This window comes from Dromaius novaehollandiae, chromosome 1, assembly GCF_036370855.1.
Source record: "Dromaius novaehollandiae isolate bDroNov1 chromosome 1, bDroNov1.hap1, whole genome shotgun sequence".
NCBI classification, from domain to species: domain Eukaryota; kingdom Metazoa; phylum Chordata; class Aves; order Casuariiformes; family Dromaiidae; genus Dromaius; species Dromaius novaehollandiae.
The window spans coordinates 62,590,267-62,712,975 of record NC_088098.1 but is presented as its reverse complement, the minus strand read 5'-3'; the positions used below and the strand labels follow the sequence as shown (position 1 = coordinate 62,712,975).

The 122,709-nt window shown below is 39.5% G+C and overlaps 3 protein-coding genes and 1 long non-coding RNA gene across 8 annotated transcripts; 3 read left to right on the top strand and 1 right to left on the bottom strand.

Annotated features, from left to right (window-relative positions):
- Positions 1-9,842: 9,842 nt before the first annotated feature.
- DNM1L (dynamin 1 like) lies at positions 9,843-50,776 on the top strand. 4 transcript variants are annotated; one of them, XM_026119718.2, is made up of 20 exons: positions 9,843-10,108; positions 21,103-21,250; positions 27,114-27,152; positions 28,365-28,411; positions 29,028-29,099; positions 29,671-29,757; positions 30,637-30,799; positions 32,733-32,853; positions 33,503-33,634; positions 33,933-34,139; positions 34,357-34,477; positions 35,803-35,958; positions 36,151-36,240; positions 37,266-37,358; positions 38,982-39,038; positions 40,099-40,176; positions 42,083-42,250; positions 42,927-43,036; positions 45,530-45,689; positions 46,695-50,776. In XM_026119718.2, exons 1-20 carry the CDS (start codon positions 10,007-10,009, stop codon positions 46,749-46,751), a joined length of 2,208 nt encoding a protein of 735 aa, XP_025975503.1. In that variant the 5' UTR covers positions 9,843-10,006; the 3' UTR covers positions 46,752-50,776. The 4 variants fall into 4 exon arrangements, with proteins under 4 accessions (XP_025975503.1, XP_025975505.1, XP_025975504.1 ...); XM_026119720.2 differs by lacking the exon at positions 40,099-40,176; XM_026119719.2 differs by lacking the exon at positions 27,114-27,152 and having other exon boundaries at positions 9,844-10,108.
- A 672-nt stretch (positions 50,777-51,448) lies between these two features.
- Positions 51,449-60,107, bottom strand: YARS2 (tyrosyl-tRNA synthetase 2). Of its 2 annotated transcripts, XM_026119803.2 has the most exons (6): positions 59,297-60,107; positions 57,857-58,024; positions 55,167-55,322; positions 54,652-54,822; positions 54,012-54,196; positions 51,449-53,478 (listed from the first exon to the last, which is right to left on the bottom strand). In XM_026119803.2, exons 1-5 carry the CDS (start codon positions 60,064-60,066, stop codon positions 54,037-54,039), a joined length of 1,425 nt encoding a protein of 474 aa, XP_025975588.1. In that variant the 5' UTR covers positions 60,067-60,107; the 3' UTR covers positions 51,449-53,478; positions 54,012-54,036. The 2 variants fall into 2 exon arrangements, with proteins under 2 accessions (XP_025975588.1, XP_025975585.1); XM_026119800.2 differs by having other exon boundaries at positions 51,449-54,196.
- An 8,462-nt stretch (positions 60,108-68,569) lies between these two features.
- On the top strand, positions 68,570-73,949 carry LOC112995045 (cytidine and dCMP deaminase domain-containing protein 1-like). Its single transcript, XM_064508553.1, has 7 exons — positions 68,570-68,585; positions 68,730-68,782; positions 69,439-69,575; positions 71,346-71,481; positions 72,103-72,144; positions 72,889-72,910; positions 73,870-73,949. The coding sequence occupies exons 1-7, from the start codon at positions 68,570-68,572 to the stop codon at positions 73,947-73,949; spliced, it is 486 nt and encodes a 161-aa protein (XP_064364623.1).
- Positions 73,950-80,405: 6,456 nt separating this feature from the next.
- LOC135328656 (uncharacterized) lies at positions 80,406-84,865 on the top strand. The gene is made up of 4 exons (XR_010389629.1): positions 80,406-80,617; positions 81,623-81,744; positions 82,635-82,755; positions 84,830-84,865. It is a non-coding gene; the product is annotated as an uncharacterized LOC135328656 (long non-coding RNA).
- The last annotated feature ends 37,844 nt before the right edge of the window (positions 84,866-122,709 follow it).

Below are 122,709 nucleotides of genomic sequence, written 5' to 3'. Positions count from 1 at the left end.
TATACTGAATTAAAGCCGTGCTGTAAGGCAAAAATGATCAGGTATTTAGCTGGATCATAACCATAGGGACAGGCAACTTTGATTCTTTTAATCTGTTCAATGGCAAAACACAGATCCTGTCTTTGGAAGTACCATTTAAACTGCAGCTACTCTTTTCCTAAGTATCATTTAACAGACAGAACCATATGTAGTGGCTTTCAATTACCATCATCTATGTACACAGTAAACCTGTTTTGTATCTGAATTATTATTTGTATTCTTCTGCAGGAAGAGACAATGTTACAAAAAAGACTTCCCTAAAAATGGAAAAATTAATGTATTATTTATTAATACCTGTCCAGAAGGAGATGAGTACAAGAAGTCTGTTTGTTTGGTTTCTATTTTTTCATCCCTTTGCAAATACAGTAAATGAATTAGTTTTTGAAAATCTTAAAAACCACAGAAAGTAATGCTTCCCCCTCCGTTTACACAAATTTTCCACTAATTTTTCATATTTTTTCCCCCTCCTGTGATTAACTCTGTTCCAAAGCCATTATTTTCCTGTGGTTAAACACATGAAATGCCTTCTACATGGAGATGAAAATAACAGATTATTCCCTAAAATGTGCTTTTTTAAGAAAACACAGTTATAAAACTCAGACTCTCCTGGAAGTCAATAATCACAGAACCTACTTAATTCCGTTACATCAGCAGGTTTAATAAGCACAGACATTTCTACTTCGTAGTGAATTGCTCAGCAACTATCAGATAGAAGTCAGTAAGTGGTAGACGTAGTATCCTCTAGTCTGGATCTCCCTAAGAGCCAGATTCACACTGCCTCGTTACCACAGAATTGTCCTTGGTGTTGTGTGAGGTTCCTGACATGAAAGGAATTTTGTGCCTGCCTTTGGTAAATAAAATACTATGAGCTTTATAAAACAATTGCAGGGAGCCGTGATGTCTCTAATGAACAAGAGGAAGGCTCCTTATGATTGTGACTGTTTTGTCCTGCCTCTGCCTCTTTGCCTCTATGCACCAAATAACTAAGATGACGTTAAGCCCCATCAGGCCTGGCTGATGTGATAAACCAGGATACAGTGAGCAGACTTTATTTGCTCAGTATCTACCCTGTGCCTGTGTTGCTATTTGCCATTTCTATCTTAAAAATGTAACACTCCGGTAACACAAGCAGGATATGCATGAATATTCTTATCTACCTCAAACTGTTACATTTCTTTGTGTTACAGCATATTTTTCAAGTGACTTTCCGTCCTGATTTAAAGTCTTAAAGTTATGAAGAATCCATCATGTGCCCTAGTAAGTTTTCTAGTTGTTAGTTACCCTGTTTGGGCTGGTTTTTTTTAATGATTGTCTTATCACTATCAAGATCTTGTCAAGAGAATTCATCAAGAATTTCCATCAAGATCTCAATGTATCTGTGTTTGCTCAATGTAGTAAATCTCCACTATCAAAAGCATCTTGTTATGTACGGAATAGAGCCTTAGCGAAGGAGCTACTGGTTTGTAGATGGTATCTGGATACTATACTACTAAACTTAAAGATTCTGTAGGTGTCTAGGCTTTGGTTTATGCACTTGTAATATTAAAGCAGCCAGAAACAGAAATCGTCCTGGGAGCAGAATCCAGGATTCTCCTCTCTCCTTTCTCTAGCCTCTTCTGGCCTTACGTTCCCTTCTGCCCCCTCCTAATCTTGTCTTAAAACTGGGTAGTCTCAGCACGCTCTTCTGTGGGGGATGTATGGATATGAACTCTGTCTTGGCTCTGCTGAGTGTCAAATTTGTCTCTCCGACTTTATCAGTTAGTGTTCTGAAGTAAGGCTGTATGTTTGTGGTTTCTTCTGAGCATGTTTCAAAATAGTATGCCCACCTTATTCTTCCCAACTCAAGATATGGGTCCCTGCTTCAGGAAAATGGTTTTGGACTCTGATTCCTACTGGATGGAGGAGCCATCCCACAGTATGAAGTTAAATGGCCCAGTGATGGAGGAAGATGAGATTTCAGTCATAATTCCATTTAGAGCTATTGCCTATATATGTGCCTACATACTTAGCCTGTTCTGAAGTACTGCAGTGTCATAAAAGGGAAACAATCTTTTACCTCAAGGTTTTAGGAAACAAGCATTTACAGAAGGCCTACCTTACCTATGTTGTATCTTGGAATTTTATTTCAGACTAGTACTAGTCTGGTCCCATTAACTGAATTCTCCTTAGTGGCTGACATGCATCTTACAGTTCAGTTTCATATGAAAAGGCTATAGTCCATGCATTTCACGATAGCTTCATGAGGCTAACCAAAGCATGGTAGGTAAGACAATCAAATCTTTACTTCTAACTGACCTTAATTAAAATGCTAATGTAGACATACTTGAAGCATCCATTAGTTTTATACAGTCTGTGATGTTGTAAACCACACCTACTTTATTGTTATTTCCAATTTGAACTTAAAATAGTGCCAATCATAATGCAAAAAGCAACTTGCACAAGAAAACATGTATTACAAAAAGAAGTACTAGTCTTGGCATAGTATTTATCTTAAAACATGGTCAAAAGAGACCACAAGTAGATAACCTTAATTAGAGCACTAGATCTAGAAGCAGAAGATAAAACTTTGATTGCTAGTGAAATGCTAGTGAGTTCACTGCTTCTTCCTTCCCAGGTGGAGAAAATGCATTTTTTTCTTTCTAGTTATATTGCCTTAGTTGAATGCTAACTGCGTGTTTTGTTTTCTAGAAAAAAAAAAGGGGGGGGGGGATTTCCTTGATAGCAAACAGGCACGTTGTTGCCTTTATTCCCCAAACCCTGGTCCTTTAAAGTAAAAGCTCTTCACCTTAAAATTGAGCTGCAGACCTTTCCTTATGCAAGCAGCAATGATTTGATATTTTCTTTGAAACTTACTGATTGGCATTGCTTTAAGAATACATCTGACTGACTGTCCCGATCCAATATCGGGGGGGGGGGGGGGGGCTTCGTTACGATCCCAAGGACGAGATTAAGACGCTAAAACCGGTCAAATATCGTACAAGCTTTTAAATTTATTTTCCACGGAGTGGGGAGAAAAGGTGGGGAAAGGCAAAGGGGAGGAGAGAGAGAAAGAGAGAGAGAGAAAAGGGGGAAAGAGAAAGAGATATCACCACCCGTGGATCCAGCGGCGTCCCGTTGGTCCTCTTCACCCTGGGTGTAAATTTTAGCGATGCGCGTGCAGTAATTACAACTCGAGCAGGGTCTGACCCTAGGTTCCCACTGAAAAGTTCGGAGCCAAATCAAGGCAAATTAAATAAATAAATTGTAATGACACGCGTGCAGTAGTTACAGCTCGAGTTGGGTGCCTCCAAAGAGGGACCCCAAACAAAGAAATCCCTGGGCAATTATAGCTTTTTCAAATTAAGTTTCCCACCCCTCACGCGGTAGTTCAGACCAATAGTAATTTTTGGGTCTGGGGTCTCCTGCTCCCTATTGGGTCTCATCGTTGTTCCCAGGCAGACTGCTTTTCTCCCTTATCTTTACTGTTGCGGTTTCTGCTGACAGATGTGTTTTGATTCCTCGGGCTCTGCCCTTCTTTCTCAGGGCCCTGACCAACAGGCGTTGTTCCAGCAATTAGTACTGCCCCAGCAGTGACAGTGGGTGTTATCTTCCAAGGTCCTGACGAGGAGGATATAATCCAGCCCCCCCCCCCCCCCCCCCAAATTAACACTGTTTCAGCAGTGAGGGGAGGCTTTGTTTCCCAGGGTCCTGGCGCCCAAGCAGGCCTTATTTCAAAGCCTTGACATCCTCCCTCCCGGAGTGTGAAGCATAGGAATGCAGACTGCTGGTAACTCCCTTATCTTTCCAGTCTGCACCAGCTCTGGGGCCCTTTCTCTCTGAACTAGGGAGTGCGGGCTAAGGCTTCAGCAAATTTAGCTACTTATGCTAAGCAAGTTTTATAAAAGTTGTGCTAAGCGGCAGTAATTTGCAGTCCAGGTCCCAAAGTCTCTGTCCGATCGTGGTCCGGTTCAGCGCAGGCTTGGTGTGTCCCGAATGGTCGCAGGGAGACCATTTCAGGGGTCGCAGCAGCTCAGTCCTGTTCCCGACGGGAACAGATGGCTTGTTCGGGTTTATGGTGTGCTTGCACCTTATGTACCAAGAAATGTTTAAGGCAAAAGTTCACTCATCTGTCCGCCACACTGACTCCATGAGAAATTTCCCCAGTGCATGTTTCCATACTTAATTACTTTTTAAGGTCTATTAGACAATACGTCATCCATGAGGCTGCTTGAGCTAAGTGAGTAAATCTTCCAGGGAAGAAATCCTTATGTTTAACACTACCCTCTGTTAAGTCCTCTGGTTGTTCAGTGGTACATGGTACATACAAGGAACAAAAGATACAACTGAAGCATCTACAAAGATCTGGAGAAATATCAAGGGAAATTTTCTAAATTTAAATTTTCTGCACTTGACTGTCTAATCAGACTGAGAAAGGGCTTATTTATAATATCTTTTCTTCAACTAATGAAGCCCTGTAACATGTCCAGGCCTATTGTTGGCGAGTTCACCAAAATACATTAGAAAAACAGAAATCTGTTGTCTAGAAATTAAGAGGTGATGGAGTAACTGCTACGCTTCACACCCTGTGTCACCAATTAAAAACCAGGCTGATTCAGATAATCTCAGTAATGCACCTTGCCTGGAGAGGAAGTGAACTATTCAGCTGAGATGCATCTAGCTGTTCTGTTACCACTGGAGGTGCAGAAATCAGACACTGAAGCAACTGTTACTATTCTCTGCTATTCTAAGAAGTCTGGCCACCACAAATGAGGGGATGGGGGGGGAGACATTGTTTTACAACAGTACAGACTGATGCAGAGATTATTTTCATCTCCAGGGAAAACTTTTACCTCTATTGGCCTTATCAGAATTGCTGATGTCTTACAAACGCCTTCCAGAAGGCTTTGGCCATGTTACTGATTGATAAACTTGGGAGGCTCCGTTTGCCCTGCAGCTGTTACCTCCTATGCCCTATCGCCCTCACTAACCTGAAATCTGCCTTCAGTTCTGTGTACATGCTTTATGAGAGGCTGCCTGACAGCCCAAATATGCAATCAATTTAATTGGCTAACTTCCCAGTGGATACCATGAGAGAATATAGGAATTCCTAGTAGTTTAGTACTACAATTAGTCTAGCAAAGTTGAATCCCTGCCCCAGCATGAGTTTGTTTTGCCAGAGACTGGGTCTCAGTACAGGTAATGCATAACCCAGGAGTACTATTAGCACTGTGACCTTCTTACAGCCAGTCGATACATGTAGGAGAGCTCACTCACTTCATCAAGTCAGCAGGACTCCCAGAGTATTGATTTGAAACCTCTGATTTCTGGCTCTTCTGGAATAAGACCAAGGTTTAGAATTTGGCAGCCTGGATAATCCATGTAGAACATCCAAACTAATGGTCATTCCGTTGAGGGATTTGAAGAATTTATTTACCTCAACTTCTAATGATGTTTGCTGTGCAGATGTCTGATAGATGTGCTATGAGAGAGTGTTGTAGTTGCATCTGTGATGATGTTGCTCTAGGGGATACAAAAACCACCATTCAATTTGGCTTCACATAAAAATCAGGCTCTGCCAGACCCATATAATATCTGTATTATGTGGTTCCAAAAGGTGACATTACCAAGGAATAATTTACAGAAATATTTTGCCAGTATTATTTGTGCAGTGTACAGAAGTATGACTTGTATACAATGCAAATGTTAAATTTGTTACATATTTGATAAATTGAAGTGTGCTGGTCAAGTATTTCTTTGGATAAATATGATGGCACAAAAATATCCTTTACTGAGGTGATGGCTTGTGGTCTCATTGTCTAGCATGAATTCATTATATGGCAAGTGACTTACCTACTATGATCAGTGCATCAGTATAAGAGACTCCAGCTGTCTAAGTAAATGAAAGATGAGGATGATGCAAAACTATATAAGTTCATACCATGGAGAAGAAAGACTGGAAATTTTGTTCTTCTGACTTCAAACTTGTTTTCCTACAAAGGAGGGTTATAATGAAATTTAAAGATGACAAATTCAAAACTGACACTAAATTATTTTTTTGCACTATGCATAATTAGATCATGAAACTTGTTAGCACGGGAAGTCATTATGGCCAAGAATTTAGCTTGGTGGATGAAAAACTATTATAAAGCAATCTAGTTTCAAGTAATGTTGATAAAATGGAAGGAATATTGAACTGTCTACTTCAGAGCTTTTGGCAATATCAAAATTAATTACTTAATACATAGTACTGGGATCAGAAGATCTTATTACTGCATTTTTTAATTTTCCCTGGAGCATTGCTGCTAGACATCCTTAGAGATGACATTCTGAGATACACTGATATCAGGTCAGATTTAGTGTGCCAGTTGCTGTTTTCTTATTATGTCAATTGCTTTTAGTAGACAATCAGCCTGACTACTACTTTTATCACATTATTGAGTTTCTTGCTCAGTACAATATGAGTCTGAAATAGAAAGCAGACAGTTAAAGTGACAGATGATCCCTGCTCATTAAAATGATTATTACTTTGGCACAGTACTCTAACTGGGATAAGGTGAGTGCTGCATTTCATAAGTTGATAAAGGACATGATGCTTCATAGCAAAGGTATTTCCAGCTCCCACTTTTTAGCCAGAAATGTACAATGTTAAACTTTGCATCCTGATGTTTCCTAGTCTTATATTTTCTTTAGTCCTTTCCTCACACTTTACTTCTCTTCATTAATTCACTTCTTCCATTTGAATTCTGCTTCTCTGTTCCGGTATCCTTCCCTCCTTCCCTTGATAGTCTTTTTGACATCTCTGCTGGGCAGGCCAGGGTAGCTTAGCTCAATTCAGCAACTGATGTTTTTTACGTGTGCTTCTTGAAATAGTATACTGATAAAATTCCAAGAATGGCCATACTGGGACAGACTAAAGGGCAAGCATACATAATATTTCTGCTTGATACTCTCTCAGCCTCCAAACATTGTCAGCTCAGAAACTTCCAGAGCTAGATGCAATTTCTACCTAGGTATTTATTTATATGCAATACATTTCTCTTCCTTAAACTTGTTCAGTCTCCATCTCAACCCAGGTAAACTTTTACTGTCCACAGCATCCTTTGGCAAGGACTTCAACAGGTCAGCAACCCACCCATAATGGTCTACTATCACTGATCTGTTCTGACCTGGCATCTTCTTGTTTCATTAGATGCTCCCATAATTCTTGTATTGGAAGGGAGAGTAAACAAACTGATCCTTTCCCACGCACTCCAGGCCATTAATGATTATATAGACCTTAAATCCTTCCTCCCTCATTATTTCTTTTGTAGAGTGACAACGACTCCCAGCTTACTTAGTAGTTCCTCATATCGAAGCAGTTTCACACCTTTCATCATTCTTGTTGTTCTCCTCTGAACCTTTCACAATTCTATATCCTTTTCTGAGATGTCCCACTTTTAGTCTAAATTAATATATGAAACAGACTGTACTTGCTCCATTTCACAGTGGCATCCATTAGGTCATGTGGCCAAATGAAAGCAGTAGGAGAAAAGACAGCGGCATAGAGAAATGTTTGTCATCTACCCACTTTAGATGCCAGCAGCTTCCATTCCCATGCAATGGGATGGGCTCTTTTCTTTCTTTCTTTCTTTCTTTCTTTTTTCTTTCTCCCTCCAGGAGCTTGAGGAAGGAGATGAGATAAGGTTCCATGATAGACCTCAAATCAGGGAACTGCAAACTCTTCAGAAGGTGTATCACTGTGTCAAGGTATACAACACAGGAAACATTCACTATTGTCCTGGAAGCAGGAAAGGCAGATCCTGAAAGGCATCCTAATAATAATGATCTTACTGTCTCTTAGACCAGTCTCTTTCAGCACACTAAAAGCTAATGGGTGAAACAGCTGGAAAATCATGACAGATCACTGTATCACTATGATAAGAACTCTTCTGGCCTTCTTCCTCATCAGCAAGTAATTTAGGCTCTTCTTCACTTATTTTTCCAAGTGTTAATTAGTTGTTTCTCTCTATGCTGCATACAATCATTTCTGACTGTTTCAATTTGCTTAACCATCTTTATGCTTTTGTCAATGACGTATCAGTTCTCTAAGAAGCAGTGTGAAATTTACTGGGTAAGAACAATAAGCTGTGTTGAAAAGATATATAGCCAAGAACACATTCCTCTTGTATATTCTCCCCCTCATCGTTTGATAATTTCAAGAAATGAAGAGCGGAAAAGACTTGACTAATTTGGACTGTATAAGAATACAAAGTCTTATGTCATCCAGAACTTAAAATTTTCAGAAGCATTTGTATTCAGTTGGCTAACAGGAAGGGACACAGCCAAAATTCAGTTCAGCACCTCTACATATTCAGAATTTATCTTTGAGAAAATGCATTCAAGGGAACGATATTTAAAGATCAGACATATCATTTAAAGATCTTGCACCACAAGTCATTCTCAGGTTTTAGTCTATCTTTTTCTAAGATACAGATGAACACTAGATTTCTGCTTCCCAAGCCTCACCACACATCTCATCCAACACTACTATTTTGCATCTGAGCTGGAAAATTTCAGATGACGAGATCAGGTGAATGACTGGCACCTAAAATAAAACCATGATCAGGTGAATGACTGGCACCTAAAATAAAACCATAAACAAAAAAGCAAATAGAACAAATATAACGGAATGATGATTACTCAGTAAGAAAGATCTTGAAGGAGATAAGAATGAGATACTGAAACAGAAGTAAAGCATCCTATCTGGAGACCTTTTGAACATCCTCCCAAGCCAGAATATTGAGTAAGATGGGTTCAGCGCATTTAGTACTCAGACAGAGTAGACAATTGCAAATGGACCCTTTTCTGTACCTAGCTGAGTATGTATGTAGCTATGTCATCTACACTGACAGGTTTTCAGAATGCTGCTGGCAGGGTGAAGGCTTCTTGGGCTGCATATAAATGACTGAGGTGAAACATGAAAGCACGTGAAGAGGTGCCACAACTGCTAAACTGCTTAGAAAATATAGAAGGCAAAGGCTGTGCCTTGACAAAGCTCTTCTCTACTTCTCTTTCCTCCAGTTTTACTCAACAGTTTTAAATCTAGGCTCCTGCTGCCCTGTCAAATGTAATTCTCTGTAGGTGTACAAAGGCAGGAGGATATTCTTTTTGGAGAATATTCTTTTCGTTGCACGTTTTGTACGACCGGATCTTCTCTGGTTCCTTTCTCTCCCTTAATGAATGTCCATGCTGCCTTCCTCTCCTTTTCCCCAAGCAGTTTTATCTTCCTGCTCTGTTGGCTTGGTGGGACCAGTGTGTCGACAAGGGGTAGCCATTTGCCATCTAGCACCCTTCCTCGGCCGAGCAGCAGCGAGAGTCACCGGGCAGTGGGTACGCATGTTGGCGCACCTCTGTGTTGTTTCCTCTGGCAGTGGGTCAGCGCTGCTTTCTGAGGGGTTTCAAGCTGCTGCTACCTGCACCTCGAATGAAAGCGGCCACTCGATCCTGTCTGCTGGAGATGGCCCCCAGCAGCGGTCGAGGCCTGCCTCCCCCGGGGATGGGGGCCTGCGTAGCCTCTGAGGATCCCTTAGCAGCTAGAAAGCTGTAACTCTGCGTTCCCGGCTGGGAGGGGGCCACGCAAACTGCCGTTTAATGACCACACGTCTCCCTTCGGGCCTCGCTCCACGCCGGCGGCTCGCGACGAGCCGGAACCAGCCCGCAACGGCCGCGCCCGCGCGGGCGGCCCCGCCCCGCCGCGCCGCGCCGCGCCCCCCGAGCCGGCCGGCGCCCGCCGCCCCGGCACTACAGCTCCCGTGGTGCCGTGCGGCGGCGGCGCCGCGCCCGCGGGCGCGCAGAGCTTGCTGGGGGCCGGACCGTGCGCGGGGGCCGGCGCCAATGGCGGCAGGCGGAGGGGGCGGTTGAGAGGAGCCGTTGCCCGTCGCGCCCATTCATTGCCTGCGCCTGCTGCCCCCGGCCCCGCTCGCCCGGCCCGGCGCGGCTCCCCGCCGCTATGGAGGCGCTGATCCCCGTGATTAACAAGCTGCAGGACGTGTTCAACACGGTGGGGGCCGACATCATCCAGCTGCCACAGATCGTCGTGGTGGGCACGCAGGTGAGGCGGTGGGCGGCGCGGGCGGGGCGGCGGCACCGGCACCAGCCGTCGGTGCCCCGCGGCGGGAAGCGCCGGCCAAGCCGCTGGGGGCAAAGTCGAGGCGTTCCCCGGCGCCTGCGCTCGGTCGGCTGCGGTGCCGCCGGCCCGCGGCTGCCTCCATCAAGGGCACGGGGGGACGTGGAGGGCGGCGGGCCGGGCCGGGCCCCACGGGCGGCGGCGGGAGCGCCTCTTCCCCTTCCGCCGCCCGCCTCCCGGTAGCGGGCGAGTGGAGCGGCCGAGGGGCTGCCGGGAGGCGCGGCGCCCTCCGCCCTGGCCCCGCGGCGCCCCCCTGCCTCGCTTAGAGGCCGCCGCTGGTCGCGGGCGGCGATTTCCCCTCGCGGACCGCGGCTGAGGGGCGCAGCGGCATCTGGGCGGCGGGCGCCGTTGCTCCCTCCCGCGGGTCACGTAGTAGCTCCCCCGCTGTGCTGAGCCGTTTGTTTCCAGCAGCGGTTTGGAGGGAAAGCAGAAAGCGGGACGAAGCAAACCTTTCCGCCTTGAACGGTTGCCCCGTGTGCGTCCCCGCCTAACAGCGCTGGTGGGTTACAAACTATTTCAGACTCTTTCAAAAATAGGCGAATGGGGCATAGTTCTTGGGCAGACCTCCCTGCGACAATACCTGCACAGCCAAAGCTGTCACAGTCGTATACTGAAAACGAAGCATTAAGCAGAACTGAAACAGCCTGGGAGGGAGTGCTTTTCCATTTTTAACTTGGAGTTAATGGCACTCGTGTTTGCTTCTGTGAAATTAACAGTGCTTATGAATATTTGATGTTACTTGACAATAGCGTGGCTGCGTAACAGAGAGCAGCATCAGCCGTTCTGCAGTGAGTTTGAGGTGTCATTGTATGGCTTAAAACAGGTACCGTGTGTTTAAGGCTTATACAGTACTGAAGCATGGACTAGGCTTGCTTAAAGCTAATTACAGTGCAGAAGTGGTTGTAATGCAACCAGCTGTCATTCTATTTTACCAATATAAATCAGACAAAGTAGATCTGGAATACTTGCATTGTATGGGAGAGACTTTGCGTTGGCAAGTTATATTAGGCTCTTGCTGTTTTCATAGCTGAAAGGAGTCCATCACCCTATGAAGACATTTAATCTCTTACATTAAAAATCGTACAAGCAAGTTGTATTTCTTTTAAATTCTGTAACAGAAGTAGGTGCAAGGCAGAGATATGGCATTTTTCTGTGAAATGTTAACAAGTATTCTTTTCTGTTTCACTTTACAAAACACATTGAAGTGACACTTTATTTTTTGGATTATCATATTTTGCAACAACTTTATCCCAGTTAACTGTTAATAAGTACATAGAGTAGGTGATGTGCGTTAAAATTATACTGACATGTTTTTGACTTGAACAGTCTACCCTTGAGTATCAACATTCATTCAATTCCATATTTGGTATGCTCATGAAAAAATGCAGAATAAGGTAAATTCGTATACCTTTTAGCCAAGACCAAGGGCTATATAGACTCGAGGAAAAATACATCAAAACGTCTGTGAATTTATATTTGGTTTTGTTAGTCAGGATTGTTGGAAGAAATAACTGTTCTCACTGAAACAGTAATTCTTTAGATAGTTATGTTACCCAATTAATTTATTTTCAAAACAATTTTATTGTTTTATTCATTTGAAGTTAGTTTATTGGCTACAAGATTTCTGGATATGCCTTATAGCCAATTGTATTACTGCTGGTGCTTTGTTTCTGTGGTGTATGTTTTTTTGTTTTTGTTTTGGTTTTTTTTTTTTTTTTAATGTGCCTTCTTAACAATATCCTTTGGTCAATTTCTTGAGGTATTTTTGGATAAGTGTTATGTGGCCCCTGAGTTTGTTCAGATGGTTAATTTCTTTGTAGCCTGCTGGCATTTGCAGTCTTTTGTTTTTTCTTTCTTGTGTAATATTCACAACTGTTTCTGAATTTAGCACCTTCATTTTACTTTGTGGAAAGCAAATATTAACATTTCTGTAACTCCATTTTTTTTTCTAGTTTGCTGGTTGCTTTTCTTTAATGGCCTTTTTTATATTCAGTGTGGAGAAGAAAAAAGCTTTTTTTTAAAAATGTCTTTGCTGGTTTTTTTTAACCTACATTCTGTATCTCTTCTGTACCCTTTTACTATATGTTTTGTACTTATTTCTCTCTTCAGTTCTCATTTATTTCTGCTTCTATGTGCCAAATAGATTTTTTTTTTTTTTTTAGGTAGAATTAGAAACTGCTTAAAATTGTTAAGTTACCTTTAGATGTTTTCTGTTTCCCCATGTGCCTCTTTCCTCATCTGTGTTGTTTTGAGATTCGTTTCCTACCTTGAAGGCATGTTCTGAGCAACTGAGGTGTCCTAATTTTTCACTTCTGTAGATGGATTTTGGTACTCATTACAAAATACTTCTTGGTAGATTTTAAACATTTAGATGACCTCTTGCTCTTTTTTTAGTCACACTCTTGTGACTCAGTCATATAAGAATTCTTTCTCATTTTCTACTTAAATACCGTGCAAGTTATTTCTGTATCCTACTAGAGTCTATTAAGAAAATTGAAGACTCCGTTTCCTACTGAGGGATCTCGGAGAATGCCCTTGGAATGCTAACTCTGCATCATTATTTTAGTTTTTTTCTGCCATTCTACAGTAGGTTTTCTTTTCTTTTTTCTTCCTTCCAAATTCTATATTTCAGTTCCCATTTAAACAATTATTTTACTAAAGCATAAAAGAATGTACAAGCTAGGAATGCTATATAAACAATACATGTATGACAAAGCTGTAACACCCAACTTTCTGAAGCATTTTATATAAAGTTTTGGTTTGTGATCAGTACTTGTAAGGGATAACAAGATGGTATTGAATTGCCTCAAACAAACCACATAAAACACGGTAGTAAAAGGAAGGGAGAGGAAGAGAGTAAGTGTGATTAGTTATGACCTTCTTAACATTTTCAGGGTGCGTAGGTATTATCACAAAAATGAAATACTGCACTACAAAAGTGTGCATAAGTTTGAGAATAAGCTAAAAAGCTGCAACAAAATTTTTGTGCCTAGAGAAGTTATATAGAAATGAATTAGCTGTATTTTTGCAGGTTGTTAATACTTGGATTCTGTTTTGGGATTTTAGAAATGGTTGATCTAGGAAAGCACAAACTCTAGGATTTGGTTTGTAGCGAAGGAGTTCTTCCAGTCCTGTCATTCTAAACAAGTTGTGGGCTTTATTTGCTCTTTGTATTGTCGATTCTTGCACAGACTTTATGGTGAAGTTGATTTAGCAACAAATGAAATTCATGAAGAGATTTTTAAATTACCTTTCAGATGCACATGTGTGTACTACTCTGTTTAGTCTTCAGTTGCTGCTATTTTAGGACTTAAAATGGGGCAGTATGTAAGTGTAGTTTTCAGTATTTAACATAGAGTGTACTGTTGGATGTTTCCATCCAGGAAAGCTGTTTTATAAGGATCTGTCATTGGCTCACAGGTTTGCATTAAGTTGATTTCTTTTTCTGCTGTTTGGAGTAAGTGCCATGTTGAATAGCTCAACGCTAAACCTACTTTTGTCATCAAGGAGGAAGGTTTCTAGATCTGAGGTAACAGGTAGGCTGTGCACTTGAAACAGTTGTGATGGTAATTTTCACATTAAGAAGCGGAAACAATAGAAGCTAATGTACGGTCCTGGCTAGTGGAGAAAAAGTTAGTGGATACTGTAACAAGGCATCTGGTTAGAGAGACTGGCATCGGTGTCTTAAACTTGAGATGCTCCACAGAGCTCCTGTGACCTTCGTTGTGGAAATGGAAATTTAAGCCACTTCAGCTCTTTCTTAGTCACCAGTGTGCCCACACTGTGGTCAAAAGCCAGTTTTGGATGAGAGGAAACTTTAGTTTTTACCAGGCAACTAGGAAAACTGAATGCTAAGGTCACCTCAGGAATGCCCTTCCTCCTTACTTGCTCATTTTTTTGGTTCAGTGGTGTCTCGTGGGATTTCAAGCAGATGTAGAATATATTTGTGATAACTCCTGCTGTCATACTTGTGTTAGGAGTTTGCCCATGCCCACCTAAAGGAATGGATGGCAAAAATGAGATGAAACTGGAGCATACCTTCAGTGCAGATTATGCTTGCTGGGGAGAGTGTGTTTTTCTACCTACCTGTTTAACAAACTTCCTGTTTTTTATTTTGACATCTGACGTTCACTGCATCTGTTTCTTGGCATAATTGTTTTCCTTTTTGCAATCCCTTCCTCCTTTCAAATCATACTCTGACTGTTCTGGTGTCTGTTTTGAACAAGAGCAGCAAAATGAGGCTGACATTAATTAGCTGTTTACATTTACCAGGCATAATATAAGCTTTGCTGCTAAAGTCAAAATGTGCAAAGAGCATTTTGTGTTGTGCTGTTTCATTGTAGCTCTGATGGGCCCTGTCAGTATCTGAACAGTTATACTTTTTAGGTCTTGAAGGCTCCCATGATTGGAAAGACAGCCTTTTTGCTGTGTCCATCTACAGACTTAGTATGGATTAAAATAAAATCATGGGTCTAATAACAGTGTGGTCTCTGCATTCTACTTTTAATCCCTACAAGTTTTTAATATGAAAGCAACCATTTAAATGAAGATATCTTATTGTTTGCAGTTTAAGCAAATGCCTAGCTACTTTGGAAGTGAATACACAATTGTAGAATGATGTGAATGAAATAGTACTTCCTTCCCCCTGCCCTCTAGTTTTGTATGCTTGCTGCCAGGGTTGTTCTTGTCTTGTGATTGGAAACTACAGTGTTATTAGGGAAAATTTGTTCATATGATAGCCAGAAGATTCGTTGGCTTTCCGTTGCCAAAGTATTTCTGTTGTTTAGGACCTTCTGAAGTTAAAGTTGCACGTTGGTTTAATTTTGCTTCACTTCACTGGACAAGTTATGAATATAGTAGCTTAAGCAATACTATGTAAGGTCACTCTGTACTGCTTTGAAACACGGATCTTCGAATATCACAGTTCTATGAAATAACTTGGAGAAACTTAGTACTGGTTGTTCCTAGTTACACGAGGTAATTGTTTTTCTCTCAATATATCAATTCCTAGTGTCCTCTAGTACTTCACCTGAGACACATCTGCAAATCTTCTGTGCATTTACTGTTGTTTGGCATGTGTTTAAATTCAGATTTGGTGTAAATAAAGGATTTCTGAAGTATTTTGACTGAGCTGTGTAAATTTTGCCTTTCATTACTACTTGGACATAAGCTGTCTTTTGTGGAGGGAGATCTGTGAATTCAAGTTCCTTCCTAATGATTCAGGGAAAGCTCTGTATTTTGAGGAGCAGCCTGCAGGAGCAACAGATCTATAATTGAGACAAGATCTTTCACAGAGGAAATGTATTTTGGAACAGCCAGTAATGTAATTTGTTCATTGTGCTGCTCTCTCAAATTGGGAGCCTGTTAGCTTCTGAATCTTTCTTAAGCATAAATTCATTTCAAAGAATGTCTTACAATAACTCATCAGGCCCACTACCAACTTTAAAATTATCTTCTGATTAGTAAATACATTTTTAAATTTGTTGGCTGTTTTGAGCCAGCCTACCTTGGGGCAAATTCACATAGGGAGGTTCTCCCATAAGAGCTGTTCCAGCCAAAGCTGTTCTGTTGCCATTGCTCTGGAGCTACCTCTGTGTTGACCTGAACTATCTTGCTCCTGAATAGTTACTACATGGTGAGCGCTCCCAGGACAGCTACTGCAGAATGCTTCTTTTCAAAGTACCTGTCTGGGTAGTGTTCTTATGGGTGAGGCCTCAGCAAAGATGCATTAGCTTTTATTTTCCAATGATAGATTTGCAATTTAGTAAGTCATGTACATATGTCTTGCTAAGAGCATAATTTAACCAGCAGGACCTTCATTATTGATTTCTTGTATGACGGAATTTGCAGACTGGCTGCCATTCCATCTCAGATCTCAAAGTAGACGCTTTGCTTTTCTTAAGAGAATTCTTCAGGAACTATTGCATCTTATTGTGAACTCTCTCCTACCTCACAGTTGCTTACTATCATTCTCAAATGTTTGTGATCGTTGTGCCACTGAGAAAGTTAACAGGAACCTTGACATTGCTGCCTTCATCTTGTCTTGTGCTGTCCTGCAGCAAATCTGCACTATGTTCCAGCTCTTTGATGTTTTTTCCGCTTTGAGCAGATAATGAAAAATTTATCAGTTGGTCCTATCAAAAGCAACGAACGAAGACTGCACCCATTTCAACTAACTTTTTTTTGTGTTGGAAGTTCCCCAGTTGTTTGTTTGACATGTTTCTTTATAACGGATTTTTTTTCCAGATCCTTTTTTTAATGTTGGCTCCACAGAATGATATAAAAGCTAAAGGTAGACTTGAGAAATGACAGCAGATTCTTATAAAATGACTTGAAATTTGTTGCAGCCAGTACAAGTCTCTTACCATTTTAATAACACATGAAATGCAAGAATTGCAATAATCTGAACAAATGACTGTAAAAATCTCACAGCTCTTCTGCATCAGTGAGTCTTTAACTGAGTCTTTGTATATATGCCATTCTTGCTGTATGGACTTCATGAGAGCAGACTTTGGTTCATTCATTGAACTGGTTGGTGGGATCCTTTGAGAGGCAGGGCAGAGACCTGGCATGTCTGTAATGACAACCTCCTCCAAGCACAAAAGAGTCCATACAAATATGCAGGAAACTGAGTAGACGTATAAGGAGAGGGGTGTGGCTGAGCAGGGTGATCTTGTGACTGAGCATCAATGCAGAAAACATACAGGACGTAGGGATGAGGACACGCTTCAAAGGCAGAATATAAAAATACTGCCTGCATGTGCAGGGATGTCAAGGAAAGGAAAGCCGAGGTTCAACGAGAGTTGAAATTGGCAGTGGGCATCAAAAGGCAGTAAGAAGAGCTTCTACTACTGTGTTAGCAGTAAAAGAAGAAACACAAGAAACAAGGGAAATGAGAGCCTGCTGCTGAATGGGCATGTGATTAGTGACAGTGGATATGGACAAGGCTGAGTCAGTCAACATTTTCTTTGCCTTGATCTTCACCAAAAGGGTCTCCTGGGCCTTTGTGCCTACAAGCAGGACTCAAAGAGGAGGGGAACAATCGGTAGTGGAAGAGGATTGAGTTGGGATCTCTTTTGGATCTGAGAACATAAATGGAGAAGGCATCTTTGCACTCTATTGTGTATAGGGCATAGGCCTTCTAAAACTAGGAATGCTAATGATGTGTTATGGACTTGGCAATTGAATAAGAAAGCCAATTTGGGATGAATATGAATAGTTGTTTCTAGTGTTACTTCAGAATTTTCCATATGGAGTTTTTTCCATCTGGCTTATGAACAACCCTAAAGTGTTTTAAAAATAATGTCTCCTGTTTTTAAAAAAGCCAAACAGTCGTAAAGCCATATCCTGCTATCTGCTGCTGCTGAATTCCTGAAAAGTCTGGCCCCAGGTCATGAAGCAAATTTTCCTGTAAGAATTAATGTAATGGGCAGGAGCAGCTTTTTGGAATGGATTACAATTCTGACAGATCTTGGGTGCTTAATTTGTGAAACCAGTCGCTCAAGCGTTTCCCGGTTTTCTGTCCTTCATCCTTGATTGTTCTAGAGTCATCTGAAGAAGATGACGACAATGAAGAAAATGCAGCTTTTCAGGAAGCAGCAAGAAAGCTGTTAAGATTTACATCATATATACTATTGATAAGTATTTAACTAATGTATTTCCTAATCCCTGTGTGCATCTTCTCTCTTACCATAGTACTTCTGGAAAAAATTGCTTTGCTATCCATCAGACTCAGGTGCTCATCTGAGAGACTGGCTATGGTTAATAGAGCAGAGCAATGGAAGTTTGAAACAACAGCTAAAGAAGCAACAGATAAAATGGCGTTGCTGTATTTGCCCTTATCTCTGGGCAATCTGTATAAAATTCTTCTAGTCATCACAGCTTATTGATATTTCAAATCAGAGTCAGGTCAAGGTCCAGAGGAAAACCTAGCTAATATGCCACAAAAGATCAGAATTTATTGATACTTTTCTGGACTCATCATGGAATGGCCTTGTGCATTTCAGTCCTTGCTTAAAACTGTGACAGTAGTTCCAGCATGATGACAAAACAAGCATGATGCTGCAGTGAGCTCATTCCTAAGAATTCTGTAGTACGTGTAGTCTTGGGTGTTAGTCCCTGCCTACATTTGTTGTATGCAGGACTGGCTGAACTGAACTGATGTTTTGAACAAGCCCCATATAAATATACCCCTTCCTTTCCCCAGTGTCCAAAAATGCTTAGCTTTGTGTTTACTGCTTTTTGTATTGTGTTCCCAGATAATTCTTGGTTATGGATGTGTATGTCGTCCAGATCAGGGAGTGCATCATTAAGATGTTGTATTGTGTTCCAAGAACAGATTGCTTTAATAAGAAAATATAATGCAATCTGAAATGATTTTTCTGATGTGCAGAGTATTGTAACATCTAACCTAATGAATGATGGTTGACTTTACAATTGTCATTTACTAAACCACTGCAAAGGATGCAGATCATTCCTTCTATGTCTGAAAGTAACTGGATTGTGGGTAGCTGTGTAGGACATAGTGCTTTGGGTCCATAGTTTGGTAGGTACCAATCTTGGCTTCCTACAATTCCACTATTTTAGAGAGACGAAACAATGAGCAGTAATGTGCAGCAACTTGTGCAATGTTTTTTTCCATTTTCCAGTCTTGATGAGGTTCTTGCCAAGAACTTGATCTATTTATTACTATCCCTTCTCTTCTACTTGGATCATGTTCAAGAGGAGCCACTTCATGTCAGCCGTGTCTCCAGCCCTTTTAGACTGAATGCTCATTTTACCAATTTATAAGAAATCTTACTCAGAGATGTTCAAAATATTTTTAGTAAAGGAAACCTTGTTTTTCAGTGTAACTGATGAACCTTTATCACGTTTCATTTCTATGGGCAGGCATTCCACTTGTGTTAAATTGCGAAGTTTGTCAAAAGTGGTCTGTCGCTTGTTTATTCATGTATTTTCACATTTTTTGATTCATAGACTTCGAAAGTATGCTACCACAGAATTCTCTAAGGGAGGCTTCCAGAGCTTGTTTGTGCTTTGGCCAAATGGTTCTTCAGTTACTACTAGATAAGATTTCAGTGCTTCATGTCCTGTCATAAGTTGCTTGCATGGAACCTAAAGTTGATTAAAGAAGATCAGTTGTAGAAGGAAATTATTAATTACTTTTTAGGGGAGCCTTTTGAAGCAAAAATCTTACTATGGCTATCTCCCCATTTGCTCTGCTCCTCTCCTTCACCCCACTCTTTCTGTACAGTTCATGTCAAACAGAATTTGACTTTATGTATATTTTTCAAAATCTATCTATATTGCTTTGCTGTTCACATATTGAGACAAATTACATTGTACATAAATCAGCATTTTTCTGTGCCATGAAGCATAGATATAGCAAAGTGTTAGAAGAAAAGAAGGCTTTCATCAAATCAAGATCTCTAGGGTTTGGACCTTGTTTTTTAACATTTATTTTGTGCTTTTGCATACAGGTCCCATTTTAACAGTTTCTAATGTTCTTATGTAATATGCTGCTGTCTTGTCCTACTGCAGTAGTAGAAATGGGCTGCCTGATTGCGCTGTGTTGCTTGATATCTACTGATCTATTTTTCATCTTTAGAAAAACCGCATAAACGGCCACTTAGTGGGTGAGAAGTGTTGAATAGTTTGAATTTTGTGTTATGCTAGGTTATGTATTCAAAATCTCTGATCTGTACTTGTAGAACTGTTAAGAAGCTGAATTGAGGTTGTATCACAGTAATACACATTCCTGCAGTCGGAAGCATGTATTCATTTTCTTCAGATAATTGGTTGGTGATAGGTAGCATCCGTGTAGGAAGAATAACAGACTGTGATTGCCAGAGCAGGCTTTCTCATGTCCAACCCATGTTGACTTCCAGCTTCAGAAAACTGAGAGTTTAATACAGCCCTGTTAAAAAAGAAAACCTTATCAGTCAGACTTTCAAAGCATTGTGTTGACATATCTGGTCTGTTGTTTGTTTTTAGTTTTTAACATGGTAGTAGTCTTGAACCACTCTTTTATAACTCACACATTCACAGCTTATTGGACTGACCATCTAAGAAAAACTGCTTTTTATATCAAAGAGCTACAGGAAAACATTTCAAATGTAGACTCCTGAAGGGAATTCTGGATTTCACAGCCTTTAAATGTTTCACAGCTTCTAACAGTTTGTTATCATGTGGACAGATGTTTGCAGTCAAATCAGTTACATATTCTTTTGGAGTATAAGACAATGTTTGTGCATAATTGAATTTAGGCAGCACTTTTCCTGCTCATCTATGAAGCTGATGTAATATGTTATACAGAAAATACAAACTGGAAAGAAATCTAAGAATACTCCTTTACACATACGCAAACATGCATGTTAATATCTCTTTGTGTGACCATGTCGTGGTCCCGTGTTACTACTAACAAACAGTTAAATCCCATAGTGTACACAGTGAAGTGTTACTGCAAGATGTTGGAAAATGACAGAAGACACACAATTTGGTTCTGAGCATTGAAAAGAAAAATCAGTTTTTCAGTTCTTTCCAGAAATGTTTCTAGGGAGATAAACATTTAGAGTAGAAAATGCTAAATAGGATATTCATTTTTCTGAAACCCATTAGATTTTTACTTGTTTATTTTAGCTTTAAGAAATAGAAAATACATCTGTCTCCATGCCCTTTAAATGTCAAGGTTTGGAGAGTTACTGGAGTGTAGCAGAATTGCGTTCTATGTTCCAGTGGTTATGTGGTGTGATGTCAGTATGGTTAGATGCAGTCAGTCTATGTTAGACACGTCTTGGGAAACTATATAGCAGAAGATGGACTAGAGCATTGTTTATAGGAATGATAAAAGAAAGCTGAAATTAAAATATTACAGCATTATTATGTTTAAGAAAATCATGTAGCTGTATTCCAATTTTCAGAGCAGTGGAAAGAGTTCTGTGTTGGAAAGTCTTGTGGGGAGGGATCTGCTCCCACGAGGTACTGGAGTTGTCACCCGGAGACCCCTTATTCTGCAGCTGGTGCATGTTTCCCCAGAGGATGGTCGGAAAACAGCTGGAGATGAAAGTGGTAAGTGTGATCCAAGACTTGGTGTGTTTGCCTAGTAGGAAAGAGACTTTTAATCTTTCCTGTGCATTTAAGATGAGTGAAAAGCCAGTTATAATCCTAAAATGCAAGTATGCTATCTTTTTCTATTTGATTAAAAAAAAAAAAACACAGCTGTTGTCACAGCTGTTTTGTCCATATAGCAGATGTCATGAAGTCAAAAGCTTTTGATTATTCAAAATATCTTTAATATTTTAAGCTTTCCTGTTTGTTCTTGGTAAACACTTTTGAGAAAAGCAGGCCAAAGAAATATTTCAGTTATGATAATGATGACTTAGGGTGTTGAGAGCAGGGTTTTCTTGTATGTGTTTTCCTTCCCCCCTACTTCTCATCCTCTCAAGGACATGTCTTACTTAATCAGAACATGACTTTGTAGAAGGAAGTTAAGAAATAGGTAAGCTCTGGACAAAATGCAAGGAGGAGAAATGAAACCAAGTTAAGAACCCTCCAGTAGATGCAAAGAGAATTTTATGAGCATGTTCTGTAGCTTACACCACCCTACTGAGCTGCACTGAGAGATTCTAAGCAGATAAAATACAACAGTTTAGATGTTCTGAAGCTCTCTAGTTTGAAGCTTTTGCCTTCCGTAATGTTTCTATATTATCTTTCAGCAGATCAAAGTTACCTCACTTGCCCTTTCAGAGTTTGAACACTCGTTTTATGCTAACTAATGCTCTTGATCTTATGAAAGAGCAGCAGGGGCATATCCACCTTCTGATCATAAGATAAATCTTCTTAGCTTTTTGATTTAGACAGTAGAAGTATACAGGCCTTTGATGGCATGATAAACATGCGACTATAATTATGAATTCACATTGTATTTAAATGGTTCAGAATTTATTTGTAGATATAATAAGTCAAGGTTCTGGAAGTTCTTTACAATACTTCATATAATATTTGTAGCCTTTGGTTGCTGAAGAACAGTTACTGATACTGTGCAATTTGAAAGATTAAAGCTCCAAATATCGTTATTGTTGCAAGCCAAAAACACAATTCCAGTTCATAACAGTTAAGGAGTTTTAGTGTGCAGTACACAGTCTGCCATCCAGGCTGTGCTACGTTGTGATAGATCATTGGATAGATAATTCGGGTTGAAAGTGACCTCATGAGGTCTTTGGTCCAACCTCCTCCTCAAAGCAGGGTCAGCTTTGAGATCAGAGAGGGTTGCTCAGAGCTTTATCCAGTTGGGTCTTAAAAACTTCCAAGGATGGAGAATGCACAGCTTCTCTGGACAACTTGTTACGAAGGCCACACTCTTTTCTTTTTTCTTTTTTCTTTTTTTTTTAAACTGTAGTTTCGTGTTACTTGCATTATACTGTGCACAATTTTTAGTGTTCTTCAAAATGCTTTGATTGAGTTGTAGGATAAAATATGTTTTTGTTTTAATCTGCAACTTTACAGATATAAAAGTTGATTTTGTAAATAGAGTATTGAGTCAAAAGATGGAGGCTTTCTGTCATTGGTTGCATTTGATCTGTAAATTCTTCCTTTTTTTTTTTTTTGAACTCTGAAATGGGATATTGATACCTATTGCATAAGGGTGTTGGGCTAAATTAATATTTACAAGGCCCTTTTAGATATTTAGAGAAAAAAATCAAAAAGGTCTACGTGTAATAATCTCTTTCATGTTGCTTTAAAGAAGGGTGGGCTTGTTTAGTAAAAACAGAAAAACTTTTATGGCTTTTATCAAGTGTGTTGGAAATTCCTCTCTTCTCCTTCCAAGATAAGACAAATCACAGTCTAAATGATTTTTACTGACCTGGTGTAGCATATAACCCTATGTACAGATTGTGTTATTTCAGCTGAGAAGATGAGATCAAGTAGCTTGGAAAGAAAAGAGGTGGGAACCTCTTACCTTGCCTTTGCTGCCTGAAATTGCAATAGGGCGCCACACTGTTGCAGGTTGTATTTTTGTTTGTTAGGAGTTGGATGCTGAGGTAGGGTTGAATGTGTGTTTGGCATTTCCCAAATGGAAAGTAGCTATGCATAGTCTTGCATAAAAGAGTGTTCTCCAGGTGAAGGATTTCTTCTGTACAAATTCAATCTTAGACAAAAGAACATCAGTTTCTGCACCCATATAGCATGCTGCTTTTCAAATGTGCTGGTAATGAACTCTTATGAATAAAAGTATCTGGCACACAAAAAGTATCCGCTTGTTTTGTAGTTCTGTTGACATAAAACTTTATTACCTTTATCCATTCTAATGTTTGCTGTAGATGTGTACTAGAATCAATTATGAATATATCCATTCAAAAGAAGTACTATTCTATGTTTTTATAAGTTCTAGTTTTAGTTCAGCATGAGTGTTTGCATCCAGAAAGCTTCACTGTTTTTAACATAAAGCACTTTGGATTGCTGTGGTGTTTGTTTAAACATGGAAAATTGCCTTGTCTTTATGATTATGAAGCAAAAAAAAATCTTTCCGATAGTTTCACTTGGACATCTTCTGATACATGTCCATGTGATCTGCCAAGGAACATCAATTCTTACCAGTTTAGTTTTTCAGGTGTTTCTTGTTTTTTCTTTTTTTGATCCTTGGGAGCACATTGGGAAGGAATGTTATGTGAGATTTGCAGCCAGACATTTGAACTAACTTCTGATTTCCTAACATGCAACGTTAAAGATCTTCACCACTGCTCCTTAGTCACTGAGGAGCTATCTCCTATGATCCCCTTGTACAGTGGTCACTGAAATAGATCAAAATAATCAGAAAACAGGAGAGAGAGAGGAGAGAGATTAGTTTTCCATTAATTAAGAAGTGCAGGGTTTTCATAAAGCCATTATTCCAAACTGATACGTATATTCTCCAGAGATGTGTGTGCTTTGGTGTGAAGGAAATGTTCTCATTATGCCTTTGGTGTTTGTTGTTAGCCTCTGGTGATTCGGCACACGGTATGTTTGATTGCGGTGATACCACGCTGTGGCATCCTCTTATCAAATTACAAGAGAAACAGCATTTAAGAGAGAGCTGTGCCTGGTCTCATTAATTATTAAATTGATCTTGTAACTATAACTTGATCTGATAGCTTGTCCATTTATTAGGACATGGAAAAGAGGAGGGAACATATGAATGGCCAATTTGTAGATGTTTATAGGTTTTTTTTAAACTGAGATAGGAAGCTGAATGTTGTTTAGATCCCCAAAAGATGAAATTGGTATGGAAGACAAGAATGGTTAATGCAGATCTGGTGCTTGCTGCAACACCACCATTTTGTGAGTTTTTTGCTCTGTACTTCACATATAGGTCTGTTACACTTGGCTCCTGAACAGTGAGGGCTGCCTCCTTGTATTTAGCTTGGTACAAGCACAAGAGAAAACAATCTTCACCCAAACAAGTTTGTCATTTAGCTAGGATCAAGAATGGAAAAAACGGTACAACATACACAAGGAATTGGACAAAGTGGGCCTATATCCATCAGTTGGATTTCTTTTTATTTAGAGGGAGCTGGGAAAGGATGAAGTGATGAAAAATGGGGTTCAGATGGTAGTCTGCTAAGTGTAAGAGCTGTGAAGGTATTGGAAGTAGAAAGCTAGGAAAACACGTAAGGGATTTTGTCCCTTTTAGTATTTGGGAAATTCTTGTTGCCTTGCTGCAAGAAATCTTCCATGGTGGTAGCCCTTTATGACTGGACACCTTTTTTTGTGCTCTCATAGTGTATGAAGAACATTTCTAATGCTTAAGGATGGAGAAGAGATACAAGAATAACTTAAGTGAATTGGCATTGTTCAATATTTGAGCATTTTTAAGAAGCATTGCAGTATAGGTGACACAAAGTAACAATTTGGTAGAGGACAGTCCTGAGAAAAATATCACAAGCATGTCCAGTTTTCCAGTATATTAAAATTTTCAAGTCTTGTTCCAAGATATGAAAAACCAGAAAAGCAAGGAGATAGTTGCTTTATCTGGGAAAAGTGTTTTTTTGAAAGGCAGGATCTGTTTGTTCTTAATAGCTATTATTTTAATAATTTCGTTTCATCCTCTCTAACAATGAATTTTTTAGTGACTGAGATGCCGCTTCTGGGCTCCTCTCTCTATCACTGGGCCTGGAATGTAATCAAATGATTAATTCATCTGAAAGTTTTGCCTGAGAAGCTTCCAGGAAGTAATATATATAACTAGGGGAAGACTGATTTTACCAGTGAAACTAGTGACGTAAAAATGTTCTAGAGGTAAACCAGAAAGTACTGGGTTGTTGAAAATGTAGATTAGTCACAATATTATTTTCTCCTTGCCTTGAGCATCCTTGCATTCTGAATAATGATGCAAATCCTTCTTCCTTTCCTAAAAACTTCTTTGCATTAATTCACAGCTATTGGAAATTTATCTTCTCAAATGTTAAATGAGTGTCAGTATTGACTTCCTCAGAACAATGGGGGAAGAGTTTCTTGCTTTATAAAAATAATCCTGAAAGAAAAAAAAATTGAATTTTTTATATTTAGAACTAAGCCTAGACTTAGAACTAAGCCTAGTACCTAGCTGCAGATTCCTACTCTGCACAAAACCAGTAATTTAAGACTAAACCGGTATGTCCGAGGAGGACATTACCTTTCTAGGTAGGAGAGTATTTGGTCCACATCTAAATGTAACGTTGGAAGTATTTTGCTCTGTTGTTGTCTTCCTGGCTTTATGCCTGTTTCCTGTCTCAGTTCCATTTCTGAAAAGACGTAATGAGTAATATAATTTTGCAGATACTGTAGTTTCTTCATGATGAATGTGTCTTTTGCTTTATTTCCTTTGCACTGTAAATAAACTAAATCTGTTTAATAACCTGGCATTAATGAACTTTTTCATTTTGCCCTTTTTTCTGAGACTGATATGTAATTTTGCCTTTTTATCAACTGCCTCCTGATAATAGTTTCTTCATAGTTGATGTGCCTGTAGTTGTCTGTGCATTCTCAAAGAATAGTAAAGACAAGTCATCGTTTTTTTTCTTAATGGATCCAATCCATATATCCACTGAGGATAAAGCTTTGACTTATCCACCTGAGCAAGATATTAAAATTAACTGTCCAGATGTATTAGGCTTTTCAAGGTGATGAACTGATTCTTGGTGTGCTGCTTCCATTTTGTGCTGAATAGGTAAGTGCAGCAAAAAACCTTGTAATGAGTTTGTTTGGATTCTTGCCCCTCCATGGTGCTGTATGGGCATCACAGAAGAATATGGAGTTCTAAACTTGTGGACCGTTAATAGAATATTTTCATTTTTTGTAATGGGGTTTGCATAAGCAATTTTGAGAAAAGCAAAAGGTGAGAATAGTGTTAGTTGATGTTGTCTCTTCTTAAATCTGTCTCAGAATTATTATGATTGCTTTTTTTTGTCTGTGCAAATTTTTTTCAGTGTTAGAAAGATTGATGCAGAAACTTAGTTTTTTTTTTTTTCCAGTGCAGTAATATTACCTTTAGCGATATTAAAAATGCATTTGGTTTAAAGTCTTGTTCTTGCCATATATAAACTATGAGAAACATATTTCGTCAAGGAAGTTCAGCTTTGCAGAACTGAATGGTGCTGTTTTCTATGCTCAGGTAAAAATATTGTAAGCTGATGGAGTGAGATGAACAGCAATAATAGTCATCATCAAGTAAACTTTGTAGTGTGGAATATCTGATTAAGATGCATCATTATCTATCAGTGTTTAGTTAATATCTTACTGCCGTGTATATTGTTAGTATGTTACACATTCTCATTAATAGTAGAATAGCATGCACATCTGTCTGCATGCATCTGTGATCTTTGTAATACAATCTAGTACTGAAGGGTAAAGAATATGCTCTGTTAAATATGACAAATCTTAAACATCATTCAATGCTGTTTCTCTTTAACTGCAGACCCTGCTACATGGAAAAATCCAAGACACCTTTCTAAAGGTTGCCTTTATCCGCTTGCTTTTTCTCCCTACACATAAAGTGCATGCTTATATACACTAATCACATACATTTCATGCCACTTTATTGTTGATTATACTTTAGTTTTACACATTGGCTACTGTGTTGATTGATTATTTTGCTGAGTCTTGTGACCATGTTGATTTTTGGTTTTCTGACTGTGTTGCATTAGAATGAGATGATTTTGCTTTTCTTCTGTGTTGTTGCTGCTTCATATAACTTTCAGCATTTTTAATTCCCAAATCCTTTAAAAATCTGTATTGATAAATATCTTTTGGAAATTTAGTGACAGTGGGGAAAAAAGTTTTGAATGATGACTTAATTTTAGGTAAACAGTGTGGTTGTCAAATAACCAGATTTCTTGTAGACTGTTCTTCTGGAGTGGATTGCTGTATCAGGCAGTGGAGGAGAAACGATCAAGAATAAAAATTTGAAACTCAACATATCACTAAATACTTGGAAACCTAGTTGTGGAAGTGTGAATATCTTGCAGCCTGACTCAAACTGCTGTCTGCTCAATGAAGCAGGAATTGACAAAAGCTCCTTTGCTGTTTCTGGGTCTGCTCAAGTAGTCCCAAGTACTTCCCAGACATCAGTGGTGACTGACAACAGTTAAGATGTTTGGTTCTTGACAGATTTGGGAAGAGACATGTTTTCCTAAGACTTCGCTGTTAAGTGGAATACTTATGAATTTTCTGTCTGCTTGTTTTTGGTTTTACAGGTTTTTCTAACTTTTTCTTTCAGCTGCAATTTGATCTCACTTGCATGGAAAAAGAAAAGATGCTAAAAGCTGATCTATTTTTGCAGGGCTTTTTTTTTTTTTTTTTTTTTTTTTTTTTTTTTTTAGCTATTGCTAGTAATTATTTTATTTTCTGTTGCAATACAATATTTAAATGGACTAGACAGTTCCTGAAGAATGGTAGGATAGCTGATTGGCACAGTTTACTATTCAGATGGGCGTTGTATAAAAGAGTGACAGATTAAAAGGAGTAATGAGATACGTATGTTTAATGATAAGTATGAATGATAAATATATTTGTACTGAACTACTTAACATCTAGCAGTAGAAAGCAGACTGATTTTTCTCTTGCTGCTTGAAAAAAGCACCCTATACTTTTCAACAAACAGGTTCTTGGGAAAGTGTCATTGAAACATCTCTTTCCTCTTCCTCATGTGTCAATCCTTTGTTTTCAGAGATCAATGCTGAAGAGTGGGGTAAATTTCTTCACACCAAAAATAAGGTATGTTTACTCTTGTGGTGGAGTAGCAGTGTCATAAATACTTTATCATACATAATTTCAAATCTCTCTTCTATACAGTGCTAGAAATTCAAGACCTAGAGAGGAAGGTGGAGGGAAGCTGTGGAGGGGTAGCTCTGTGCTAACTTATTTTGGCTTGTTGGAAGGAGGACGGACTAGACAAGAATGGAAGAAGTCTGAAAGAGGATATTGTCCAAGTTCATTGCCCTCTTCCCAATGAGAAAGGGTTAAGGCTACGTTATGTATGTAAACTTCAAAGCATTACAACTTGATTAGAAATGGAATTAACGATTTGAAATTCTCTTAAGGTGAACACTTTCTACATTGTCTGACTTTGAGGTGATTATAAGCACTAGTAACTGCCATCCCACACTGCAATAAATTAAATAGCAAGATTTACCTTTCTTTAATTTGTTGTGTTGATGCTTCCCATTAGCATTAGGTTCAGTGTTATTAGTCATTCTTACTTTTTTTTTCACCTTCTATGTATGTAGTTACAGAATTTCTCACTGTGTGTTGGAGAAAAGAGCATTATTTTGCCAGATAAACAAGTGTATGCCATCTTTGATTTCCAATTTTTTTTTCTTCTGTACTTCAGGTCTATACAGATTTTGATGAAATTCGTCAGGAAATAGAAAATGAAACAGAGAGGATTACAGGAAGTAATAAGGTAAATGTTGAACTGTCTAACTTCACCCTGTTGTAGCTTCTCTTGTTGCTTAGAACTTTCTTAAACAGTCTTGGCAGCTGGAAATGAAAAGCATCGAACAATTCTATTGAAGAATGTAATGGTGCTGCTTGTCATGCAGAGATTTTTCACTCTGTTCTTGAGATAACATTGTCGCTTAAGCTACAAGAAAATGCAGAGATCTGGTGTTGCTCTACTTCAAAATTTTTGGAATAATCCTGTAAGAAGTAAACTCTGAGTTAAGCTTGCATATTTTCCACGGATAGGACTTTTTGTGTAAATTATAAAATCAGGTATTGTATTCTTGCACATGTATATGACTGCTGGAATGTAAAAGCTTTTGTGCATTTTATTGAGGGAAAAGCAGGGCTGTTTCTAAAGATGAAGGGATTATTTGACAGATGTGATTGGCTGTGTTTCTCACGAAGCAGGTGTAAGGGCATATGATGGAAGATGGTGTTTTTTAGTATAAAACTTAAGATTTTGGCTTTCTAGAGGGTGCAGTTAACTAATGCAGAACTGTAATTATTTTTTATTATTAACATATTCCTAGGGGATCAGTCCTGAACCTATTCACCTTAAGATTTTTTCATCTAATGTTGTAAATCTGACACTTGTGGATTTACCAGGAATGACGAAGGTAAGATTTGGAATGGTTCTCTTCTGTTTTGGTACACTCCTGGTTTCAAAACACTCTGTTTGCATGTTCACTCTTTGGCATTATCCTGTATTGTTAGATAAATATCCTTTAAGAAATGTAACTATATGTTGTTCCTCAGGTTAAGTCACTGATTATATAAATTTGAGATTTTACCATCTTCTGGTATAAGATTTGGATCTCTGATGCTATTCACTGTTAAGAGAGTTAGATTTGCTTAAGTTCTTTCCCTTTCTATACACAACTGAGGGATGAGAATTGTTGATAAAACAGCATTTTCTTTTTTCTTTTCTTTTTTTTTTTTTTAATAGAAGAGGTAGTACTCAGTTTCACAGCAGCACCTGCAAACAGATAGTCACTGACAAGTTTCAAAATGCTTTTCCCATTGCTTCTCTTAACAGAAGTTGCTAGGCATATTTTGCCTGAGAGGTTGTATAAATTGAGGATACAGTAGAAGAAATGTACAGGTTCTGTTTGTTCAGGTTTTATACTGAATAATATTCTGTGGCAAGATGACAAGATTACTTCTTCCACCCTTCTGCCTGCCCTTATACACACGCACATGCACGTACACATATATACCCCACTCTACCAGCTGAACAGGTGGTTTTTAGATGCTAAGTCTCTTTGATGTCAGTATCAAAACAAATAATATGACTTGATTCTCACTTTGCAAGAATGTTTTTGGCTTTGATACCTTTCAAGATCTTTCCTAATTTTTTCATGCTTATTTGCAAAGCAAGAACAGAAAGACTAGAAACCTTTATCTTACACTGTGGTATAACGCATAAACCTTCAATGAGTGGTCTCACGTGGGAGAAATGTATGATTTTGAACAGTTCTGGCGCTGTTTTTCTCTAGGTGCCTGTTGGTGATCAGCCTAAGGACATTGAACTTCAAATCAGAGAACTAATCCTTCAATTCATCAGTAACCCAAATTCAATTATTCTGGCAGTCACAGCTGCTAACACAGACATGGCCACTTCAGAAGCACTTAAAATTGCACGGGAGGTGGATCCAGATGGTAAGCTGAAAATAAAACTGGAACCTGTAATTCAAGTTGTTGAGTTTTTCTTTTTTAAATTAAATCCTAAAATAAAAACTAAAGTTGTCTGGGAAAAAAGTAGTGGAGGGGGATGGAGGGGGACAGGACACCAAAATGTCACTGCATTTCCTAGAAAACACAGCTATTATATTTGGGTAAAGATACCCTGCTGCAGTCTGTGCAGTTCAGAAGCTATTGAGAATGCTGTGATGGATTAATATCTAAGGGCCTTCTGGCTTACAAACAGACCAGATAACTATTTTAATAGTCAAGTGAGCCACTTCTGTTTCTAGAGCTATGGCATTATAGAATGCTGGGAGGGGGGGGGTTTGAGATTTTTAGATGGCTTACAGTAGTCTGTTAGGATGACTTCGTGCTTTACTCCTTCAGTATTGTTTCTCTTAGAAGAGAAAATATGCAGCCCTGCAACTAGTAATTGACTGTTTAGCTGTTAGTTTAGTGACTTTTAGTAAGAGAAAGTAAAAATCAATGTCTTCAGTCAGAATCTGTTGTGATTATGCTGCATTTGTTTGGCAGAGCTTACTGATTTAATTTAACCTAAGAAGAGGATTATCATTTTATATTTACCTAATGACTTTGAAACAGATCCTAAGCTACTGTATATCTGCTTCTTGCCTGTGAAAAGTATTATCTGTACCATTTACTAATAAATAGTGTATGATTTGAAAGAATATGGAAATGTATACTCTGAACATAGTTATACTGAAATTTAGGCTAAAGTATAGTGTTAGTACACTATGCCCTCAAATTGTTCTCCCCATAGGGTGTAACATTTTTTTTCTGTTTTCAAACTCCCTGTCTCTGGCTAAGCCTTTACGGGCTCCACAGCCATGTAACCTAGAGGGAGAACCTCTTCTCCTGGCAGTCTCCTCAGTCAGATTGTTCTGTTTCAAGGCAGCAGACGGTCTCCTAATTACTCCTGTAAAATGATCAGCTGTGACTTCTGGATCATTTCCCAAAATTCTAAACCTCAAAGGCCTGGAGTCACAGTTCATGTTACAGGTTTTGTAGAAATAATCAAGAAGCTTCAGGAGACAACTGCCTACTGACTTCACTGAGGTATCAATTTATTTTAGACTTGAAAGGCATGTTTTATTTTGAAGAAAATGTTTTTGCCATTTTTTTCAGACTCGAGCCTGGGAAATATTATGGTCCCAGGCAAACCTTGTGCATGTTAATCTACCTGTTTAGATACCCAATATTTACCTATTTAATCAGTTTTTGGGGTCCTTTTTTCCTCCACAGTGTTTGATATAAAGTGCTTATTTTCATTTGGAAAACATCATGTACTTGGGGAAAAATCGTTTTAGCAAAATGAATCCTTTACTGCTTTTACAGTAGATGGCTTTCAAGCTGTTCAGACTCTTGGGACTGTTTCAGCTATGTATTTGATGCATGATGCTGGAAATGGTCTGGTTGACTCCTCTGGCAGCTTCTCTTGTACTGATGATATTTCAAATATACTTCTAAACATGTTGCCATTACACCTAGTCCTGCATGTATCATAAGAATATATTTGGTCTGCTCACACTTACGAGTCCCTTGCCTGCTTTACTTAGTCTTCTCCATGAGTACTTGTAACTCCTGTAACCTCATATAATGTGCCAAAATGGTTGTTGCAATTGGTAGGGGCAGTAATTTTGAACTGAATGATAGCAAACCTTTTTCTTTAACCAGATCTGTGTGGGGGACAGTACCTGCCAAATATCTTACACTTTTGTTAATAAATGGCTCCATACAGACTAATACCACATGTTCTTGCACTGGTTTTTGCTGGTTTGCCCTGTTGTACTTGGTGTAGTTGTTTGAGGAACTTCTTGAATGATGAGCTTTAGCTACCCTGATCAGGGCAGAATATTGCCATATGTGAGTTTTCCTTTTGTTCTAATAGGTCGAAGAACACTTGCTGTTATCACAAAGCTGGATCTCATGGATGCTGGCACTGATGCTATGGATGTGCTCATGGGAAGAGTGATTCCAGTAAAACTTGGCATCATTGGAGTAGTGAACAGGTTTGTGTGGGCACGCTAATCCTATTTTTAAGAATGTGTGTTAATATGAAGTAATGCTTTGGGCTCTTCTAACCACAGATATGGGTTTAAGAATAAGACTTCTGAATAACTTCTGAAATAAACTTCTGAAATAAGCAAGCAAGAAGCTTGCTGCTCACTTTTGACAAGCTTGAGTGTTCTTCTTCTAGTCAGCTAACTGTTAATTTAGAAAGGAATAGGGACAGTTGAGGTAAAAGAACTGTAGTGTCATTTCATATTTCTAGTACCATTTTTTGGTTTGGATGCTTCTGGTCAGCTGTTCATATTAGCGCTGATCCAGTAGAGATCTTGTACATGAGTGCTAATCTAGCGCTAACTGCCTATGGCTTTAGTACTCTTCATTTTGCTTCTTGCATTAGATAGGTCAAATCTCATGCAGTTTTGATAGAAGTGTTTGCTTAGGCTATGGGTGGCTGCTACCCATACTGTTTTGCTGGCTATAGTCCATGGAGCAACAACCAATAGCGTCTTTATTGCCTAAGGAAGATGAGTTAACGTTTGTAATGCAAAAACCAACTGTTCACGTGTCCTGTCAGGAAAAAAAAAAAAGTGTAGACTATTTTTACTTTGCCTCTATTAACTAGCAAATAACTCTGCTTTTTAACTTCAGGAGTCAGTTGGATATTAACAATAAGAAGAGTGTAGCTGATTCTATCCGTGATGAGTACGGTTTTCTTCAGAAGAAGTATCCTTCCCTAGCCAATCGAAATGGAACCAAGTATCTTGCCAGAACACTGAATAGGTATTATGTATTATGTAAAACGAACTAAATGTGTATTTTTAAAGATACTTTAAGGTATAAATTGGTGTGTTAGAAACATGTGCGAACACATTTTTACCTCCCCTTTTTCTTTTGGTGCTGTGCAGTGAAACACACGGAAAGCACTATTTAGTTCCAAATTCAATTTCTGAATCTACGGTAATTTTCCTGAGTAAACATTTTCCTTTTGTGATTTTGTTTCTTCTGTGTTTCAGTGGAGATGGTAAAGCTGAAAGTTCTCCTCCCTTATCACAAAGAACTGTTTTCTCTCTATTTTTAGACTACTCATGCATCATATCAGAGACTGCTTGCCAGAACTGAAAACTAGAATAAATGTTTTAGCTGCTCAGTATCAGTCTCTGCTAAACAGCTATGGGGAACCTGTTGAAGACAAAAGTGCCACTTTATTACAGCTTATTACCAAATTTGCCACAGAATATTGTAACACTATTGAAGGAACAGCAAAATACATCGAGACTTCGGAGCTGTAAGTACCAAATGGTTTTCTAGAATATTGACTGTGCAGTTAGACTGTGACCCAGTGGCTCTTGCTGGCTTATATTGGCAATAGTACTACAGCAGAGAATAAGATGTTCTGAAAGTCCTGCTTTCCTGAAGAATGGTTGAATCCGAGTGACTGTAAAAGTGTTTGCAGTTAGGGTTTGTTTCTTGTTTGCTATTCAGTTGCTATTTTATTCTTTCAGATGTGGTGGAGCCAGAATCTGTTACATCTTTCATGAGACCTTTGGACGAACCTTGGAATCTGTTGACCCACTAGGTGGCCTTAACACTATTGATATTCTGACTGCCATTAGAAATGCTACTGTGAGTCTTCCTCTGTATGTCTAAGTGTCGTTCCTATATATTGGATATGAAATGAGGCTTCAATAGATTTGTGCTGCTTCAGGCCTGTTATACTCTGAATCAATGACTTCAGCTGAAAGAATACCAAATAGACTGAAACCTGCTTTTCAGTGTTTTAAGTGGAAAAAAGTAATCTACAAGTATACAGCCATTATCAGATATGGAATGATTTTAGGTGAACACCTTATATCTAATTACTAGTGTTTAGAGGCTGAAATGAAGCTCAGGCAAAGCTCTGGCAACCCTATTCTGGAGCTATTATATGTTAGAGAAAGGGTGATGAAAGACTGCCTCTGCGCTTATTTTGCATTAAAAATTTCTATTAGTTAAGAAGATTCAGTCTGAGATGGATGGGCTAGAACACATTCAGATATTTTCATTCTATATAACAGACAGAACTATGTAAAGGTTCAGTGTTTACGTGACAGATCGTGTTTCTTGTGAATATGGGGATTGGTGTAGCTAAGTTAACGGAGCAAGTTCTCTTTTAAAATTTGCAGTATATAGAATGTTCATTTGTTCGAACCTGGCCTTGGACATCAAACATACAAGTCTACTTCTGTACCCTGTTCACTGGGTACAGACAGACAAGCAGATTTCTGCATGGTCAGTAACTGTGTGTCACATCTTTATGTTTCTAAAGCTCATGTGGGAGATTTAATTTCCTTTTTTTTTTTTTTTTTTTTTTTTATTTTTTTTTTATTCCAGGTAAATATGTCCCATATATAGCTAAGCATCGGTCTGTAGGTCAGAAATGAAATTATGCCAAACACTATAAATCAGAGCTACTGTATTATGATTATATTTAACAGAAAGCCAGCTACCTTGCAGTAAGAAATGCAGGCCCAGCACTGCCAGATGATGATAACTTTTCTCTATCTGAAGTTAGGAAGAGAATGTCTTTGTCTGTATAATAAAATTAATTTAAATTTGTATCTACAAATCTGAAATGTTTAAATGAATTTTGAGCTCCTAATTGTAAGCCTAGATTGATATTAGTCCATGGAAATCTTATAGATACTACAAGCACACTGTTAATCGTTACTTAACACAGTTTGTTTTAAGAGTAATAACTTCTGAATTTTAGTCTATAAAGCTTTATATATTTAAATACTCCTGTAACATGTTTTAGTCTTAAATTGACAAGACCTGTTCTGAGTTTTCTTTCGTGTGCAAACATTGTAAACTGACTTATTGTGGGCTTCATCAGCTACTGCTTCTTATAAATGTATGTTGTTTTAATACACGCTATAACAGCCTTCCCCTGCCCTCTGCTTTTGAACTAGGGTCCCCGTCCTGCCTTGTTTGTTCCTGAAGTTTCATTTGAATTGCTGGTAAAAAGGCAAATCAAACGTTTAGAAGAGCCTAGCTTGCGCTGTGTGGAGCTGGTTCATGAAGAAATGCAGAGGATTATCCAGCATTGTAGCAATTACAGTACACAGGTAAAAAAAAAAGGATGCTTAAGAATGCTACAGGGATTTTTAATTATTTTTTTTTTAATAGATTTGAACTTACCGAAAGCTGAACTAAAGAAATCTGGCTCCTGCTTGTCAGATTCGACTTGGTAATTTCACTTAACTTACTTTCCTCAAAACTTCTGAAAGTCTCATCAGTAAATTTTTGCTTTGTTTTAGGAATTATTGAGGTTTCCTAAGTTACATGATGCCATAGTTGAAGTAGTGACCTGTCTTCTGCGTAGAAGACTTCCAGTCACAAATGAAATGGTAATTTTCCATTTGCTATAATTTTGCTGGAAAATGTTTGTTTTCTGTATTCTGTCCTGATACTTCTGTTTGCTGTGTAGTGTGGGGAACCCAAAATATTAAAGGAGTCTTAACACATTCTTTAAATAGCTAGCTATTTAATACCTACAATTCTTGAAGCTTCTAATATCTATGGTATTAGAAGATAGATACTTAAAGGGGATTGGAGGAACGGTCTTCAGCTTGTTGTTCCCTATGTTTCAATTTCTAAAGAAGGTTTTTACTAACAACTTGTATTTAATACCTGCTAGCCTCCTGCTGTAGGTATATATCCCTCCCCCTGTAATTGAAGCTATGTATTTCCTATAGAGTTAGGGATGCAATGAAGAAAACTAAATTACAGTCCTCACTCTGTGTGTTCCAGAGATACTACCTTACGTAAAATATTGATGTCATTTGTAATGCTGTTCAGCTGATGGGAACCAAAAATTCAGCTTGCTGGCTTTGTGTAAAAATGTTTTAATGTGAAAGACTGGTGTCTGCTTTGGGCGACTTATAGGGGAGAGAGCAAAGCGCTTGAGTCATTGAGTCTGTACATGTCTGTATGTCTGATGTGAAAAGTAAACAAAAATTGATCTGTATGCTCACCATCCCAGATATCTTCACTGATGAAGCCATCTCTTACTAGTTCAAATGTGGCCAGTGGCTTGTGACTAAAGGTTGATTATATAGTTTCATATGGAAGACTGATCAAATTGCTGAATTTTGTTCATTCCTTGCTGGAGGCTGGTTAGTTTGATAAAACTAAGAAGTTAAATTGACATAACATCCAAGAGAACTGAAAGTTTGAATGCATCACAATAAATGAATTGCCTTCTTGCCTCCAGAGGTCTTCTGGATCAGATATTTAATGTCTTTGCGGCAGTAAGAACAGAGCCTTTTACTATGGATAGTTGTATTATGCTTTCTAGCTTTGTCAGTTCATTGTTCTTCACTAGCATTAGGTTTACTCACTGAATTCAGAACTGAATGGTATTGCGTTGCAGGTTCATAATTTGGTCGCCATTGAGTTAGCCTATATCAATACGAAACATCCAGACTTTGCTGATGCCTGTGGGTTAATGAATAACAACATAGAGGTAAGAAAATACGTCCTCTTAAAAGTGAACTCCATATGCATATCTAAAATTTGGATATGTTGAAAGGTTTTCCATGATTATGGATCACATCTTTGTTGTATCTGTCTTGTCTTTTACTTACTTCAAGCAAGAGCCTAAATAATTGGTAAAAGAACAAATTTTTTACTTTTTTTTCTTTAAACCATGGCTCTGCATTCTGAAGTATAAAAACATGATATATTACAAATATGGTGTATACTCTTATCTTGTAATCAGTCTATTTGTTAGATTAAAACTCACATATTATGTTCAGGACTAGTGGCAGATATTTCACTGAAAACAATTCTACCTGTATTTCTCTCTGGAAAATAAGATAGGCACCTAAGTGAGAACTGGCTATTAAATGAAATTTTTGGAGGAGAAATTTTAGATAGTGGTCAAATACTGTTTAATGTTTACTTTACTGCATGTTGTCTCTGGCAGAACACATAAACAGCTATGATGTTTCTCTCATTCACAAAATAATAATACGACTCATTTTTCCTCTGTTTAGCTTCTAATTTCTGCTTCTCCCTGGTACTGTTCTTAAAGCTCTGTATTGCCACGCCTCAGTCTCCCCAAATCAATTTTCTGCACCATTCTCCCATTAGCCTTTTACAATTTCAGTAGCCTGCTTTTCAAGCCCAGCTTTGATTTACTAATCTCTATTGCTGCCATCACCCTATAGAGGCAGTTGTTCCAGAACTGTGCTGCTCAGTCTGTCTTGCTCTGTCTGGCTTGGTAATTTCCTTTGCTTATCTAGCATGTTTTTTCATAGTAGCACACTTTTTAAAATGCTTACGTTCTCATTTCTGCTCTTTAATTATATCATCTTTCTTTATATAAAAACTTTGTATCAATTGGTTATGTGATTGAATTTGCCTTGGTAGACTTTTTTGACTTGGTAGGCTGTTTGGGAACAATGTCTGCCCAAGCTGTTATGAGTCCAAAAATTAGAACTTTGTGAAGCTGAACATACGAGATCATTCTGTTATCATGTGTTACATAAATTAGTTCTTTCCCAACATCATCTTGAACAGGACACTGGAATTTTTGAAGAAACAAAGCATGTAGAACATTTTAGCCTTATTCAGTAAAGGATCAGTTTTTAACTTCAAGAAAAAAAAAATCCTGTCTTTGTTTATCTTGATTGCTTCAAATTCTGTTTTGTTACATAGTGAATGCTGCCTCCTCCTTCAGCTTTTGGGGCTAATCATAGTTAACCCAGATGTATATGGAATCAAATCCTGACAGATTACTTCATAAATGTAATACTATATGAGAGCTGTAGGGAGTTTACTATCAGCCAAACTGTGTAGCTTTTATCTTGTCTTTGAAAGGCTCCAGAATGATTCTGGAGAATGTTGCAAAAAATTTTGCAGAAGGTTTTATATTGCAAATTTACTTTTGATCAGGTAATCCTTCAGAATAGGTTTATCCAAGTAATTGAGGCTTTCATAGCATCACAATATGGCTACATGATACTGGATTAGATGAGACTATTAGTTTTGGCTCTAAAATCCCAGTCATCTGTAATATGAATGTCGCATGCGTGCTGATAGAGAATAATACATAATTGAGGTCTTGCCGACTTTTTTTTTAAAGGAGCAAAGGCGTAACAGGTTAGCCCGGGAATTGCCTTCTGCTGTGCCACGAGACAAGGTGAGTGAATGTTGATTTTTATTTATTCATTTTAAGTTTAATGCATTCTTCTTTGATCTGATCTAAATACTGGGAGCCATGCTGCCCTAGTAACTGTCTTGGGAGCTTCCAGGTATTGATTTCTTTCAATTTTCTAAAATAGAAGTGGAATGTTATTTTTCTTCTAAAGATGCAGGTTTGGCAGGTTTTAAATCAGAAATATTTGAAGACTTCCCAATGAAGTTATTTTATAGTAATTATTTGGATGTCATCTCAGGTGAGGCTTTAAATGCTTACAGGTGTTAAAGATGGAGTTTGAACTTAAGTTACTCTTAAGACTGCAGTTTAGTGCAGATTTGCTTTCTTTGGGAGAAGATGGTGGAGCTGAAATTTTTAAATCCAGTTATGTATTTTGTCTCTTGAGCTTGGTTTGATTTACATGGTTTTGGGGATTAGTTCAGTGACAAGTAAGTACATGGGCGGAAGAATTAACTGTAATAAAAATGTTGCCTCTTTGTGGAAAAGGACAGTTGGACAATCTGTTGGAATTTTAGAGAGTTATGTATTTGATATTCTGTGAAGTATGTAGAATCCAAATCTACAGAATATAGTTTAAGCTTATCACAAGTTGTGCAGGAGTTAATACAGCTGGTATAAATCAGTTCATTAAGTTTGTAAGCTTAAAAAGTGAGACAAAGTGCCGGAATAGACCTAATATTATTGCCTTTAATTGGTAGAAGCTAGTTGATGGTGAACTGGGAATGTAAGGTAGCTATCCAGAGATTGTTTTCTGTGCTGTTTAATCCTTCTTTTTATTGACTTCTGTAGGAAGAAAAGTTTACATCATCAGCCTAGTAGTTGAAATGAAACTGAAGGCCAGATAAGCCAGAAGTCTTTTAACTTTGAAATGCTTTCTTTTTCTGCTCATATTACTATGTTGCTTGCAAATCCAAAATCTTTTTTTTCTGAGTTTTTAAAGATGCTATTAGGCAAAAGTGCATGTAACTGCTAGGTAGATTTGGTGGTCTTCAGTTGATTTTTTGTTTTGTTTTTTTTTCCTCTGCATTTTTACCTTCTTTAGTCTACTAAAGCTCCAGGTGCATTGACACCTGCCTCCCAGGAGACTGTTACTGCTGCTTCTGCAGAGGCTGATGGCAAGGTCTGTTTTGATTCTTTTTTCCTATAAGCACGGCATGCACATCTATGTTGTGGTGCACCTTAGATACTATGGAAAACAGTTTGTATTTAGTGCTTTGTCACTGACACAGCATGTTCTGTGTCCTTTGGATTGTATGTCCTATAAGATGTAGACCACCTGGCATTATTCATCTTAATATGTACAGTGGCAGATAAAGATCTATGTACCATTCAGTGGCAAAGTCGCTACTTTGTGTTTGAACTCTTGGTTGCAATATATTATCATGCAAGTGTCCAGAGGCATAATTTGCCTCAAATCGTAGTTGGCAGGTTTTTGTGGTGAAACAGTGTTGTAATCAAATTTTCAGCATGGTTGTTAAACTGCATGTTTTTAATGTGTTGACAGTTAAAGAAGGAGAACAGAAGATAAACTAAAAATGGGAGTTTCCTGCTTCCTGCAGGGAATCTTTACAGGCTTTGTTCAAACTGAACCTCCCTTCTATTGTCTTGCATAATCCCTGCAATCCTTGGTTTACTGCAGTTTTTAATGAACTTTTTCATGTGCACGGTTCAGCTGAGTTTCCTCCTTATATGTAACCCATTGTATTCTATTTGCCATGTTTTGTTTCTTGCTCTTTTTAGACCCAAGATCAATTTATAGTGGTCACTTAATTATAAGCACAATAGATAAGTTTGGCTTCTTTCCCCCATTCCTGAAACAAGATGTAAGTTGTAGTAGTAGTTCAGAGCCTTTAATGACCAGTGGTGGATTTACAGTGTTTCTTTTTAAACAGCAAGAGATTTTACAGTACAGTAATAAACAGAACGGATACTAGATTTATTGAGAGGTACAAAGTCAGAATTGCTGATGTTCCACATCAAAATAAAGTCTCTTATACTAATATGGCTTATGTTGAATACCACTTATTAATACTTCTTTTGTCCTGTGAGTCCTAATTTGGAAGAGCTGGGTGTTATGTCCTCTTCTCAGGAGAACAACTGAATCATTCTTTCCCTGGAATGAAAAAGGGCACTTTTCAGAAACTCTGCTTTTTTCTTCACTTCCAGAGGATGGAGACTTTTGTTTTCTTTTGATTTGGTACAAAAAGTCATCTCTAATTTGATGGCTGGCAGCACAAATGTGTTTGTAGCTTTGGTAGCTGAAAACATAAATGTGCATATTTTTTAGCTGTTACTTCAATAGAAGCCGAAGTTTCTTATAATAAAATACCAAAGAATTTAAGTGAATTCAAGTCTTCCAAGAGCTGTGGTGTTCTTTAAAACAGGCTTGCAGAATGATCCTGATTGTACAGGTTGCACTGCTCCAAGAACATACGGTAAAAGTGGCAAAAGTCAAATGATTTAGGAACACGAATCTGTATTTCAGAAGTGATCTAGACCCTTAAAAAACCAGGAGAGCTTGTGTCTCTGAGGAATTTCATACCATTATTAGGAAGAATGAGTTTAAAAAGCTTTCATTTTACTGGTACTTTCTGTCTGCTCTTGTTTGTATATACGAATTCCTTTTACTGGGTTAGTTTATATTGTTTCGGAAATAGAATAAGCAGAGGCTAACAAGATGACTGGTGCTGTAATAGAATAATAGCATTTGAACTCCACTAGCCTTACATGATTTTGATGGGACTTGTTTTGTGAAATGTCAAGTTCGTTCTTGAGAATTGGAACAAAAAAATGTCTGTAAGCTTACACTGTTTAATGGATTGAAGGTGTTTAAGCTGCTTCCCAAAGGGAGAACAAAGGTAGAGAATGTGAAGAATAGAATGAAGAGAGGGAACATATGTATGATTTTTTTTTTTTAAGTGAGGCTTGCTTACATATAGCTCAGAGATGGTAGACTTGATCAGAGATTGCTTTGCAGTGCCTGAGTTCTGACTCTCCAATGTCTCTTCATTGTGCTGTTTGTGCAGGCTGCCCCTGGAGTGGGAGATGTGTCCCAAGAGGCTGGAACAGGTAACTGGAGAGGAATGCTGAAACCCTCAAAAGCAGAAGAGGTATCAGCAGAGGAAAAATCCAAATCAGCTGCAGCCCTACCTGCTAGTCCTCAAAAAGGGCATGCTGTAAACCTACTAGATGTGGTGAGTCATGAAAAATAGATGCCTCTTCTTTGGAGTTTAGGCTGGGGAAAGAAAATTTGTGAATTCCAGATTCTTGTGACTTTGCTACTAATATTTGATATCTCTGTAAATAATTAGCATTATAGGGACAAGGAGCTCCAGCCTCTCTCCTTGCCTTCTGCTGCCCAGTCCTTCCTTTTCTTTTTTTTTTTTTCTCCTCCAGTTTCAGCCTATGACTTGTGTAACTGGCTTCCTTTCACAAATCCCTACACAAGTGCACTCCTTGTCTAGATTGCTCTTTCCACATTAGTAAATCTCGGCTCATGCCTCAACTTAGATGCCTGCTTGTCTTTGCTGAAGCTGGCATTTTTGATGTTAAAGAATCATTAAAAACAAGAGCCAATTAGTGAAAATAGATGATTTCTTTTAACTCTTTGGCGATCTTGTTTCCTTTAGTAACCTTTAAAAAAAACTTGTGATAGTGCCCTCTGGCATCTCAGTTTCAAAGCTCTGGATTTTGAGGTTTCTTGTCTCTAATTTGATTTCTGAAGAATAGAGATTTGCTGCAAGACAGGTTACATCAATAGAATTATTAGACTAAAAGAGAAATAGATTATTTTAGTCTCTACAGCTTGAGTTTTATTTACCTATGTAAATGAGTAGAGTTGCTAAATTGAGGTTTTTGTTCTTTACATAGCCTGTACCTGTTGCACGCAAGCTTTCTGCCCGTGAACAACGAGATTGTGAAGTGATTGAACGGCTTATTAAATCTTACTTCCTTATTGTCAGAAAGAACATTCAGGACAGGTAATATAAAAATTTCTAGACCATACAAATGCCATGATATCTCAAGGGTCATGTATATGATCTTAGTTTTGTTTCATTCTTTTACTTTTCTAAGCAGAGAGAAAATGTTTTTTGTTTGTTGTTTTGGGGGTTTTTTTGTTTGTTTAGAAGTAGTAGTAAGGCTTAATCCTTCACAGAATTGAAGAAAGCTGGAAAAGCATGTTTTTCCTCCAGTAGTTTGAGTTCTGTATTATACTGAAGTAAGAGTTTGTATTAGTTAATTAGGACATGTCAGCTTTCCTGAAGAATACCGTAATTCAGATGGATGATTTGGGGCTAATACCTGGAATAAAGTCTAGGTGCACTCAAAGAACTTAGCATGGCCACCCTATTATTTCAAATGGGGAAGATGAACAGGGATTCTTGTAGCTAAATTTCTAGTCTCTAGCTATAAAGATGGAAGTAGCAATATAAAAGTGGTATTTCTGCTGTACACAACTATGGAAAATGCCTTTAAAGTTCTACTTTAAAAATTGTCATACTTCTCATGGCAAAAAAAAAAAAAAAAGACACAAAACTTTGTTTTCTGTAAGTTATGTTTTTTCCACAAAGACTTACTTTTTTTTGTAAGGAAAATTTGGGGGATAGGGGAATCCGAAGAGTTTAGAGCAGATTAGCTAGTACATACTGTGATCATAGCTTACTGGGTGGAGTAAAACTTCTGTCTAATGTGCTTCACAATACAATTGCTAGTATTTCATGGCAGGGAATTTCCTCATTGCTTTGTTTACCTTAATTTTACTGCAGTGTTAGTAGTACTGTTACCTCCTTGTGTACTCTAAACAGCTCCTTGATGCTCTTTGCACTAAACATGCATATGTAATTCAGAAAACAAAATGCTATCTCAAGCATTGTAATTTTATTCAGAAATGTTTGGGGAAATATCTTTTGAAGATGGTACTGTTGTCCATGCCATATCATACTTGCAGATCTAACTTGGGTTCTTACTTGGATCGTTCTTCTGTCCATATCTGTCCCCTCACAGCTTTGATCCTGAGTTTTGGGTCGCTTTCACTCTTAGCCAGGAGACTTCCAAAATATTCTAGGTTTCGTTCCCGAGTTGTTCTTTCAGTAGAACTCGCAATGTATTGACTTGGAAGGAGGACATCAGTTAAATTTCTTGAGCACTAATAGACCAATACTATCTTACCATGATTTCTGATTCCCATAACCCTCCAGTAAAGAACCATAAAGCAGCAGAATGTAGTGGAAAACTCCCAACCAAAAGCTCAAAGGTGTTGATGGGTCTGGGTTGACCGTGAGTCCGGCTGTTTAGACTTGCATGCACCTTGTCAAGTTAATGCTGCAGTGGTGATTGCAGCATTCTGAAAGAAGTGCATTCTTTTGAGCAAAAGCTCTTGCTTTGCCCAGGATACTGATTCTGATCTAGAGTCAGGGCTGTGTGGGCATGTGAGAAGAGTGATGTGGTCCCTGCTTAATGAATCAGTACTGATTTTGTCATCTCAGTCCACTCTAGTGGCAAAATACTGCTGTTGAGAATTAAGCTAACAAGGTGGTTTAAACTAATGCATTTTGTTTTTCAGTTGGGAAAGACTGTCAGTGTTTCCATGGTCAGTTACTGCCACTCTGCTCATGTAATAAACTGAGGTGCAGTAATTTGATTTTTGATCCTGTGTTTATATCTTTCAGACTTTGGTACTGTGACAGGATAATACTTTGATTTTGTCAATATTCATGTATTTTCCCCACTCTTTTTTAGAAGAGAATTGCTATACATATCTCAGATCTTGTATGAAAACCAAGTTCAGACTGATTTGGAACTTTGAATTTTTTTCAGAAATTTGAGTGGCACAGAAATCAGAACTAAACCAATTTTTGGGGGTATTTTAGCCTGACAAAAAATGATCTGCAGATTCTGTGCTCTTTTTCTGATGGATTGCTCTTGATCCTTATTGATTCCTGCCTGCTTCTATTATAGACAAATATATTTTGCATATTTAAAGTTTATTTGCAGTTTTAAGCTGCCCTAATCTCACGCTCTCTGTTGGAGATGATGTGGCCCAGGGTTTGGACAGTGATAGTGTTTTCAGTTCATCTACTAAGTAAGATTGCATAAATCAATTTTCTTTGCCACTCTCCCTTTTCACTTACCCATGAAAAGAGATTCTAGGCTGAAATATTTAGCTTTTTTGTCATGCCTAGCACAGTGGAGATGCAGGTTGTGGCCTCTGATGAAAGTCTGATTTATTCTTGGTGTGTTTTGTACACTATATATATTCACTTCCTTTACAATGCAGTGATCCCACTTGCAAGAAATTCAACAGTAAATTGCTTGATTTACTTGAGATAGAAAGTTGTAATTCATAGGTGGTAGGTTCCTGGTAGTCTGAGTCTGGTTCTGTGTAGCTGCACGGTCACACCGCACATTTTTTCAATCTAGAGCAGACCTGCTTTTTAGTTGTTTTTGAAGAAACAATCTGTTTGTGCTTGCAGTGTGCCAAAGGCAGTGATGCATTTTCTGGTGAACCATGTGAAAGACACTCTCCAGAGTGAGCTGGTAGGACAGCTGTATAAATCCTTGTTGTTGGATGACCTTCTGACTGAATCTGAGGACATGGCACAGCGCAGAAAAGAGGCAGCTGACATGCTAAAGGTATTTAAAAAATCAAGAGCTCATAGGACCAGTTAATTAAATTGAAAACATGATATAAAAGTTGGATTTTGGCAGACTTGCATTCTTTTATTCTGTGCTGTGTGTGTGGCGTGTGTTGGTTTTTGTTTTTGTTTTTAAGGCTTGTATATTACTTCTCTATACTGGAGGAAATAGAAACAATATGTGAGCAGAAAGTATTATGTAGATTGAGCACTATGCATCTGAGTCAGGAAGGGGAGGGTTAACTGTATTTTGGAAGTAAAACAGAAGCTCTCATCTGGTGTTCTTTTCACTGACACATTTGGTTTTAATCATTAGCTCTTATTTAGCTTCCCTTTAAGTGTTCTGTAGTTCTCTTTTGGGCGATTCAGATTACAGTGTTTTAACTGCAATATAAGAGCCAACTGGCCTGTAGCTGGTTTCTCTGGTCCATACCATAATCTGAATATTGGGAATGTTGGGACTCAGTTGTCCAGACTGCTGTATACATCTGTATAGTTAAGTAGTGTGTCAGAACCTGCTACAGCTGCAGGAGAAGTATGCTTTTTGGATTGAACTGCATAGAAAAGAATGCCTCTGAAAGGCCAGTTCAGCTCACTGAAGTAGTAGTTAGAGATACAGAACGTTAAGACAAACATACATGTGGTTGGAAACACTGAGTATGTAAAAATTGCTGAGAATGATGAGCTCTTTTTGTTTCTAACTAGAAGTTCCGTTTTCAATTAATTTCTTGTTTTTCTCTAGAGAAATGATTTGGTGACAGGTATGCTACAGTTTTACCACTACCTTTTGCTTTGTAGTATTTTTAACCTGCATAATCTTCTGCAGATGGAAGATTTCAGAGTTGTTTATCAGTGTTGTGGCAGATTGCAACCACTCATTTCACAATGAAAAAGATTAGCTTTGCTTTAAATTTTAACATTGCACTTCCTAGAGTGCTGTTTTTATTTCTTGAGAAATCTCTCTGGAAAGGTCAAATAACCTTTTTTGTCTTTCTGTGTGCAGGCCCTGCAGCGAGCCAGTCAGATCATTGCAGAGATTCGTGAGACTCATCTTTGGTGAAGACTGTACCAGTCACGCTATTTATATGGATTGGAGGATACACTGACTTGAAAATTGCTAGGCATGGTATACGGAGTAGAATTTTTATTTATGAACTCTTATCTGTGTACTGCAACTGTGTAAATCTGCTCATGTAAAGACAGTTGGTTTGATTTGCAAACAGAAAAATATGCTGTATTTTGCAAAATAAGTCATATTTAATCCACATAATAAATGGCTCTAAATGTTTCCTTACCAGCTTTCTGGTGCAAATTAAAGCAGACCAAGTCTACTGTCTCACTGACAGTCTCATTTGAACTTGGAGAAAAACCATTAAAGTTCCAGTGCCTGACTTGCTGAACAGGTTGCCTGTGGTTAAGATGGACAGTGTAGTCTTGTGGCATAGTTTAAGCTGCTTTTACAATAGAAGTTTAAATACTGTGAAGAGAAGAGAGCATCACGTATTTTCTTTCCTGAATATATTGCATGCACTATGGCAGATGGAGATCAATTTTATAGTACAGTAGAGATGTCTACCGTATTACTATGTATGTGTGTCCCCATTTTTTTCAGAATGTTAAAACTGTGGACAAAACTTTGAACTTCATTTAATGGGGTTTCAGTTAGGATAAAATAGCCTGGAGCTTGCAGAGAAGTAGCAGCCTACTAAAAAGTGGGTGCAAAGTTATTAACGTGCACTGGACCTTGTGTATAAATGTTGGGGAAGATAATCAGGTGCAAGAACACCTTCCCCTCCCTCTCTCCCGGGACCAAGCGCCTGGACCATCCACTAGTAAATTTGTTCTGGCAGAATTGAAAAATAAAAATGAATTTCAAAACTGTTATGGGATAGTAAGTGTTTCTTTTAAAAACAGATTAAGTTGGTCTGGCAGAAGGGGATCCCCATAACTTTTTTCAGATTTTGGATTGTATGACAGTATGCAAAAGAGTCTGTGGGACTGGAATTTTTACCAGTGATTACAGCTACTTTTGAGGAAATTTCACAGTGCTGTCTGCTTTTCTTTGTTTTTTGAAGACAATCCATTTTGTTTAGAATCAGGAAATGTTAGGTTGGAAATTAAGTTGATGAATTAATTATTTTCTTATGATTTTAATTTATACAGGTAAATATTGATCATACTAACCTTTAAAGAGCGAACATTAAAATTTTTATGAATAAAAATTTATTCAAATTCCAGCACACTCGCATGTACTTTTCAAACACATTTACTTTTTTGTATGAAGTAAAAATGTTTGTTATAGTGTTGCTGATGTTTTATCTTTAACACAACTTGCATGAAAAATAAGACACTGCTGTTAACATCCATGGCTTGCTCTCAGTAAATCAGGCCAGTATAAGTGAGGCTTTTATTCCCACATTCAATTCCTTCCCCATTTCATCAATTAACAGAAATGGAATGCCCTTTCTAAGCTGCTAAAGACTGAAAATTTAAAAGCTGTCAAGACCTCAGTTTCCAAGAATGTCTGTCAAAAATCTGTTTTTTGTCTTGGTAATCTTCGGTTTGGCACCAGCATATGCACCAGGAGTTTTCTGATAGATGCAATTTTTGGTTGGTTTATGCATTACTTGAAATAATTTATGCAAGACAGAAATACATTCTGCATTTTTTTTAAATAGTCTAAAAATTCACAGGGTATGAATCATATATAATGACTGTAACAGAAGTAATTTTAAGTTCTCATATCTTGTCCAGATATATTACCTTCTCAGATTTAGGAAATGTAACTATAGCAAATTCAGAAGTGCAAACCAGTTTTCAAGTAGATTTTGATCAACAGTGAAAGTTTTTAATACTTTGTCAAAAACATTAAATTCCTAGTTGGAATCCACCTAACATCTTTCCTGCACTTTTGATATCCAAGAAATGTTTTTAACAAGGCAGAACCTTCAGTAAGTGAACTGCTACCTAAGTTTTTAACTCCCAAATGTCAAGTCAACAGTATTGTCAAGGAATGTGCTGACTTGTAAAGTTACAAAATGCTTCATAAAGCAAATGAGTTCCGTTTATTTAAGAAACTCTTGCAAGTGATAACTGGCTGTGTAATGTCATGTGGAAATTTCCAAAGTGTTAATTTGTTTTTTGAAATGTTACTTTTTTTTAATTTCACCAAAATTTTAAATTTGATAATGTATAAGTGCCAAGAAATGAATTTGTCATCCTCAATGCAAATCTTTAAATATCCATGCTGTAACAATCCTTTTATTAAATAAACATATAATATGCAAAATTAATTATCCCAGAAATAGAGTTTTGAAATGATTTGTAGTTCAGGCAGCAGGAATATATGCTCTTACAAGTTTATAGTATGATTAACTATATTTTTACAGCCTTATGTTTGCACTTGCCCTCCTGTAATTCTACAGAGTTAGTTCTTGTATGGTAGCATAAGTAATAGTGCATACAGGCTGCTGGTGGCTATTAATGGTTTTTAAAAAATGATGTGTTGTCTGGAATTGGACTGAAATACTTAAAATGCTACTATTGCTCCCATCATTAGAAGAAATGAGGGGGAAACTATGGAAAAAAGTGTAATGAAAACAGCAACTGAGTAACTCCTGCTAGGTTAGTTTGCTCACTTACAAATCTCTAGTCTGCCTTGATTAATTTAAACCTGGTGTTTTTGTCATCAGTGAGCATCTTTCAGCTAACTTGAAGAAAAAAACTTGCTATTCAGTGCAACATACAACCATGGGGGAGAATAACCTCTGTAGCCAAAAGTTTAGATTAGTAAATGTTTGGTGTTACCTGAAGTATGTGTGGTATGCCTGTAAAATAAAAGGTAGTATTGAGTGCTTGAACATAGCCTGTCACTAAATTACTTGGGTTTTTTAGTAGTCCATTTCAAATTTCACTTTCACAGTGGAATTAGATGGGTTTTGGAAGTGTCTGTGCTGCAAGATTGTAACCTCAGATTTCTAAAGCAGACATAACAAAATATAAGTAAAACTTGCCTGTACTATATATTTTGTGGATGACTGGCTTTGAGAGATGCTAGACTGGATATATTGCAAGCTTACACTCCTGCTTTAGGTAAGTTGTTTCCCTTGCTGTATTCCATGTCTGCTGTGACCCTAATAGTAACTTGAATTGACTTCTCTTGAGGAATTTTTTTCCTCAGTTAACATTCTAGCTCTGAGAGCAGACTGCTAGCATTTTCAGTAGATACTGAAGTTCTCAAATGCATGTGCTTTTGTAACTTGTAGCCAGTCAAACTCTTTGCTTTGAGAGAGTCAGGTGATTGATACCTCAGAGCATAAGAGCAAGGCTGAGTAGGCCAAATGAATGTTTTTATGCCAAAGTAGCTATACTTTTTAAACTAGTGAAAGCGTTTTTATGCTTGGATAGCTTCCTCTTAGCTTGCTTGCTGCATGCCCATTTACCCTTTAGCTCTTCATTGTGATAGCTTTATGAAGTTAAGCACTGCTTCAAAGCAGCTACTGTTAGCTACCACAACAATAGTGTTCATATTCAAGTCCCCTTGTTTGCAGTCTCTCTGGACAGTGTGCACATTTCTGTAAAACAACAACGAAAAAAATACAACCAGCCAACAACCCTCTGGCTCCAAATTGTTTGTTTTTTGCACTTCTCAACCACACATTTGTAGTCACAGTAAATACTGAAATAGTAGTATCACTTTCTGCTTATGTTTGAATGGGTTGTGTCTTCCAATAATCACTTGACCATAGCTGTTTTGGGCGTATATGAGGAGTAGACCTAGCCTAAGAAAGAATACTAGATTTTCAGTCATCCTGGATTCTGGCTTAACTGTTCTACCACTCAGGCATAACACCCTGTAGAGAAAGCCAACAGACTGTCCATGAAAAATAGTGGTTGTGTTCAGCTTTTTCCTTAGAAAGAGTCAGGAAAAGGCTTGGATTGCTAAGGGTTGGTCAGTAGGAAGCACAGAGTAAACTTCTTTGAGTTGAATCTTATTAAAAATGTTGTATACAAAGAACTTACTTCATTCCCTTTTTCTATTTTGTGTGTATTTGTAAAAATAAATAAAATCCTTTTACTACTTTATTGAAATGGGTAGTAATGCTTTAACAAAACTCAAATTTCGTGTGGATGTTCTGTGGGTATATGCTGGTCAGCACCATCTGCAGATGAAAAAGGTCAGAGATGAGAAATAAAGACTTCTACTCATAGGTGTGTACTTCCTGCCATCAAATCTGAGTTGTATTTCTCTACTGGTTAACATGGTTGTGTACTGGTATCTTTTGTTCTCACTTGGAATATTTCAGTATTGCTGTAATACTCCTACCATTTAAGGAGCCAGGTGACTAAAATAGTTGAGGTGGATAAACTTCTACAAAAATAAACTTCTTTAATTAGTTTCACTTCCACCCTTCTCCCATTCAGGTTGTGATTTTTCTCTGTATGCTTCCTCTAGGCTAACTCTGGTAATTGATGCAGCCCCTTAAGGCAAAATAACAAGTAACACAAACTGGTCTTGAGAGCTGAGAAGAGATATGTAGGGCTCTTTTCTTTTGTTAAAGGTAAGAATGACTTGAGTATTCCCTTTATTAAAAAAAAAAAAAAAACAAAAACAAACAGGGACTAAGATAGAGATATCTCACTAGCCTTACTGTCAAGCAGGTAAGTCTAGAGACTGAAATCACTACTGTTACACCTCCATGTAGTGAGCTACTGAAAGTACTGTCATATTATAGTTTAATAATCTGAAGAAACTGATACATAAGAAGCTACTAAAATTTATTACCATTGAAATCTTCAAGGATAGTGCAGCTAAAGCCAACATCGTTATCCTAAGTAAAAAGACAAAACCCAATAAACTCCAAAAGAAACTCCCTCCAAATTTAGAATATCTGGAGTCTTGAGAGTTGCTAATTTTTCCATTTTTTTCCACAGTTGGGTTGGTTTTAAATCAGCTGAAATATGATGACTAATTCTAAAATCATGAGATCATGGCCTCTCCCCCTTAAGTTGCTGTAGCTGTAGAATTTTGTCTTTGAGTTTCACAGATTGGGAAATCATTCTCATTGGCCTGTGAAGAATGAGGATTACCTTAAACCTTGAATACAACACTGCAGCCAAGGCCCAAGACAATATTCTCATAAATCAGATTGAGTGTTTCACACCTGTTTGCACTGGAGGAGGGAGACACCCACCAAAAAAAAAAAAAAAAAAAAAACACACACCAGTCTGAGCCAGCTCAGCCACTGCTACATTATTGTACTATTACCGTAGCAGTCATTTACCAAGCTCTGTTACAAGCAATTTGAGCATGGGCTTGTACTCAAAATGAGTTCTGGTAGCCACACAAAGGGTTTTTTTTTTTTGTTATTCAGGTGACCTGGCTATAAGGACTTTGGCACCTTCTATTGCTTAAGGAACCCAACCCCACCTTAAGTTATCAATCACAGGAAGAGAAGCAGCTTCAATGGGGCAGTGTACTATACTCCATGTTCACTTGATTTCAGGAGTGTAAGCAAGCAGCTCTACAGGCTAGTAACGAAGGGTGTTTCAGAGCAATAAAATAAAGCAACAGTGCCTTTAGATGTAGACATTATTATTCTACCAGCTCTTGCAGTACCACCCCTTCTCATTTGCATGTGTTCTTTACCAGAAGAATCAGGACAATGACCCTAAATGCTGGATAGGCCATAAGCACTAGGCATATTTTTCTCTATTCTTTCCTGAAATTTTACATGTTGCCCTAGCTGAAGGGGCTGACTTGTTGCAAAAACACTGTAGCTCCCTTCATGTATCTTCTGGTCCAGATACCCTTCCATTGCTGCTCACCCACAACATACTTACTCCTAGGCATCAAAAAAAAAAAAAAAAAAAAAAAAAAATCACAGGAAAGCTTACATGTATGTACTTCAAATCTTTGGGTGTAACACCATCTTACAACTTACTGTAGAGCCCACAGATCCAATGCCAGGATACACCTTTCTTAAATGATTTTAGATAGTACAAATGCATCCATATAATTCACAGAACTGAAGACGCAGAACCAGTGACACCCACACTGTAAATCACAGCAGGCACACACAGCAGGCATTAAAGGAATTCATCAGGCTGATTTAAGCTTTGAAAGTCTCAGCACCCTTGATGTGAATTTACCCTCACATTTCTCTTACATTTCAAAAAGTGGTCCTGCTCTGTACTACTATACTAAGGCTGGAAAGGTTTTATGCACCATGCCCCACACATAACCAATAAGAAACTCACACATTAGGACTTAAAAACAGTCTACTCCTATATTGTGAATCTTTCACAGCTTGCTTAATTTAAGCCAAACCTGTTCAGAAGATAATGTTGATTGTAGGGTGTTTGCCTGTACCCACTTATGCAGGTTTCTCTGTTAGGATGAAGTCAAAGTGGACAGCAGCATATCTCCTCTGTAAGAAATACTGGTAATATGTTTTTGCTCAGCTTGCTGCAGATTATGCAGTAGTGTCAGGTCATTTTTTTTTCTTCTCTCAAAACACAAAGTTTTTAAGGAAGGGAAGAAAGTCTCCATCTTTAACTTTGAAATTAATCTTCTCATTTTCTTGTGCATATTCTCTTATGAACAGTGCTTTGAATAACACAGAACATCTAGAGTCTCTTCAGTGGCATAACTTCTATGCAAGATAAAAAGATCCAAAAGTTGCACAGGACAACATTCCAGTTCTGCATTTTAGCTGCACCTGTTCCCATGGCAATTCCAGCTGCTCCTTTTTGGTGTTTTAGATAGTTCTGTACCTTACTGTTTCCTAGTGGACAGAACAAAACTGTCACTCAAGTCTGGCTACTCTATGCAGGTAACAGCTGACATTCATAGCCACTGGATTAACTTTAAATGTCAATTAAAAAAAAAGCCCAATTGTTAAAATAATAATTCTAATGAGTTCAAAAATCCAAATGCAGATGCACCTGCCACAATGTAGATTGTGCAGATTTTCATGATGTTTGCAGTTTGAGGGCTACATGAATGAAGCATGATCTATCCTGACGGAATCTGAGGAGCAGCAGATGGAAAAATCTAGTAAGAATTTCTATTTATTACTTACTTTCTGATTCAGTATTTAGCAAGTCTGATAATTTACTCATTGTCACAATTAAAATGTGAAGTCACACATCTTCAGTATCTTAGCTGCCTTTATTTAAGCCCCTTCAGTCTATTTTGGTTCTTGCATTTTTAGAAAAACTACCCTCTGGTCTTAGGCAGTTTTTGTGAGCTGTACAGTAATACACTGTATAGAAACATCTGCAAGTACATCTTCAGGCAACAGAGCTGAAATGATACCTCATTTTACAGAGACATCCTGTTGTCACAACTGCAGCCATTTTATAATGTAGTAATTTTTCTTTCCAATCCTAAGCAATGATACTCCATTCTTGAGAATATGCTGTCCAACAACAAGAACAGTCTCAGGATTAGTTTCTCGGATCCCGTTTATTGAAACTCCACCATCTGTAATTTTCTGGTACCTTAAAAAAACAAAAGCAAAAACACACACACGCAATAGTAACTGCAAGAAGAAACTATTTATTGCTGCAAAGTACCCAAAGTTCAGTTAAGAGTTATTTCAGAAGTTTTTTGGTTGGATCCAAATTCAGCCCACGTAAAGTGACTGGAATCAACCTTAGCCTCTGCCACTTTTTCTGAGAGGCAGGGAATATAAGGAAACTTATGCTATTACTAGCTGTTCCTTCATCAACTGTAGATTTTACAACTAAGGTAAAAGAGACTACTGTATACTACACTTCCACTTCAAAATGGAATGAGGCATACTGCCCCCTCTTCTTTAACACTGGTATGTAGATTGCTAACTAGTTACTAATTGACTTGGCTGTTCTGTTTTTTTGTTCGGCTTCTGACAACACACCACTACAGCCCATGTAAATAAGCGACGTATTAGTAAAAAGCACAAGTGATAACATACCCACTAGGTCCACTTGGAATGGCATTTGCTTTGCGACACAAGTCGAGCACGTTCATTCCAGGTTCAAGCATCAGTTCGGCAAAAGAAGCTTGTCTAAAAAGTTCCTGTAACTCTTGGTCAGACATAGCTTCTAATGCCTCCACACTGCTGTAATAAAGGGCTTTAGTACACCTGTGAAAACAAAAAGTATGACCATTCAAAATACAATTCTAGTCTCATCTTCACACAAAATGCAGTTCAACTAGTCAGATGAAACAAAGGATTTCCCTCCCCAACTTCTTTGGAGTGTCCACACAGCACCAAGGGTATTTAAGAGTTACACATATCCCCCAGTGAACATTTTATTATATGCAAATTTTACTCATTAATATATTTTCCTTTAAGCCTCTGGAATTATTACATTTTTCTCTTGTAACAGCCGAGCACCAATTAACTCCATGAAAACACTCCCAGAAAAGCTATGGATAATTACCATCAAACAAATTTGAAAGAAAACTCAACAAATCAAACTTCACCTCTTAGCAGATTCCAGCCCTTCTCTACCGTGAACAAGCTTAGTTACTTCTGCAGCAAGTCGTTTCTGAGGGCCCCATTTTTCAGGTTCTTTAGCATGCATTTCCATGATGTGGTTAATCTCCTCAAGAGGAAGGAAGGTGAAGAGTTTCAGGTATCTACAAGCAGGGAAGAAATTATTTTGTCTATACGGCTGTCATACCTGTCTATACAGCCACATACCTTAGATTTGTCACTCAAACTTCATTAACTACACTAAAATGATTCTTAATCCCTTCATGAAATCTGTACTACAGGTACTCTGTCCTTCCAAGCAACTTTTTTCCTGCCTGCGTACTTCAGCTTAACATGGTAACTTGTGTTTTATTTAATATTCCCTCGAGCATAATGTCTTTGAAAATAATGTAGAAGTGCCAAATGCTTTCATGAAGCCACTTACATTGCCATCAAAAGCTTGCTTTTCTCAGGAAATGTTTTCTTTACAGGTCTTATTGCAACTGTGTGTCCATTAATGGGGTTCTATATTATATAGGTCTATACTACATAGGTATTCTGCTAAAGCAAAGTACCACTGCCCTTCTGTGGTGATTGTGGTACAGAAGCATGCTATGTAATGACAAATAAGTATCTCAACAGGATTATTCAGGATAACCAAGAATTTGCCCATTTCAATAGGCTTGCAGTAGTACACTGTCATTCATGCAACTTATTAAAAACAGGTACCCTTACTATCACAAAGTCTAAAAGCATGAAACATTTTAATGTTAAGTACCCACATACCTCTCTGCTGAACGGTGCTATGGATTGAGAATTTAAGTTTAAAATATTGGGAAGCAAACCTTTGAGAGAGGTAACTGAGTTATGAAAGAGGTCACAGTGTGAGAGGCAAATATGTGTTTGAGGATTGTGAATACTCAAATTTGACATTGATATCAGAGTTTAAAGAAAAACAGATTTTTAAAGAAAACGTTAACATAATACCTTGAATAAAGCTATTAGCTGTTTAATTTCAGCCATGTCACTGGCATTCCAATATGGAGATTAGCCGTCAGTGACTGTAACAAATCAAATGGTATTTCTGATAATTTTTGCTAGCTTTTCATGTTGTTATGATACAATTTTAGTACTTTTAGATTGGTAAGTGAGAATACAAGTGTTGTGTGGCTGCCTTGGATTCAGAGACAGCAAAATGAATCCAAAGTATTTTTGGAGCTGCCCTACCCTGAGAAATGGCTGTTTAGGATTTTGTCTTTATATGAGTTACAACATGTCCTAAAAACTAAACATGGTCCAGCTGCAGCTGGACATCCTTCAAGTTTTGCTGCACTTCAGTCTCATGATATTTGTTTTGCAAATCAATCCACTTGCTATTATAATAGCAAGTGGCAGATAGGAATGTGAAAAAAAGTCTTTGCTTCCATGTTCCAAGATTATTGAAGTGATCTGTACATATTCCTAAAGCCCTCAAACATGAAGTATAGTCAAATTGGTGCAAATCATTCCTATCTGCAATTTTCAAAAAGGCCCACTAAAATTTCCACATGGTGCTTTAAAAGAACTTACAGAGCCCTAAGGTTTTACTATGTTAGTACTTTTGGTCATTTACTTAACAAGCACTCCCATCATCTGAAATTTTTTATTGATATTTAGTTGTATGACTTATGTTGTGTTATCATCTAAGTAAAGAAAAAAAAAGAAATAGGTGTTATGTTTGTCCAGAGTTGGTCAAAATTACTAAGAAGTTTTCATATGCAAATACTACAGTTACACTACTAAACTATAGCCCAAGGTGCTGATTAATACTACCTTCAAAGAGGTGCAGGTAATTACTGATTTGACCAGCTATGTGAATTTTGTTGGTTCTGTTTTGCTTCCTTGCCTTAGTTGTTCAGCTTCCAACAATGACTTAAAACTGACTCCAGAAAAGCTCTACCCTGAAAATATATTTACACTGTCTTTAAGCCACGAGCTTAAAATGGTATCATTTTTTTCCTTTAGAATTGTGCTGCTACTATAGTGTACTTGTTTCCTAGTTACGCTTTTATCTAGATGCTCAAAAACAATCATGATCATCTTAGTTTTTTCCTACCAAGACATTATTTTAAATTGATTATGGACATATTCACTATTTCATGAGACTCTTCTGCTGTAATAGTGTAGTATGTAATGCAAAGCAGTTCTAGATGCTGACCTTTGTGTGTTTATTTACCACTAGTTAAAAAACTTCTTGCACTTAGAATGTGGTGTTTCTGGATACCTCATGCCACACAAAAGCTTTTAGTAGTTAGTATCTGTTAAAACTGCAGTGGCTTTTTACTTAGATATTTCATTCAATAGCATGATATTATAGTACTGAAACTGATATACATCATAAAAGATGAATTTCAGTCACCCAACTGGCAGACTGCAATTTATTATGCTTTACTCATACCTGAATACTAATCTATCATGCATATGCCATCATGGAAACAGGTTCTACTATCCTGTATATTTATGAACCAGTCATGCTTGTTTATTTAACAAGAACATTAAATATAATTATCATTCACATTTACTTCTGCATTGTGCTGTTGGAAATGATACTAATTACATGACCCCATGTTGCACATATCTGCATGAAAAGTTGCATGGAACAGTTAGGAGCAAGTTTTATAAACAATGACAAAAGGCAAGATGAAGAGCAACTACTTACCTTTCAACTATGTTATCTTGTTGTCTGACAAAAAACTGATATAGCTCAAATGGAGAAGTCTTATCTCTGTTCAGCCAAACTGCATTACCAGCAGTCTTTCCCAGTTTATCTCCAGTGGTACTGGTAATAAGAGGTACGGTAATTCCAAACACATCTTCTCCTGTCACCCTGAGATCAACCACACGTAAAAATAAGAAAAAAAATCAGGTCCTGGTTAAGCTTAAATAAAACTTCAGGATTCTGTAAGATTCTTCTATCCTTTATACAAAGAAGTGAAATAATACCAGCAAAAAAATAAAAAAGAAGCCAAAGCACCGTCTTGAGCAGGGCGCTTTAGGATAAAAGTTTCAACTTAAAGGTTCTTTTCTGTGTAATGAAAAAGTATAAATATTCTAAATAAGTAGTTTCACCAGCGCTAGCTAAGTCAAGTGTCCTGTGTCTTTTCTTCTTGGGCTCTGAGCACTAATTGAAGCTGCCTGTGTGACTGGGACACTTGTATAATGTTTTTCTTCCATGCTGATTCTCTAACACTTTGCAAGAGCCAAGTGAAGTAGAAGCATTCCCACGTACTCTCTCCTTGGCTTGTTTCCTTTTGTGAATTCTCTAGACTCCTACCAAATTTGGGCAAAAGCTCATCAGCAGCAGGTTCCATTTTCTCTCTAAGAGAAGAAACGCAAGCATCTTTACAAATACACATCTACTTAGATGCAATTACACTAGAATTCTTTTACCAATAGAAAACATGGTGTTTGATTAAAAAAAGAAGTTAACTCCTAATGGAAGAAAAATCTTGAAAGCATGGCCAAAATGCATGCGTAAAGTTCACAGGCAAAACAACAGACGACCCTTTTTTTCCCCCTCAAATTCCACAATTTAAGCTAGTACTAACTCTCTGAAGGGCGACTTCTGCTCTTGGCATTTTAAGGACTATCAGTATAAAGTCCCACAGAGTTAAGGAACTCTGATGTCCGAACTGTATTTCGTTTTTAGAGCACTGTCAGCGCACTTGCGTCTCTGGGATAGGCTCACAAAGCCCTGAGTGCTCTCAGGTGACACGTCCTCACTTGAACCCAGCAGCTAAGCTAGCAGCAGCACCACTCTACAGCACATCGGTCACACAGGTGAAACCTCACTGCCGCCCGGAAGCTGCTCCTACCCATAGCAGGGCCGCTCCCTTTGCCCCCTGGCCAGTTTCCGCCGGAGCAGGTTTGGGTACGCTCACAGCTGCAGCAGGGCCGGCACCAGGTCAGCGCCTGAGGCCTGCACAACGACAGGGCCTCATTCTGCAGGTGTACTACGGGGCGAGCTCACTTAAAAATTTCCCTGGAGGCGGATTAGCCCGCGGTGTGCCCGGACCCAGGCACGGCCACCGCGCCGCAGCACGACGGCTCCTCACGGCAGCCCTCGCTGCCCCGCAGCTCCCCTCCCCCCCGCCCGCACCTGGTGACGAGCTCGTAGCCGGACATGATGTTGCCCATCTGGTCGGCGCCGCCCAGCTGGACGCGGCAGCCGTGGTGGCGGTGCAGGTGGAGGAAGTCATAGGCCTGCAGCGCCGGGTAGAGGAACTCGGCGAGGCTCATGCCCTCGGCGCTGCGCAGCCGCGCCTGGCAGCCTTGCCGGCTCAGCAGCGCGCCCATGCGGAGCCGCCCGCCTGCGCCGCACGCGAAGTCGAGCAGCGGCTGCGGGCCGAGCCAGGCGGCGTTGTCGAGCAGCGCGGCCCGCCCCAGCGGCCCGCCGCCCGCCCAGAAGAGCTGCCGGTGGTTGTCGAAGAGGCGCCGGAGGCCGGCGCGCAGCCCCTGCGCGTGCGCCTCTACTCGCTCGGCCGCCAGCTGCTCCCGCGCCTTGGCGCGCCCGCTGGGGTCGCCCAGCCGCGCCGTGGCCCCGCCCACCACGGCGATAACGTGATGCCCGGCGCGCTGGAAGTGCAGCAGCGCCATGACGGCCAGCAGGTGCCCCACGTGCAGCGAGTCAGCCGTGGGGTCGAAGCCGCAGTAGGCCGTCAGCGGCGGCCGGCCCGGCGCCAGCAGCTCCGGCAGCTGCTCCTCCGCGCTCTGCGCTGGGAACACCTCCTGGAAGAGGCCGCGCTCGCATTGCTCCGCCAGCAGCCCCTTGGCGCGCCCAGTCTGCCGCGCCTGCTGGTGGACCCGCCGCAAGCCGCCCCACAGCCCCGCCGCCCGGCCGCAGCACCGCCGCAGCGTGGGCGCCGCCATCTTGGCTGAGGGGTGCCGCGCGCGGGGGACGCTGGGATAGCGGCGGGCTCCAGTGGGCGGGGCCGCGCGGGGGCGGGGCGGGAGCTCCGCGGGGAGCCGTTAGGTGCCGGAGCCGGAGCCGTAGCTGTAGCTGTTAGGGGCGCGCGGGGTGAGGCAGGGGCGCAGCCTCGCAGAACGGCCGCGCCCTGAGGGAGGTGAGGCCGCCTCGGGAGCTGGTCTGACCGCCACGGCTGGCAGCCTCCCCTGCCCGGCCGGAGCGGCAGGCTGTCAGCCCCAGGGAAAGCCTTGACGGAGCCCTGCTCGGGCCCCTTCTCCAGCCCGCGACTGAGTCAATGGATTTCATTTGCTTTAAAGCATAAGGACTAAAGTTCCAAAATGCAGCTTTGCCGAAAAGGCTTTGTGTCATTAGGAAACAAGATTATAAAGAACCTTGTGCTACAGAGGAGTTTTGCATGTGTGTGTGTCTCTGTTATGGGGTTTTTTGTGTGTGTTTTTTTGTTGTTTGGTTGTTTTTAGTGATACACTGAAGTCACAGGAAGGTTGAGTTAAGGTGCTATGATTACCAACTTAAAAGAATGTTTGGTAAAAATGTTGCTGGTTTGCATACTGGATGGTTCTTACCTTTCAGGAAATTAAAGCAACTGCAGGTAGAAATAAGACATATTGGTTCCTCCTTCAGTTTTTTTCCAACCTGTCAACCCAAAATACTAGGTTTTTGAAATACTTTTAGCCAGAAAAAACTTGCATTGGAAATCAAACCCTCAGCTTCCAGTAATTCGTGAGGCAGAACTGATACCAGATAGTTAAATTTAAATTAGTAAAATTACAACTCTACACCTCTAGCACTCTACAAATCTCAGCCTGCTTTAGAAAATGCTGTTCTTCGCATGAATTAATAGGAAATTGGATGCAGCATCTTTCAATGTATTTTACTTGCCTATTAATTTCCTTGTTCCCTGTTTTATTGTTTATTGGAATAAGTCACTTCCGCCTGCTAGTATGGTGTTATAAAGAAAAGGTTTTGCACAGGTCACATATTACATCAAGGAACTGCTAAACCCAAAAAAACAGTGTTCCTGTTTTTCTACCATTGTCTAGACATGTTGACTCTTTTGACTGGCTTCTGGGTGCAGTTTAATGAAACAATGTGTCTTAATTTGATGAGCATAGTAGAAGATACTGGAAATGTTTTGGAAATCCCATATGCTTGCTATAGTTTGATAAGGAAACAAAGCAAAGCACTGTAGTAGGAAAAAATTAGTAGCCAAAAATGGAGTGAACAGCATAATAAAGTATGGAAAAATATCATTAGTACTTTTTGAGACCTTAGGTAGTTGTTATAACAAACCCTTCCAATCTTGGACAGTCCTGCTTTATCTATTGATTACATAGATCAGTATTAGCAGATTATGCATTTGAAAAGAAGATAAGAGGTATTTAGGTTGTCCAGTTACTCATGAGTTAACACAGCCTGGAGATGTTTTATTGGGGTTTGGTACAGTACTAAATAAAGATCTTGATACCAATCTTCTAATTCATCATTTCAGTATGGGGGGAGAGCATTTACCTGTATATAGCAGTGATGGCCTGGTCAACTTCCCTCCACAAAACTGACCTCTGCTTGACAACAGTGATGTTGACAAGGTGGAGCAAAGGTAGTGTCAACAAGAAAAGAGCATACATGACTCACTGCTTTCATTTTAAATGCCTTTTAAAGGCATCATTTTGTCATTTAAAAACCATTATCACTGAAGACTTCTTGTTAACAGGCTTGTGGGTAAGTGAATATGGATTTATTCTATGATATCATATTGGAGATACACATGATGGAAAAAAATCAATTTGGGTGAAAAATAATGCAAAAAAAAGAAACAGTCCATTTAGCATCAGTGAACTAATGAATGAAATAAACTGATGAAGTATCTGTGAAATATTTAATGGTCGTGCTAATGGTATTTTACGGGAAAAGGTGCTGTGAAGTACTTTGTTCTGTGTCTTTGAACTGATGCTTGTATACTTCAAAGGTGTACAAAGTGTTTTTGTTTTGATGAAGATTTATTGTGCTGTCAAAGAGAAACTGGATCGGCAATGCAACGTACCATATTTTCCTTTACCTTTTGTTTGCATTGATGTGGGGTGAAGGGCTTACAGTATTTTTAAAACATGATTAAATACAGCTAAACTATTTGTCGATTACATATATTCTCTTCGCTGCAGCATTTTGCTTGAGAAGAAATTCGAAAGGAATTTTTAAAATACTTTCTTAGAAGAGGAAACCTTCTGGAGTCTAGGACATGGAAGATGGTTTGTATATCTACTCAGTTATATATCTCAGTGTAGTAAACTGAGCCTGGCATATCTCTAGCTTCAGGAAATGACATGAAAACAAGACATGAACTCAACTTTGACCATTTCTTTGTAAGATACAGTGACAAACAGGCAGTTAATCAGAGCACAGACCTTTTATTTGAGTGTTACTGAGGTTTGGGGGTTTATTACTTTATTGTTTGTGTGGTGGTATTGCATTATGGCTGTTTACTGTTTCTAAGCAGTATTGCTTAGAAGTAAGTTGCGCTCCTTAGAGAACACCAGCACTAATTTCTCTCCACCACACTTCGGTGTATTTTCTGAGAGTTAATCTATATGTGCACTGTATAAACACGTATATATGTGTGTATTTCTGTTTTTCCTTTACCTAGATAGTCTGCTCTCACTCACCATTATACCTAAATTACAGTAATCAACAGTGTCTTTTCCATAGCATGGTCCTATTTGAATATGCCTACTAATTATGACCTCTTTATTTGGACCTGTTCAAGATCCAGCCATACGCTTAGAAAAGAAAAGAGATTTGTCTATGTTTCTAGCTCTTCATATGGAAAAGTCTCCAAACTGTGTTGCCCCATCTGGTCAGGTATGTAATATCATTGCTGGGAAATATTTTGGCCATTTAAAGAGAATTATCCTTTAAAATATCCAATGACATCCATCAAACTACATTTTATGTTATAATGTAAACCTTTATTACATGATTGGCTACTGTTGTGTGGGAATGAGTCTGATGAGTTAGATGGTCATATCACAGATTCAGAAAATGGCTGAGGTTGGAAGGCATCTCTGGAGATTGTCTGGTCTAATCCCCCTGCTCAAGCAGGATCACCTAGACCAGGTTGCCCAGGACCATGTTCGGTAGGATTTTGAATATTTCCCAAGACAGCCCTCTCCAGCACGACCTCTCTGGGCAACCTGTAACAGTGATCACCCTCAGTGAAAAAGTGTTTTGTTATGTTCAGGTGGAATTCCCTGTATTTCAGTTGGTGAAACTGGGCACTACTGAGAAGAGTCTGACTCCATCTTCTTTGCACCCTCCTATCAGATATTTATATGCATTGATAAGATCCCCCTGAGCCTCCACTTCTCCAGGCTAAACAGTCTCAGCTCGCTTAACCTCTCCTCATATGACAGACGCTCCAGTCCCTTAATAATCTCCCCGGCCTTTGCTGGACTTGTTCCAGTAGCTCCATGTCTCCCTTGTACTGGGGAGCCCAGAACTAGACCCAGCACTCCAGATGCAGCCTCACCAGTGCTGAGCAGAGGGGAAGGATCACCTCCCTCAACCTGCTGACAAGGCTCTTCCTACACAGCCGAGGAGGCCATTGGCCTTCTTTGTAGCAAGGGCACATTGCTGGCTCTTGTTCAACTTCTTGTCCACCAGGACTTGCATGACCTTCTCTGCAAAGCTGCTTGTCAAGTAGAAATCCTTTGTCCTTTCCTCACGGAACAAGAGTAGTGGGCTTTGCAGTTTGGGCTTGAAGTTTGCCATAGGTGCTTTAGTGGCAGCCAAATCAGTCTCAAGCATGCCAAAGACCATTGTGCTTTTGTGAAATAAAGAACTGCAGCTTCTATTTTATCATTTATTTATGTTCTTGTTTCCATGGTTAAAATACATCCTGTCTTAATTTTAGCTGTGAATATGAAAACTTTGTTTTTCTCACTTCTCTTAAAAATTCTTCAGCTCCATACTTCATTCAGCTCCAAAGTTTTGCTTTTGTAGAAAGCCTTTCATACTCCAGATTATCTGAGAATGTTTTATAAAGCTATAGATTAAATACTTCACAGTGATCAAGTTAGCAGACAAAAATAGCTGTGATGATTGCACTTTTAAAAACTTTAAGAACTGCTTCTTAAATATTATTGGATTTATAAACAGTTGACCTGATACAAAATGTAATAATAAGAAACAGCTTTAAGTATGAAATAATAGAATCATAAAAATGGGCTGAATAAAAATGATCTAATCCATTTGCCTGCATTGAAGCAGGATTAAATCTAATTAGGCCATCTTTGACTAATCTAGTCTTCAAAATATTTGAAAAATGTCATGCTTCAGCCTTTCTTCTAGATCTTGGGTTTTAAACCTCGTATTTTTTCTTCTCTAGATTCTCTAGTTTGCTTGTATTCTTCTTAAAGTAGTATGAAAACCTAAAGTGACACTCCTTCAGACGGAGTAACTACAGCCTTTAATATGCACAGTTTCTGTAAATATGTATCGTATCGAAAGGTCAGTAGCACCATTGTGTTGTTGGCTTGTTAAGCAGTAATTCACAATAGTCTGCTGATTCTTTTCTGGCTAGCCCAGGTTTCTATTTTGTATTTGCTCATTTAGTTTCCTTTTCCAAAGTAGGATCTTGTTTTGCTTGTTTTCAGTTTCATCTTGTTGATATGCCACCTTTGCTGTATTCTTGTTTGCTCTCCTTTTCTGTTATGTAATGGAACTATGCTTTCTTTGATTTTCTTTCTGCAGTTTTATATATAAGCTTTTCTTTTTGCCTTTTATATCCCTTGCTAGTGGAAACGTCAGCACTGGTTCAGTAATGTGGCCTTTCTGAATTAATCTTTACATGTTACACTATTCCTTTATGCTCATTTTTAATATTGGCTTTAGTTCCTTTCTTTTGTTTGATTTTGATTCTGATTTTCAGACTAATACGAATCAGTTGCTACAACCAAAACAGTCTCATGTTGCTACTGACTTTTCCTTTATATCAGGATAGAATATTTTCTGTAGTCTCTTTCAGTAAATCATACTCTCTTATTTCTTGGATTATTTTTCCAAGAGACTTCCTACCAGTTCCTTAAATTTGCTGAAATATGCGTTGCTGACATCATTATCATTACTCTATTCTTATAAAATCTTTTCTTATGTATCATATCATAATCATTTTTACTGGAATTACTTTCCATTTTCAGGTTCCTAGTAATTTCTTCTGTGTTAGTCAGAATCAAGTCTAAAATAACTGCTTTCTAATTGCAAAAATGAAAATTGGCTACAACATATTTCCAGAGCTTCACATATATCCTGAATGTATTGTTTTTCTAATGGCCATCTATCTGCAATAGTTAGTCTACCATTATCATATGGTCCTTGGACACATCTGGTAGTTGCTTAATGAAGAAAAAAGAGAAAAGCACTTCATCCTTTGACCTTCTGGTCAGATCGTCTGTAATATATCTCTGTGGTGAGATCACCAATATTACTTTCTTCCCACTTGCTTTGCTTAACACTATTATTTCTTCAAGAAAGCTGCAGAAATACAGGTTTTCATATCTTTTTGAAAGATGTTAGTTTATCTCAAAGCTGTTGCTGTTTTCTGTAAAATGGCATGAGGTATTTAATAACCAATCTGAGATCCATCAGGGACAAGCAGAGTGGACCTGCACTTAGTGAAATATTTTGATTAGCAGTTACTTTATTTTAGAACAGCTGTATTGGTAGATGATCATCTAAAATAGATTATTACAACTACTTCTTTGACAGTGAGGACAAAAATTGTTTTCTAAGGAAGAACTGAATAATCTGATCTAATTTTGAAGTTGGCCTTGCTTTGAGCAGGGAGTTGGATTAGGTAACCACCAGATTTCCATTTCAACATAAATTACTCTATGATTCTTATTTGTTAAGGTGTAATCCATCTACCAATTTTGTAGGAGAGCTGCATCCAATGATACTATAATTTAGTGTTTGCGCTCTTGTGCCTTCATTCGGTATGCCTTCATTGGGTATCCTAACACTAGGCAATACATGAAGGTACAGAAGACAGAAATAAAATCTTTTCTGTACCTTTTCAAAAAGCTTGCACAGTAATCATTAACTTTAATGCCACTGTCTGATTTTACCTATCACGGCTAATATAGTGTTGATGATATATACCCAGGTGTATATATTCTTGGAGAACTTTGATAGAAGAAGTGTGACTTTCTAGTCTTAAAAATTCTGCTGAGAGTGTTTTCTGATTGATTTCAATTTTGGTTTGATGTAATGCTTCAAAAGGAAGAACACTGGATTTCTTGAGAACTAATGTACACAAAAAATAGAATAATACTAAATTTACACTAAATTTGCATGAAGAGAAATTGAGATCTAGAGATTCTGGGACTAAAGAGCCATTATATGTAATACCATGTAGCAAAACCTATAATGTACTTTTGCACCTATGTAAAACATGCATGCTTGTAAAATAAACTCTGCTGCCAAAAAATACGCTGTTTTTTTTTTTCCAGTTCAATAAGACTGGGATTGTAGTATGTGAGTCAGACAGAGTACACAAAGTGATAGCTATGACTTGCTCCAAAGCTGGCTTTCATGCTGTACAACAAATGATTCTGAATCCTCCTCCTTCTCTAAGTAACTGCACTGTGTATCTGTCCAGGAAACCATGCACAACTTGTACTACATTCCTCATTCAAGGTATATAAACTTTTTAAATATGTTTATGTTAACTGCAGTTCTATTTGAATAAGAAGCTGATAAATGACCCTGTTAAGCATCATGTCTAGGAAAACACTGTGGCATGTGGCTCAGTCAAGCAAATCCTTCCTTACACAAATAATCCTTTTTTCTGCATAGTCTCTTAGAAGTGAGTTCTCTTGCCTGGGCAAGGATTGGCAAGTTATGGGAGGTTGTGTATGAAAATGCAGTGATGTAGCAGTTGTTAAAGTAGTTCTGTATTCACTGCAGCTCCCATTGCAACGTGAGTGGATCTCTGTGGATAATTATATTGGGATTTGGACTCTAATGTGTCCACAGAATTGCAGTGCAACAGAAAGTTGGTCCCCTATTTTAATCAAAACAAGCATGAATTGAATGCCCTGCCCAATTATATTGTACTCTAAGTCACTGTCAGTGTTTGTTTCTAGGTTCAGTTTCTTCAGTCTATTACTGGCCAAGGGAACCTGAAAGAAAAGTAGATGATCCAGGAGTTGAGGAAGATATTCAGCAAGCTGACCATATGTTTCTTAGGAGCCATATCAGTAGCAGTGTGCTCTTACCCATGACAACCTTTGAAATGGTGAAAAAGATTGCAAAAAAAATACAATGCAATGGGGACCCCAAAAGGAGTTTTGAGGTACCCCCAAATTTTGACAAATATCCATGGTTTAACATGAATATCTGTAAAGATGCATGTCTCAGACGGTTGGAAAATGCTTTACGTTGCTATTATTTTTTACTGGGAACTCTCCAACCTGAGAGGAAAAGTCATACTGAAAATAATCTTGAAAATATTCATCAGCATGCATTGCAGCTCTGTTATTTTCTAGCTGCAAGATCTGGTAAGTTATGCTGAGAGTATGAAGAATAGCAACAAAATATGAACATGTATATTTATTTTTTGTTATTGCTATTGATTCATTTAGAGCAAAGAGCATATACTTCACAATATACATGAGTATCAAAGAAATTGGCGTGCCTTCCTAATGAGTGATAAAATATTTTTCATTAATATATTTATTACATTGTTGTTGAACGTTTTTGTTCATAATGTTTGTTGCAATTCTGAACTTAACCCTAAAGCAAAAGGTGGAAAACCAAATCATTACAGGTAGTAACTGTAAAAATACTTTTTGAAGTATACTGCTATGTTTCAAGCTCAAAATGTTACTTATGGAAAACAAAATATTTTACATATATATGTGTATATAATATATACAAAACAAAACAGCACTAAGCAACAGATCTGTTTACACCGTGACATTTATGAAACCTAAACAACTGGAGGAAATGGAAGTGCATAACTTTGTATTTATTTGTGGGGACATGGACAGCATTAAATTACCTTTTTGTTTTCTGCCTTAAAGGTTCTTAATTGATATGAATTCTATATAAATGAAATATTATCTATGTAAAATTTTATCACTTGATGCTTTGGAGGGGGAAGGGAGCAACATTATGTATGTAATTTAAACATCATCAGTACATAATTAATGTAGATAGGTGGGTTTATAGTAAATCCCATCAGTGGAAGATCTTGATGTTTGTATAACATTCTATAATCTGTTACCAGGAATTTGTATCAGGTTAATACTCTGCAATTACTATTCAAAGAATAACTTTACCTTGTGCTACAGTTTAAGTTGTGTTCTTATGAAATCTAATTTTTGCTGTACTTGATGGTAGTTTTGCCTCTTTGTAATAATTTGTATAGGTGTCTGCTATAATTCAATAATGGATATGCATGGAGGTATGTTATTTCAACATATAAGCAGTTTACTTATGCGTTCTGTTTCTATATCATTAAAGCACTGCATGTTAGTCTGTAAAATATGTTTTAAGTATGAAAAAATATGTTTTTAAGTGAAATGAAAATCTTTATCTCTTCTAAAAGATGACCCAAACCGAGGTGTGGGGTGTGCACTGTACAGTCAAGATGGATATTTTGTAAGTATACTGAATTCTCCAACACTTGCAAGGTTTCTATTCAGTGCCCCCAGGGGTGTAGATGACCTAATGTAGACATTTGCAGTGTAGATGCCTACATCTGAGCTATTGATCCTGACTCCCTTTTATAGTCAGTGGTGCTGTAATATGCTAGTAGTAATGGTAATTTTTCATTATTTACCTTTACAAAAGCACTCACTGAGACTCACTAAAGAAGGAGGATTCTAAGTTTGTTGCCAAGCTAGGGAGACAAAGGGGCAATGATGACAACAATGGAGAGCAATGACCTCACTGAATGCAAAAGGAAAAGTAACTTTTGACTGTATCAAAAAGGATAGCAACAGTAAGATGCTCTTTAGCGAACTGGTAAAGCTGATTCAAAAGCCTGGAAAGCATATCAAAATATGCACAAAATTCTGGACATTATGTTGTTTTCAGAGCTCTCTGATGTGAGAATATATGTAATGGCTGTTTTTGATTAAAAATCTCATATAAATATCTGTAAAGAGTTCTTAGACACAGAAGTTGAATGTATCTGGAAATATATGGACCACATATACTGGTTTTGAAGCAATGTTAGTATGTGGCTAGAATGTTACTGTATTTGGAAGGGTCTGTCAGATTTTGATTATTTTATTTCATTTGTTTTTTGACAGTTTGGGGCAGGCTATAATGGATACCCCATTGGCATATTATATGGAAACTTGCCCTGGCAAGGGAGAAAAGAGCGAAGGACTGGATTGGCAAAACGGGAATTTGTTGTCCATGCTGAAGCAAATGCTCTCCTGTACAGGTCATTATTACAAACATAGTAATAGATTGACTTCACAGACACTCTTCATGGCAGTTGATGTCAGTCAAGCATGAATGTCTCAGTGACTGATTGTGGAGCTATGATTCATCATCTTTGACCTTTTCATCTGTTTTTGCTGATTAATCCATTTTCAGAGACTTAACATTTTACACCTCTGAGCTGACAGTCAGTATTTTAATATATGCATTTCCTCCCCTTTGCCCCCTGAAAAGGCATAATAACACCTTATATTTACACACTTCCAAAATAATTGCCCGATCTCGTTGTGACATGATTTCTAAACAATTTTTGAAAGATCTAGTCTGCAGCATTCTGCCTGGCAGCCTCTTCAGCTGGTCCTCAGGCAAGCAGGATTAGTGTCAAGACACCTGGATAGCTTCGGATTATAGCTGGCAAGAGCTGGAGAATCATTAGTCTGTGAAACCATGTGGCTCATAACAGTAGCACTTTTGTACACATGTAAACAGAGAGGACTATCTATACTGGAGTGAGAGGGCTGTATTTCCACTACTTAAGTACAGAAAAATTTTATGGCTAGGCACTTAACTACAAAAGGCAGACGTGTTAGTGGGCATCGCTGGTGCCTAACCAACAGCAAAATAGCTGTGCTCTGCTCAGATCAAGACCAGCTGGTGAGATTCAATATCACTGGTAGTGTACAGCTGAGCAGCAATGGCAAGTCCAGGTTTAAAGACTTATTCCACATGCAGAAGGAGTGTGTGTGTGTATATATATATATATGTATATATATGTGTGTATATATATATGTATATATATATATACACACATAAAAAATATATATATATAAAAAATATATAGTAGATATCCAATATATACCTATAGGTGTGTGTGTGTGTATAAAACATAGGTGTTTGTATATAGGTGTGTATATATATAGAGAGATATTAGGACAGGGTGTGCCTCAAATTTGGGATAGCCTGTGTGTCAAATTTGAGACAGTCTGGGGCAAATGCATAGAGAAGGTCTCTGCTTTCCCTTTTACCTCATGGCATCCAAGCAGAGCCTTCAATCCAGCACCAGTACTACAACATCAGAAGTAAAAACTGTAGAACTTTCCTGTCCTCCAAAAACCAGCTTTCAGATAATGTTTTGACTCCAAGGTACTGCTTTTTCCTCACCAATCTATTTCACTCCCTGACTAGGTTTAAAATCTAAATTCTTTGTCTGAAGTATGTACTTGATTTTGAATGGACACTTATTTTACATATTATTATAATAGTTATTGCTATTATTAAAAATGCTCAAATTATTTGTAATTTAGTTGTTTCAATTGTCTTTAAAAATCCATTTTGAACATAGATGTGACTTATAACAGAGGTGTTAGTACTGAGACTCTGATTTGTGGACCACCAAACTTCATAGCTCTCCAGTGTAATTTTGGATTGGTACTAGAGCAGACTCATGCTGAGATTAGGCTTGTCTTATGCTTGTCTTAGCGGGTATGGTGATATTTGTAAATGACTACCTGTGGAAAAGAAGGAGCACTTGAGTTATGCAAATACTGTTCTAAGTAACCTAGTGAAAGGCTTAAGCAAAAAAGATCATATATTTAAAAGGAAAATCGGGATGAAATAAGAGATCTGAAAAAGAAAGGAGGAGATAGAGAGCAGTCTAATTAGGAATAATGACCTTCAATGAAAAAACTAAATTTATTTTAGAGAGATGTAAATACTATGTTTAGTTTTAGCTTTGCAGAAAATAAATTGTCCAAATATATATTTTTTTCAGATCAAAACCCCAAATAGAAGAGACTGATGTTCTGTACTGTACCAAACCTCCCTGTCCTGACTGTCAAAGCCTTATAAAGGAGGTGGGAATAAGGAAAATTTGTTATGTAGAAGAATCATCAACACTGAATAAAACAGTATGTTTACATAATATTATTTGTTTATTGCCATAACGTAATTACATGTTCATTGGGGGGTTAGTTTATTAATAGCTGATTTACAGACAAAAACATCAGTTCTTGCCCTCATATATAGGAGAGGTACCATATTCGACAATCACCTGTAAGATGGTTCATTCTTCATACTCATATACTGCTAAAATTTTATGGCTTTCTCTCTGCCTTCAAAATGTTTACCTTCAGATAATCCTAGAGCAAGGAAAGGAACAAGCTGTGTATTTTAGGATCTTGCACTGGGAAAGTCCAGCCCCATGTTTAGCTATGTCTGTATGGTAGAGCCTTGGAGTACTGCCTGATTTTGGATCCAAATGATTATTCTGGCCGTGTCTCAACTCTCATGACGATGAGACCTGGATATAGGCTGCCTCCCGTGTGCCTTGGTTACCACATGCAGGGAGCCTGGGCACGGGTGCTGAGCGGAGCTATGTGTGGCATGTTCTGCTGAGTCCCCCAATCTGAAGGAGTACCTCTGTCCTGCAATGTGCACACTTTACTGGAGACCTCCAGATGTCACTTCTAACCTCAGCGATTCTGAGTACATGGTTTATTTGTTTGATTTGATTTTATTTTTTCTTTCAGGATTGCTCATTTAAATTAAAGGAAGACTTTGACTGTATTGAGGTAGGTTTGTGTATTAAAGATTAGATTCAGGCTTATATTACTTAGAAGTATTTTTGGACATGCATTTAATAGAACTGTAGAATAGTTTGCCTTGATATATGTCATCCTTTTAGTTTGCTTTGTTTCATGGAGTGGGTTTTTTTTGAAAACATTTTCGTTAGCTGGGAAGTTCACTAAATACATCAGATGTTCATAGGCCACTTGATGAATATGTAAGTATGTATTCACCTGACAGACCTGTTATTCACCATAACAGACCTGTTTGGTTATTAGTTTGAAAGCCATCAGTAGGTTTGTTGTGGAATAAAGGGATGGAATAAAAATAGTTCACCAGCTAAAAGGCATGTCAGAAGTGAAATCAGAAGACGCAGAAAAGTATCGTTTCACTTTTCAAGATTCATCAGCTATATCTGAAGTAAAGCAATCTGATTTGGGAAAAGGAGGGGAAATGGGACACACAAGACTACAGATGAACTGGATAAATGCTTACAGGAAAGTAGCCTACGTAATTGACTTTTATGTTGCTCTGTAGAATAAGAGCTTTAGAACTGGAATAGATAAGAATGGTTTCAAGGACCTGTGTTTGTCTAATGGTCCAAGAAATCCTCACTTGTAAATGGATGAATAGCTGTAAGACATAATAACAGATCTGAGCATAAAAATTATGGAAAGTACTAAATAAATGTTTACTTATGCTTTACATTTATTTCTTTTCTATCTTTCTTTTTTCCCCCTCTGTAATAGTGGAATACTACAAGTATGACAGGTATGGTTACAGTGTATTTCCTTGTGCCTTTGTACTGTTAAGTTTGATTCCTATTGGTATTACTGTTTAGATTTAAAAACAAGAATGTTTCAGAGCAGAAACTTTTTCTCACTTAGATGCTTTTTGCTTGGCTTAAACAAAAATAAGTTAAAACTTGGCTAAAATTTTCAAATTTCAATGGCGTAAAAGCTGAAGCTCCATTGCCTCTATTGAGGGGGAGGATAGGGATTTGAAATCAAACCAAGAATTGAAACAAGACTGTAATTAGAAGATAGAAACTCCAGAAATAGTTACAGATGATATCTTCCTGAAGTCTGAAGGTACAGTGGACAAATGACTTGGGGAAGACAGCACAAGTGAGAGAGACTATTTTAAGATTTAGGAGACTGAAGTATATTTGCACTAGAAAGAAAACAAACTGATGAGGAGAGTGAGAACAAGGATGATGAAGGTCGGAAGACCTGAAGGGTTTGGTTAATGAGGGCAACAGGATGACAGAAATGAGTAGGCAGAGACTCACTGTCAAAGACAAAAAGTGGTGATTCCGAGTATGAAAACAGAGGGAGAGGAGAACGAGCAGGTATTGGCCACTCTAAGCATGAAGAAAGCAATATGGATTTGGAGGTTAAACAGCTATAAAAGAACTTTTTTTAAAAAAAATCACTATTGGGGAGCCATATTTATTTTTACATGATATTCAGTTAATTATTTTTTACTTGCGCAATTCTCATTGAGTTTAATAGTTTCTTTCTGAAGAAGGCATCAGAGCCTTGACTTTAATGTCCTGATTGTCAAGTATTGTCCTAAACCAATCTTGGCTTCTGAGAGATCCAACTTGCAGTGGATAGTCTACTACTGTTGGTGATGACAAGGGGAGACCTGATACACTGCTATACTTCATTAATGAACATATCTTGTATGTAATATTCCTAATCACACCTTTTTCTTTCCTCTTCCAGAACACAGTGAGCAAAATGATGATTCAAAAGACAAAGAAACAGAAGGAAGAAGTAATGAAGGCAAAATGGAATTAATTTAGTAAACTTTTCTTTAACTGTCATGGCTTTGGTTTTCCCAATTGATTTCCTTGAAGATGGTTGAATAAATATGCTTGTCCTGAAAGCAATGAGCTTGATATTACATAGTATGGATAGCTGGTACACAAATTTCTGACATGTCTCTCTGGCAGCATGTCTGTCTTCAGTTTAATTTTGCAAGCTATTTCAGCCTTGGTCCTTATTCCCTTAGCATAAGAATAGTAACAAAGTTATTGTTATAATGATTTTTTAAACTCATGTAGCATTGTTATAACTTGATGGTCCGTTAGGTCTAAAACACAAAAATATACTAAATAGTAGCAACAGATTATATTAGAGCAGATCATGTTGGATTTGGAGTAGCAACAAAACTAACCTGGTGAGAAAAGGATATAGCTTTTGGGAGTGCTGTTTCTAAGAAAAAGTAATTGTACTGATTTTTTCAGTCTTACCTAATGTTATACACAACTTAAGAGTGATAGCTGAAACATATAATTTTTGAAGAGGAATATGACATAGGAAAGTAGAGCTGACAGTTCCGGATATTAGATATCACTTAGTGAATTCAGTAGAAGTCAACAGAAATCACTCCCTATGCTAGCAAAAAAGAGTGGATGGCATAAAAACTGGAGAAAACAAATCCAGGATACCTCTGCACACTGTCAAGCAAAAACTCCTAGGAAAGTCATGAAAGTTTGTATCAGAGGACTGGCAGGCATAAATGGATGTGATGATGAGTAAAGTGCAAAGACAAGACTCTCTACAGATTAACTGGCCCATCAAGTTCTGATACATTTTTAGGAAACACTTCTTTACTTCAGCATACATAGAAATTATATCTTTTCCATTTTTCAACAAGCGCTGGATAGCTAGATAATTACCCTATCTTGTTACTATTGATTACTTACTACTTTTATGACATTACCTACATTTTTTCCCAGACTCTTTTGAGTAACTTTTCTTTCTGCTGTTTCCCTCTAGGTCTTTTTGCTTCTCTCTTGGAGAAGGAAGAGTTGTGCATCTTCTTAGCATTACATATGGAAAATTTACCAAGTGAATCACAAAAATCTGTGAGTCAACTCAAGTATATTTATTGTTATCAAAGCTGAGAAAGCCATAAGGAACTTGACTTAAAAATTCCTGACTTGATGTCATGGCAAAACAATCTTTACTTGGGGAATTTTTACTTAATATACTTTATTGTTAATTAACAAAAATGTCTAATTACTAATTTGGGTATTGAGAAAAAAAGCAAACATAAGCAGTTAAACAAACAACTAAACACCTTTCCTCTCCCTTTTCCAGGCTCAACTTAAGCCAGACACCTTTCTTCCCCCCTTTCTAGGCTCAACTGCCCTTATTTACACCATGGGTTACACTCAGTCCCTCCCAATTCCCTCAGCAAGGCCACGAATGGTGCAGGAGTTTGGGTCTGTGAGTCTGTCTGCTGCTCCTCTCTGCTTCATACTAGCTTTCTTTTGCGCCTCTGTATTTCCTGCCATCACTGCCCTTGCATGGGTCCCACATGTCTGCAGTACCTCCAGGGTGTCCCTGCCTCGGCACAGGTTCCCCGCAGTCATTGTCCCTCATGATGTCCCTACCCCGGCATGGATCCCCCACAGCTGCAGTCCCTTTGGCATGTCCCTGCCCTGGCATGTATCCCCCGTGACTGCAGTCCCTCGGGGGTGTCCTTGTCCTGGTGTGGGTCCCCTGTGGCTGCAGTCCCTTGAGGGTGTCCATGCCCCAGTGTGGATTGCCCACAGTCCCTCAGAAGCACACCCCTTTGGTATGGAGCACCTCCTCCCAAGAGTGCATCTCCAACACTTGTCTCCTCAGCAGCCTCTACCTCCATGTGTCTCCTCAAGCATCTACCCAAGTGCCTCCTTACATGTCTCTTCACATCTCCTCCCCCTGATGCTCCTTCTTAAATATGTTTGAGCTGAGGCATCGTGTGTTCCTTTGACTTGATGAAGTTTTGGGGCACTATGGGTTGCTCACACTGGTGTCAGAGCCAGCTGGCATGGGGCAATTCCTAGTCTCCTTCACACAGGCCCCTGCTCCCAAAACCCTGCTGTTTATGCCCAATACAGTGTTCATGTGTGAGCTAACTAGGGGCTCAGGCCTGAGCTGCCTGGATGTTCATGCGTGAATTTACTGGTCATTCATGCAGGAGCACCCAGCTTACTTGGATTTTGGCTTGTTAACATTTTAATCTTTGAATGCATAAATCAAAGTTGTTTTACATTTCCAAACTAGATAAATGTCTGGTTCCTACCATGAGAATCCTTTGAATAGTGTTGTTATTCATTTAAAATTATACCTTGTCTCCTTGTCTCCATACTCCTTTCGCCTGGTAATCTGTAGTAGACCAACTATTACAATATTCATTTCCCTTTTATTTTCATTATTTTACAGACTTGCTTTCCAGAGGTCTACCTCTTAGCTCTTTCTGGACTCCAGTCAAAGTATTTGCACTGTTGATCAAATTATGTGCTGTAGACATATCTACACTTCTGACTGAAAATCTGTAGAGATCAGCATGTTTTTCAACTGCTTGATCCCTACTCCTTTCCTCAAAAATGACATACATTTTCTGTGGGATCCTTTGATTGCTGATATCTGCTCTCCAAAATTGGTATCACTTTACATACATATAATCTAGATGGACTGCCTTTCACTGAATGGTTGTACTTTTTTTGTATATGTACATGCAGTATTGCAAAATTGGAATTGTTGTCTGTGAAGCCAGAAAAACAAAAAGGATTATAGCAGTGGACTGCTCTGCAGAGGATCTTCATGCTGTGCCCAAAGTACTGTTAAGGTTTCCTAATGCTCTGAAAGGCTGTGAAGTGTACTTATCTCGAATGCCTTGCAACTATTGTGCAAAATTGCTTGTTCAAGGTCAGTCTCAGATCTGAAATATCTCTTAGACTAGCTAACATTGCACATGTGGAATACTCACAGACTGGTAAATTATTCATGCCATACATTCCTCTTCCTCTTTCATTTCTTCCACTCTGCATTTTTCCTCAGTTGATTCTGTGTGAATCATTCAGATCATCATCAGAGGCTGATTTAGCTAAATATTTTATACAATAGATATCCTTGATTATTAGGGAATATTAAGATGTGATTCATAATGTTGTCATACAAATCATACAATACTTACTATCACGTAATAATAAATAGTATAAATCATTAAATTCAAAGGAGATCTAACAGAGATTTTAGAGATACTTGTTAAAAGAGAAAAAAATTAGACGAATGGTCCCAAAAGATGTGGGAATCTTGCAAACAACAATGTGTAGATTATGTACTTGATAAAATAGAAGACAAATACAGGCATTCTGACTTAAGTCATTTATCAGACCAGAAATGTCCCTCAGGTATTAATATCTAGGATAACTAGGAAAGTAAGGCAGATTTTTTGCAGACAAGTTCACTTGGAGTACTTAATACACTTCCAACATATTCATTTTTCTGGTTGTGTTGGATGCCTAATTAATATACATATTTTTCCATGACAATAACTTCCTGTATCTTTTTAAATGATCTCCTTGTTTTGGACATCTTTACTGTTTAAGAGACATTCGTAATTTGGTAAATATAAGTAGAGACAATAGTTCTAATCATCTGAAAACAAGCAAGACAATAAGTCCCAAATGGTATATAAAATATCCCTTTGGACTATGAAAATAATGTGATAATAAATAAAAGTATTATATTAATGAAACACTAGAGAATGAGACCAACTTGGGAAAAGTTTCAGCTTGCTGAAATAATTTCTGTATCATTTTACATTTATTAATGGAGAAAATGTTATCACTAGTATATTTCACATCTAGTTTTAATTTTTCATATGTTTTTTCTTTATTCAGCACAAGTCTCACAAGTGTACTACTGGCCTAATTTTGAAAAAAAGGCAGATGAGACCTTTAGTGGTGAGCTGGTAAAACATACTAATACCATCTTTTCAGAAAGCTATGTCGTTGCAGCAGTCTTCGTACCAGCAATAAACGATCAAAGAAAGCAGCAGATACTTGTTTCAAATAAAAGAGCATCTTCTGATGGTGATTGCATCACAATTGCATCCATATTTGATGAGAACTATACCAGTGATATGTTAGAGCGTCTTAAATTGGGACACCTGAAAGACAAACAACACAAAAAGTATAAAGAAAATCTTACTACAGTAAAGGATTGTTTTAAAACTCTGGCAGGTGCCAAAGATGAAAAAATTACAATATTAGAAAAGGAGAAACCTAGAGATGAAATAAATACTCCCAAATATGCCCATGCGTTGCAACTCTGTGATTTATTAGCATCCAGAAGTGGTAAGTAAATGAATATTACTAAATTTAGCTCAGTAACTCACTTGGTGTAGAAGAATCCTACATAACTGTTAAATGCATTCCTGAAGATATAATATATTAAAACCACCTTTAATTGATTTAATTGAATTCTATTAGCTAATTCACGAAACATTTTAGTAACACAATGGTATTTCCCACTTTATAAAATTAATTCATATTGCATTATTATATCTTAAAAACCATATTCATGTCATCTGAAGAAGACAGTTAGTGCAAACTGGGCAAAAATATCCCTAACAAAAAATAGAGCATATCTTTATTACCAAATCAAGATTTCTTTGCTGAAGGGGGAGCTAACCCAGTGAGATCTCCAGGGATAATTAAGATCCAAAGAAATGCAGTGCAGAAGTCTTTACTGAACAAGAGGCTGGGCTCATACTTTTGTTACCGCTAGCCAAAATGGAGGAAAAGCAGACATGGTCCTCCTGTCTTTCCCACTGGTGGAGGATTTCTAACTCCCTAAGCTGATTGCAGGTGTCTTTGGTTGGAGCCAGTTTCTCTCACATGATGTGATATCAAATGGCCTGTGATCAGTTCCAAAGTATTTTTAGTCAAACTGTCCTATTTTTGCATTAAAGATTTTCAAAACTGAAGAAGCACTGGACATTATTACTTTCTTTCATTGTCTGTTAGGCTGGCTGGTTGTGGTTGGTTATACTGACAATATTACATTTTGGTTTTCATTCAGTTTGGCCTGTGCAGGTTGCAAAAAAGGATTCTATTTAGGCCAAAGCGTTAACTCAGCAACATTTTATCCCAAATCTGTATTACTATTTCCCAGTGCTTTTGCCACAGTTGATTAAAGCTGCTTTATAAAAGAGAAAATATTGCAGATTTCGACTGCAATATTTTGATTTTAGTCATTTTAACAGTTGCTGATTTCTCATAGATAGCAAAGTAGAATCTTCTGGCTCCTACTGTGTTACTTTTCTTCTGTACACCATCAGTGCTTTTAGGAAGGGATATAGCACATCTGTGATTCTCAAGAAGCACTCCTATTTAAAGGAAGCGTCCTAGACAGAGAGGTTTCCTGCTTCCTCAGAAATTATAAACTCTGAACGCTCTCTGCTCTCAGTCTCTTAGACTGCTGTAGGCTGCAGCATTTTGTTATAGTGCACGGTTTTGTTAGCCACATATTTTGCAGAACTTCATGTATTAAATTTATTCCACTAATACTGTATTTTTTATATTTTTATATATTTTTAATATATTATATACCAGGACTAGGCTTGGAATCAGTTTCTCCCATTTTCTACCTCAGACTCCTAAGAGAGTGCTGAGCTACTTTTCCACCCTCTTCGTGAGCAGTGAGCTCTCTGCATTTTCAGGGCTTCAGGCCTCTGGGTTTATACTCCGAGATGAAAGGGGGTGCCCCATCTGCACTGCATGGTGACACATTTCATATAGAAGCACCTGAGGATTGCATGTTGTGGTCCTTCTGCTATAACATGATGAGGATCCCTGGGAAAAATTGCTACTGGGAGTGGGCTCCACTGCTGGAGCGATTCATTTAACTCACAGTCTGCTCCCTGTCTTCATATAAGGGGACTTCAGGAAAGAAGGGTGTGCATGACCCATTCTGGCTATGGTCTCCCAGTCATCACCCAGGTAGTCCCTGTTAGCATCAAACCTGCACCAGCTTCCCTGGGTTCCCAAAAGGTGCCAGTAGGTCACCCAAAGGAGCTGTATACTAAACCTGTGCCTGAAGCAGAGCCCACAGGTATAGAAAGAGCTTGATTTTTTTTTTCTCTCTCCCAAGAGAGGGGGGATGAAGGAAGAGAGCCTGTGGAATAGATGTCATTGCATGTGCCTATGCCTTGAGGTAGGTCTAACTGAGCTTACTCAGGAGGAGAGCTGAGCTTCTTCAGGAGGAGAAAGTATTTTAGAGTTGCAAGAATAGAAAACATTGTAGTCTTAGCAGCAAGGAAGGTAAAAGGTGTTGTGACTTCCACTTAGGACCACTAGGTACATGCTATAGAGATGGACTACAGAAGGCAGAGAGCTATGAGAGCTGGAGGTAAGTGTGTTGATACAACACAACTGGTTAGCCTTTCTTGTTAGCAATTTACCTGATTTTTTGGAAGGCAGCCTGGTAAGAAACACATCCTTTTGCACCAAAAGGTGTGTTTTGCATCTCTTTAGACCTGTAGGCATGAGTAAGAACTTCAGATCTTTGAACTAGCAAGTTTGTTTTAATATTAATGTGTTATATGAATTTATAATTGTGATTATTTGATTGTTTCTCCCCAGACAACAATAATGGAGTGGGGACTTTGATTTTCAGTGGAGACAAAATTGTAAGTATGGGTTTATGTGGTCTATGAATGACTCGTGATTTTCAAATATGAAGAGAAACTGCTCAGATCTCAATCTGTATTCATTTTTGCTCTTCTTATAAAAATGTCTAGTCATAATTTAGTGTTATATTAAAAAATACTTGTAGGATTGTTATGAAATAAGTTATCAGGCACAGAAATGTTTTTCAAAGCCCATATCTTCCATAAGAGATGCAATTTAAGTTCACAAAGCTTGTGTTTCTATATGTAAAGGAAAAAGTTAATTTTCCTCATTTAAGTAATCATTCATATGGACTCTCTTAAAATATATGTTAGTGGAGTTGTAGTAGTATAAAACAACTTTTTGTGAAGGCAGAATTGCTCCCGTTGAAGCTACCTCATCTGAAAAACCCAGATAAATATACATTCTTTAACTCTGTCCAGGAACATTAAGATGATTAATTATTTAATATCTACTCAGCAATTGGAAGAAGCAAAGTCTGGTGTTTGAAAAACTTTAATGAACTGACTTTCTTGCATGACATTGCAAGTGTTACTGTATCAAAATGCCCAGCTTATTTTCCTTATTTTTATTTTACATAATTCCAAAATATGGAACACAACACACTAACACATCTTAGAAGATATAGCTAGCATTTTTCAATTTTTTCCACTGACTTTGTGTTTAGCGGTCTCCTTTGCATGTTTTTTTCTTGCTAATCAACTTTTCCTGTGATGATTACAATGATTATTTACAAGCACTGTATTTGATGTTCATAGGAAAATGTATTTCTGCAAATAAAGACAATTTGTTCTGTGGGGAAAAAAAAAGAGCTCATGAGTTTCTGAAACTTCTGATCAAGAACCACAATCAGTCATCTGGAAATGGAAATCTGCATCAGTCAAAATTAAGAATCTCATAAGGACTCCCACTGAAGTTATTAATAACTTCTAGTAGTTGGATTAGGCTGCAAATAACTAAAGGTCCCAGCAAACCATTTTGTTTTTTTCTATGTGTCGTCCTAGGTTGCCCTGGGCTACAGTGGATATCCAAAAGGGTCAATGAATAGTTTGTTTGGAAAGAAGGCAGATGTTGATTTTGACAAGCATGCAGTTGTATGTGCAGAAGCTAATGCAATTATTATGAGGTGGGAACTCTTTAAATACTTAAAAAAATTAGACATAGAAAATCTTCCTGTTGGGTTCTTCAATAATGAAGAAATAACTTTCTAACTAAACTACCATGGGGATTTCCAAATTGTAGATGGGACAAGTAATGTTAGATAGCATGGAAAGATGTTCCTTAGTCTTACAAGGCCCTAGGTCAATGTATTCTAATACACTCAGCAAACTTATGTGACAGGATCTCAGAGGTTCCTGCTAGTCCCCATCCTCTGACTCATGTAAGCCCAGTTCCCGTGTGCAGTCATGGGTAGGGGGCTTCACAGGTTGTGGAGACAGGAGCGGCACGTGGCGGAGCAATTGCTCCTATGTGTGGGCGCTTATATTACTTAGCCATTGGAAATGCAGGGCATCACAGCTGGGGAGAGTCAACTTAGAATGTCTCCTTTGACACACACACACTGGGTTTTATGAAGTTTCCTGCCTATGGAAAATTTTCTTGACAACTGACAATGCTGTTGCAAATGTCTATGTTTGCATCCCTGACCGACATTCCCTCTCCTGACAGCTGCTCAGTGGGCAGCATGTTGACTGAATGCTCTGCTGTAGCCTACTCCAGCAATCAGGTGATTATGACTTGCTAGTGAAATTATTCCTGGATACACATTTTGTAACCCAGAGTATTTGCTGTATAGTGCTATGAGAATGCAAGCAGGAGGTAGATCTACTTCCCAAGTCCGCAAGCTTCTAGTACACACTGCAAGTGTTTTTCAAGGGCTGAAGATCCCTTACTCACTTCCCTTGGCTAGCAGTAGAAGAGAAAAAAAGAGAGGAATCCACTCTAGTCTCCAAGAGAAATAACCCCTCCTCCTCACCACCACCTCATTTGTAATTGTGGCAGTACTGTGTTTTTCAGTTCTGAGAGAGATCTGAGTAATGCTGAACTTCTCACTACAAGTGAACCCTGCAATGACTGTCTGAAGCTGATCCAAGCAAAGAAGATAGCAAAAATCATTTGGCCTTTGCGAGACAGAAAGGTAGGTGATATCAGTGGCACAGTTAAAAGCCATGCGTTGTGGTTCAGAGCTTGCTGGTCCTTTGTGCCCTCCCTGAGGACATCTTCCTAAACCCTTGCACTTTCCCTTCCTTGGAATGCAGCTGCACACTGTTCATGCTTTCAGGCTGGGCCATGTTCTCTGTTATTACCTTTGAGCTTGTTTGTGCTGAGGAGGTGAGTTAAGTGCCAAGGAAATGAGCCTTCTCACAGGGATATAACATGGTATAGACAGCTGCTCCCGCACTGAAGGGAAAGGGGACAGTGATGAAGGGTAGTGCTGTCCTGCATCTAGGTCAGCAAACAGAGTAGGTCCTGCCTGCATATAGTCTTTAGACAGCTTTGTTTCACCCCTCACCGATACGGGGTACAATTTCTAGCAAACAAGTGGGGCCCACCTTTTTCTCCTGCCTTACACATCAGGCTCTGCTCTCCTGTCCAGCTACAGAGGGAAGACGTTGGCTGTGACAGTTCCTCCCTCTTTTTGAAGCCCAATACTCTTTCTAAATAGCTTGTGCGCTGCTAAAGGCGCGCATGTGTCTCCCTATGAACCTAGGATCTACATGCTTGTCTATCTTACAGTCTAAATATCCTAGCAGGGGCAGCCCTTACCTTGCAGACAGTGGTAAGAATTTTGTAAACATTGTTAAAATCTTTGTAATTCTGTCTTAGAATGTGTAGAGGTGACACAATACAATGTGGAGAACAATAAGAGAACAATACTTTACAAAATGAGAAAAATTTAGGTTATTCACTATCAAAATAATACTAACAAAAAGAGAATATTTAGTTGCTATACACTGGAAAACAAACAAAAAAAATGGTCATTATCCTGTAAAAGACCTGGTTATTTTTTTTCCTGTGTTCTGCTTTCACACTCAGCCAAAGTTGCCATTCTGGAGTACATTTAAGTGTTAGTAAAAGTAACAACTATGGAAAGTTATTACATGCTGTAGATCCATGTAAATGTCTGGTTAAAGCTGATGGGTGGATCCTGTTATGTTGGTAGAATTTGCTGAGTTCAGATAATCTCGGTGCTTTCCTCTCTAGGTTCACACTGTCTCTGCCCGAATTAACTTCGTAAATTCAGTCCAGTCTGCAACAATATTAAAAACATAAGACTATTTGTAGGCAATTACAAGCCGTTCTTGATTCATCGCTGAATCTAAATTGAGAAAAAGTTTTCTTTTTGGCCAGTAAAGACATTTTAAAAATACTCTTCTGAGACTATCAAGACCAGAACAGCATGAAATGTAAAAAGCCTGACATGACATGTATGTCTTTATCACAAAGGATGCCTTTGATGCGTGTTGGTCCAAGAATGGTGATGCTATACAAGCATTGCAAGGCAGGCACTGTCACAATTTATGCTCTTCTGAATTCTTAATTTCCTAAAGCTGTGAAACTCATTAACAACACAGAAAACAAGATAGCTCATGAGCCAGACAACCTGAGAACTTCCCAACCTGGCATTCAGCATTAAAAACATGCAAATGTATTACATTCAAGGGCTTTCTTTTACAGGAAGGAAATGGTATTCTGTCTCAATAGGCAAATAGAGTTGCTGTAGGAAATTTAAATTTGAATTTGTTCGTATCACTGGCCGTAAAGTATGTCATAGTTTTGATGCCACATCAGCACTGTTGTATTTAAAATAGATAGAGTGCTTTAGGATTATCACTGGTGTTCATAGACTCCACTCTTGCAAAAATTATCTCAGTGGATATCTGCATGCAAATCTCTGTAGAACTGAGACCATATACCTGTTTTCTCTGCATACTTTGTCAATATAAGTATTCCTACAGTTAGTGAAGTAGAATTATTTTTTCCCTTATCAAAATGTGACTCACTAGCACAAAATATTTTTCTGAGCAGGATTTTGCAGAGGCATTTGAACATGGAATTAATGTACATCCTAGATGAGTAAATTAAGAAAAATGCCTGTCAGATAATATAAAAATAGAACTATGAAATCAGAAAATTATTTTTAAAAGTCTTCCAAACTATTTAATAGGGTATGTCATATCACTCACTGCGTTGTTTTCTTTTCTTATCAGCAATCGAAAGGATTGGCTGAAGATCCTTCAGGTAGGTGTCCAAATAAGAGCAAATATTAGAGGGGCAAGTCATACAAATTTTTAGCTACAGTATTGAATGGTCCTGAAAGATGACCACCTCAGCGCAGGAATGGAAGAGGCTAAACTGAGTGGGCTAAACAGGTTGCCAGGACATGAATGTTGTGATTGTGTAGGCAGTAGGGAACGGTCTGTTAGAACAGAGCCTAGCTCCTACTGACTTGGAAGGAGAAAAGATATACTGTTTGCTTCAAATTACTGCTTTTAAATCTTTGGGATGCTTCTCCTTGTTAGCCTCCTTCACAATGAACGTGTTAATTCAGTTCCAGAACTCACCAATTGTTACTTACTCATCTCTCCTGTATTTCTGAATTAATTTCAGAGGGGAAGCCTGTGGCTGCTGCAGATTATGAATCAGCATAAAGCTCTAGATCATCAGCAAAAGCTTTATGATCCAAAAAGGTATATTCTGTGGTGTTGGGATAATCACCTCATGATGGCAACTACTCTGGTTGTGTCTTCTCTGTTTAGGAAGCACACCTCATGCCAATCTGCCCACCACTCTGTTTTCTTAATATTGCCTCTGCTGTGCTGTGCAGGGATTTGCTTGGTCTGTGGCTCTAGAATGGAAGCATTTGCTTTTGTTGTGCCACTAAGGGACGGTCATGCCTTGCCTAGCTGTGCTGTGTCTGTAGCCATAAAGGCAGTAGTTATTTCTGCAGTCCTCATTCCCTCAGTAGCTTCTCTTCTCTTGGGTGAGTCAGAACATTTCACTGAAGATTTTTCCTTTTCCTTAACTGGAAAAACCCCTCCCTCACATTTATTTTATTTCATTTATTCTGTTGCTTTTTTCTTTTTCATTGGTTATTTTTTCTGTCATCTTTTTCATCTGAGAATTAAACAGTTACCTATTTCTCAGTCTCACTCAGCCCAGGGGTACTTGGTGCTTTTGTGTCCTTTCCCCTTCCTTTCCCCTCTTTTTCCTACTGGAATATATCATTTTATTTTGTTTCTTATTCATGGGCCTGTAGTATCTCTTCATATTCCCTCTGGTGGGCCCACACCTGTTTTTAATTGGTCTTTGTGTCGTGCTGATCTTGTTTTGGACATAAATTTGATTTGCCAGTCCTTGAAACAGACAAATTAATGTGGAATATGCTTTCATATTTTCCAGGCTAAATCATTTGGCTCCAAACATCTGGAGTCTGGAGACCATGGTGTTGGCACCTGTTTTTTCCTTGTTTTTTGATTTCTCAACTGCAGCTTCAATACTGGCATTTTCTAGGATGGCCTCAAACCCAGAATCATCTACACAAACTTTCTCAATTGTTTTATATTCTTGCGAGAATGCTGTTATTTGTGGGTTGGTAGCTTTCAGCAATTATTCTTTTACATATTCTTTTTTGCGTGAGAAGACTGTAATGTTTTGCACGGGACTAAATTAAAGGTTATATCACTTAAAAAAATAATTTTTTTAGCACTTGTCAACATACATCATCTGACTGTGTACCCTTTGGAAATGCTCTTAGCTCCCAGATCCCCAAGCTTTCTCCCTCTGCCCGTTCTTGTCCCAAGTACTGCTAAGCTCTCCTGGTTCTGAGGCAGGCACAAGGGTGCCCCAGGCCCAGCTGAGAGCAGCTGGGCTGGGCAGCTGGGGTGGACTCTTTGAGGATGGTGTGATAACAGAAGGAGGACCTTGTAGTCTGTAGAAAAGATGGGATTGGACTGGAGTTTGCAGTGAGGGAAAGGGGAATCCTGCATGTTGAGGCCAGGCAGGGTCCCAGCGCTGACAGCTGTGCTCAGAAGGACACATCCACAGCGAGAGCCATGGTGGCCTTGTGGATCCACAATGTACAGAAATGATACAAGCAGAACTGGCCTCTTCCAGAACTAGCCATCTTCCCCGGCTGAGGCCATGGGCCACCCTGCTGCTTGGCAGATAAGGCTGCCTTTCCTGGCAGGGGTGTGCATGTAACACACGGTGACTCACTGCTGTTGGTACCATACCTTCAACATTAGGTGTTACTGGCTATACACAGTGGTGAGACAGTAGTGGCGTGGCCTTGTGGGCAGTACATCTGTCCACTCTGCCATGACCTAGGGACTGTGCTGGGTAAGAGCAGGCCATCACAAACCAAATGGTAAGGTCCATGCTATGATAGTTCCTGGTGCTCATGTTGGAGCAGATGACGTTACGACTGCCCCTATGACTGGGCATGTATTTGTCCCCCTCACACAAAGTATGCACAAGACTTGGACAAACCTCCTCCTTCCTTCATTTTACCCTTTCTATCAGTTATCTGGTATAAAAGCACATATGGGATTTTTGTTCACTGTAGAAGCTGAGGAGGCAGCAGCAGAAAGAATATTTTGATACAGGGTAGCATGGAGAGATTCCTCTGTGTGTGTGTGTGTGTGTACGCAGCAAGGGCTTGAAAGGTGGCTGTTATCTCCAAGGACATGCCACCCATTATACAGTGTGGATATGACTAGGCCATGCTACAGGCATGCTGAAAGAGGACCTCAACAGAACTAAAGACTGTATGTGAAAATAACGTGATAGTATCTAAGCCCACAAATCTCTCCATACTCCACAAACACACGTGAATAGGCCTAATTTTAAAACAAAGTAAAGAAAGTCTGGGAAAGAAAGTTTTACATTTCCCATTTTAACAGAAGCATCTTCCCAATGTCATGCAGATACTCATGAAACTGGCAGAAATGTAATCCAGATTGTAATCACATGCTGGTCTAGTGTTTTAAGCATATGCCCATCATTTCTGGCAAAGATGAAATAGGAACCTGTGTAGGCAGAAGCTTCCAAATAATGCTGGACGGCTAAAGGACTGACTTTCCTTTCAGTCAACACTGCTTGACTGCAGCTAGCCCACTGCAGAGTACTACAACTTTCCTATAAGCGACTAAGTTTTTAAGTGTAAGATGCTGGCCTTTTTATGTGCATATATATAATATATAATAAAAATAAAGTATCATAGTATATTAATAATCTTTTAATTTTGAATAATTACACAATATGTGTATGCACATAGCATTTTTTCCTCCAAAGCTTACAGGTTGGTATCATGTGCTAACAAAATATTTGCTTGTGATGTCAGAGATAAAATTCTGGTGGCTATTTCATTCCCCTCTACTGTAACTGTCAAATTATTTGTTCTAAGAACCATCCAATTAACGGCACAAGACAAAGCCTAGGGTGATATCTCTTGACTCTATTATGCCTTACCACTAATGTAGCTAGGGAAAGTAAGAAGTATTTAGGACTGAACCCTAGTAGAAGACAAGCTTAGCCTATGTGGAAGAAATGTGGATACGGTCAGAGATGATTAAGGTGCTTAGCCATTTCATTATAAATCACCAGTGCTTGTGTGTGATTCTCTTCCTATAAATCATAAAGCTGTTTGTCTTAGCCTCATAAGCAAATGTAGAGTTTTTGCAAGTATCTTGCAAGCACCTGTTCAAGAAGTGCAGAACTGACAGCCAGGGTATAGCCTTCCTTCCTTGTGACAAATTACATAGCCACAAAAGGATAACTGTTTTCACGGCAACATACTTAGATAAATAACACGGATTGAAATGAGAACTAACCAGAACCAATAATGATTTGCTTATGTACTCTGGTACGTACTGGAGAACAAAATCACTATTGGCTCTTGTTAGTTCTTATGCAATATTGGAAATGTTAGTTCAAATGCAAATAAGAAATGTAGAAAATATGCATGAGATATAGTAGAAGAATTAAGCAAGAGAGGAGGTTTGTTGTAGAAGCTCTTCTGCTGTTTTGATTATCTCTTATCATAGCCTGCCATTTATATTAAAAAGTGTCTAGGTGTTCTCCAACCTGGCTGCTGAGTTTTATACTTAGAATATTATTTTTTCCAGTAGGTTTGTTTAGTTGGGAATGCTTTATCCCAGCTGTCTGATTCTGGATTCCGCATGGTGCTGACACTGAAGGAAAGAAGAAAATCATCTTGCTTTCAGACTAGTGCTATGAATATATAAGTGAAAGCTGAAACTTCCTCTGCTTGCCAATGCATGTACATAAGCACATCAATGGTTTGAAGGAAATTAAATTATTTAGAAAATCCAGGAACTGCTATGTGAAATAAAAGTAACTATAAAAGGCTAGTATGGAAGGGCACTGTGGAGACTGGTGGGCTTATTGACTAGTGTGGACACTGGACACTAGTCAATAATCTCTATCACTGGCAATCATATGCACCTCCCCACCCATGTTTTTCTCTTCTTTCTTCACTGGATCCATGGATCCTTTGCCTTTCCTCATTCTCAGGTAGATATGGACGTAATCAAATTCAGCCTGTGGGACCTAATTCTTGAAAGAAGGTAAATTTTGCCATAAAACACAACTGTCTCTGTTTCAGTTGGATTTCAAATCACTCAATGGCCTTGGAAATTATTACAATCATTTCCCAAAAGGATGACTTAATATGAGTAATTTTGAAGGTTTGTTACTTATCGGTGGCAAAACTGTCTTTTTAGAATACATCTCTTGCGTGCCACCAACAAGAATGCCAGGCTAACTAAGTGAGGACTGCATAATTGACAGATCACCATGGGAGATACTTAAGTTTTTGCTTAGCATCTGATTTATGCTTTTCTTGCAGAGTCTCATTCTATTGCAAAGTGTCACTATTAAATATAACTAAATTTAAATTTCTGCTTTGACTTATGCCAGTATTTATTAGGTTATTACTCAGTACAAGGAATTCCTTATCTCCAGTCTTCCTCACAGATCAAATTAGCTGTCTTGAGGAGATACAATTGTCTTATCCCAACAAATGAACAGAATATGAGGTTTTGGCTCTTACTTCATTCTGTGTGAGTTTGACTAGCCCTGTTAATGACATGGAGGCATACTAATAACTGCATTTCACAATCTCAGGAAAGTTTGTTTTTATGAGAAAAAGAGTTTTGACTTTGTGGCAAAAGAGGCAATAATTTTTGGTGGCTGAAACTCTGGGATTGGTACAACATCCTCAGCCTCATAGGAATTAACAGTACACAGCCTAGATCCTTAATAATTATCTTTATATACATACATATTGATGTAACACATGCGTCATGATGCGCGAAAGCACAGATGCTGTAACACAAAACAATGGTCATAGGGCATTTCCCTCAGATGCCACCTACTAAAACGAAGTGACGTTATATGTAAGTTAGTCACTAGGTGGCAATAGAAGAGCTTGATAGACGAAATTTTGTTTGCAACATTCGATTAGCTTTGCAATGTTAGCTAAGAAAACCTAAGTACAGTGTTATTGCAGAATTTGACTCTGTTTGCCAGTATTTAATGTGTTCCACATCTGCATAATTGACTTCGTGCAGAAGCCAAGAAAGACTTAGCTGATATTTATGCCTGCTATGTAGCTGGTAATTGATATCTATATTTAAGAAGCTCAATAGTCAATGAGAGATGTCGAGCTAGGAACCCAGCTGCTGTTAAAACCAAAATATCTCTGAAAAAAGGATGCACTGAGGACATAAAGCTGTCCTGCTGTGAATAAGGATAGCTGGAGTCCTCTCCTGTCCTTAACTGCTGGCCTTCCTGAGGTCCAAAGGGCACTGGACACCCTGTATTTGTCGGTTTCTCAGAAAACTGATTGCCTCACTCTCTTAAATTCTGCTTCTGTCATCCAGGTTTTTCATTCACTTTTCAGCATGGCTGATTCTTGTTTTCCTGCATTATAAGTACATTAAATAGTGTTTTGAAAGTGATGGTAGATGGAAACAGTTAATTTTCATCCTTTCCTCCAGTTATAAGTGCTTGTATCATTTTCAGGTTTGGCAGACTAGTATTTCTGTCTTCTACACTGACTTTCAAGGACTAGTTTTCCTTCCGTTGTAATGGAAAAAGTGTTTTCATGCATTTTTTTATTTCAGCATTGCTCCTTTCAGTGTAAGTCAAAGCTAAAGTTTTACAGAAGATTTTTTTTTCTTATTCAAATACAATAGATTAAAAAAAAACTTTTGCAGTACAAAGAATGGAATGTGGTCTTGCCTTCTGTCTCATGTCACTATATTAACCATAGTAACGGGAACATAGGGAAATTGTTATGGATGAGCATTTTGTTATTCTGTACAACAGAGATAACAGCCTGTTTCTGTCTTCCCTTGATGTAGTATGAATTTTTTGTGAGGCTATCTGGGCATCTCTTCTAGCTGTTTATGTTTCACTCCCCAGTGCACTTTATGGGAAATCTTATTTTCAAACAGGTCATATGTTGTGAAGTCAGTGTGTAAATCTTTCAAATATATGCAAGTTTGTGCTTTAGTAAATAAATGACAGAATAAAGGAGAGAGACACAACTGGAAGCCTTTAAAAAGTAAATAACTTTGGAGATGTGAATTTCTATCGGAAGAATTTGAGACAAAATTTGCTGTGCGAACCAGGTGTTCAAGCTCTCTGATGTGCTGTGGGCACAGTTGCTGTGACTGTCATGTACTTCAAATAACATATAACTACTGCTACAAGCCCATTTTCTGCCTGCCTCATTTCAAACACATTACTGTATGAGAGGCATGGATGCAGAAGCTCCCTTGTCCTCTCAAAATCAAATTTTGCAATTCTTAAAGCTTGAAGAAAACAGTTGTCTGTTCTGTCCTCTGCATGATACTGACCACTGAGTTCAACAAGTAACTTTGTACTGCACTCGGGGACTTGCATTTGACAGGGGCATATTTGAAAGGCACCTGGGTTGTGATGTATCTCTAACCTATCTGTAAACTTCAAGCCACTTGCTTATACCATTGCTAAACTGTCTTCAAAGCTGCTAACAGCAGCTTTTTCCTGGGAAAATGCATATGATCCCTCAAGCCACTTCTGTCTCTGGAGGTTGTTCATGTGCATATATCAACTTTGTTGTTTACATATTGTACAGCCTGCAGCTACACAAACCTCAGGCCATGCTCCTGGCAGGTTACATAAAATAAGCTTTTAAAGGCTGGCTGGTTTTTGGAAAATTAAAGTGAGCTTTGGGAGATGAAACTTGAGGAACTGGTGGCAGACATTATTTGCCAGCTCTAGGGTGAAGCACTAGATGTAAACCTGGCACGAGCCATTTCTCAGAGATCACATGTAGTTGATTTTAAGGGCAGAAGGCTAACTATACTCAGTGCCATGGTCAAAAAGATTCTTTAGATAATATTTGTCTGCCTAAATTTTTCTGTAGTGTCAAATGAAGAAGAATTTCTCCCTTTTATTAGGCCATGTTTCTTGGCTATGACCCTGATAACAGTGACAGTGTAGATTGCTAAGCAGCATTCTCCCTGGGAAGAAAGAATGGAAAAAAAGAGGGAAAAACTGACAGAAAAAAAAAAGACAGTCCGAAAGTATGGCACTAAAGAAAGAGGCCATACACCATATACTTTTCTTCCAGAAAAAGAAATGCCCTTCTTGGAAATGCCCAGTGTTCTGTATGGTAAATCCTCTACTGTGGTTGTGTGTTTTTAGTGTATTTCTTCCTGTAGCAATCACTTTTTTCTTTCCTGAATTTTGGTGCTCATTAGGGTGGAATTTACTAAAGGATATGAGAAAGGCAGAGAGAAGGAAAGGATGCATCCATGGAAAGCTGGTTCCTTGTTATTACTGAAATATTTTTGCTAACTTTACCAGGAGGCTGAACAACCCAGAATATCTTCCTGGAATCACTTTAAAATCTACCTGGACTGTATCAGGGTTTTTCACTGGGGCGTGGGATGGCTTGTAGCAGTGGTGATGAAGTACTTTCTGTGCTCTGTTCAGAGCAGCAAATTAAATTCTACCTTGTTCTGCCAGTCTTCTGTCTATCTGTTCTGCATTTGTTAGGCCAGGAATCAACTTTCTTGAAGTCAGTGGATATGTTTTAATTGACCTTAAATAGCAACATCCAAATGAATCGAGCTAAAATTTTGTTTGTGTTTCTCTGACATCAGAAGATGTCATGGTGCTTTGTCTTGGCACATTAAAACACTCAGTGAGAAGGGAGAGTATAATTTTTTTAAGATATAGTATAGATGATAAAATAATCCTTACTCCCTCCAACTGCTTTTCCTTTTCTCTCTTTCACACCTCAAAATGTGGTTTTCAAACTCTAAGTGATTATGCCCAGTAAACTTTAACCACCAATAATGTCTCTCCGAATTTCCATGAGACTACTTAGAACATTTTGCAGTGCGTGATGTTTGTATATAAACATGATGATGCTGTGTCTTCTCTTACGATGTAGTTTGTTTTTCTTGTGTGCCTCTTGACAGGAATACTGCACATATGTTTGTTTTCTTAAACATTTCTGTTTCTGATTTAAGGTGTTCGGTATATATTTAAATCAAAGAGCAGGCATCTGACGGAAGCTTTAAGAAGTGATGAGATATGATGTTCGCTGATCTAGACAACAGGTGCAGCTTTCACTGCAGGTTGGTGGCAGGTAATTCTACTTATGCTGTATCAAGTATATAAATAGGTGTCTTTGATGTCCACAGATGATAATATCATGAGTTTGTGGTCTGAAAGCTAATAATGTAAATTCTAGCTTCACTCCTGGAAGGAGATGCTCTTCTTTCTTCCTAGGAATTCCAAGCTAATACAGTTTGCTCAAGCCATTCATTCCCTGTGCCTCCCTATTGCTACATGAAAAGGGAGAAATTATGTAGTAGGATTCTACCTAAAATCTTTTAGGCCTATGGGAGTTCCCTGAACAGATCATAGACTTCTCCAGACACTTGACATGAAAAGCTGCAAATACTAATAAAAGGTAGGAAAGATGTTCATTTTCACAATGGAGGTATGTTACCAACTTGAACCCCTAAAGGATCTACATTAAGGTCTGTGCTGTTTGAAATATCTAATCTGTCTTGTTAGACATCACAGAGACATCAGAATGAGGGCTCTCACCTTGAATTCAGCAGGAGGAGAAACCTTAAAATTACTGTGTCTGCTAAGTTTGCAAAAAATCTGTGTCAAAGGCAGGAAAGTGGAAACACTTTTTCCTTCTGTTACCAGAGCTGCCCTTTTACAAGGTCTTGTTACAAACATGGAATATAGATACAGTCTGTGCCCAAATACATTTATAATTTAAATACAGAATGAATCAGTAGTTGCTACAAACAGATTGGGAATGTGAAGAAACTATGGGGAATGAAGGACAGCCATACTCTAAATTGCAGTGTGACACAAGATGTATTTAGGCTAATGAATATTAATGTATCTTTGCAGTACCAGTTTTCTGGGGAGAGAGATATGAGTGTTTTTGCTACAATAGTCCAAGAAATGGGTGAGGGTTTTGCAAAATACAAGAGTTTTGTCGGGTACAGATGCAATGTCTAACTGCTCTTATCAACTGAGGCTTAAGAAATGATTTAAATTCCTGTAACACATGTGTGAGTTTATGTCAGGGAAGCTGTACTTAAAACAGAAAGCCCAAACGTGGGAAAACTGATATCAGTGTAGATTTGTTTTACCATCCTCCCAATAAAACAAAGTCCTATGTAATGGACAGGCTCACTGTAATGCATAAGTCTCTGCTAGAAAAAACTGGCAAAACGTATGAATCGTTTCCTGCAGGTTGTTCTAAGATGAACTCTCCCACCTTTGAAAGCTAGCTCTGCAGAAAGTCTTTGGGGCTGTGAAATGTCACAGTGGCTAATTTTTGAGTGCCCAGCCTCCCCCCACACTGCAGACAGAGACAGCAGTGTAAGTGCAGGGACCACAATGCTGGCTCACTGTGTTGGCAAGTGCAGGGGACTTCTTAAGCCCCGTCCTTGAGGGATTTTAGGTACCATGAGGGAGGAAGGTCTCTACCACCAAATGGATCAAATGAAACTGAACTTTTCCTGGAGATCAGCCGCTGCACTGGGCCTTTCACTCTAAATAGGACTACAAGAGCTGTCTCCCTTTTAGCTAATAATTCATTAATTACAGTGCTCACCTAGGATGTGGAGTTGAATTTCAAGTTGCTCAGATTAGGGATCAAATGAGTATTCGGAGAGTCTGGCAACACTGGGCTTGTGAAGAACCTTGGCGGGGGGGGGGGGGGGGGGGTGTGAGGACATGCCCCACTCGTCTCATGCAAGTTCTGTGAGTGGTGTGCCACAGGCACTCCCAGTAAGATGGGTGGGGGGATGCCGAGCCTTTCTCTCCTGGGTTAGATATTGTGTTTTGTAGTGTTGTCGTGGCTTCTGGCAGTTCTGGATCTGTGAGGGAAGATCTTCATGTGCTGGGAAACTTTGCTGGTAGGAGAGCATTGTCTCCTGACAGGACCCCCGCGCAGCCTCCGGACCTGGCTCACCCCCTGGCCATGCTGGGGCAGTCAAGGGACCCCATTTCCCCAGCTCTGCCCCTACGTTCAGCCCCATGGAGGCTCCCCAGCAGACACAAAGCTGTGGGCAGCCTGAATGCAGCATTACTGTGTGTGAGTGGGAGAGGTATGTCCTTTAATGAAAAATAGGATGTCTAGGGATGCTGGAAGGTCTCAAAGGGTGCGTTTGATTTTCCTGAAAAGTGCCTATCTTGTTTTGCAGCTCTTGGCATTAGCCCATTCCTGAATCTAACTCCTAGCCCTTAAGTTAAAACAATTTCCTTCCTGCCTGTACCGCAGCATTAGCTTTATCATAACTGGTGTTATTAATGTCATAAGGATATTTCATCACTCTTAAGTGATACTGGTAAAAATCCAGTCCAGAACTATGAGGTGTTTAAAATGCAGTGAGTTTTGCTGGCTGTGAGTTGCAGTGAGTTTCCAAGCCAAAACATCTGTTGGCCTAGAAGCCCTCTTTTAGCTATTGTTTTACCGTGTTGGCCAGACCAGTTTAGCAGAGGCTGAAGAGCAGCCAGAAACACTGCTACTTGGCAGTGATTCAGTCCAAGTACTAATACTTCTCCAATCAATGCTAGAAGTAAGCTACTGCATGCCCTGCCTGCTGAAGAGTGTTAGGTCAGCCTAACGCTCGCTCTCATTATCCGCCAAGCTTATGGCCATGTTCCCATGTGTTCCCAGAGCTGTAACACGGTGCTTTTTGGCCTCTTATTCACATTCCCTTTGCCAATCCTGTATGATACAGCAACTGCAAGCTGGGAGACATCTACAGAAATCAAAGTTGCTTAGTCATGATTTTGGTAATGAAGACTTAAAGATTTCCTTTAACCGTTGAAACACCTCATTGCAATGGACAATCCTCTTTAGTTCTGTGGGACTCCAGTGACATGAAAACCAGGCAAACAATGGCCTTTTAATTCTCCTCCTGCAATTACTTAATTTTCTTTGCAAGTGAGTAGAGATACAGTTCCTCAGTATCACGTACATCTTAGCATTAATGCCTACTGTAGAGTACTATTAGCTGTTTACATTGCTTAACTTTAATGTTAAACAGGACAAGCTGTTTCAGAATCCAAGATAACTCCTGACTGCCAAATAGAAGGGAAGAGGTCCAGGTGCAGCTGTGTAAGCACTTCGATTTTTGTGTGAACTTCAAATAATGCTACTTGAGGCACTCATTGTTCAGCACTTTAGTATGAGCACAATAACAAACATCTTTTCTATAAATAACAATTTCATTAACAGTGGAAGGTAAAGGAGCCTCTTGCATTTCTTGCTTTGGTATTGTGGTCACACACAATCAGCAGGTCATCTTTAACATTTATTAGCAATAACCATGATTACTATATAACCTTTTAGGTTATATCTGTACACATATATATGGAAGTTTTTAAAAAAAGTGTGTGTGTGTGTGTTTGTGTGTGTGTAAATACATATTTAGCTCTGTAGCTCTTTCAGGAAACCCTGAAATTTCTGGAGCTTACATGAGGAAAATACAAATGAAAAGGGAAACACAGAGAGATTTACCCCACTGTGGGAGACCTTCTCAGCTGGCTAAAGCCAATGCAGCTGGCTGTCTGCTCTCTGTCTTCCAGAAAAATTGGATTATGGCCTGCTGACAGTTGTTAGGCCAGACACATTTGAGCAAAGAAAAAAAACACAGGTAACTTCAGAAAGAAACTTTTAACAAAACGAAACAAAAGTGTGGGGCCCACATGTGGCACAATCAGCTTTTGTTAGTTGGTAGAAGAGTCCCTCAAGCACTACTACTAACCTCTGCAATCCAGAACAACACTTAGTTAGCTCTAAAATATGCTGAGGAATTATCATGATCTGACAAATGTTTTAAGTCTCCCTTCTCTCTTACAGATGATAATTTGTTTCTTTGAAGTTCTCCATCCCAGTTCTTAGGTATGAGATGGACATCATGGTCAAAACAGCCTTGGCAGAGCCCTCCGGACTTGCCTGCCTTTCCCAACCCCAAGAACTCAGAGATGTTAAGAGCTGTGTTCCTTCAATAAAGTATTTTTTCAGCTTAAACTGAGGGCAACTATTGGGAACCAAAAAGATCAAAACTGGGGAATGTGAAGAGTGCAGATGAGATGAGTGAGGTGGGGGAAAAACATCAGATGAGAAAAAGGTACTTCAGAGAAACTCACTTCACTAAAGAGATTCAACAAAAGTGGTCTTTGTCTGCCTAGGAGCTCTTCAGCCTGTTGTCACAGCTGTCTGTCTTTTATGTGCTTACTGCCCTACAGTAAAAAACACTGAAAAAGAAAGGGAAACCTTTCTGTTCTCTGATATTCCTTGACTAGCTGCCTAGTTAAAGTAAAGTAAGTTGTGTCTCAGACTAAATAAAGATGACCCCCTGCTTTGCTCTGGAAAGCAAATTTTACTGTTGGTTTGCATGATGGATAACAAAACAGCATCAAAGAATACATTGATAAATGATCAGGATAAAAAGGATCCAAATACAGCCACTCAAAGGTAAATGTAAATCTTCTCATTAAATGTAATCATAATTATTAGACTATAAATCAGCAAAGGCTTCAGTGAGACACCAGCTTAAGATATTATGCAGCAGCTACTGGGAGAAAATATGTACTTAGAAATGTAGGCAGTCATTAGCCAAGAATTGTGCCTGACTGCCCTGTAGTACACAATATAGAAGAGTTTTCTGCTTCATTTATTTTATTTGAAGTGAGTAAGTTACCATGTTTTGCAGGCTGTGTTTTTTCACACGACTGTACTTTAACACAGTTGAAAGACTTTCTGCTTTCATTTGTATTCCAGTTGCTCTTTTCAGATTACAAAGAGACTTCTATGTCAGTACCTTCCCTTCAGATGTTTTATTATTTTTGTTTACTGATTGATACACAATAGCACAATCCTTGTATCTTTAACTGCTTACCCACAGGATCATTGCTGCAATGTGCAAATGTTCTGAAAAAAAATCAGTGATGACCTACAAGTGAAGACACAGTTACAAATCAAACACAAAACCAGTTTTAGTCAATGGCATTTATGAGCATGACATGACATCACCTTTGGTTTTGACTCTGCGGTCATTCATCTTCAGTATACTGGGGTGGAAATAGGCTTGGGGATCAGAGGGTTTTCCCAGTGAAATGAAAACTTTGTTTACTCTGGCTAGCACAGGTAACAATAATATATGAAAAGCAAGAGCTATATAGATCTGGGAGCCCTGAAGCAATCCTATTATGCTTGCTGGTGCTCAAGTGATGGCTGTATCTCTAGTATGTCAAGCTGATCCAGCTGAAAGCCCCTCACGGCTTGCTGTAGGCACCCACAGCTGGGGGCAGCTGTGCTCTGCGATGGTAGGATGTGGTTACCCTAATCCTCTCCCATCATGGTCTGTCATATGTGACCTGCTGACAGTGTGGTGGGCTGTGGTCTGTCTTTCTAGTCAATCTCTTTTTTCCTCTCCATTTGTCCTGCTATCCAGCTGTGCAGCTAAGGAGTAAGGGAGTGTGTGTGTGTGTGTGTGTGTATGTGTGTGTGTGTGTGTGTGCGCGCGCGCGCACATGCAGCACCACAGCTATGGTCCTTCCTGTGGATCAAAGGAGCATGGAAAGGATGAAGATGTGCTGCAAACCAGCCATCTCAGTCCCTTCTACCAAAGGCTGGGGCTTTGGGAGTCAGAAATGGGACTGGTAATTTTGCCTTACCATTGGTAAGTGTTGTGGAAAAACAAGCAGGTGTTGTGAGAAGCAGTATGGTTCCTGCTGCACTTGTCCTCCCTTCTGCAGAAGGTTTCTGTCCCCTCTCGGCGACAGTGTGGCCGCACCGATAGATGGTCCTCACCACCCAGTGTGTGGCAATTGCTGATGGAGTGGAAGCATGGAGCTCCTGAGCAGCAGCTGCTTCAGCCAGAGGATGCTTGAGGTCTGCTGGGGAACCAGCACGTATGTCTCTACCCCTCACACCTGCTGATGCATGGCCACCTGGCTGGAGGAGTGCTGCGGGAGGCATCTGCAGAGACAGGGAGTGAGCTGAGGGAAGAAAGAAACAACACAACATCACATAGGGAAAAATGTGGCTAGCCCTTGCTGGGTTCATGCTTCTCCCTGTGCCCTCTGGGGTACCCTGGTCTGTGGTCTCCCATCTCCCATGCCCCTCCTGCAGGTGACCCCAGGCTCCAGTGACCTCTTCCCCTGCTAAAGGTGACTTGAAAATTCTGTCCCCTGCCTCCCAAAATCTGGTTTATGCTATTAAATACTGTTCTTCCCTCCCCCTACACACACATATGCAGGAAACTTTTGCTCCTGGGGTGCTTTGTGCCTTTCTCCGGCAGAGCTTCAGCTGCCTGCCAGAGGGTGTCTCACTGCACCCAGGCAAGTCTCCCTGCTCTGAAAAACAGCAACCACTTCTGCGCAGGCTGCTGGCTTAACAGCAGGCAGTAACATCTCATGGGCTGGGTGCTTCCAGGGCAAAGGAAACTCTCCGGCTGAGGATTAATGTAAAGCACAAGCGACTTGCATCCGTGAAGAGCAGCCTGGAAAGCAACACACAGCAGTGCAGCAGCAAGCTTGCCCCTCATGCTGCCCTCTGCTTCCTCCAAGGTCCCTGCCATATCTTTTCACCCTCAGTTCTGCTGGCCTGTCCTTAAAAAGACTGCAGAAACAGAGAACCAAATGTGTTTTTGATGTTTTTCCTTTTTTCCCTCCAACTAGTGGATTTATATCAGGGATCAATTTAGTTTCAGCACGTACAATTTTCACAGTGTTTATAATGGGTTTCCTTCGTGATGAGCAGCATGATTTTTGTCTGGTTGTTTAATATTACTTCATCTGTTGCTCTGTGATAGATGATTAATCTTTACCAATGGTGTTATTAAGCAGTTCCTACAAAGTATTAATTCATAAGCCTGTAATTCCCCTTCTCCCTAGGTAGGAAGCCTGGGCAGATGTTACATTTCAGTTCTAATTACACACGTTAGGATGAATTACTTGCTATTACTCAAAATAAATTGGTCTTTCATATGAGTGCAGCATATAAATGGATGGCTACAATTCTACCAAGCTGAAACAATTGTGCCTAATCCAAAATAATTGTGTGTTTTATAACAGAATCAAATCAGCAACTTTCTATTGTTTTTCTGTTCAGCATGACCGTCGGGAGAAGATTTTGCCCTTTGAAGATTTGAGCTAAAAATTCAAGTGGTATGTGAATGCCATTGGCAGAGGTGGAGGAAGGGTGCCCCTTTCTAGTTTGCCCTCTCTGATTTCTGTAGCCCTTCAAAGGGAGCAGCCACTGGGTGCTTCACTGCGCTGGCGCTTCAGTTCACCTTACGCTTGTGAACATGCCGCGTTCCCAATTTACGTGCTGGTATTTAGCATAAGAAGACTCTAGTCTGGTGTCTTCATTGTTCTGTGGACTGACCCACAAGTTGTGTACTATTTGGGGGGGTGGAGGGAGGAGGAGGGCACACATGCTATGTGCAGTCTTTTAAAAATCCCATGGGTGTTCCTGAGATTGTCCTGGTGATAAGTGTGGATCCTCTGCCACGCTGGAATGCATGGGCAGGCTTCCTCTGGAATAAATCAGGCAGCTTCTCTTAGTGCAGACACAGGAATTTTAGTGCAGACACAGGAATTTTTGTTAAATGAGAGGACTAAACACATTCCTGATGTCAGACCTTAACTTCCAGGGGTCTGGTTAGTTTGGTTAATCTGTAGCTAGTACACATATTGTGTTGGATGGCATTCGTTATCAGCTGTAGCTACATGCAACTCTAAGGCTGCATTTAGCATTCACAGTTTTGCTGTTCAGAAGATTGCCTTTTTTACACAACCATATCTGTGTTTGCTCCATTTTGGTTTTAATTATCGGTGGTAAATCTACTTAAGCAGTGAAATATATTTTGTCAGGAGAACTCTGGAAGTGCTTTCTCAGGAGAAAAATAATTAGAAAGGTTAATGTAATTCCCTCTGTAAAAAAATTTAAACTCATTTGCTTTGAGAAATAAAGCAGATGCTTTGTTCACAAAACTGTATTAAATTAGCTTGGGGGGGGGTCCCATTACTATTTCTCAAGTATAGCAAAAATGGCAAATTAAATATACATCCATTTTAAAAATTGAAGATAAAGTCTGTTTTCAAATGTGTGCAATGCCATATGCAAACCAGACTCACTTTACTGTGTACTTTGTTTCACATAAACCCTGGGAGAGTAAAATTGAAATAGTGACTTTCCTGTGTTGAAACTATAGATTTCCTTGGATGGGCTCTGCAGGAATGTGATTTTAACATGATGACAGAATCAGTACTGAAAGCTCTGATTTGCACGTCAGTTCTCTGCAATAAACTGAGACCACCGTTGGGACCAGTGTTGGGATCAGTCTCCTAGAGAGGTTAAAAAATGGGTTCAATGGGTTGTACCTGTCTGAGAAGAGCTCGCTCGTTTGGAGAGAGATTTTTCTGGATAGTTTCTATGTCCATACAAAATTGTAAAAGGGCCTCATTCAACCTTTTTGGGCTTTCCCACTACCTATGCCAGTCAGCAAGAAGCTGAAGGGTGCTGGGAGTGTGGCCCAGAGGTAATTGTTTGGTTGTTTGATATTGCGAAGGCAGTACACTGGCTTCCAGTGAGTTTGTTCTTGTGCAGCCATAATAACAGTCACCTGATGCAAATCACATCCGTGATTCTCACTCAGTGCCTGCTAGTGCTTATACAGCTAAAATCCTGGCTGCAGTTCAGGCATGCAGACTTTCCCTGGGGACATTATAACACAGATGTTTCTAACAGAACAGACAGAGGCTGGTCCTTAATCTAAGAAACCAACTAACCAAGAAAGCACTTTTCAGCTCAGTATGCCAAAGCTAGGTAAACCTGTGTTTGTGCTGCATACAAAAACAGCCTTAGTCTGCCATCAGTTTTAGAAGCATTGTCTTCATAGATACTGTTTCCTCCTCTAATCCAGAGACACAAGAATTAGTAAAGCACAGGAAAAGATTGTTCAGGTAGTGGCATTAGCATGTCTCTAATCTGTTATGACCCCACTGCCAGCGCTGATGTGGGATAAACTGCCGCAGTGAGAGGCACAAAAATGATTCAAGTGGGAAATTTAGAGGTCTGTGATTTCCCTTCCTTTGATGTTAGTAGTTCCAGCTGTCACTGCAGTTACAGTAGGTTTGTTGTTATCTCTGCAGATAATTTTTCAGTGATAAAAGCATAGCCATCTCTCTGTTGGGATTAAGGCAGACTTTGCATAGAACGGAGCTAACTTGGGACTGAAATAAGAAAAGTTGTTTCTCAAAAAAACACTTGAGAGGAATTAGTGCTGCTCAGCGTGTTTCTTGTTAGATACTTGAGCCAAGATCCTACATGTTTTTTCAGGGTGATGGGACAACAGTTTAAACCTTCAACATTTTAATTCCATTGTTCTATACTCTCAGATTTACTACTTCCCCTCTGGCTAAACCCAAAGATATATGGTAGGGCAGGAAAAACTACTTGGCATAAATACAGAAATGCAGTTCAGTGGGAGGCACAGGGAGAACAATTGCAGAGGCAGATTTCTTAATTGAGTGTGTAGTTTTCATATTATCACTTCACTTCTACCCTTATCTCCCCTGTATATAACTCATCTGTCTGGGTGACCTCGATGAGCATATTCTTTAAGCACAACTAATGACAGCTAATACCTCAGGTATGCCAGAAAAGATCTTCGCTTCTGTGTCTCCTCTTACATCTGTGAGTAGCTAATGAGGCAACTACCCATTAGCCTTTTCCTGGTATCCATCATCTCCTGCCTGTGTTTTTTTGTACAGCGTTCCTGACACCTGAAATGTGATTTATTCATCTGTTGTGTATCGAGCTGAAAAGATTACAAATCTTGTGCTGAATAGCAATGCCCTTCCCAGTATTCCTCTGGTTGGCTACTCCTTTCCATGGTTTGAGCCCAAACTAACTTGTCTCAGTTTCAGAAAGAGGGTGCTTGCCTCCGTATCAATCATCATCCTCCTCTCATGCCCCCTCTCCAAGCTCTTCCCCATGGCAAATGAGAATCTTCCTCTCCAGTCTCAGTGTGGACCCTGCCATGGTCTCCCTGGCTATGGGGGCTTCTGCCCAGCTCACATTGGTTGTTGTTATTTCTTTCCTTTCACTGGCATATTCGGATAATGGGGTTTTACTCTCCTCAGAATCAAAATGTATACACAGTTAAACAAAATATCCCTAAATTCTGCATAACTGAGATGAAAATGTGGCCTGAGCTATTCATTTATTATCTACTTGCTTACCAAGAAGTCCTGGGGAAGGGAGTTTTGTCTGGAGCTCATCAAAAGATTTCAGAAGCCAGTTTCTTGCCTTCTCGTTCACTGGGCACCTGACTTGTTTCTAGGAGCTCGGTCTACATTGCCAACTGTAACGCTTCCAGCTCAGCCTGTTCATATACACTTGTCAACAAGAATAAGCAAAAGACGGAGCCAACAGCTGGTCTGAGCCAGACTATTGAGTTTGAAATCACCATGGTAAGGTGTTTTCCAGGCACCTAGCATAAGAGAAAACCAGCCAAGCAACCAACCAAAACCTCTAGGAAAGAGAAGAAATTACTGGAGTTCAACTCTCTGAAGTGCTTTTGACTGGGGGTCCTCAGCAGGCTTTGTGGGACTACTCTTCTCCTGGAAAGGTGCTGAGATGATCAGGACTGTTGGACCACCGTCTCCTGGCTCTTTGGGCTCCTGACACACTGCTGGACTACTATAAACCTGAACTAAAAAGCATCCTCAGCCGAAATGCCCATTGGCTTCACCTGACTCACGTAATTTTTTGCTTCGTATTAGTTTATTTGGCAAATATGACCCTTATAAAATTGCTATGAGGCACTGAAATGACTCCTTTAAAAGCCCAGTTGCTGGTATGAGAGAGGGAAGTTTTAGTTAAACTGTTTTTCACTTCCTCAGCAGTAATGATGCAAGTAAAGTGGCGGGGTCCAAAGCTTCTTTTTCTAGCTTAATTCATTTTTCTCCTCATTTGTATGTGTTTGTTTCATAGGAAACAGGAAAATGTTCCAACAGCAACAGCTTTGGTCCAACTAACTTTTTCTTATTCCCCACAAAGTCTCAGATTTACAATACCATCTAAAAGGACTGTCAAACTATCACAGAGGAGTTTCAGCTTTAAAAGGTGTTGTGTAACTAAAAGAAATGAGAGTAATTATTCAATTAAAAGTATGCTTACCCAATTAGACTGAATGCATTTTTTTCCTTTTTGTATTTTTTTAATGCTAGTTTTCACAATCAGGATAGAGGTACTTTCACATGAAACTGCCAACAATATTTAACTGCTTAACATTAGAGCAGTAAACAATGGATTTATTGTCACAGTTCCTCTTGTTTTACTTGGATACCTTCTTATCAGAATCAGAGGCCCTAAGAGATCCCAGAACAGTACTTTTACTTTGTGTGATAGCCTGCCATTTTTTATTTCCTAAACCTGTTTCAAGTTAAATCCACACCCTAAATGCCTTTAAGAGTAGTCTTGACGTAGCAGAATCAAACTAACATTGATGTCCAAATGCTCTTGGGTCCAGATGATATTCAGTAAAATTGCCTTATGTAGCTACATGTCTTGGAATACAAAATTCCTGGAAAAGAGATGACTATGGTGGCAGTTAGGAAAGCACACATGAGTCCACCCTACTGAAGAAACTGACTAGTTCAAGGAAGGGTGGGGTTACTGGGACTTTGTTAACCAAAGGATATCATGAAAAGAAAGCTGTTACCTTTGGAAATTGGGTAGCACAGGAATGCAGATTAATTGCTCCTGGCAGCCTTTTGTTACAGCTTCAGGAGAAAGGCTCACTGGAAGAGGACGAGGACTGCGGGTGTCCCTACTACCATGGCTCTGGAGGCATTCTGTCCTTTTTGTTACCTTAGGCCTAAATATTTATAGCAGCATCAGCGAAAGAGAAATTGGCTGGTTTTACCATGCTGCAGAGTGGAAAGGCACACCGGTGTGAGCTTGGTGGGTTTGAGGCTACTTGGGCAGAGAAGAAGCTTAACTGTGGCTCTCCCATGGCTGGAGTGTGTTACTTCTGAAAGTATTGGTGACTTCTGCGCACCTTTGGCCCTTTTTGCTTTTTTGTGCTCCACCATATTTGCTTTTGGTTTAATACAGAAAGGAAAAGCTAGAAGTAAGGAAGTGTTTTGTTCAGCCCAAAATATAACTTGTTTTTCACCCCAAATTAGATTTTTCACCCCAAATTAGATTTTTATTTCTTGTAAATCTCAGCTGAAACCTTTTTCAGGGTTTCTACAAAGGTGGTTTCTTACCTACTGAAATTTGGATTTTATGAGAAATCTTTATGAAAAAATTCTCTTTCCCTTCCAGGGCAAACGGGAAAGCACAAAAAACAGGGCTAAAAACTCTTTGCCCCCTCCCCATCTGCTTTGCTGTAGCAATGTCGTTGCTGTGGTTGCTGTGATAGAAAAGAGATAAAAGGTCCCAGCAGCGAGACAGTGTCCTTTAATCGGTGGCTCTAATAAAAGATATTATCTCTCCTCATAAACCCTGCCAGGTGTGGCCAAGGATGCAGAGCCGGGTGAGTCAGTGAAAGCTGTGCGGTGGCACTTCCCAGGCGGGAGCTGCTGTGGCAGGAGGCGAGTGCCCTGCTTGCCTTTGCTGCTCTGTGCCAGCGGACTGAGCTGAAGGCCAGTGCCAAGCCTGGGCTGTGCTGATGTGGGGAGCAGCGCTCTCCTGTTGCATCAGGAGGGATTTCCTCCAGGGTGCACAAACTCAGAGGGAGAAGCTGATTTCTCAGACATAAATAAAGCCAGGGAGAGCCTGTCTGTGGAAACTAAACTGCAAAATCAGAGTAATCCATTTCAAACTGAAGCCGAGGATGGGTGCGGCTTTGCCGTCTAGAGTTCAGCTGGCCAGCTGTAAATGAAATGGCTCTAACAGCCTTTTATTCATATGAGTAATCAGATATTGCTCATCGAGTGTAGATATGCTGCAGTTTGCCGTACTAAGTCCTGGCTATCGACAAAGGACTCAGTGAAGTGAAACTGTATTAGGCAATTCCCCTCTCAGCACATACAGCACAGTGCTAATGTGTAAATATAGCTGTACCCCGAGCTTTCAGCTCCCCTATGCTCAGTCAGCTACGGTCAGCAGAGCACCTTCTGAGTAGTGGCATCTGAAAGACCCACACCCCATATTCCTGTTCCACATCTGGAATGGCCATAATCTGCACAGCTGGAGCATGCTCCCTTTGAGCGCTTTTTCTGTTTTCTTCTTCTAAGGCTTTTTCAAGAAGAGGGAGCAAGCACCGAGGAAGTGCAGTAGTACTAGTTAATGATACTATGGGCACAAGAATCACAGCTTTTCTTCTGACCGACAGGTGTATGTGAGAGGAAAGCACACAAACTGATATCCAACCCTTTCTTTCAACAAAAATCCAAAGGTTGTTTCTTTTTTCTCTACAGAAGCTGTCCTAGTGAGTCCTGGCAGTAGCTAGTGAGGTCCCTTCTTGACAAGTTCAGCTTTTGATTTGGACATCTCCATTCTGCTCAAGCCTTGTTTTTGGTGCAAAGGTGCTTAATTAACTCCTTCCCTAAATCTCATAGGCTCTTGTGGGATGACTGGTCTGACTAGGAACTATCAGTGCATGGCTTGCTTGTGGCTGAGGAACTGTACTTTCTCAGGGGTTTGTGACCCACCAATAAACCCTTACAATGGAGGAAGGCTCAGAGGAGATGGGCAAGGGTGATGTGCCCATGAAGCTCAGGGGATAACATGGGGTGTGACTGACCACAGCTGTTACAAAGAGAGCTGACTTTGTCTCAACACAAAGGGGACCCACCAGAGGGTGGCCTTTGTTTTGGATAAACCGCCAGGTGAGTTGAATGGATCAACTGGTCGTGTAAATATTTCTCCTTACATTCATCAAAAGAGTGCAAATGTCTCCCTGAGTTAGCCAGACCAGCATGGGGTGAGTGTAGCTCAGCACAACATAGAGCATAAAAACTGAACAACTAACAAAAGAATTTCAAAGAGAGCAATGGGCTTGAGCTGGTTTCAGCCCAGGTATTCCTTCTCAGCAGCTGGGGATGCCCAGTGTTGTAATGGTCAGCATTTTATAGAGACTGGTAATGGGGATCACACTGATATTGTAATTGAACTGTATATTGAAATTGCTATATTTAGCTAAGTATACCTTACACTTGTATTGTAAACTCAGTGTATTGCCATATCACTCTGCTAAAACAAAAATCCTGTGTAGCATCAAGTGTCTTCAAACAAGTAAATGCAATATTAAACATTACACCCTTCACACATGGAATATCTAAAAGGACCTGGTCAGAGAGGATTGGACTCTGACAGGAGTCTGATACTGCAACTCACAACCCCACAAGTCCTCAACAATTCCTAACAAACAAGAGGCTCTTGCTTTGGCCAGGGCCAAGAACGAAGATCTCAGTTAACTGGATATTAGTCCAATGGCTTATATTTATGGACTGCATGTAATACATGCTACTGCAGCTCTTCCTAGATTACTGTAAACAAGGGCTATGATGTGTATCTTCATGGCTTAGTGGTTAGTGGTTGTCCTCCTGACTCAGTGGGCAACCTAAGAGGATGCTTTGTGAAAATAATTACTTTTGGGGCAATTAACATCATCCGTGATCAGGAGATGATGCAGATAAGGCGGCTTCTGTTTTTTCTTATCTCTTGAAGGAGGAAGTACAGGTCTGGAACCTGAGTCACATAGCTTCAAGCAAGAGGAGACCTGAAATGTTACGACTCCTCTCGTCTTCTAAAAGAGAAGTGAAGGGAGAAGCTCTTTCTAAACACTAACATATAAGGTTATGACCCACTCTCCTGGCTCTCTATGTGAAAAGATCATGATGGCCTGATAAGACAGGCATGTGTACGAACATTAAAATATCTTCTTTCTGGAGTGCTTGTCTTCTGACTAGCTAGCCCTGTGTTTGATGAGAAGTGGCTCACTCTGTTGTACCTTGGAAGTGCAGACCTGCAGATGCGGCACTGAGAACCAGTCAGTGATAAGACTGGCTAGGGGCCTGTGGTGGGGCTCAGGGACCTCACTGAAATGCTCATATAATTCAGTTGCATAAAACAGCGTGAAAAAAGGTAGCTGAGATTACCATTTACTGTCACTGTGGTCTTAATTCCTCTGAGGAACTGCAACAAGACTCTTCCCCCTCCAGTGACTGATGTGCCAGTCAGGAGGTGCATGTCAAAGCTGTAGCCAAGGCTGGTGACATGTCAAAATCAACTCTGCTGGGGTGTCTGCGGGCAGAGCCTCAGCCTGCCCCTGGCCATGTGTGCCTGCCCTGGCCTAATGCCACACTTGCCTCATGTGCAGGGCAAACTGTTTGGAAAGCAGACTGGCTGAAAACAGCCATAGCAAAGAAGGTGGAGATGAGAGGAGGAGGCATTGAATAAATGCCAGAAATGAAGCAAGAGAAGGTCTAGGGAATGTGTAGTCATGGAAGAGGAAACAGAAACCATTTAAGTTGGTTTAAACTGTTGTGACTCTGCACTCTGAGCCAGCAATGACATCCAGGTCAAAACAGGATTTCCCCGTACTGTATGATGCTGTCACGGCTCCTTGTCTTTACATTGCTGTCTGCACTAAAACACCTGAACAAGCACAGGGCTTTTAAGTGCTCCATTAAACTGCTGAATATTCCTGTGCTGACTGATCTCACTGAGGAAGTGTTGCGAATACTTGCAATTTGCAACTATTGAAAACTAGTCAGCAACCAGATCAGACTAGTGCTCCATTAAACTGCTGAATATTCCTGTGCTGACTGATCTCACTGAGGAAGTGTTGCGAATACTTGCAATTTGCAACTATTGAAAACTAGTCAGCAACCAGATCAGACTGAAGAGGTATCCTTTCCAAAGAGACTTAAACTACAATTAGCTGATGGCTCCTTACATAATGCCTTGAGGCAACCTCTGTTTGATTTCATCTTTCTTTTTTTTTATCTTTCAATTCAAAGTCAATTAAGTCTCACCTAAAATCACAAAAAGTCTTTTTGCTTAATGCCAGTCTTCTTTCTTTGAGCTTGTGTGAAAAATACAGTAATTTCAGATTGGGAGCCCATTCCCTTATTATTGCTCCACCATAATTTCAGTGGGAGATACATTTTTCAAAACTGGGTGAAAGAAGCCGTCATGAGATCACCTAGTAAATCCTTAGCAAGCACCATATCAGGCACCCTCAGCCTCCATCCTTATTTATTGTTAAAATGCAGCTTCATATATCTTGCTAGAAACTAGGGTCAGTTTGACTGGTCTGTAAATTCCCTGCTTGCATTTCACCCTTTCTTATGATAAGTATTATGTTTATCTTTCTCTGGTCCTTTTGAACCTCACCACTTGGGTTGGAGATAATCACTTATCTTCAGAGACTGTTTCAGTTTAAGCATTCCAGGATGGATTTTACTAGACCCTGACAACTGCAATATATGTAATTTACTAAATTAGTGATTAACTTGTTTTCGGTCTATTTGGCCTATATTCCAGTGTCCTTGTTGTTAATCTTAGCAAGATTTTGCATGTAGCTCAAGGGTCCCAGCCTCTCAGTGCACTGCCTGCTCTATTTAAAAAGTTGAAAATGAGCTTAGGCATTTGACTTGGCCAGTTTTAAAATTGTACTGAGGCTGACGAGAATGCGGTTAGACTACTGAGACTTCATACAGTTCAGGCTTTGTAGATGACTATGTACCTGGACATCCTACATGACTCGCTGTCACATCAGATTTTTTTCATTAGTCTCTTTTCAGTTTAGACCTGGAGAAGAAAGGAACATAAAGCACAGCTGATATAAAAGTGTGAGGTTTGCTTTTATTACCACAAACATGAAGGTGAGCTTTCCATGTGAAATGAAATATATTTTTCTAAGTAGAAATCTGAACAGAGCTAAGGTTCTTGAAAGTATTTTTCTGCAGAGCTACAGAAATACAGAACTGAAATACAAAATATCTTGCACTGTCTGAAAATCTGATCATTTTAATTAAGGTGTTTTCTTTCATTCTAGCCATGCAAGAAATGTAACTGTTCTCATGCTTAGAACACAGTTTTTAGTATTGTTCTTAAAGGAGCTAGATCGGCTTGTATTTAGTAAAGATCGTAAAGCCTCATATGTTCTGAGCAGAGGTGTGAAGAGTTTTCAGCTGAGATCTCCATATGGTTCTTTAAAGCAGCTGGATACTGTCTTCTCTGGCATACAGACCTTGGTTTTGTACTCCCTCGGGATGGCAGCATGACAGCAGTACAGACGAGGTTCTCACAGTTGCGGGTAGTGAAATCTGACACTGATACTTCAGCGACAGCCTGACTTTCTGCCTAGAGATTTCTATATTAAGGCAGCCTATAAAGAAAGTATTGCTCTGGGGCAACCTTCACTGCCACCCACCCACACACCCCTTGCGGAGAAACTGTACTTAGATGTCTGCAGAGCCTGAGGGTTGTTCTGACATGCTGACACACCTCGGCTGCATCCAGCGTAGAATGTTTCTCTCTGGAAATGTTCAAATCTGGCCTAGATAAGCATTAACTTCTTCAACATTTCACACATTAAAGAAGCTGTTTTCTTGTGTGTTTTTTTTTTTTTTTTGATTCTTGTAGAAATATGTTTCAAAAGGCTATACTTTAAGTATTATTATTATTATTATCAGACCAGTAGTCTAAAACAAAGTCTAAAACAAAGCTTCTAACAAGAAGTTCCTAGCCCAAACCAGGCTAGAAAAACCAGCTGTTCGAGTTTGCCTGAGCTGTTTACTGTTCTAACTCTCATTCTTCTTTGCAGAGCTTGGACAACATGAGTTTGCACAAACACATGTCTGTGTGCGCATTTTTTTCAGGTGCCAGTTCAATTTGCAGAGTTGGTAGTTAGAGAAGTCATTACTTCTCTTAAAAGTGCTTACATAAATATGTCACATTCTCCCTTTTCAACAGTTAACTTTCAGCCTAGGACCTCACTTTATAGCCATAAAATGTGCTGCATTCATGTTTTAATGGCAACACTCAAAATGTAGCAAAAGCTTCTACCTAAATTTGGCACCTAAATGACTCCTTCCAGGATTATGGGGATGGTAGCCAATATAAGCTCTCTTAAACATTTATCTATACATCTGGCCCTCTCTTGACATGGGATGGGCCTGTGCCATGTGAGATGTTGAGGTTACAACTTCAGCATAATTCTGAAATGCAACACATTAAAGCCTCTAGCCAAATGAAACTTGGAATTGGTATGTCACATTCAAATGAGAGAATGGTTCAGGCAGGTTCGGAGTGCTACCTGAATTGCTTAGCCAGCCTTAACTGTCCTGTGTGGTTTCTAATATTTCGGAGAAAAATGAAGTGCACTAATTTTTAGAACTACAGCCTTCTACTGATGCTCAGCCAGCATGTAAGCATTTAAACCACATGAAGTGTTAGTGAGAAGTAACGCAAGGTCAAAAATTGCTATTACCAGAGCAGGCTGAGTTGCCTATGAAGTGCTGTGAACTCTCGTGGGCATAAAAGTTAGGCTATCACGAAGACTCTAATTTAATTTTGAGATTAAACTCTTCCTCTCCTTTCCCATTCATAACATATGCTGGAAACATGAGAGGACAGACTGAAAAATGTAATTTTACAGCTGGTCTTTCCTAATTTCCAAATACTTAATTTGTCCTGCCAATACTGAGGACATTCTTTTTATTACCTATATACGTAAACATGTATATACAGACACATGTATGTATATATGAGACACGTTTTAATTCAATGTGCCTGAACAGATTTCACACCTTTCTAGAAACAACCCTGGTGATATAAAAGTTCTCTCGGCAAAAGAGTGCCCTTGAGCTAACATAGCAAATGAGGAAGCTCCTACAATAAATGTGTGTGGGAGCTGCTAAATATATTTCATCTACAGTTGTCTGTCAGAGGTAATAAATCTTAAAAAGTAGAAGGTAGTTATCTGACCTTGAAGGTGGAGTAAAGCCCAGCCAACCAACGAAACTCCCGAAACAGCTACGCTTATAAGCTCGGGCTGTTGATGCTTTTAGAAATCATGTTTGTTTAATAACTCATATGTTGAAAATAACTTGTCAGGAATGAGCAAAAGAAAGCACTGTATTTGAAGCAGATGTCTTCAACTGGTGTCACAACATATTGAATCAATGGTTCTAAAAAATATACAGAACTAGCGCACCATGCTTCTGCCCACTGACGCTTTTGAAAGGTGTCATAGCACTTCAAAGCTTCACTCTCTTGCAAATGTCTTCGAGTATTCAGTGGCTAAATTCAGGTCAGAGAGCTATAAATCACCAAATCCATCCAAACTGTAAAAAAGTGATGTCAGGTGGTGGGTTTATCTAAATCTTTGTGCCCTACTTGGTCTCTTGAAAGGCTTTCTCCATGTCTTTGGTCTCTTGGCTGAGGTGGAATTGTATAATTTTCCTAGTCTTACTCTGGCGTTGTGTCTGGACTTTGGGACTCTGCACCACCTCTGCTTATCCCGCAAAGTTCAGGCATATAGAATTGGATTGCTAATCTATACATTTTGAAAACATAGTACAGATTTCTTTCAATAGTAAGAACAAACTATTTATTTAAAAAAAATATTAAAACAGTGCATGCTTGCCTGCCCATTCTATAGCTGTAACTAGTGCAGACCTTCCCTTTCTCAGTCCTGTTTTTCTAATTCATTCAGCAAGAGTGGGAAGCTGATGTACGGCCTTGCAGCTGCATATGCTTTACACTCGGGAGACTTCTACAGGAACAGTAAAGAATAGACCCCTTCCAAACTGATGAATCTACTGAGATCAGAGATGACCAAAAAACAAAAACAAACAAAAAAAAAACCACAGCAGATTTTCAGGTTAGTACGTGGCCATACAAGAATGCACTTTTTAATGAAAAGATTTGTTTGATATTGCTATTACTGCCTACAGATCCACAGGTATAAATGGCTATTGTCAGGACAGGAGATTGTTTTGTTTCTAAACTCATGTATTGCTCTGAAACACTGAGCTGCTACAGATATTCCCATTGCCAAAAAGAGCAATTTGGTAAAAATTTGGTAAAAACTATGACCATTTTTTTGCTTGATGTAGAACACAGCCCTGAACACTAATTTTATGGGTGTGAAGGTTCACAGCAGACACCGAGAAAATTCTACTTCATGCAGCAATAGTGCTTTTAATATGCTTTTTCAAAGTATTAAAAAGCAACTGCAACAACAACAAACTGCCACATCACAGCAGTATTTTGCTGAGTAATTGATATGGTTGTCACTAGAGGTGTGACATGGATATTTGAGATGGTTTTGGCTAGGTCAGTTGACCCACTGATCTTCTAGATGATGCCAGAAAAGACTGATTGTTCTGGACAGCACCAAATTCATAGCAGGTTTTACTGATGCCAAGAGCTTTTCTTTGATTTGACAGGTGAGCAACTGTAAATAGATTATCTTTGGGTGTGGGAATCAAATAGTCTTCATGCACATGTAAAACCTGTTGGTCTTTTTTCCACAATGCATTCTGAAACATAACATCTATTTGGAGAATGAGATTTCAGCACAGTGTTCAGGCTATAATTTCCTCTGTACTTTTGTGTGTGCTGTGAAAATACTAAAATGTAGTTTTGTCCCCAAGTGGTGCTATATGATTTTTTGAAGTGCCTATGTGCTTTAGAAATAAAAATCCCAATTTTTAAACAAGACTTACAATGGGAACTAGGCTTCTGAAGGCCTCAAACATCTTGAAAGGGAGACTCCAGGGTAAAGCTTTTCTAAGAGATACTGTCTTCAGTGATTCCTAAAACACTTACTTCCACTAGCTGGATTACCCTGTATTCTGACTCTGTCTTTGGGCTCTGTAAGGCTGCATGAATCTCTGCTAGTGCCAGTTAGTTCATATATTTTCATAGAACCAGAACTAGTACTGGTCACTACAACATAATCTCTGACATATGGGGCTTTTAGCAGATCTTCCTTAAATTTTATGTAAACTAAGAAAGAAACCAGGAGTTATCTTGTGAACAAACTACCTCCATGTTCATTATTGAGCTTAGAATAGCAGTTTACTGTGGTATTCTGCCTTGGAGGTGTAACAAGTAAATTATTTCTGCATGAAGTTCTTTCATATAATTTCTCAGAATGTGGCTGTTCCCTCCTGAGCTGCGATATGTGTCCCTTCCTTTTGCTTAGGTCAGTGTTTACTAAGTGATAGATGCAATACAGACTTTACCCATCTATTAACTACTACCCACAGGCCCAAATCTCTTTCCATCCCCCTTCCCTAAGTAAGAATTAGGCTTCTAAATATTTAAAAAACTGTAGGCTCAGTCCCTAGGGACACTTCTTAACCCAGAAGTCAAGGTCACTTACACCTAAGTTCCCAGGTAAACTAGGATTTTTAACTTAGAACCGCTGAAAAAAAGAAGAGTGAAACTGATCTCCAAGTTATCATAATAATTACAAGAGGCACTCCAAAATTTCAAATACGTCAGACTTCTACAGTACAGTATTATCACACTGCTGTTTCTGCCACCATTTTAATATCTTTCTTTAGGAAGACAACAGCAGGAAGAATGAAAGTCCAGGGACCTAAATGAATTTGTACATCCAAGTTCTAGTGCTTTAACTAATGATAAGCTGTAGTATTTTGCCCACTAAACATGATAATTTGCATCCACTGTAACCCTAGTGAGAAAGGCAAGGGTCATATTATAGTGTTATTTGCACTGAGGGCTCCAAGATTTGAATCCGGCTGGAAGCTGTCTCTTGATTATAGCCGGTGAGAATGGCTAATGGGTGAGGTTAGGTTTCCTCCTTATCTGAGACCTTTTTCACAATTGACTGTGTTGTTCATTCATCAGCTATGCAAGACTCTCACTAATTCATTTAACAGATCTGACTACTTCTTGATGTGGGTCTTATGTATAAGCCCCTGATTCGTGCGTTGATTAAAGGAATTTCCACAGCTGGTGCAGTCTGACTGATGGTGGCTACTACAGCTGTAATATGAGAGTTACACTGAGAGGAGAAGACAAGAGGATGAAAGTATGGTAAGGGAAGCTGTCAGCATTGTGAAAAATCAAGGCTCAAGCAAAAATACAATAGGTTCTGAAAATAGATATGGGGAAGCTCTTATGTAGCACTGATTTTAAGACTTGCTTCAGAAAAGTCTGTAAGTTAGTTTTGTTTTCAATATGTATTTTTTCTTTCAAGTAAGGGTTGGGTTGTACAAAATTCCATAGAGGCAGAAATGTTGGTCTGATTTGAGCAAGAGCAGGAAAGGATAGAAGGACTCAAAAAATGTGAACAGCAATCTATAGCACTGTGAAGCTGTAGATTAGACACTTACTCTGTGCCAAGAAGAGGGGGATAACAACTACCCTTGGTCTGCTGGCCACACTTCTCCTAATGCAGCCCATAATGCAGGTTATTCACAATGAAAATGCACAATTGGTTTAAACTTAACTTGGTGTCTGCTGTAACCCCCAGGTCCTTTTCAACGAGGGGGCTACTCTGCTGGTTAGTGCCCGACTACGCTGATGTTCCGGGGTTTATTCCACCCCTGATGCAGAGCTTTACACTTGCTGAACTTTAGGACATCTCTGTTGGCCCAATACTTGAGTTTTTGTGTCAAGATGAGGATGTCCCTAATGTAGACCCTAACACAACTTTGTCCCATTTCTGTTCGTGTTCTGAGGAAGGCCAAAGTATTCCTAGAAAACTTGTTTTTACAAAACTTATAGCCTGTGTCTCTTGAATAATATTCCTGTCTGAATGTGAAGCTATTTTTAAGCTTGTTCAGAGCTGCTGGTAGCACTCCTGGATGGCAAATCATGGAATTGGTTCGCTAGTAACTTCATTAGCAAGTCCTGACCACATCCTCACCTAGTGAAGGCCTGAGCGATAGCAGTGTGGCCGTGAGGGCAGCATGACTGTGTTTTGAACAGGCCAGCAAGAACACATATCTAAAGAAACGAAAAGATTGTTTAGGATAGCATCAGGCTGGTTTGGTGCATGTGGAAGACCTCACCACCTATAATGATGTTTTCTAGTACCTGATAACAGAGAGAGAGAGAGATTCTCTACCCAAATATGCCTGTCTGTGGGATACTAATGGCAGAACAGGAGGTCAAAGCTCTTGAGCCCTTAAAACTATTTGTGTTAAGGACAAGCATTTAAAACTACAGCCAAGGAGCACAAAGGATTTTTAAACAGTCTAAACTTTGCTGTTTCATTGCTAAAAAAATACAGAGCTTCAGTTATAGAAAGCTTCTAACAGAACTTGAAAATCTAGGGTGTGGTTACATTTTTTTAAAACATGTATTTTTACTACATTGGTCTTAAGAGTTACAAGCTGAACTCTGACAGAACTACTCCTGTGGCCCAAAGCCATTAAAGTGGAAAGCTGTTTATGGAGACAGTGTTTTAAAACATGATGGTGTCTGATATAAGGATCCTTTAAAAAAATTGTCAGGTGCCAAGCGCTGTGTACTGTGCAATACAGGTGTGAGAAAGTTGCTGTATCTCATTGCCTGAAGAATTACAAGGATCAGCAGAGGGCTCACAGGTTTGAAAAAGTCATAGTGTCAAAAAGCAAGGGGAGAAGAAAGCAGCATGTGATGACATATTGGGGTGGTCTGCTAAATTCAACAGTTGGGTGGAAGCTGGTGACAGTTAAATGAGCTGCACCCAGGAGAGAACATGAGGATCCAAGGCTTTTTAATATCACTTTACCCAGAAATACTGGAGCTGGGATATTCCCACAAACACCACCTTAGACATTTTGATACAGTTTCTGAGAAACAGGCTTAGGAAAATACGAGATCCCTATGACTAGAATAGTATTACTGAAGGCACTTCCTGCCAAAGCTCTTCGGGGAGTAATAAATAGGCATAAGATACTTGTCATGTTGCTTTTTTATCCCTTCAGAAATTATGTTGCATGTGAAGAAAGATGGATTAGACTTCATCTCCTGATATATCTATTCCCAGTGAAGTGGCAGGTTGGAAAGCAATCTTGAGAGCCTCCAAAACCTCTGACCACCTATAATGAGCTATCCCTTGTTTTAGGGGTGTCCTTTACAGAGCCCAAAGTCTTAAATCCCCCCTCATCATATTGGAGGCTTCAGTTCTTTGTATGGAGAGGTAATGCAAAGCACTGGCATGTGTGGGGGGGGCTCTCCTTAAGCCTGCCCACCAGGCAGAGCTGTTCTGCAGCCCGCTTCCTCTTCCTGCGTGCAAGCTTCGTATTAACACTATTGCTGTTGTAGCAAAGATGGACCCGGACAGATGTTTATCACTGTTTTGGCAAGAAAACTCTCAAGCCACACCTGCAACCTTGTTTTGGGTGCCTCCCTCCCCTGCACCCTGCCCCGGCTCTTTCGTTTCTGGGAATGGGCTTTGAAGTATATGAAGTTAAACAATACGTTACTGTAACTTCATTGCAAGATTTTACAGGAGGTCGGCCCAACTTTGATCAGGAGCAAAGGTGCAGCTGCTGGGTTATTTCCAGTCTGTACTTTGTCAGCGAGATGTCACCTTCAGAGATTGTCCACTAAGCTAGAGTAAAAATGACTAGCTTTGTACAGCATGTGTGCAGTTTTCAGCTGCCAGCTGTACAAAGATGTTCCCAAAAAGCTTTAAGAGATTTCTCTTGGCAGGGGGAGGTAATCATGTTTTGTTTATTTTAGGAGATGACTCATTGCTATGGCCCAGGAAAGAGAAAACACTGGGGAGATCTCCACTGAAACCCTCTTTTTCTGTTCCTCCTCAATTTCCCCCCCTCTCCAAGAAGAGCTATTGTTAAATGGCTCGGATGTAAAAATTAAACTGTCCTCTGCTGGTAAACATGCCTCTGCTTAATGGACAGCAACAAAGGTCAGTAAAAACTATGGGTTATTTGCTGCCACACTTGTGAAGACAATGTGTTTAGCTGGCAGCATTCAGTTGGGTTGGGCTTTGCTTGCAGCCTGTGCTAAATACCCCGGGGGTGAAGGAATGAAATAGTTATTCCAGGGACTGTGTTAGCAGTCAGGAGGATGCCTTCTTGCCCAAGTCATTGAGTAATGAGCAATCATACCTTTAACAAGAATTTTGTTAAAAAGAAATTCTCTGCTTTGAAGTGCTACTCTCATTTTTAATTTTGTTGAGCAAAATTTGTTGAGAACAAATCATAGCCAAGCCCCTACAACTAGTCTACACAAACGGACACTATGTCAGAGGATAATATTCACCTGCTTGGTATAAAAACATGAGGGATCAGGAACTGTTGGCCAGGGCTACACATTATTTACCTTTGTTTTGTCTCCTGGAAGGGAAACAAGTAACTGCTATTTTCTGACTGTAACAGAGAACCTGAAAGCAGACATGCACTTTCCAAGAATTTTGCCAACTACAGCTAACATGACTGTTATGTCTAGGTTGCTAAGTGCATTTTTCCCAAGGGGTGCTCGCTCCTGGCCCGCAGGACAAGCAGAAAGCAGCGGTGTGCACCCACGCTCCTTAGAGCTCTGCTAGACTGCAAAGCTGTGCCAGTGCTGAATTGTTGCCAAAGCTTCCACTCGCCAGGCCATGCATCTGCTCGCTCATTGGCCCCGATGTGCTCTCCCACAGGCCAAACAGCGCTGGGCTCGAAGCCCCCACATGGTGTCTGTTGTGGCATCGAGGCTGCTTGGCGGCCTGCCTGTGTGTTGTTACAGTGGACGCTGGAAGGGAGCGAGCCTGGCATGTGGTGTCTTGCTAGCCGCCTTCCCAAGACCATCGGTTTTGCACTGGCAGTGGAAAAAAATAAAGAGGAAGGGGCCAACCATGACCATAGGCCCATGAGTGGAGCCTCGCATGGCTCAGAGCCACGCCTGAGGTGCTCCCCATGAGCTGGGTGCCTCTCTGGCTCTGCTGAGAAAGGGGATGGGGCTGGCAAAACTTGGTGCTGCTGGTCTACCGCCTACTAGCAAATAGCTTCCCCGAAAGGTACTGTGTGGCAGTGCTAAAGGAGCCACAAAGGTGGCAACTAGCTCTTCTCCGCATGCTGGCTCTAGCCTGGACCTTACCCTCCACTGTGTGAGCCATGCCCTGCCTGGAAAGCTAGAGTACACTGATGCCAGGCAGGGGAGCATGGCCCCTGGAAGGGCTGAGACCCATTTGCTCGGGGGTGATCGTGGCCTAGGACATATGGGACGGGTGCTGTGAGGATGCCACTACCTACTGTGCCACAGGCATGGGTCTTTCACCTTGTCCAGCAGGCTGCCCTAAGGTAACGTAAGCGGTGATAGAGCAGCTGATACGTGCATGGCATTTTGTCGTTGAAGTCACACAATGAAACTTGAATGTTAAACAGCAAATGTTCTGCCAAAGCTGCTCCAGTGCTGTGCAACATCTTCTTTGATCAGGCCATCTCATGTTCTCATGCATCTTTTTTTTTTTTTTTTCCACTGCTTTTAACAAAGCTACATCTGTAGCCCCTGCAGTAGATGTAAGGGACATGAGGTTGCCTGTAAAACCCAGGCCCATGTCTTTCAGATCTACTAGAAATGTCTTCTTTTATTGGGTGAGCATATTATAGACTACAGAATTCATTGTACTCTATTTACTATCCACAGTTATCTTACTATCCACCATATCTTTAATTACAATCCTAAGCAGAAATACTGATGAACTTGTGTGTATTTTCTCATAACAATAGTAAATAACTAATCCAATTAGAAAAAAAAGTCCTTAGTAGATAGGTAATACACACTAGTTTATTTGGAAGGCACAGCGCTGGTCAGCCTGCAGATGGTATTCTACCAAATGCTAATGATAGCCTAGCACTGGTTTCACAAGCCCACTGTGTGGGATCTCAGAAACCTGCGAAACAAAACTTGAAAAAGGCCCAGCCCTAAACCCTGACAATACCAAATCCAGCTTCTCATTTGCTCTTCGCACACACGTGTTGGGCAGGGAGCTGTGTTCAGCCCTGTCAGGGTTTGCAGTTTGCACTGAGGGCCCCTTAGCGTGACTGCTGGGGCAGGCAGGGGCTGGAAGCCCCTCTGAGGGACTGCCCACATGGTCTTGTTTCAGCTGAGCTTCTGAAATTTCTTTTCCACATTGATTGCTTATCCTTGCTCATTTCTTTTTCACAGTTTACTGATATCACACTTTTTTGCCAGCGTGGCATTTACTGCCTGAACCCGTCTGATAACACTTTCACCAGAGGTTTTGCATTCCTCCCTCGCTCATCAGGCAGAAGCCAGCTCCTTTCCCTCCTCCCAACTTTGACTTCCCTTTGCTCCAACCTCCCTGTCCCCTTCCTTGCTGAACTGTTTTGGCACTCACAGCTCTTTCAAGTGCCTCTGCTTCTATCCTTTAGACCAGCAGACAATTTTTCTTCCATCTCTTTGTGTCATTTATGCTGTCCAAAAACTTTTGCAATAGCACTGGCAGGTATGTTATTGCTATAAAGCATGAATTAATGTTGTCCAGGTTTTATGTATTTTCAAGTTAAGAAACCATAACTTAAAAAAAGTACAATTTGCTTGCTAATTCTGGATTTTGCTTTTAATCAGCATGTGGATCATCAGGCCTCTCTTCACAGCCTCCCTTTGTTTTAAAAATTTAATCTTCTTCCATACGCTTTTCAAACAACAAATACATGCTTATTAACAAAACATTATTTCAAGGCTATATCTAGCATAAGTTTAGAGCAGATTTTTCCTAGCATCACGAAAGGAGCAACTTAAGGACCTTTATTTTCATTTTCAAAAAGAAATCGAAAATCCCAGCCTCCCAGGGTCTTAGACATGAAAGCAGAACCTGGCTAACGTGCCTTAACCCAGCGTGCTGGTGAACAGGGAGCCCTGCCAGCCGGCGAGGACTGCCTATCCCTCCGCAGGGATAAAGGTCGGCTTTGAAAGCCTCCATTGTTCTCCACTGCAGCATCCTGTGTGCGTGTGTTGCCTTGTCTTAATTGCAGTGCAAATGCAATGGTAACCACAGCACAAACACATACTGTAGGACTGTCTCCTCCCCCACCGGAAACACTTTTATTGCACAGGAAAAGGTTTATGATAAAAAAGGCGTTCCCCCCCCCCCCCCCTTTTTCACTATTCCCTGATTTTTTTGCTGACAGCATTGTTTTTCCTACAGGGTGTGTTTTAATCTCTGCTACAAAGTGTTCAGCCTGCATGCTGCACCCAAGGTTCTCCAGCCTTGAAGAGCTGTGAGGGTTTTAAACTCTTGCACAGCTTTTAATTGGGCCATGCCTAGTGTCAGATGTTTGGAATTAAACCAGAGTACTCATGTATCCTGAAGCGCAGTGTGCTTTCAGACAGAGTTCAGCACTGATATTGCAACATTTCTGGTTTATTTTGTTATTATTCCAAGTCAAATACAGCTATTCTGGCAGCAGCCATTGTTTTACGACCTTCATAGGCTTCAGAAAATTTTCGAACTTTCTGAAAGACATCACTCTCTTAGCAGCTAAGCTCACCCTAAAAAAACTCTTCTTACCCTTCATCATTTTTCTGTGTTCACCCAGTGGCTCAGGCTCTGCTATTTCAACTCCTAATAAACATCTGTAGGATGAAGGTACCTCCATGGCAGCCTTTTGGTGTCTTCTGCAGGTTGTGGGCTCCATTCTGAGCAAAGTGAACTGAGACCCATGTTTTCAATGTCAGGGTACCAAGCTCCCCCCATTATCTAGGGTGCCTCTTTCAACTACAAGGAGATTTCAAGTAAGAAACCTTAGTTGTGGTTTTAATTTACCTGTAGCCAGCTCTTATCTCTCTCCAGTCCTGCCACTGTGCCTCTTGTCTATATAGTACCCACTATTTACTTGGCTCTTGTCTGAGGAATCGCCAGCCCCTCAGCATGCTTATTGAAGAGGGCATCAGCGCCTTGGGGCTCCTGACTTGAGCTGGGAACCTGGTCTTTGGTCTTACGTGGCAGGATCCTGCCAGGTTCGGGCATCCTGAAACAAAGCTAAGCCAGGTAACTACTCTGGACGGGGTGCTGCAGGCTTCACCTTCTCCCACCTCACCCTCAGAATACAGTTTCATGTGGCCAGCTGTGAAGACGAGCCTTTCAAGTTTGCAGGTGACAGCAGAACATCAGTACAGCATGTTCTTGGTACTGCTGAAGCCTGGGGAGCGGCAGACCTCAAATTACCACCTACCATAGGGAGCGGCACACTGAGGCAGAGCTCAGCACAGGGGGACTTGTGTTGATTGCTCTGACTCATCCCTATTTGCCACGTGGGTTTCACTGTGAGGAGATAGCATGCGCTACCCCCACTTCTGGGAAGGCTGTTAAGTGATACTATTGGGCTTTTTGGGCCTGAACCCCAAAGACAGAAAAATATAATGCTTTTGGCAAGCTGGAGCCTCAGAGCTAAGCATGGTAGCAAGCAAACAGGCAGCCTGAGATACAGTCCCTCAGCTTTAATGAGTTGCCTTTCGAGGACCTACTGCCAAGCTGAACAGCAGTGTGGGAAAGGGCTGGGATTCTTGTATCATGGCTCATGGTGGTGCCATCTCATCTCACCT

Bases quoted from the DNA above. Each gene is read 5' to 3' on its own strand.
- DNM1L (XM_026119718.2), top strand. From the start codon at position 10,007: ATGGAGGCGCTGATCCCCGTGATTAACAAGCTGCAGGACGTGTTCAAC. The intron at 34,478-35,802 runs GTGAGTCTTCCT...CTTTTGAACTAG, and splicing joins CTGCCATTAGAAATGCTACT to GGTCCCCGTCCTGCCTTGTT. The intron at 42,251-42,926 runs GTGAGTCATGAA...TTCTTTACATAG, and splicing joins CTGTAAACCTACTAGATGTG to CCTGTACCTGTTGCACGCAA.
- YARS2 (XM_026119800.2), bottom strand. From the start codon at position 60,066: ATGGCGGCGCCCACGCTGCGGCGGTGCTGCGGCCGGGCGGCGGGGCTG. The intron at 58,025-59,296 runs GTGCGGGCGGGG...GGTTGATCTCAG, and splicing joins GGCTACGAGCTCGTCACCAG to GGTGACAGGAGAAGATGTGT. The intron at 55,323-57,856 runs GTAAGTAGTTGC...CCCTGCTTGTAG, and splicing joins CAAGATAACATAGTTGAAAG to ATACCTGAAACTCTTCACCT.
- LOC112995045 (XM_064508553.1), top strand. The intron at 69,576-71,345 runs GTCATTATTACA...TATTTTTTTCAG, and splicing joins GCAAATGCTCTCCTGTACAG to ATCAAAACCCCAAATAGAAG. The intron at 72,911-73,869 runs GTATGGTTACAG...TTCCTCTTCCAG, and splicing joins GAATACTACAAGTATGACAG to AACACAGTGAGCAAAATGAT.